At 45.1% G+C, this 113,064-nt stretch overlaps 3 protein-coding genes across 7 annotated transcripts; all 3 read left to right on the forward strand.

Moving 5' to 3' along the window:
* Positions 1-4,358: 4,358 nt before the first annotated feature.
* Positions 4,359-16,653, forward strand: LOC311137225 (protein FAM185A-like). The gene is made up of 8 exons (XM_084171605.1): positions 4,359-4,962; positions 5,239-5,348; positions 12,133-12,225; positions 13,955-14,093; positions 14,747-14,788; positions 14,892-14,990; positions 15,204-15,338; positions 15,494-16,653. Exons 1-8 carry the CDS (start codon positions 4,539-4,541, stop codon positions 15,604-15,606), a joined length of 1,155 nt encoding a protein of 384 aa, XP_084027731.1. The 5' UTR covers positions 4,359-4,538; the 3' UTR covers positions 15,607-16,653.
* Positions 16,654-22,755: 6,102 nt separating this feature from the next.
* Positions 22,756-70,502, forward strand: LOC311137223 (leucine-rich repeat-containing protein 17-like). Of its 5 annotated transcripts, none has more exons than XM_084171597.1 (9): positions 22,756-23,000; positions 23,372-23,440; positions 30,312-30,577; positions 30,733-30,869; positions 33,107-33,446; positions 33,629-33,840; positions 58,886-59,041; positions 65,723-65,864; positions 66,009-70,502. In XM_084171597.1, exons 3-9 carry the CDS (start codon positions 30,450-30,452, stop codon positions 66,268-66,270), a joined length of 1,377 nt encoding a protein of 458 aa, XP_084027723.1. In that variant the 5' UTR covers positions 22,756-23,000; positions 23,372-23,440; positions 30,312-30,449; the 3' UTR covers positions 66,271-70,502. The 5 variants fall into 5 exon arrangements, with proteins under 5 accessions (XP_084027723.1, XP_084027726.1, XP_084027724.1 ...); XM_084171600.1 differs by lacking the exons at positions 23,372-23,440; positions 66,009-70,502 and adding exons at positions 60,061-60,166; positions 65,007-65,112 and having other exon boundaries at positions 65,723-65,812; XM_084171598.1 differs by lacking the exon at positions 23,372-23,440 and having other exon boundaries at positions 30,199-30,577.
* A 36,121-nt stretch (positions 70,503-106,623) lies between these two features.
* On the forward strand, positions 106,624-113,064 carry armc10 (armadillo repeat containing 10). The gene is made up of 6 exons (XM_084171610.1): positions 106,624-107,114; positions 107,568-107,713; positions 107,991-108,125; positions 110,626-110,802; positions 110,924-110,995; positions 111,281-113,064. Exons 1-6 carry the CDS (start codon positions 106,844-106,846, stop codon positions 111,530-111,532), a joined length of 1,053 nt encoding a protein of 350 aa, XP_084027736.1. The 5' UTR covers positions 106,624-106,843; the 3' UTR covers positions 111,533-113,064.

The following is a 113,064-nucleotide window of genomic DNA, read 5'->3' on the forward strand; positions in this document are numbered from 1 at the left end:
CACCAGAGAGTTACCGCAAGTCGCAAAGAAAACAGGAGCTGCCTCCACTATTCAAGCACCATTTCAACTTCAACATTTCAACATCATCAAATCATCTATGCTTAGTCTAATACAGTGACAACTAAAAACCCAAAACAATTTAGTCCAATCAATGTAAGCTTAATATCATGTGATTGTCCATGGCACTGATTTTTGTGTGTGTGTCTGTGTGTGTCTGTGTGTGTGTGTCTGTGTGTGTGTGCGTGCGTGCGTGCGTAAGTAGAAAAAAACATGTTGACTCACCCTACCTACTTGTAGAGAAACGCCAATGACATCCTCCTGTCTTTCATGTTGACTAAACGGTTTTTTACTCTGTCATACAGTACAGTTTTTGTTGTCCTAGGCTACCTGGCTAAAATGCTTGCTCACTAGCCTAACTTCCTTTCATGGGCAACGATTAGCCAGCTAGTTAACATTAGCCTACCAGAGGCACAATGTATGAATTTATGGTTGGATCTGAATCGCCTTTATAATCATTGGCCAGTACGGAGAATTAAGTAAAACCACAAGTCCAAATCCCTATCTCCATCCATGGCTAATTTAGGAAGGGGACAATTTTAGCTAGCTAGGTAGCCACCGGAGGACAACAACACAACGAAATGCAACAATTCAAGTTTTTTTCTGTCAATGACGTTTGGCTTTTGATGAGCTGTGATTGATGTGTAGCCAAATCCAAACTGGCTTCCCTTGACGCTTTCTTTTGGTGCGCCAGGACCATTCACAGTTAAGTTAATTCAGTTTAGCTCAACGCTGATGGGCTAATATTGTATAAAAAAAACATATCATTAAGGGACGCCAAATGCTCGCTGGCTTCCCTTGCATTCAATACCATACTCTTTTTGACCAGACAGCATCAGATAGATGAGCTACACATACAGATACATAGGGGCGGTGTTTCGCTTGCTTGGATGCTTTCTCCGGTGAAATACATTCAGTCTCTTGAGAATTGAAGGAAAATTATGAAACAGAGACGAAAGTTAAAAAATTGTATATGTTTTTTTTTGGGGGGGGGGGGGGGTTGTCTATTTTTTTGGGAAGCCTGGCTTGCCTTGGCATCCATGAATACACGTCACTGCTTACGGACGGGTGGCCTAGCCCCCCTCCAGACCACCCCCCAGCCATCCTTACCTCCTTTGTGCCCCCTCAGATTTTGGGGGTGCATGACACCACTGCTGTAAATGTAGAGCAGATCATTTGCTAAGAAATTTGCTGGTAGAATTTCCTGAACAAAATGTTTAACTATGTCCTTTACATCACTGTAATGAAGTTGTTCTTGAACCATGGATTGTGAAATGTTGTCCCCTGTAGCTCAGTTGGTAGAGCATGGCGCTTGCAACGCCAGGGTTGTGGGTTCATTTCCCACGGGGGCCAGTATGAAAATGTATGCACTCACTAACTGTAAGACACTCTGGATAAGAGCATCTGCTAAATGACTAAAATGTTGCTGAATTTAATGCTTCAAATTGGGAAATTACCTTTTTGAAGTGAGGAGACAGTTTCACTTGGTCAACTCTAAGTAATCTCTTATGGCATTCAGTAAATGCTGATGTAGTATTTAGAAAAATGGGTAACACTGTATGATTGGAAAGTATTCATACTGTGAAATTACAGAAATCTCTGATTTTGAATCAAGTGGTTGTACATCATTGCAATTTGTTTGCGTCTGAGGCTCATTAACAACTTCATAGAAATACTGTATATACAGTAAAACCTTCCCTATTCGTGCTAGCAGAAATGTGTAAGTCATTTGCCCATATCTTAAAAGTGACAAAATCCAGCTCTGGCCAGAATTGGCCCCCTTGTAGATTTTGCACCTGAGTGACATATTACAGAGCTCAATCTGTACATCTGTATCTTGTTGCCAACAACTGGGATTTCAATGGTACTGGATGGAAAAACAGGGTCTCTCTTAACTTTACAATTTTCTGCTACACGGGGAACAGAAATAACAAGAATATCTGGTGTGGTGGTCCAAACAGTCTGTCTAATCAATATGCCATCACATTGACTGCATTTTGTGGGTGCACCCCCTTTAGTGATTAATTGCCTGAATAGAATGTCTAGCAATGACATGTCTGTATTTAGTTGAACCTGAAAAATTTAGCTGAAGTAATGCCCATTGCGTGAGATGCTGTTTTTGCAAGTTTCACAGCTATTAGTATGCATAGCACTGATCACTGTTTTGATGCCCAACTCTTTTAACCAAGGGAGTAATTGATATTTAAAATCTAGATGTGTCCAGGCCTCTGAACTGCAGAAAACAAGAGAGCAGCAAAGTTCTTCTTTAATATCTGAACATTTTGTCATGGATTGTGGGTCAAGATGTTTGAAGGTAGTTTTCACTATCCTGAGATGTAACAATGCTGCAAGGATGAGTTGAACCAACAGTTTAAAGCACTGTTTGCAAATCTACATATTGTTATCTTTGTATCATTCAAGAAATCCTGCTGAAATTTCAACCTGTTGACCGATTTTGGCTCATTACACAGTGAATTCTGATCATTGTTCATCCCTGTCTTTTCATTAAGACTGAATGATTTAGAACTTATAGCTGGAAGAATTTGAAAAGACCTACAGAGATGCTTTTTTCCTTTTCTCCCAGCTTTCCTTGTGTTGCGGAAGTATGCGTTGCCTTTTGGGATTTCGAAGTTAGATTTTCTCACATATTTCTCTCTGGCCGGCTTTTTGCAGAGTATAGACACTGTAGGCCCGTACATTTTGAATGACTAAAAATAACAATAAAGAAACACTATTAATAACTGTGCCTACTTAAACAAGGAGTAAAACTGTAAATGAACGTGAATTGGATAGCCTATGGAACTGTAATGCATTGAGTGCAGTGGGATCCTCATCTCATTTGAGTGTTGGATTTAGGCCTCAGTGTTGGGGTCAATTTGAATTGAAGGCAATGAATTCAGGCCTATCTATTTTCATTTTCTTCTAAATAAGCTGATAAGGAAAAGCTATTTATGTCTAGAAGCTATTTTTTCTCTCCATTTTGTAAATTACAATTACTTCCAGAATTTACTGACTCCAACTCATGTAGGCCTATTAACTTAACAACACATAGACCTACATACACAAACAAGAATAGTGACAACAAAATTGACCAATAACAACCAAAACACTGTATTGAGACCAAGGTGGGTTTAACAAAATCATTGGAAGGTAATGAATATTTGGGGTAATATAAAACTATAGCAATATGATTTTACTAGGACATGGGCTCAAAAATATTTTACTTGTCGGGCCAAGACGCATTTTTTGGCACAGGTCAAGGCTGGCCTTTGGCTGATTTTAATGTGTAGTCCCGTGTGGCTCAGTTAATAGAGCATGGTGCTTGCAATGCCAGGGTTGTGGGCTTGATTCCCATGGGGACCAGTACGAAAATGTATGCTCTCACTACTACTGTAAGTGGTTCTGGATAAGAGCATCTGCTAAATGACTAAAATGTGTAGATGGCGCAACTGGCTCATCATTAATCTAGGTTAGTATGTCAGTAGTGTCTTTGAAGTAACTAATCACATGCTAATAATCAATATTTGGCACCTCCATTAGGGCAAGGCATGAGTTCATGAAAGTCTAGTATGGAATGGCATTTTATTTCACACTGGAAGCAAACAGGGTAAGCTAAAAAAACAAAATAAAACATTTTATAGACCTACAGTGTAATTTATAGGCATTATTGCATTGGGGGCTATGGAGCTGGTGGAGTAGAAAGTGTTGCTGGGTATTTAGACCAGAGTCCCCCATGAAATAACATCATATATAGATTCTACACCAGTGGAGGCTGCTGAGGGGAGGACGGCTCATAATAATGTCTGGACAGGAGCAAATGGAATGGCATCAAACACATAGAAACCATGTGTTTGATACCATTCCACAGACTCCGCTCCAGCCATTACCACGAGTCCGTCCTCCCCAATTATGGTGCCACCAACCACCTGCGCTACAGACCCTACAGAGTATTCCCAACCCCACTTTTACATTGGCACATAGAATACTTTTTTTTCTCTATAAGCCAATATGTAATGTATAGACCTAAAGTGTATTGCATTAGGGGCATTTATTTAACTTTGGGGGGGAAATTAAAATGTCACTTAAATATGAACAAATATGAATCATTGTTAATGTTTAGACAAGTATCTTTCATATATTATGAATAAATACAGGGTAATTACAGTTTTCTACTATTACGTGGGGGACTTTTATTTAGAACGTTTCCGAAATTCCCTCACCCGGAAGTACTTAGACGATCGTGGTGACGAGACGCTGGTTTATGATTGGACAGGGCTAGAACACAGTGTTTCTAAACCTGTCTTTGGTTACCTAAGGAGTTCGAACCTGTTTCATCATCCTTTGGCCAAAAGTCTCGTCTTCCCGCAGGACGTGGAACATAACGCAACACACGGTTTATCAGTTCCACTCCGCATTAAAGCATCCCTAGTGCAAATGTTTAAGCTCATGTTTTTCAGGACTGTTTATGATCTGTGACCGTGATGTTTTGTTGTTCCGCGAACCAATGTATAAGTCTCGGACTTTTACGTTGGAGGTCTCTGGCATCGTGTCCAAAGAACCTCCAAGACTCTTCCTTGCTGATTCTGAAGGCGTTCTCGACCTCTCCCTGCGCTTTAACCAAGAAAGAGGTGAGCAAGCCCTTGAAACAGTGGACTCTTGTTGTTAACCCCTTCAGCAAAGTACGGGTTCAACTCCAATGTAACATCTCCATACGACCTCTGGACCCGCACGCTTTCCCCGAGGCGAACCGGGCCTTCATCACCATTCATGGCACCAGCGCAGATCAAGCCGTCCAACTAGACAACTTCCAGGTGCAGTACGATGACCAAAACAAGGAACTTTACATCTTGTCCGAGGTCAACAACAGCAACGTGTCAGTGGAGCTGACCGCTCCCATTAAAAGTGGTGAGTGTTTTGGTTTGTGAAGTTCAATCATGAGTTTAGAGCCACTGTCTGCATCATGAATTAAAGAAGGCCATTAAGAGAATAGCTCTAGGTGTACTAACTGTACTAGGATCAAACTGTCAGCTGATGCTCATGACCCCTAGCCAAGCACTCCCCCCCCTCTTATAAAACAAGTGATTAGTTAGATATGACAGCAAAATGGTTAGTGATATCACATGTCCTACTTTCTCTCTCTCTCTCTCTCTGTGTGTGTGTGTGTGTGTGTGTGTGTGTTAGACCTTTACATCACCACTCAAGGAGAGGGCAACGTGCATGTCCAGAAGATGGAGTGTGATACCTGTAGGGTGCAGACAGAGAGGGGGAACTGCGTGCTGCACTCAGTCAAGGTAAATATGAACAGGATTAAAGTCTGTACAGACAAGAGAAATATGGTTAAAGTTTGACTAAAACTACAGCCACATCTGTTATATTGGCCCAGCAGCCCCTTCAATTCTTATTCAAAGGGCTTTATTGGCATGGGAAACATATGTTTACATTGCCAAAGCAAGTGAATGCAAGTTTGAGGAGACAACTCAACCTATCCTTTAACCTGGGGCTCTCTAGCCCTGTTACTGGCGAGCTATGGTTTTCACTCCAACCCTAATCTAGCACTCCTGATTCTAATAATTAGCTGGTTGATATGCTGAATCGGGTGAGTTAAAACTGGGGTTGGAGCGAAAACCTCCAGGAGGTTACCTCTTCAGGAACAGGGTTGGAGACCCCTGCTTTAACCCTTTACACTCGTTAGAATTGGCCTATATGGATAGGGCTACATATCTATATTTTTTTACAGAAGAAATATGAAAAGCATATGGATAAACATGGTAGCAATTGAAAGGGAACAGTTAGGAGATTATGAGATAATTATTAGACCAAAAGGTGAGGACACCAGTTCACCTGACACGAGACTGAATCCAAACATTACATTAACTACATTTCCATCCACCTTCTTTCATGCAAGTAAAGCAGTGGAGCCTCCTCAGAGGAGGAAGGGGAGGACCATCCTCCTCTGAATTTCATAAAAGATAAACATTTAAAAAGTTATCCTTTTTAGATAAAACTATACTAAATATATTCACGTCACCAAATAATTGATTAAAACACACTGTTTTGCAATGAAGGTCTACAGTAGCCTCAACAGCACTCTGTAGGGTAATACCATGGTGTAGCCGGAGGACAGCTAGTTTCCGTCCACATCTGGGTACATTGACTTCAATACAAAACCTAGGAGGCTCATAGTTCTCACCCCCTTCCATAGACTTACACAGTAATAATGACAACTTCCAGAGGATGTCCTCCAACCTATCAGAGCTCTTGCAGCATGAACTGACATGTTGTCCACCCAATCAAAGGATCAGATAATTAATCTAGTACTGAAAGCATAAACTACAGCTAGCACTGCTGTGCATAAAATGTGGTGAGTAGTTGACTCAAAGAGAGAGAGACAATAGTTGAACAGTTTTAAACAAATTCATTAATTCAAAAATGAAGGAGAAGCAAGAGAGAGCTAGCTATATTTTATAGTATTATTTTTCAACTTTCACTTAAAGTACCAGTCAAAGGTTTGGACACACCTACTCATTCAAGGGTTTTTCTTTATATTTACTATTTTTTACATTGTAGAATAATAGTGAAGACACAAACTATGAAATAACACAAATGGAATCATGTAGTAACCAAAAGAGTGTTAAACAAATCAAAATATATTTTATATTTGAGATTCTTCAAATAGCCACCCTTTGCCTTGATGACAGCTTTGCACACTCTTGGCATTCTCTCAAACAACTTAACCTGGAATGCTTTTCCAATAGTATTGAAGGAGTTCCCACATGTTGGCACATGTTGGCTGCTTTTCCTTCACTCTGCTGTGCAACTCATCCCAAGCCATCTCAATTCGGTTGAGGACGGGGGATTGTGGAGGCCAGGTCATCTGATGCAGCACTCCATCACTCTCCTTCTTGGTCAAATAGACCTTACACAGCCTGGAGGTGTGTTGGGTCATTGTCCTGTTGAAAAACAAATGATAGTCCCACTAAGCCCAAACCAGATGGGATGGCGTATCGCTGCAGAATGCTGTGGTAGCCATGCTGGTTAAGTGTGCCTTGAATTCTAAATAAATCACAGACAGTGTCACCAGCAAAGCACCCCCACACCATAACACCTCCTCCTCCATGCTTTACGGTGGGAACTACACATGTGGAGATCATCCGTTCAACCACACCTCATCTCACAAAGACACAGCGGTTGGAACCAAAAATCTCAAATTTGGACTCCAGACCAAAGGACACATTTCCCGGGTCTAATGTCCATTGCTCGGGTTTCTTGGTCCAAGCAGGTCTCTTCTTCATATTGGTGTCCTTTAGTAGTGGTTTCTTTGCAGCAATTCGACCATGAAGGCCTGTTTCACACAGTCCCCTCTGAACAGTTGATGTTGAGATGTCTGTTACTTGAAAACTGTGAAGCATTTATTTGGGCTGCAATTTCTGAGGCTGGTAGTTCTAATGAACGTATCCTCTGCAGCAGAGGTAACTCTGGGTCTTCCATTCCTGTGGCGGTCCTCATGAGAGCCAGTTTTATCATAGCGCTTGATGGTTTTTGCGACTGCACTTGAAGAAACTTTCAAAGTTCTTGACATTTTTCCGTATTGACTGACCTTCATGTCTTAAAGTAATGATGGACTGTCGTTTCTCTTTGCTTATTTGAGCTGTTCTTGCCATAATATGGACTTGATCTTTTACCAAATAGGGCTAGCTTCTGTATACAGCCCCTACCTTGTCACAACACAACTAATTGGCTCAAACGCATTAAGAAGGAAAGAAATTCCACAAATTAACTTAACAAGGCACACCTGTTAATTTAAATCAAATCAAATCAAATTTTATTGGCCACATGCGCTGAATACAACAGGTGCAGACATTACAGTGAAATGCTTACTTACAGCCCTTAACCAACAGTGCATTTATTTTTAATAAAAAAGTAAAATAAAACAACAACAAAAAAGTGTTGAGAAAAAAGAGCAGAAGTAAAATAAAATAACAGTAGGGAGGCTATATATACAGGGGGGTACCGGTGCAGAGTCAATGTGCGGGGGCACCGGCTAGTTGAGGTAGTTGAAGTAATATGTACATGTGGGTAGAGTTAAAGTGACTATGCATAAATCATTAACAGAGTAGCAGCAGCGTAAAAAGATGGGGTGGGGGGGCAGTGCAAATAGTCCGGGTAGCCATGATTAGGTGTTCAGGAGTCTTATGGCTTGGGGGTAGAAGCTGTTGAGAAGTCTTTTGGACCTAGACTTGGCACTCCGGTACCGCTTGCCGTGTGGTAGCAGAGAGAACAGTCTATGACTAGGGTGGCTGGAGTCTTTGACAATTTTGAGGGCCTTCCTCTGACACCGCCTGGTATATAGGTCCTGGATGGCAGGAAGCTTGGCCCCAGTGATGTACTGGGCCGTACGCACTACCCTCTGTAGTGCCTTGCGGTCGGAGGCCAAGCAGTTGCCATACCAGGCGGTGATGCAACCAGTCAGGTTGCTCTCGATGGTGCAGCTGTAGAATTTTTTGAGGATCTGAGGACCCATGCCGAATCTTTTCAGTCTCCTGAGGGGGAATAGGCTTTGTCGTGCCCTCTTCACGACTGTCTTGGTGTGTTTGGACCATGATAGTTTGTTGGTGATGTGGACACCAAGGAACTTGAAGCTCTCAACCTGTTCCACTACAGCCCTGTCGATGAGAATGGGGGCGTGCTCAGTCCTCTTTTTTTTCCTGTAGTCCACAATCATCTCCTTTGTCTTGGTCACGTTGAGGGAGAGGTTGTTATCCTGGCACCACACGGCCAGGTCTCTGACCTCCTCCCTATAGGCTGTCTCATCGTTGTCGGTGATCAGGCCTACCACTGTTGTGTCGTCGGCAAACTTAATGATGGTGTTGGAGTCGTGCCTGGCCATGCAGTCATGGGTGAACAGGGAGTACAGGAGGGGACTGAGCACGCACCCCTGAGGGGCCCCCGTGTTGAGGATCAGTGTGGCAGATGTGTTGTTACCTACCCTTACCACCTGGGGGCAGCCCATCAGGAAGTCCAGGATCCAGTTGCAGAGGGAGGTGTTTAGTCCCAGGATCCTTAGCTTAGTGATGAGGTTTGAGGGCACTATGGTGTTGACTGCTGAGCTGTAGTCAATGAATAGCATTCTCACGTAGGTGTTCCTCTTGTCCAGGTGGGAAAGGGCAGTGTGGAGTGCAATAGAGATTGCATCATCTGTGGATCTGTTGGAGTGGTATGCAAATTGGAGTGGGTCTAGGGTTTCTGGGATAATGGTGTTGATATGAGCCATGACCAGCCTTTCAAAGCACTTCATGGCTACAGACGTCAGTGCTACGGGTCAGTAGTCATTTAGGCAGGTTATCTTAGTGTCCTTGGGCACGGGGACTATGGTGGTCTGCTTGAAACATGTTGGTATTACAGACTCAGTCAGGGAGAGGTTGAAAATGTCAGTGAAGACACTTGCCAGTTGGTCAGCACATGCTCGGAGTACACGTCCTGGTAATCCATCTGGCCCTGCGGCCTTGTGAATGTTGACCTGCTTAAAAGTCTTACTCACATCGGCTACGGAGAGCGTGATCACATAGTCATCTGGAACAGCTGGTGCTCTCATGCATGCTTCAGTGTTGCTTGCCTCGAAGCGAGCATAGAAGTGGTTTAGCTCATCTGGTAGGCTTGTGTCACTGGGAAGCTCGCGGCTGTGCTTCCCTTTGTAGTCTGTAATAGTTTTCAAGCCCTGCCACATCCGACGAGCGTCAGAGCCGGTGTAGTACGATTCAATCTTAGTCCTGTATTGACTCTTTGCCTGTTTGATGGTTCGTCGGAGGGCATAGTGGGATTTCTTATAAGCGTCCGGGTTAGAGTCCCACTCCTTGAAAGCGGAAGCTCTACCCTTTAGCTCAATGCAGATGTTTCCTGTAATCCATGGCTTCTGGTTGGGGTATGTACGTACGGTCACTGTGGGGAAGACATCATCGATGCACTTATTGATGAAGCCAGTGACTGATGCGGTGTACTCCAATGCTATCTGAAGAATCCCGAAATGCATTCCAGGTGACTACCTCATGAAGCTGGTTGAGAGAATGCCAAGAGTGTGCAAAGCTGTTATCGAGGCAAAGGGTGGCAATTTGAAGAATCTCAAATATAAAATATATTTTGATTTGTTTAACAGTTTTTTGGTTACTACATGATTCCATATGTGTTATTTCATAGTTTATGTCTTCACTATTATTATACAATGTAAAAATAAAGAAAAACCCTTGAATGAGTAGGTTTGTCCAAACACTGGTAGTGTACTTAGCAAATCCAGCTAGCTAGTTTAGCTTACTCAAACAGAGAGGGATGCTATGGTAGCTAGCTAGCTATGGCTATCCAACACTGGAACTCTTCCAAGTCAAGGTAAGCTTTTGGTTTAATTAATTTATTGCCACTAAGGCCCGCCAGTGTAACTGCTTGCTGCTGACTGTACTGCATGATTGTTTCTTAAATATTGTTTTGTTTAAACCTTTGACACGTACCAACAAACGGGTGTGATCATTCTATAGTGGTTCCTGCAGCGTACGCTCAAACCGGTGTGATTAGAACGCTTATTTAGAACGTCCAGTTTCGATTGACGCAACAGTCATCGTTGGCCACACTGTTTTTTCACAGAAACATTTTGCGCAAACACAGTCCTTACAAAGTTATGTCCTGAATGTGACCAGTTTATTTTTGGATGCAATGTTCAGACATTCATAGAAGTAGCGACAGCATAACATAATCATCCAATTCGGAAAATGTAGGCTAACTTAGTCCTTGCGCTAACTGAGGAAAGATTGATGCAACACAAGCGTTCATATTTAGCTAACTCTCGGCTGACAGAAACCACAATATTAATTACTATTTACAATTCATCACATCACGGGTGAGCTCACCATTGATCGAAATAATTGAGTAAAACACTTTCTAAAAATCTAAAGTAATCCGACGATGGGTAGTTTGTGCGCACCACCATGTTAGTTTTTTCGCGTCAACCAAAGATGATAAGAGGAGACAAGATGAGTTTGGTCTGTTTGCAGTATGCATGTTGAAGGGGGTGTGTCGTCTACGATCATTCACTTCTGGAAGTTTACTCAAAAGATGAGTGAACCATTCCTTCCCCTCATTATAACATCTTTGGTCTGACAGACGTTTACGTGACACCCAGAATGCATTGTATAATATCAACAATCATGGCGCCACACATAGCTTAGCATTAGCTCATCATAATCAGTACAACCTTCAAAAAAGTATTTTACACACATCATAGGTGTCCATTACAATCCATGCAATAATCGGAATGCATGATTTGTCACCAGTACTTGAAAACGTGAATAAAACAGTAAATACATTATCATACATACATACGGTATGCTACAGTAGAAACGACAACACAATATACAGAAAATAAGGCACTTACTTTGATAGGAATGCACACATGTTCAAAGTTATTATTTGTAAGGAAAACAACAATGAAGGTAATGTGAGCGCCAGCCAGAAAATGTGCCACGGGGAAGAAATTTGTGCACAACTGCACAAATGTTTGCATACTTGATCTGCGGAAACACTGGGGAAGTGCTTGGGGTCTCCTCGAGAAGTTTGTCCGGCTCAGTAAAGCCTCAAACATAAATTGTCCACAACAGTGAAATGGGCTACTTCTATGTGAATTAATGAGGAGGCGGAACACACCTCAATTCAAACTGTTGTTAGAAAATAATTAGAAATTGACAAGTTGAAACAACCCGCGCTGCCTGCTAATTAACTATAGGCTAACTGTCCTGTTACGTAACAATCACATTTTGGAACAGTGAGTGCATTCTGACATCACGTGTATAAAACAACTCACGTTGGGGCGACCGTTAGAGATATTTGGAACTCACACGTGAAAAGGTTAATTTAGATTTATCAGGGGGTGCTGCACCCTCAGCACCCCTACTTCCCGTGGCTATGCCTAGAAGGCTAGGGGGGATTAGGTATTGCTTGGGCATGCCTCTTTCTTCTTGTGTGGGTTTTGGGGGCAATGGGAGGAGAGCTAAACAAATATTTCCATCGTAAAAAATCTCCTATTCTATTCTACAGGGTCACCACGTGCAGGTACAGTCCCAGGGAGGCAACGTCACTGGGGTGGGAACCATCCATGGCAACGTGGACATCAGCACCTCTGGACACAGTGTACAGTAGCTGCTGTTATACTCTGACTATGAGACCTACCCTACCCAATGATGTGTTTATTTTATTTAAGTATATACAGTTGAAGTCGGAAGTTTACATACACTTAGGTTGGAGTCATTAAAACTCGTTTTTCAACCACTCCACAAATTTCTTGTTGACAAACTATAGTTTTGGCAAGTCGGTTAGGACATCTACTTTGTGCATGACACAAGTAATTTTCCCAACAATTGCTTACAGACAGATTATTTCACTTATAATTCACTGTATCACAATTCCAGTGGGTCAGAAGTTTACATACACTAAGTTGACTGTGCCTTTTAAACAGCTTGGAAAATTCCAGAAAATTATGTAATGGCTTTAGAAGCTTCTGATAGGCTAATCATTTGAGTCAATTGGATGTGTACCTGTGGATGTATTTCAAGGCCTACCTTCAAACTCAGTGCCTCTTTGCTTGACATCATGGGAAAATCAAAATAAATCAGCCAAGACCTCAGAAAAATAATTGTAGACCTCCACAAGTCTGGTTCATCCTTGGGAGCAATTTCCAAACGCCTGAAGGTACCACGTTCATCTGTACGAACAATAGTACGCAAGTATAAGCACCATGGAACCACGCAGCCGTCATACTGCTCAGGAAGGAGACGCATTCTGTCTCCTAGAGATGAACGTACTTTGGTGCGAAAAGTGCAAATCAATCGCAGAACAACAGCAAAGGACCTTGTGAAGATGCTGGAGGAAACCAGTACAAAAGTATCTATATCTATATGGCATTGCTCCAAAACCGTCATAAAAAAGCCAGACTACGGTTTGCAACTGCACATGGGGACAAAGATCGTACTTTTTTGAGAAATGTCCTCTGGTCTGATGAAACAAAAATAGAACTGTTTGGCCATAATGACCATCGTAATGTTTGGAGGAAAAAGGGGATGGCTTGCAAGCCGAAGAACACCATCCCAACCGTGAAGCACGGGGGTGGCAGCATCATGCTGTGGGGGTGCTTTGTTGCAGGAGGGACTGGTGCACTTCACAAAATAGATGGCATCATAAGGAAGGAAAATTATGTGGATATATTGAAGCAACATCTCAAGACATCAGTCAGGAAGGTAAAGCTTGGTCGCAAATGGGTCTTCCAAATGGACAATGACCCCAAGCATACTTCTAAAGTTGTGGCAAAATGGCTTAAGGACAACAAAGTCAAGGTATTGGAGTAGCCATCATAAAGCCCTGACCTCAATCCTATAGAACATTTGTGGGCAGAACTGAAAAGGCGTGTGTGAGCAAGGAGGCCTACAAACCTGACTCAGTTACACCATCTCTGTCAGAGGAATGGGCCAAAATTTACCCAACTTATTGTGGGAAGCTTGTGGAAGGCTACCCAAAACGTTTGACCCAAGTTAAACAATTTAAAGACAATGCTACCAAATACTAATGGAGTGTATGTAAACTTCTGACCCACTGGGAATGTGATGAAATGAATAAAAGCTTAAATAAATCATTCTCTCTACTATTATTCTGACATTTCACATTCTTAAAATAAAGTGGTGATCCTAACTGACCTAAGACAGGGAATTTTTACTAGGATTAAATGTCAGGAATTGTGAAAAACTGAGTTTAAATGTATTTGGCTAAGGTGTATGTAAACTTCCGGCTTCAACTGTATGTGTCGAATGGTATGTGTATTACAGTTAATACTAGATATAAGCTCTTTCTGTGCTCTGTCTGTCTGTAGGCGGTGGATGTGAAGAAGATCCAGGGTACTACTATGAACGTGTCAACAGAACATGGCCCTCTGAAGGTGAAAGCCATCTACGCTGAGTCCACCTCCATATCATCCTCTTCAGGGAGGATACAGCTGGGACACGTACACGGTGAGGAGGGGAGGGCTGCACATATAGTGGATGGTACATTTAGCATTGCATAGTAACACAGCCTTTATGAGACTTGAAACATTGTCACCCCAGAGCCTTGTCTTTTATGAGTCAGTGGTATTGACAGTGGTTTGCGGAATACGTTGTGTCGTTGTGATATGGGTTGAATTCACACATATACTGGCCAGCACTTTTAGTTAGGGCCCTGAGTTTTTCCTGTTTTCCTGAACACGTGACATGACCTGCAAAAACCCTGGGCCCTATTTATCAGCTATAACTAAAGCGCAGAGTTTTTCCTAGTCGGGACTGTTTTGGGTTAGTGACTACCATTATTCAGACTAGAGACTTAAATGTTTTCCCTAACTTGGTGTAAACAAGATGATTAAGTTGTGGATGGCCTGAGTGAGTCACTGCTTAGATAAATCAAGGTTAGGTAGAGTGAAAGAAGAAGAGGAACCTCTGGCAAAGAAAACAAACAGGAAGAGCAATAAACAGAGAGAAAGTGAGGCGAGAAGAGGATGAGTTAGCCATAATTCATGGCGATTTCCTCTGAGATAGACAGCCTCTCTGTTCTCCTAGAGGACATGGAAACCATTAGCCTGTTAGGTCTCTGGGTGCATCAGCATCTCACGTTTAGTTTCTTTTTCATACAGGCGATGCCACAGTGCGGAATGAGACTGGAGATATAATTGTAGGTAAGTGGGCCAATCCTCTGTGCAACATTTGAAAACAGATTGTGTCAAATTTAGTTTGAGGCTCTTTTAACCATAACATTTTTTTACTTTGACCTTTTGCCAGATGGTTCTAATAATGGCTACCTGAAGGTATTGTCAAACAGTGGAAACATTGATGCATATGTAGGAGACAGTGGCAGCGCAGAACTCCACTCTCAGCAAGGTAAACATAATATAACATTCTGGGTGGATGTACTGGGTATAGAACGCACAATAGGATGAGCCATATCTGGTCATCCCTCTGAATTGTCTCTGATCTCTTTCTCTCTCTCCAATGTTACACATCTGACCCAGTCTTCTCCTGTCACTGTCTTTCTATCACTCTTTTCTCCCTCTTGCTTTCTATTTCTCTCCTGCTTCTTCCTCCCCCTCTCAGGTGCAGTGTCTGTGCGTGTCCCCTCCTCTATAAGAGCAGGAGTGCAGATGTGTGGAACGTCAGTAGAGATCAGCCAAGAGATAGTCCTTCACCAAGCAGAGAGAGATTCCAAAGATGGCATGACCACTGTCACCGGTCAGTCATCCCTATAAATACTACTAGGACTAAACTCACCAATGAGTTACACTTACTCCTACTATGTTTACTCACCCAGTGAGTCATCACAACTGTACAGTACATAGTTACTACTAAACTCACCTAATTCCATTTATTCTGCTCTCCCTCTCTAGGCCATATGAATGGGCAGCCCCAGGGTGACCAGTGGATCAGGGCCCAGGCAGACAGAGGCTCCATCAGCCTGAAGACACAGAGCTGGTTTGAGTCTCTGAAGCTGGGCAGCTGAGGCTTCACTCCTACGCCTAGGCCCCGTTCCAACACTTCCAAAAATGTCCTTCCTACCTCATGTCTACCTATTGTACTAAGTCCTCAGGGACAAGAAGTGTAGACATAACCGTCCTTTCTTTATGTTGATAGTCACTATCCCACTGACTGTGACTGTTGGGCAGAGTCCAACCACATAGTTGTCTTTCTCTATGTTACTGCTAAGCTGACATAGGAGAGTGAAAAGAAGAGAGAAAGTTGCCAAAGTGGAACTGAGAGACAGAGATCAGTGATACGATTAACTGAATTGCCCTCTGGGAGTCTTGACACATGCAGACAGAGAACTCCATGAGAGCAGATTTAAACAAAATAAAATATAATGGATGAAGTTAAAGGCAATGCTACAGATGTGATAACGGCTACTAGGCTATATTACGTGTCTAAATACAGTTGCAAAACATGATCACGGTTAGTAGAGGTAACTCAGTCAATATGTTTCTGCTTTGGCCAACTGTTTTCATGAGATGGCTCTAGAAAATATAGTGGCAGCCAGGCTAGTTCAGTCATTGGCTGTTTCCAAATACCCGCGCTTGATTTTTAAATAGTATGCATTTTGGGTAGGCGAAAATAGAACGTTTTATAGTATGTGAAATTTAAATGTTTTAGCTTTCTTTAAATTTCAGGATGTATACTCATTTTGGCTTTTCATCTAGTAGAGTTCATTGCACACTAGAGATTTGTCTTGTTTATGTTATGACAAACCAGGAGAACCTTACTCTTAAGACTTTCTGACTGAAGGATTGAAACTGCAAAATGTACAAAATGTTTTTAGATGCTTGGTAAAATAATGTGACCAGTGTTTGTTGTTGTTGCCTTTATTCTAAGCTATCCATGGGGGTTGTATTTATTGTGAATTTAAAAAAAACGGGGAAAAGTCAAATAATATTGAGGCAATTTTGCTTTTTGATTAATATTATTTCAATGCAAAAAATATTTGCTGTATGTAATATATTAAATTCAATCTGTCCTGTGTTGTAATGCATATAAGAAATCTATATCCTTTCTCCCACTCAGTTGAAATGGTTTGATACAAAAGCTTTACATAAATGTATATACTGCATTGATGTTCTGATATAAATTCAAAAATATTTCCTAGCCTAAAAATAATCTGTTTTGTGGTTATTAATCTTTGGTAATTCCAGTCAGGTGCTTGACATTGAGCTAGAGTTAAAGGTGCAGTGAATGTTAGGGATTTGGTTGACCTTAGATTGGTAGTTGGAATGTGTATGTGTACACTGTATAAACGTAGTCCTCGTGTGTTTGTTTGTCTGCATGGACTGTGTACTCATGTTGTGTAATTGTAGTCCTTGCCACAGGCCTTTATCGAATTCCTCTTTTTGTTGTTGCTGCCAAGCGCTGGTGCTGGCTCCTCTTCCTCCCAGGTGTCCTGGTTCTTGTCGGGTAATCTGATTGGATGCAGCAGCTGGCCCAGGCTGTCATAGCCAAACCAGTAGGGGGCTTCATCGTTACTGTGCTCCCACTGCTCAGGACTGCAGTCTCAGGCCCTGGAAATACGAGTAAGGTTGTTGGAGTGTTTGACATAGCTAACTGTAATACTACACACGTATACAGCAAGCTAAGGAAGCATTACCTAGTCCATGATGTTGCAGCCACTGATGTCCAGGAGAGAGGAAATGCTACTGAGCCACTCCAGACCAGAATCAGACAAGTTATCACAGCAAAAGGTTCTGCATGGTCAACCCGACTTCTGCAGTGGCCATACAGCATTTACTGCAATGCGGCCTCCGCAGAAGTCGGAGCAAACACACTTTTTGCGCTTCGCAGAGCTGTTGTGAAGGAAGTTGTCAAGGAAGTGAGTTTGTGTTTATACAGGACCTCCCGCCCCCACCTACCGTCAATCAATCATGTCAATGCGGAGCTATATGGAGCCTACGCATTGTTGCAACGTTTGGGAGGGGCAAGGCTATGCTCGATTTGGCCTCCGCAAGCCTCCAGAGGCTCCGCAATTGCGTCACACCCTCCATGACTCCCCAGAGCAAGCATAAATTGGCTTTAAGACACACTCAGGTGGTTCAGCTCATTGCACCTAGTACACACACACCCCGCCAGTCAGTAAATGTGTGTACAGTACATGTGTGTGTACTTGTGTGTAATATACAGTACCAGTCAAAAGTTTGGACACACCTACTCATTCCAGGGTTTTTATTTATTTTTACTATTTTCTACGTTGTAGAATAATAGTGAAGACATCAAAACTATGAAATAATATAATAATAACAAATAACACATATGGAATCATGTAGTAACCAAAAAAGTGTTAAACAAATCAAAACATATTTTATACTGGAATGCTTTTCCAACTGTCTTGAAGGAGTTCCCACATATGCTGAGCACTTGTTGGCTGCTTTTAATAATAATATAATAAGCCATTTAGCAGACGCTTTTATCCAAAGCGACTTACAGTCATGTGTGCATACATTTTTACGTATGGGTGGTCCTGGGGATCGAACCCACTACCCTGGTGTTACAAGCGCCATGCTCTACCAATTGAGCTACAGAGGACCACTTTTCCTTCACTCTGACATCCAACTCATCCCAAACCATCTCAATTGGGTTGAGGTCGGGTGATTATGGAGACCAGGTCATCTGATGCAGCACTCCATCACTCTCCTTCTTGGTCAAATAACCCTTACACAGCCTGAAGGTGTGTTGGGTCATTGTCCTGTTGAAAACAAATGATAGTCCCACTAAGCCCAAACCAGATGGGATGGCAGAATGCAGAATGCTGTGGTAGCCATGCTGGTTAAGTTTGCCTTGAATTCTAAATAAATCACAGACAGTGTCACCAGCAAAGCACCATCACACCTCCTCCTCCATGCTTCACGGTGGGAACCACACATGCGGAGATCATCCATTCAACTACTCTGCGTCTCACAAAGACATACAGTGGGGAGAACAAGTATTTGATACACTGCCGATTTTGACTTTTTTCCTACTTACAAAGCATGTAGAGGTCTGTAATTTTTATCATAGGTACACTTCAACTGTGAGAGACTGAATCTAAAACAAAAATCCAGAAAATCACATTGTATGATTTTTAAGTAATTAATTTGCATTTTATTGCATGACATAAGTATTTGATACATCAGAAAAGCAGAACTTAATATTTGGTACAGAAACCTTTGTTTGCAATTACAGAGATCATATGTTTCCTGTAGGTCTTGACCAGGTTTGCACACACTGCAGCAGGAATTTTGGCCCACTCCTCCATACAGACCTTCTCCAGATCCTTCAGGTTTCGGGGCTGTCACTGGGCAATACGGACTTTCAGCTCCCTCCAAAGATTTTCTATTGGGTTCAGGTCTGGAGACTGGCTAGGCCACTCCAGGACCTTGAGATGCTTCTTACGGAGCCACTCCTTAGTTGCCCTGGCTGTGTGTTTTGGGTCGTTGTCATGCTGGAAGATCCAGCCATGACCCATCTTCAATGCTCTTACTAAGGGAAGGAGGTTGTTGGCCAAGATCGCGCGATAAATGGCCCCATCCATCCTCCCCTCAATACGGTGCAGTCGTCCTATCCCCTTTGCAGAAAAGCATCCCCAAAGAATGATGTTTCCACCTCCATGCTTCACGGTTGGGATGGTGTTCTTGGGGTTGTACTCATCCTTCTTCTTCCTCCAAACACGGCGAGTGGAGTTTAGACCAAAAAGCTCTATTTTTGTCTCATCAGACCACATGACCTTCTCCCATTCCTCCTCTGGATCATCCAGATGGTCATTGGCAAACTTCAGACGGGCCTGGACATTCGCTGGCTTGAGCAGGGGGACATTGCGTGCGCTGCAGGATTTTAATCCATGACGGCGTAGTGTGTTACTAATGTTTTTCTTTGAGACTGTGGTCCCAGCTCTCTTCAGGTCATTGACCAGGTCCTGCCGTGTAGTTCTGGGCTGATCCCTTACCTTCCTCATGATCATTGATGCCCCACGAGGTGAGATCATGCATGGAGCCCCAGACCGAGGGTGATTGACCGTCATCTTGAACTTCTTCCATTTTCTAATAATTGCGCCAACAGTTGTTGCCTTCTCACCAAGCTGCTTGCCTATTGTCCTGTAGCCCATCCCAGCCTTGTGCAGGTCTACAATTTTATCCCTGATGTCCTTACACAGCTCTCTGGTCTTGGCCATTGTGGAGAGGTTGGAGTCTGTTTGATTGAGTGTGTGGACAGGTGTCTTTTATACAGGTAACGAGTTAAAACAGGTGCAGTTAATACAGGTAATGAGTGGAGAACAGGAGGGCTTCTTAAAAAAAACTAACAGGTCTGTGAGAGCCGGAATTCTTAATGGTTGGTAGGTGATCAAATACTTATGTCATGCAATAAAATGCAAATTAATTACTTAAAAATCATACAATGTGATTTTCTGGATTTTCATTTTAGATTATGTCTCTCACAGTTGAAGTGTACCTATGATAAAAATTACAGACCTCTACATGCTTTGTAAGTAGGAAAACCTGCAAAATCGGCGGTGTATCAAATACTTGTTCTCCCCACTGTAGCGGTTGGAAACAAAAATCACACTTTTGGACTCATCAGACCAAAGGACAGATTTCCACTGGTCTAATGTCCATTGCTTGTGTTTCTTGGCCCAAGCAAGTCTCGTCTTCTTATTAGTGTCCTTGAGTAGCGGTTTCTTTGCAGTAATTTGACCATGAAGGCCTGATTCACGCAGTCTCCTCTGAACAGTTGATGTTGAGATGTGTCTGTTACTTGAACTCTGTGAAGCATTTATTTGGGCTGCAATTTCTGAGGCTGGTAACGCTAATGAACTTATCCTCTGCAGCAGAGGTAACTCTGGGTCTTCCTTTCCTGTGGCGGTCCTCATGAGAGCCAGTTTCATCATGGCGCTTGACGGTTTTTGCGACTGCACTTGAAGAAACGTTCAAAGTTCTTGAAACCTCTGTAGCTCAATTGGTAGAGCATGGCGCTTGTAACGCCAGGGTAGTGGGTTCGATCCCTGGGACCACCCATACGTAAAAATGTATGCACACATGACTGTAAGTCGTTTTGGATAAAAGCATCTGCTAAATGACATATTATTATTATAAGAAACGTTCAAAGTTCTTGAAATATTCCGTATTGACTGACCTTCACATCTTAAAGTAATGTAGTTTCTCTTTGCTTATTTGGTCTTTTACCAAATAGGACTATCTTCTGTATACCACCCCTACCTTGTCACAACACAACTGATTGGCTCAAACACATTAAGAAGGAAAGAAATTCCACAAATTAACTTTTAACAAGACACACCTGTTAATTGAAATGCATTCCAGGTGACTACCTCATGAAGCTGGTTGAGAGAATGCCAAGAGTATGCAAAGCTGTCATCAAGGCAAAGGGTGGCTACTTTGAAGAATCTCAAATATAAAATATTTGTTTAACACTTTTTTGGTTACCACATGATTCCATATGTGTTATTTCATATCATAGTTCTGATGTCTTTACTATTATTCTACAATGTAAAAAATAGTACAAATAAAGAAATTCCCTGGAATGAGTAGGTGTCCAAACTTTTGACTGGTACTGTATGTGTGTGTGTATTTATTTGTATGACCTTATTTTGAGCCACCCTCATGATAGATAAGTTGTTGATGCGGCTTCAGTTGCTCAGATTCAGCTACCTCAGCTTAGAGGCAGAGAGCCCTTCAGTCAGGTATCGCAGCCCCATATCACTCACCCTGCAACACGCATGCACGCATACATACACACAAGCAGTCAAGTGCTGCAACCGGATACCATCTAAAGTAGAGAGACAGTATACACACACAAACACCTATTGCAGTGTGAGATGTTGAGGTAGACCAGGTTTCTGAGGGCGCCCATAGACTTGACTGGCGTCAGTCATTCTGGGGCAGTCAGCAGCATGGAGTGTAGCGAGGTCTGGAGAGTTACGACACAGAGCTCTCCAACTGACATCTGTCATACGACTGCTATCTACAGGAATACACAGATATACTGTCAGAACAACACACACCATAACAAACTATGTGTGTGTGTTGATACTGCCCCTGAACCATCTGTCTTGACTAATCACATCTTCAGAAACAAACTGACCATCTCCTTTGGCTGAAGAGCTATAATCATTGGCTAATCACTTAACAGTGACCTGTGCCAGATACAGCAATGTATAAGGCCCAAAATTTTAAGATTGCCAAAGTTCCAGGGTTGACCCACAACATTGCCCACAAGATGTTTCTCTTCACGCTGCATCATGGTTTGATGTCACAGACCAATCACATGAAATAAGGTCTATAGCGCGTCACTCAGTCACCCAATCAGATCCCCTGTAGACATCACCCTGGCAACGAGACTCAACACAACGATAGTTGCCAAGACAATTAAGGAACACTTATACACAGATATGGAACATGAGTCATGGCACACGCACTCACACTCACACACACTCACCATCAACTCTGACTTGGTGAGGTTGGCCACCTCAGAGATGGCTTTGAAAGCGAAGTATGAGAGATGGGTCGTGTCCCATAGGGAGATGGCAGACAGAGAGTGATACTTAGAGGTCAGCTCCTACTGGAGGAAACCAGACTGAGTGACAGGCAGATGTCCATTCAGTCATTCACTCACAAAAGACACAGGTAGCCAATGGTGGTTAAAAAAGATGGTATTACTCCCTATACAGAGAACAACTATTGGCCAGAGCCTAAATGAGTTGTCTGGTAGCTCCATACGTACCAGCACACAGCTGTCTGACAGAGTAGGCATGTCATTGAAGACTTCTGCTGCAGCAGAGTGCAACCCGCTGCTATGTACCTGAAACCATCCATTGAGATCTTTAGGGACAAGACACGCACGCACACACACACGCACACGCACACCCACACGCACACGCACACCCACACCCACGCCCACACCCACGCCCACGCCCACGCCCACGCACACCCACCCACCCACACACACCTTTCTGTCTCTCTCTCGCAGCAGAGTACAACCACTTAACCAGCTGGAAAAATGCTGGCCCTGGTGAAAGTCCATGTTTATGTTGGAGTACATGTGCATGTGGGTGTGTGTGTTGTAATCTAAAACACGTGTGTAAGCTGTAGCCCCCTCCTTCTCTCTCTCTCTCTCTTCCTTTCAGAGCCAGAGAGAGAACCTACAACAACATACAGACTTGGAGAGAAGCACACAAACTGACTCCAGTGCAGCCAGGGAGCAGAGGACACAGACGTGTTGGAGAACAGAGGAGCACACAAACTGATCTAGATATAGTTAAAGCAGATAGAAGAGTTGACATATGGATCAGAGAGGACTGCAGAAACTGACCTGAGTGCAGCCGGAGAGGTTGAGGTGGATGAGCTTGTGGCAGCCGTTTCCTGTGGCCAGGTACTGTAAGCCTTTATCATTGAACCTACGGCAGCATGCTAGACTCAGGTACTGCAGGTTCAGACAGCTCCTAGACAGAGAAAGGGGGTTTAAGATTAATATGTGAACAGTACTGGGCCACACCTGGCTGTGTGTTAGCCTCATATTCATACTGGATGTGCTGAAGGCACCTCTAAAGATCTATGATTTGTATTGGACAAGTGATACTGGAGGATTTATAAAGCCAATGTGTTCTTTTATCACTGCTCTACACCTGCAGCCTGTTATCAGCCTGATTTCACTAGTTCAAGTCTTCTCACTATCTTCAGTTTGTGTAGGTGTGGGTGTTGGGGTTATGACAATATATTACTGATTATTTGACTTTTGGTCAGGTTGCACCAGATGAATGACCAAGGTCGGATGGCAACAAAGGGGCGAGCGGGTTGGTGGAGGGATGTGAGGTAGGCAGAGTTGTAAATTGACTGTGGCATCTGATTGGGAGAACCTTTTAAACCTGAGTTTAGACCTTGTTAATCAGGAGGAATCCCATAAGAATAGCAGAGGAAGGAGGGACAGAGAGAGAGAGGAGGAGAGGAGGGACTACCAGAGAAAGAGGAGAGTGTAAGGTATGTGTTGACAGCAGCACTGACAGTCAGCAACAACAACACAATTAGACCCAACCAAATCATGAGAAAACAAAAAGAGAATTACTTGACACATTGGAAAGAATTAACAAATAAACAGAGCAAACTAGAATACTTTTTGGCCCTAAACAGAGAGTACACAGTGGCAGAATACCTGACCACTGTGACTGACCCAAACTTAAGGAAAGCTTTGACTATGTATAGACTCAGTGAGCATAGCCTTGCTATTGAGAAAGGCCGCCGTAGGCAGACCTGGCTCTCAAGAGAAGACAGGCTATGTGCACACTGCCCACAAAATGAGGTGGAAACTGAGCTGCACTTCCTAACCTCCTGCCAAATGTATGACCATATTAGAGACACATATTTCCCTCAGATTACAGAGATCCACAAAGAATCCGAAAACAAACCCAATTTTGATAAACTCCCTTATCTACTGGGTGAAATACCACAGTAGCAAGATTTACATTGACATTTTAGTCATTTAGCAGATGCTCTTATCCAGAGCGACTTACAGTTAGTGAGTGCATACATTTTCATACTGGCCCCCTGTGGGAATCAAACCCACAACCCTGGCGTTGCAAGCGCCATGCTCTACCAACTGAGCTACATGGGGCTCCATGACCTGTTGCCACAAGAAAAGGGCAACCAGTGAAGAACAAACACCATTGTAAATATTTATGTTTATTTATTTTCCCATTTGTACTTTAACTATTTGCACATTGTTACAACACTGTATATTCTATGGGGCGGCAGGTAGCTTAGTGGTTAAGAGCGTTGTGCCAGTAACCGAAAAGTCGCTGGTTCTAATCCCCAGGCCAACTATGTGAAAAATCTGTCAATGTGCCCTTGAGCAAGGTACTTAACCTAATTGCTCCTGTAAGTTGCTCTTTTATTTATTTATTTAACCAGGAAGGGCTCATTGAGATTTAAAATCTCTTTTTCAAGAGCGTCCTGGCCAAGTTAGGCAGCACCAAGTCATTACAAAAAATTACAGACAGACAACATGAAAAACTACAAGTAATCTAGTAAAAACCATTCATGAATTCACAAGAGTATAACAATATCAAAAACAGCAAATTAAAAACATTGACAGGTCAGGGAATCAGCCTCAAAATCCTTCATCAGAGATTTAAAAACACCAATCGGGACAAGTTCTTCCAGTTTAAAATTATTTTGTAAGGTGTTCCAAGACGATGGCGCAGAGTACATAAAATACCTTTTACCAAATTCAGTTCGGACATTTGGAACAGTTAGCAGGATAAAGTCCAGTGAACGAAGAGAGTACCCACCACATTTCTGAACAATAAAAATGCCCAAATAAAAAGGTAGTAAACCCAAAATGGCTTTGTAAATAAAAGTATACCAGTGACTGAGCCTACGAGTGACTAGAGAAGGCCAGCCAACCCTGGTATACAAAGTACAGTGGTGCGTAAGGGTTTTGCAGTTTAAAATAAATCTCAAAGTACCATGATAAAGATTGTCAATTGATCTCAAACACTGAGTGGAAGCATTCATATATAAAATATCCCCATAGTCTAGTAAAGGCATAAATGTAGCTGATACTAGCCTCCTTCTGGCTTCAAAAGAAAAACAGGCCTTATTCCTAAAATAAAATCCCAATTTCAGCTTCAATTTTTTTGTAAGTTGTTGAATATGCAATTTAAAAGAGAGGCCGTCATCAATTAGAATTCCAAGATATTTATATGAGGTTACAACCTCAATCTCCTTGCCCTGACAGGTAGTAACAGGTGAAAGGTTCAGAGGTCTATTTCTTGCATTAGAAAACACCATTAGTTTAGTTTTGTCAGTATTGAGGATAAGCTTCAATTGACACAAGGTATGTTGAACAGTATAAAAAGCAGTTTGCAAGTTCTGGAAAGCTTTTGTAAGAGATGAGGCACAACAGTAAATAACAGTATCATCAGCATAAAAATGAAGTTGTGCATTTTGGACATTTTTGTCTAAATCATTAATATAAATAGTGAATAAGAGAGGACCAAGTACAGAGCCCTGGGGCACACCATTCAGGACAGACAATTTAACAGACATAAGCCCATCAAATTGAGTGCACTGAGTTCTATCAGACAGATAGTTAGCAAACCATGCAACTGCATGCTCCGAAAGACCTACACTCAACAATCTCTGCCTTAGTATAGCATGATCAACTGTATCAAAAGCCTTAGAGAGATCAATAAAAAGTGAGACACAGTGCTGTTTTTTGTCAAGGGCTTCAGTGATATCATTTAAAACCTTCATGGCTGCTGTAATTGTGCTATGCTTCTTCCTGAAGCCCGATTGATACATTGATAAAATAGAGTTAGTAAATAAAAACTCTTTTAGCTGTTCACTTACAAGGGTTTCAAGTATTTTCACCAGGGGTGACAGCTTTGAGATTGGCCTATAATTATTTAAAAGAGTTGGATCTCCCCCTTTTAAAAGTGGTAGGACAAATGCTGATTTCCAGATCTTTGGAATTTCATTACATTCCAGGGTTAGATTGAACAGATATGTAAGTGGTTCAGCTATGAAATCAGCTGCCAGATTTAAAAAGCAGGGATCCAAAAGATCAGGACCTGCAGGCTTTCTTTGATCTAAGGATTTCAGGGCTTTATGTACCACCTGCACTGAGAATGGCAGAAAACTAAAAGTTTGACCAGCTCTCACTGGTTCATCCACACAGGGTTGTACAGAGACAGAGGACACTGGTTCATCCACACAGGGTTGTACAGAGATAGAGGACACTGAATCAAACAGCCTACCAGATGATACAAAGTGCTCATTGAAACAATTCAGCATTTCAGTTTTGTCATATATAGCAACAGAGTCCTTCAAAACACATGACGGTAATTCATTAACATTACTGTTACCAGACATAGACTTAATAGCATTCCAAAACTTTCTAGGGTCATTCAGGTTATCAGTGGTAACAGACATAAAATATTCAGACTTGGCCTTCCTGAGAAGAAAAGAACACTTGTTTCTTAACTGCCTAAAAATAAGCCAATCAGCATCAGAACAAGATTTCCTTGCTTTAGCCCAGGCTAGATTACGGTCGTGAATAATACAAGACAGCTCAGAAGAAAACCATGGATTATCCCGCCCTTTAACCCTGAACCTGCGGAATGGTGCATGTTTGTTTACTATTTGGAAAAAACCATCATGAAAGAATATCCAGGCAGTTTCCACATCAGGGATAAGCTCAATCTTGCTCCAGTCAAAATAAAACAAATCATGAAAGAAAGCCTGCTCATTAAAACACTTCAAATTTCTCTTACGAATAAAACGTGGATTTGTCTTTGGAACCTTAGTATTTCTAACAGCAACAACAGCACAATGGTCACTTAAATCATTACAAAAAACACCAACCGCAGAATATTTATGTGGAACATTTGTCAATATCAAATCAATCAGGGTAGATTTATCAGGGCATTTAAGATTTGGGCGAGTGGGTGAATTAATCAACTGGGTAAGATTCATAGAATTACAAAACATTTTTAAATCATCAGACACCGGCTTTAACCAACACCAGTTGAGATCACCAATCAAGATCATTTCACTGTAAAGAAGTTTAGACATAAGGTGCGTCAAAGAAGAAAATGCATCACCAAGAGCAGAGGGGGGTCTATAACAGCCAATCACAGTTATAGAGAGGCCCTTTGAAACCTCAATATTCAAAGCAAGAAATTCCAACTGTTTACAAATAGTTTCAGACTTTGCCACACTTACATGGAATTTAGATTTTACATATATAGCCACACCCCCACCTTTCTTAACCCGATCTGCACGATAAACATTGTAACCACTTATACAAATATCCTTATCAAAAATAGACTTGCTGAGCCAGGTTTCCGAAAACACAATTACATCAGCATCAGTTGATTTAGCCCAAATCCTAACCCCATCAATTTTTGACAACAGGCTGCGTACATTTAAATGAAAAATACCAAAACCAGATCTTGATTTAAAATCAGAGGGGGTTTGGAGACATTGCATATCAGGGCCAGGGTTAGGTTGCACGTTACCTGATATCAACAACAGAAGAATAACTAGGCACCTCTGTTTAATAACCTTGCACGGCTTCTCTTTTTTAAGAGACCTACTGCAAGCGAATTCTACAAGTGAGTTTCCAGACAATACAAAACAGTCATTTAAAACCATTAGACTTTGGTAGTGACACAAATTCGTACTGTTCACATCATGCCACAAATGCATCGGCACTTGGACGAGTGGACCGAGTGAAAAAGAGCTCTGGATAAGAGCGTCTGCTAAAATGTATATATACATAATTTGAAAAGTCTTTATTCTTTTGGAACTTCTGAGTGTAATGTTTACTGTTAATATTTATAGTTTATTTCACTTTTGTTTACTATCTACTTCATTTGCTTTGGCAATGTTAACATACGTTTCCCATGCCAATAAAGCCCTTAAATTGAAATTGAATTGAATTGGTTATAAGTATTTGGAAATTAACTGAAATAAGACTATTTCTGCAGGTTTGTTCTTTATTTTTCTATTTTTTTATTTGAATCTTTATTTAACTAGGCAAGTCAGTTAAGAACAAATTCATATTTAGCCAGCTCTGTGAAGCATTTTCCACAGATTTCTTCTCTATGAGCTCATAGGGTTTAACAGAAAACAGAGCCTATGGAATTGCTTTCAGGTGTAACATTCTTTGGAATATAAACACTTATGCAGAGGATAGAAAGACACATGGTCAAGGTCCCTGTTTATCGAATGCCGTTCGGGTCAGTAGACATCTCGTTATTTAACGTCTTCATTTTGACACATAAAGACCTGAACGGCCTTCCATACCTGTTGGGGTTGACACACATAGCCTGGTTTTGTTTCTCTCTCTCTCTCTGTTCCTCTCATTCTTTATGTTTCAGCGTGCCACATCATCCCACTACATAACTGGGATAACAGTATTGGGCAATCATAACTGAAGTGTAATAGCGATGGCCTGGAATTTAATTGACTATCTTACTTTCAGTAGAGAGACAGACAGATACAGACAGACAGACAGACAGACAGACAGACAGACAGACAGACAGACAGACAGATAGACAGACAGATAGAGACAGACAGACAGATAGAGACAGACAGACAGACAGACAGTGTACATTAAAGTCTTAAAGTGCCTCTGGTCCTATCACATATCACATTCATATAGCATTATAAGACTATATAAGCATGCATATAGCCCCTTATAACAAATGAGACCTCAGAGTTCATTAGATGGCTCATTGACAATGTTATCCAATAACATCTCAAATCAAACAAGGCCACTTAAAAACAACAATATATATCTGTATGGTACTCAGCTGTGGCCAAAGGCATGTAAAGACTATCACCAACAGCTGCAACCACCTAAATCAGCCTGGTATGTAAAAAAAAAATTTAATGTAGAAAATGTGTCCCTATTTTCCATACTAATAATAATAATAATAATATGCCATTTAGCAGACGCTTTTATCCAAAGCGACTTACAGTCGTGCGTGCATACATTTTTTTTTTGTGTGTATGGTAATGACATGTTATTTAACGAATGTAGTGTTATCAGTAAAGATGATTGGTGACTGTAAATGACATTATACAACAAGCAGCTCCACCCTCCACCCGAGTCCCCATGTGGTCCTGATTTCACTGCAGCTTTACACCTAAACAGTATTGGGAAGTATACAACATATGGAATACAGGGAAAAGAAATGACACAGTGCTGTATAATCACGCAATGTCTAGTTTTAATAACCTGACTACAACTGCCAGTCTGAGTGTTGATGAGCTTCAGAACAGTGCCATTCCATCAATGCTAAGGACTTGGTTTACTAGGTGTTTGTACCTGTGCAAAGTTTGAACCCATTATCAAAAGGGAATGAATGAAAAGCATAAACTAAAGATGAAAGGGAGATTTGATCCTTTACGTTGTCTTAATTTTTTCCCTTCTGTTCTACTGTTAGGTTTAATTTAAGATAAGAGGGTAGTTTGTACCCGTGAGTATACCTTGCCGTTACTCATGTTAATGTTGTAACATTAAACCTGTAGGTTTCTGCATTCACCTGGGAAAGAGGGGGATACAGAAAGAGAGAGAAGAGAAAGAGAGATAGAAAAGCAGCAGAAGGAACATTAGAATGTTTCCAGATGTACATAAACACACACCAACAAACACATCGCTGACTGTGAGGAATGTTTATGGGCGTTTCTTTGAAAAGCATCATTGAATTCGGTTAAGTCAACAAGCCCATAAATGGCAGACTACTACACTGTATTTATGAGGGGGAGGGTGTCTGTGGTGTTATCTAAGTTACCAGGTCAATGTGAGAATTATTTTACAGCAGTTCCTGTGAGGGACTGGTTTCTGCCATAACTTGTCTCATTAAGTTTTACTAAGCTGTTTTTATCTGGGTAATCTCCCACACATTGACTTCATGGTTTCAACTGAATTTACTGTCACACGTTGTAAGTAAAATAAGCAACTGCTAAATGCAGGAAAATTTTAAACCAAACAATATTTGAAATGTTGCAATTTAACCATTGTTTTGCTTTAATGCCATCCTTCCACTTTCTCTCTCTCCCAGTCACTCACACTGTCTTATTCTCTCTCCCTACTCCTCCATCCTCCCCCCTCTCGTTCTCCCTCTCCCTCTCCCTCTCCCTCTCCCTCTCCCTCTCCCTCTCTCTCTCTCTGCAGGAACAGCAGCTGAATATCATTATATCAGACACTGTCAACATGCAAACCTCCACTCCCATTTTCCAGTAAAACCTCCACCCCACCCACTGCTTCAGCTCCAGCAATCCCCAGCGAGAGGCAGCCCCAGCTTTGCTCAGGATGCGTGCGACCTCCCCTCTCCTCCTGGCTCTCCTAGTCCTCCTGCTGCTCCCACCACCCACCAAGCCGAGGAAGGCAGGCCAGGGCAGGCGGCTCAAAGTAGGCAGACGCCTCCCCAGACAGGACAGGTATGGATGGATACTAAGTTGTTTCTCTGATTTTATATCTTACTCTTTTGAAGCACTATGTTTATTTGACTTTAATAGGTGTTATAAGTAAGTATATTTTAGCTGCAAATATTATCTGTATTAATGATGCTAAAATGTATTGTTCTCATCATTAGGGTGAGAGGTGGGGGGCGCCAGGGCAGGTCAGGAGACTCCAGGCATCAGGTTCCTGAATGCTCAGAGTACAGCGACTCTGGAGACCTCTTCGTGGACTGCCAAGGGAGAAAACTGTCCTCCATCCCCACTGCCTTATGTAATTATAATGCGATGTTCTAGTTTATTTACTTTTTTATGGTTTTACTGCCTATAAAGATCTTATAGGGCCAGATTTAGCCTACTCCTGGACAAAAAAATCACTTTCAATAGGGATTCTTCACTGAGCACGCTTTTTAGTCCAGGACTGGATTAATCTAGTATGAGGTCACTGGCGAGGGCCGAGTGTCTTGAAAAGTGCTTACAGTGCGTGTCTTTTGGTAGAGCAAAACGTTTTGTGGATGGTACTGCGCTGCGTACAGAACTCATCGCGCACTCAACGTCATAGAGATACATTGAGTTTCCTTGTAGGCCTATTTGGCAGGGAAACTGTAAAGCAAGTTGTAGCCTATTGCCTATTTCTGTTTATGAGTCTTTTATTAAAGAATGTGAAAAAAAAAGTGTTTATTTGCTGCTTTTCATTAAATCACGTAGCTGTTCTTTAGGCTATGGCCTAATATAAATTGGTTCATATGGGCAGAATATTATATTTTGTAGCATAGGCTACCGAATTTATGAAAATAAACAGTTCATGCGAAAATATTAGGATATGGTAAAAGGCCCACATGTGGTTGTTTGAATAAAAAAAGATTATTTGTCACATGACAATAGAAATAGTATCTCAGTCAGTCTGTTACTGGGCTCTCACCATTATATTTGTCCTACCGCCTGGGCACAGACATCAATTCAACGTCTATTCCACGTTGGTTCAACATAATTTCATTGAAATGGCATGGAAAAACTTTGATTCAACCAGTGTGTGTCCAGTAGGTATGATTATTTACGTCATTCGAATTCCCCAAATAATTTTGTTCATAAGCCCACTAGGCTACTCATTTGTTGTCATTAAATATCCTGAATAATAAAAAGTAAAATACCATTGGGTGGTTCCCAACCAGGGGTACTAGGACCACTGGGGGTACTTGCCCTATCCACAGGGGGTACTTGAGAAGACTCTTGAGACCATAGGCCTACTGTTAAAATGCACATGAGGGGGTACTTCAGGGCTACTCTGGGAAGAACAACATTCAGTTTGTGGTACAGTAACCGAAAAAGGTTGGGAATCACTGGCCTAGGCTATCCTACAAAATTGCACACAGAAGCCTACCTCGGTGTCCAATCTGACGCACAGAAACATGTGAAAACATTAACTCATTACATTGATGCTTTCTCTGTTAAATATTTTAGACCCTGCAGTAAATCAAGCAAACAAAAGCAGAAATACATAAATGTAGGCGTATTGGATTGGATCCAATGTGGATCAAAGGTCTTCACTGGCGCAATGAACAAAACATCAACATATTCTGGACATTCTTCCGAACACCATTTTCATGGACTGGCTGTTTTTGCATCACGTGCTATATCATTCAGAAAAATATTTCCTGGATCAACTGACGATGTTCGACAATATCACAAGGCCTAACTAAACAGCTGGATATAATGCACATCCAACAAGTAGGTCTATTAGCCTTTGCATAGCCTATTGAAGAACAACGCAATTTAGGTGACTTTCGGATGGAAGCGTTCGATTTTGCATCGCATACATCATTTGGGATTTGTGTGCCCATAAAAACAGTTTTTATGGCGTAGCCTAAAATACAAATATGAATTGATAAAGTGGTGCTGACTGCTAATACAGATATGCGCAACATCTCTTGGACTCAGCAAGACTTTTGTCCCGCTGATGGCCCATAAGGGGTGGGTTTCGTGTTCAGGTGTTTGATTAGAATTAAGCTTTCAGAACATTTCACACCTATCCTACTGGTCAATCAGCTCACAGTCGTCTGGACACTTCCTATCTGCAGTGCAGGGCAGTCAAGATTTAATTCAGTCTCCTTTTCATATCGAAAAATTGAAATTGGTAGCCTGTTGATACAGACTTTACATAGGCTATTGATGCCGATAAATGTATTAGTCTGCTTATGGATTACATTTGTCAAGTTATTCACCCAACCCGATTTTACTTATTCTGTCTAAAAGGAAGGCAACAAATGCAGCGCATTTGTATTTATTTATTTTATACAATATTCTGCCCATATGAAGACATTTTTATAAAATATTCTGCCCATATGAACAAATGTATTTTGGGGCATAAATGAACACCTTCCTAATATTGAGTCGCCGATAAAGGAGTTTACTTCTGCTGCAACCTTCGCTGTAAAATATAACACGTTGCGTCGGTGCTTTGCTTTAAAAGTGTTATGGAAATGAAACATAATATCATGATCTTATTGTTAGCCTGGTCACGGGCCCCAGACCACCTCCTGCTGGCCCGTAACCATATCCGGGCCCTCCGTGATGGGGCCTTCTCTGGCTTCGAGGACCTGAGGAGCCTGGACCTGCAGCAGAACCAGATCTCAGTGTTGGAGGAGGGGGCGTTCCTGGGCCTGATCCGCCTTACCACCCTTCTGCTGCAGCACAACCGTCTGGGCACGCTCAGCGAGGAGGCTCTCATCCCCATGCCAGCCCTGCGCTACCTGCGTCTCCATGACAACCCCTGGAGCTGCCGCTGCATACTTGACAGTCTGGTTCGCACCCTGCAGGTGCCCAGTAACCGTAACCTGGGGAACCACGCCAGGTGGGTGGGAATAGAATGTGACACAGGGCTCAACAGATGTGTCCCAGATGACATTTGTGGGCATTGGTCAAAAGAAGTGCACTATACTTCATATAATGGACAACAGAAATCTGTGTTCTCATCTTAATGTTGCTATAGCACCTCCCTGTTTCAAAATGTTTTCTCTACTGAACACAACCCAGGTGTGCGGAGCCAGTTGGGCTGAGGGGCAGGAAGCTGAGACAGGTGGACCCAGAGCTGCTATGTCCGGAGCTGGACCCAGATCCCCAGGGGGAGGAGCAGAGGAACTCCACATACCCTCTGCAGCCCAGCCCCATCAGGGGCAAGCCTGACGCCACCACCTCCTGCCATACCTACCTGTTCCCCACACCCCGACTGGACTGCAGAAGCAGAGGTGAGGTCACAAACTAACATCACTAATGTCACTGTAGGCAGTGCACCGCTGTAGTCAGTTTGTACGTTTACTTCTCTGATTATTTCTCTCCTTTTCCTTATCTTTTCTTTATCAGACCCACCTGGGTCAAATACTTGAGGTGCGCTTTATTTACACTGAACAAAAATATAAACGCAACATGCAACAATTTCAAAGATTTTACTGAGTAACAGTTCATAAGGAAATCAGTCAATTGAATTAAATTAATTTGGCCCTAATCTATGGATTTCACATGACTGGTAATACAGATATGCATCTGTTGGTCACAGATACCTTAAAAAAAAAAGTAGGGGCATGGATCAGAAAACCAGTCAGTATCTGGTGTGACCACCATTTGCCTCATGCAGCACGACACAGCTCCTTCGCATAGAGTTGATCAGGCTGTTTGTTGTGGCCTGTGGAATGTTGACCTACTCCAATTCAATGGCTATGCGAAGTTGCTGGATATTGGCGGGAACTGGAACACGCTGTCGTACATGTCAATCCAGAGCATCCCAAACATGCTCAATGGGTGACATGTCTGGTGAGTATGCAGGCCATGGAAGAACTGGGACATTTTCAGCTTCCAGGAATTGTGTACAGATCCTTGCGACATGGGGGCATGCATTATCATGCTGAAACATGAGATGATGGCGACTGATGAATGGCACAACAATGGGCCTCAGGAGCTTGTCACAGTATTTTTGTTCAGTGTAGCTTGACCGGCATGCAGGGTGGGTGGTATTTGCACTTTTGGGACAATTGTATTGGTTTCATTGTACCATTCTACCTATCTATGTGTAGGCCTGTTTACAGACTGGTTGCTTTTACGCTAGGAAGCGAAGCAGCAGAAGCATTAACAGTTGGCAGCCGTGCTATCTGTAGGTTGTGAATATCTTAACCGAATCAGGTCTTTAAGTCTGAGCATGTTTTATCCAATCTTATGTTTGTGTTTCTCTGGAAATACACTACATATGTGGAGTACCATAATTACATCAATTTACTTTGTCAGAGGGCAGGTTAGAATGACAACGAGAGTGAGCGTGTGTAAATGTGATTTTGTGTGTAGAGATTGGTATTTTGTATTTTATTAGGATCCCCATTAACTGTTGCAAAAGCAGTGTAGTGTCTTAGAGTCTAGGATTTTGCTGATGTTGCAAATGGTGTAACAGATGAACTTTACTCTACTTTGCTGAAACATCTGGAAAGCATTACTAAAGTTCCTGGAAAAAAGGATATGGGGAGAGATGTGAAAAAGGCCAGGGATTGGATATTAGAATCACGCCATACTATGTCATATATGATATAAATACCATGTCTTGAAGAAAGAAAGGAAGAATAGCGAATTACAGAATTGGCTCTTGCTGTTCTTCAGATATCTGCAGGTATCTGTAAATCTGACGCTGAAACTCTTTGTTATAATAAACCTTTATAAACAAAGTACAGTGTCGGCGGACTTCTTATCATCACGGCATTATCAGCAAAGGTTTGTTTTCGACCACAGCAGCAGCTACTATTCCTGGGGTCCACACAAAACATGAAACATGGCATAATACAGAACATTAATGGACAACAGCTCAAGGACAGAACTACATAAAAAAAAAGCTATACAGTACCAGTCAAAAGTTTGGACACACCTACTCATTCAAGGGTTTTTCTTTATTTTTACTGTTTTCTACATTGTAGAATAATAGTGAAGACATCAAAACTATAAAACTATACCCAGCACCGTTCCTCCAGACCGTACCCCTCCCACTCCACGAGATATTGTAGACCCCCCATCCGACGTCTCGAATCCACGATGGACTGGACTGAGTACGCCAGAGCCCCCTCGATGTCCAGTGGGGGCGGAGGGGTCTCTCTTATCTCACTCTCCTGGAGTGGACCAGCTACCACCGGCCTGAGGAGAGACACATGGAACGAGGGGTTAATGTGATAGTCATTAGGCAGTTGCAACTTGTAACACACCTCGTTCAATCTCCTCAGGACTTTAAATGGCCCCACAAACCGCCGGCCAAGCTTCCGGCAGGGCAGGCGAAGGGGCAGGTTTCGAGTCGAGAGCCAGACTCGATCTCCAGGGGCGTATACTGGACCCTCACTGCGGTGGAGATCGGCGCTCGCCTTCTGCCTGCAGATGGCCCGCTGCAGATGTACGTGTGCAGCGTTACACGTCTCCTCCGAGCGCCGAAACCACTCATCCACCGCAGGAGCCTCGATCTGGCTCTGATGCCATGGTGCCAGAACCGGCTGATACCCTAACACGCACTGAAAAGGGGTCAGGTTAGTAGAGGAGTGGCGAAGAGAGTTCTTAGCCATCTCTGCCCAGGGGATATACCCCGACCACTCCTCCGGCCGGCCCTGGCAATAGGATCTCAGAAACCTACCCACATCCTGGTTCACTCTCTCCACCTGCCCGTTACTCTCAGGGTGGTAACCCGAGGTAAGGCTAACCGAGACCCCCAAGCGTTCCATGAACGCCCTCCAGACTCTAGAGGTGAATTGGGGACCCCGATCAGACACTATATCCTCGGGAATCCCGTAGTGCCGGAAGACGTGGGTGAACAAAGCCTCAGCGGTCTGTAGGGCAGTAGGGAGACCAGGCATTGGAATGAGACGACAGGCCTTAGAGAACCGATCCACAACGACCAGAATAGTGGTATTCCCCTGAGAAGGGGGAAGGTCCGTGACAAAGTCCACCGAGAGGTGAGACCACGGCCGTTGTGGAACGGGCAGGGGTTGTAACTTCCCCCTGGGCAGGTGTCTAGGCGCCTTACACTGAGCGCACACCGAGCAGGAGGAGACATAAACCCTCACGTCCCTAGCCAAAGTTGGCCACCAGTACTTAACACTAAGGCAGTGCACTGTCCGGCCAATACCTGGATGTCCAGAGGAGGGTGACGTATGAGCCCAATAAATGAGACGATCACGGACCTCGAGCGGCACGTACGTCCGACCCACTGGACACTCTGGGGGAGTAGGGTCAGTGTGTAACGCCCGCTCAATTTCCGCATCGACCTCCCATACCACCGGTGCCACCAGACAAGACTCCGGCAGTATGGGAGTGGGCTCAATGGACCTCTCCTCTGTGTCATACCGCCGGGACAGGGCGTCTGCCTTACCGTTCTGGGACCCTGGGATGTAAGTGATCTTAAAAACGAACCGGGTCAGAAACATGTTCCACCTAGCCTGACGAGGGTTCAATCTCCTAGCTGCCCGGATGTACTCCAGGTTACGATGGTCAGTAAGAATGAGAAAAGGGTGTTGAGCCCCCTCAAGCCAATGCCTCCACACCTTTAGGGCTTGAACCACGGCTAACAGCTCCCTGTCCCCTACGTCATAATTACGTTCCGCCGGGCTGAACTTTTTAGAATAAAAAGCGCAGGGACGGAGCTTAGGAGGCGTGCCGGAGCGTTGCGACAGTACTGCCCCAATACCGGCCTCTGACGCGTCCACCTCTACCTGGAACGCTAAAGCGGGGTCCGGGTGCGCCAGCACCGGAGCCAAGTGAACATGTCCTTCAGTTTACAAAACGCCCTGTCCGCTTCAGCCGACCACTGCAAACGCACCGGGCCCCCCTTCAGCAGGGAAGTAATGGGAGCTGCCACCTGTCCAAAACCCCGGATAAACCTCCGGTAGTAATTGGCAAAACCCCAAAACTGCTGCACCTCTTTAACAGTGGTTGGGGTTTGCCAGTTACGCATGGCTGACACACGGTCAATCTCCATCTTCACCCCTGACGCGGACAACTGATGACCCAAGAAGGAGATGGACTCCTGGAAAAACAGACATTTCTCTGCCTTGACATACAAGTCATGCTCCAACAGTCTACCCAACACTCGGCGCACCAGGGCTACATGCTAGGCTCGTGTAGCAGAGTACACTAGGATGTCGTCAATGTACACTACCACTCCCTGCCCATGCAGGTCCCGGAAGATCTTGTCCACAAATGATTGGAAGACTGAAGGATCATTCATTAACCCGAATGGCATGACAAGATACTCATAATGACCTGAGGTGGTACTAAATGCCGTCTTCCATTCATCTCCCTCCCTAATGCGCACCAAGTTATAAGCGCTCCTGAGATCCAGTTTTGTGAAGAAACGCGCTCCGCGTAATGATTCAGTCATACTCGCAATCAGAGGAAGAGGGTAACTGTATTTCACAGTGATCTGATTGAGACTACGGTAATCAATACACGGGCGCAACCCTCCATCCTTCTTCTTCACAAAAAAAAACTTGAGGACGCAGGGGAAGTGGAGGGCCATATGTATCCTTGTCTCAGGGACTCAGCTATGTATGTCTCCATAGCCGCCGTCTCCTCTTGAGACAGAGGATACACATGGCTCCGCGGGAGTGCTGCACCTGTCTGGAGGTTTATCGCACAATCTCCCTGTCTATGAGGTGGCAATCGCGTCGCCCTCGTCTTGCTGAACACGAGTGCCAAATCCTCATACTCAGGGGGAATGTGCATTGCAGGCACTTGGTTCGGACTCTCCACCATGGTCGCCCCTACGGAAACACCTAAACATCGCCCAACACACTGGCCAGACCATTCCTTGAGAGCCCTCTGTTGCCACGAAATGGTGGGGTCATGGGTGATCAACCAAGGAAGCCCCAGCACCACGGGATACGCAGGAGAGTCAATTAGGTACAACTGAATAATCTCCTCATGACCCCCCTGCGTCTTCATCTTTAGTGGCGCTGTGACCTCCCTAATCAACCCAGATCCCAACGGGCGGCTATCTAGGGCATGGACAGGAAAGGGTGCATCGATGGGCAGGAGGGGAATCCCTAACTAACAACATTTCCGATCAATAAAATTCCCAGCTGCGCCTGAATCGACTAGCGCCTTATGCTGGGAATGAGATGCAACCTGAGGAAATACCACAGGTATACACAAGTGAACAACAGAGAGCTCTGGGTGAGTGGGGCGCCTACTCACCTGAAATGACTCCCCAGTGCGCGACCTGTTGCCCCGATTCCCTGGAGACCCTCCCCAGCACCTAGCCGCAGTGTGTCCTCCACGGCCACAGCTGGTGCAGGGGACGGCCCCCCTCGGGTTCTCTCTCCTTCTCTCTCTAGCGCCAGCACCCCCGAGCTCCATAGGGCTCGGCTCGGAGGTGCTGGGGGATGGAATGGACGGCCCCAACTCGGGACGTCCGCGGGTGGCCAGCAGGGTATCCAGACGGATGGACATGTCCACTAGCTGGTCAAAGGACAGATTGGTGTCCCTGCAGGCCAGCTCTCGACGAATGTCCTCACGCAGGCTACACCGATAGTGGTCGATGAGGGCCCTCTCATTCCACCCCGCATCTGCCGCTAGAGTCCGGAAATCCAGGGCGAACTCCTGTGCGCTCCTCTTCCCCTGTCGGAGGTGGAACAGACGCTCCCCCGCCCCTTTACCCTCAGGAGGGTGATCGAAAACAGCCCTGAAGCGGCGGGAGAACTCCGCGTAGCTGATGGTGGCGGCGTCTATTCCCCTCCATTCGACGTTGGCCCACTCCAACGCCTTGCCGGAGAGACAGGAGATGAGGGCGGAAACGCTCTCGTATCCTGAGGGCGCCGGGTGTATGGTGGCCAGGTAGAGTTCCACTTGAAGGAGGAACCCCTGACACCCGGCTGCGGTGCCATCATACGCCCTCGGGAGCGAGTGCCGAATTCCACTGGATTCCGGAGCTGGTCTGGTGGGGCTGGCCGATGGTGGTGGTAATGTAGGAGGATGTTCTTCACCTCCTGCATGGCGGAGCCGAGTTGCTGGATCCTGGCGTCCTGGCAGCTGACCCGATCCTCCAGCGACTCGGTCGCCGCCGCTGCTCCTGCTGACTCCCTAGTATGGTGTGTTGTTCTGTCAGAAGCTGATGTGGATGCGGTGTTGGAGTCAGGCGCAGGACACAGAAGCTTAGTCGAAAACGACTTTAATTGTCACAAAGACAAATACAAAATAACGGGCCTCAAAACACAGGAGGCGAGCGATTATGCAGACAGTGCGTAAAACACTAACAACTAGAAAACAATAACATACACCAGCGGACAGGCGGACAAAAACACACAACTGCAAACAAAACCAAAGGAAACTTATAGGTGACATAATCAATACATAATACGAAACAGGTGCACCAACAAGACAAAACCAAACTAACATAGAGAACATCAAGCGGTATGAGCTAGTACTCCGGGGACGACGAACGCCGAAGCCTGCCCGAACAAGGAGGAGGAGCAGTCTCGGCGGAATTCGTGACACCCTTTGCCTTGATGACAGCTTCTTTTGGCATTCTCTCAACCAGCTTCATGAGGAATGCTTTTCCAACAGTCTTGAAGGAGTTAATAATAATAATATGCCATTTAGCAGACGCTTTTATCCAAAGCAACTTACAAGCGCCATGCTCTACCAATTGAGCTACAGAGGACCAGAGTTCCCACATTAATGTCTATTGCTCGTGTTTCTTGGCCCAAGCAAGTCTCTTCTTATTGGTGTCCTTTAGTAGTGGTTTCTTTTCAGCAATTCGACCATGAAGTATGAAAAACGTATGCACTCACTAACTGTAAGTCGCTCTGGATAAGAGCATCTGCTAAATGACTAAAATGTACAATTTAAATGAAGGCCTGATTCACGCCTCTGAACAGTTGATGTTGATATGTTACTGTTACTTGAACTCTGTGAAGCATTTATTTGGGCTGCAATTTCTGAGGTTGGTAACTCTAATGAACTTGTCCGCTGCAGCAGAGGTAACTCTGTGTCACGTTCGTTGAATGACGGGTCAGACCAAGGCGCAGCGTGATATACGTACATGTTTATTAACTTATAAACACAACGACAAAACAACAACCGAAACGAAACGTGAAGTCCAAGGTAGAACACACAACATACCTTACACGGAACAAGATCCCACAACTAGACAGTGCCAATAGGCTGCCTAAGTATGGTCCCCAATCAGAGACAACGAGCGACAGCTGCCTCTGATTGGGAACCACATCGGCCAACATAGAAATACACATCTAGATAAACCACATAGATAATACACAACAAAGAATATACACACCCTGACTCAACATATACGAGTCCCCTGAGTCAGAGCGTGACAGTACCCCCCCCCCCCCCCCCCCCAAAGGTGCGGACTCCGACCGCACAACCTTCACATACCAGGGTAGGGGTTGGGTGGGCATTCCGCCTTGGAGGCGGATCCGGCTCCGGGCGTGACGACCACACCCTCTCCGCCTCCCTGTTGCGCCCCTGGTCTGGTCTGGACCTCGGCGCGCTGCTTCCCCTCTCCTTCCTCCCACGACACTCCAGGCCCTGTCTGGACCTTGGTGTGGGAGACCCCGAACCTGGAGAGGGGCTGATGTCATGGTCTGGACTGGAGCCGCTGACCGGAGCTGGACCGGGCACCGGTGGAGCGGACTGCTCCGGACTGGAACCGCTGACCGGAGCTGGACTGGGCACCGGTGGAGCGAACTGCTCTTGCTCCGGAGTGGAGCCGCTGACCGGAGCTGGATCAGGCACCGGTGGAGCGGACTGCTCTGGCTCCGGAGTGGAGCCGCTGACCGGAACTGGATCAGGCACCGGTGGAACGGGCACGGGCCGTGCCGGACTGGACAAACGCACCACTGGTCTGGTGCGAGGAGCAGGCACGGGCCGGACCGGACTAGGAACACGCACCACTGGCTTGGTGCGAGGGGCAGGAACGGGCCGGGCCGGACTGGCGACGCGCACCACTGGCTCGGTGCGAGGAGCAGGAACAGGCCGGGCCGGACTGGCGACACGCACCACTGGCTCGGTGCGAGGAGAAGGAACAGGAACAGGCCGGGCTGGACTGGCGACGCGCACCACTGGCTCGGTGCGAGGAGCAGGAACAGGAACAGGCCGGGCCGGACTGGCGACGCGCACCACTGGCTCGGTGCGAGGAGCAGGAACAGGCCGGACTGGCGATGCGCACCACTGGCTCGGTGCGAGGAGCAGGAACAGGCCGGGCCGGACTGGCGACGCGCACTACTCGCTCGGTGCGAGGAGCAGGAACAGGCCGGGCCGGACTGGGGACGCGCACCACTGGCTCGGTGCGAGGAGCAGGAACAGGCCGGGCTGGACTGGCGACGCGCACCACTGGCTCGGTGCGAGGAGCAGGAACAGGCCGGGCCGGACTGTGGAGGAAGACTGGAGGTCTGGAGCGGAGAGCTGGCACAAACCGTCCTGGCTGGATGCCTACTTCCGCACAGTATGTGTGAGGCATCAGCACAGGACGCACTAGGCTGTGCACGCGCACTGGCGATACAGTTCGTAGAACCGGCGCAGGATATGCGGGACCGAGGAGGCATACTGGAGACCAGGAGCGTTGAGCCGGCACACCCCGTCCTGGCTGGATGCCCATCTTCGCACGGCACGTGCGTGGTGCAAGCACAGGACGTACAGGACTGTGCCGGCGCACTGGCGACACAGTACGTAGCTCCGCATAACACGGAGCCTGCCCAGTCATACACTTCCTCGCGTGAGTACGGGGAGTTGGCTCTGCTCTGACACTAGGCTCCACCAACCACCCCATGTGCCCCCCCCAAACATTTTCTTGGGGCTGCTTCTCGGGCTTCCATCTACCTTAGCCCATGGTCCTCTCCCCGCAAATATCTCTTCCCATGACCACAAATTGCCCACCTGTGACATGGCTATTTGCTCCGCCTGGGCACGCTGCTTGGTCCTCGTTTGGTGGGATCTTCTGTCACGTTCGTTGAATGACGAGTCAGACCAAGGCGCAGCGTGATATACGTACATGTTTATTAACTTATAAAGACAACGACAAAACAACAACCGAAACGTGAAGTCCAAGGTAGAACACACAACATACCTTACACGGAACAAGATCCCACAACTTGACAGTGCCAATAGGCTGCCTAAGTATGGCCCCAATCAGAGACAACGAGCGACAGCTGCCTCTGATTGGGAACCACACCGGCCAACATAGAAATACACATCTAGATAAACCACATAGATAATACACAACAAAGAATATACACACCCTGACTCAACATATACGAGTCCCCTGAGTCAGGGCGTGACACTCTGGGTCTTCCTTTCCTGTGGCGGTCCTCATGAGAGCCAGTTTCATCATAGCGCTTGACGGTTTTTGCGACTGCACTTGAAGAAACTTTCAAAGTTCTTGAAATGTGTCTTAAAGTAATGATGGACTGTTGTTATAATGATTTTCTCCTGTATCAAGCAATTCAGGATGCAAGAGAATAGTTAAACACTTACAGTGGGGAAAACAAGTATTTAGTCAGCCACCAATTGTGCAAGTTCTCCCACTTAAAAAGATGAGAGAGGCCTGTCATTTTCATCATAGGTACACGTCAACTATGACAGACAAATTGAGAAGAAAAAAATCCAGAAAATCACATTGTAGGATTTTGAATGAATTTATTTGCAAATTATGGTGGAAAATAAGTATTTGGTCACCTACAAACAAGCAAGATTTCTGGCTCTCACAGATCTGTAACTTATTTTTTAAGAGGCTCCTCTGTCCTCCACTCATTACCTGTATTAATGGCACCTGTTTGAACTTGTTATCAGTATAAAAGACACCTGTCCACAACCTCAAACAGTCACACTCCAAACTCCACTACGGCCATGACCAAAGAGCTGTCAAAGGACACCAGAAACAAAATTGTAGACCTGCACCAGGCTGGGAAGACTGAATGTGCAATAGGTAAGCAGCTTGGTTTGAAGAAATCAACTGTGGGAGCAATTATTAGGAAATGGAAGACATACAAGACCACTGATAATCTCCCTCGATCTGGGGCTCCACGCAAGATCTCACCCCATGAGGTCAAAATGATCACAAGAACGGTGAGCAAAAATCCCAGAACCACACGGGGGGACCTAGTGAATGACCTGCAGAGAGCTGGGACCAAAGTAACAAAGCCTACCATCAGTAACACACTACGCCGCCAGGGACTCAAATCCTGCAGTGCCAGACGTGTCCCCCTGCTTAAGCCAGTACATGTCCAGGCCCGTCTGAAGTTTGCTAGAGTGCATTTGGATGATCCAGAAGAGGATTGGGAGAATGTCATATGGTCAGATGAAACCAAAATATAACTTTTTGGTAAAAACTCAACTTGTCGTGTTTGGAGGACAAAGAATGCTGAGTTGCATCCAAAGAACACCATACCTACTGTGAAGCATGGGGGTGGAAACATCATGCTTTGGGGCTGTTTTTCTGCAAAGGGACCAGGACGACTGATCCGTGTAAAGGAAAGAATGAATGGGGCCATGTATCGTGAGATTTTGAGTGAAAACCTCCTTCCATCAGCAAGGGCATTGAAGATGAAACGTGGCTGGGTCTTTCAGCATGACAATGATCCCAAACACACCGCCCGGGCAACGAAGGAGTGGCTTCGTAAGAAGCATTTCAAGGTCCTGGAGTGGCCTAGCCAGTCTCCAGATCTCAATCCCATAGAAAATCTTTGGAGGGAATTGAAAGTCTGTGTTGCCCAGCGACAGCCCCAAAACATCACTGCTCTAGAGGAGATCTGCATGGAGGAATGGGCCAAAATACCAGCAACAGTGTGTGAAAACCTTGTGAAGACGTACAGAAAACGTTTGACCTGTGTCATTGCCAACAAAGGGTATATAACAAAGTATTGAGAAACTTTTGTTATTGACCAAATACTTATTTTCCACCATAATTTGCAAATAAATTCATTAAAAATCCTACAATGTGATTTTCTGGATTTTTTTAGTTTTTCATAGTTGACGTGTACCTATGATGAAAATTACAGGCCTCTCTCATCTTTTTAAGTGGGAGAACTTGCACAATTGGTGGCTGACTAAATACTTTTTTTCCCCACTGTACATGGAGAGTTGATTCAAAGTATTTAATATTGCGGTACCGGATTCACATAGCAAATGGCACGTGGGTGGCCCATTGCTATCTGAACTAACTGAACAAAATAAATCTCTTATCTTATATGCTTATTTGAAAGCTAATTCTATCCAACAGTTACCAACCATTATTGAGTGTCACTCCTCGCCACATATAGGATCACCCTATATGGTATCGTGTTGCACCCTAGTCAGGATATTCCATCACATACTCCTTCTAAGATTAGAACCAGTGGCCCCCCAGCTATCTTGGCCCGCATACCTTCTGGCACCCACCAGTGACAGAAATAAATACATGGAATGTCCTCATCCTGCAAATCCTTATGCAGCTCTCAATTATCAAACATGAACTAATCCTGTATAAAAAACGTAATATCAACTGTCATTTCTCTTTGCTTATTTGAGCTGTTCTTGCCATAATACTTGGTATTTTACTGAATAGGGCTATCTTCTGTATACCACCCTTACCTTGTCACAACACAACTGATTGGCTCAAATGCATTAAGAAGGAAATACATTTCACAAATTAACTTTTAACAAGGCACACCTGTTAATTGAAATGCATTCCAGGTGACTACCACATGAAGCTGGTTGAGAGAATGCCAAGAGTGTGCAAAGCTGTCATCAAGGCAAAGGATGGCAACCTTGAAGAATCTATATATTTTGATTTGTTTAACACTTTTTAGGTTACTACATGATTCCATATGTGTCATTTCATAGTTTTGATGTCTTCACTATTATTCTACAATGTATAAAATAGTAAAAATAAAGAAAAACCCTGGAATGAGTAGGTGTGTCCAAACATTTGACTGGTACTATACACATACACTACCGTTCAAAAGTTTGGTGTCACTTAGAAATGTCCTTGTTTTCGAAAGAAAGCGATTTTTTTGTCCATTAAAATAACATCAAATTGATCAGAAATACAGTGTAGACATTGTTAATGTTGTAAATGGCTATTGTAGCTGGAAATGGCTGATTTGTAATGGAATATCTACATAGGCGTACAGAGGCCCATTATCAGCAACCATCAGTCCTGTGTTCCAATGGCACTTTGTGTTTGCTAATCCAAGTTTATCATTTTAAAAGGCTAATTGATAATTTGAAAACCCTTTTGCAATTATGTTAGCACAGCTGAAAACTGTTGTGCTGATTAAAGAAGCAATAAAACTGGCCTTCTTGAGACTAGTTGAGTATCTGGAGCATCAGCAATTGTGGGTTTGATTACAGGCTCAAAATGGCCAGAAACAAATAACTTTCTTCTGAAACTCATCAGTCTATTCTTGTTCTGAGAAATGAAGGCTATTCCATGTAAGAAATTGCCAAGAAGCTGAAGATCTCGTACAACGCTGTGTACTACTCCCTTCACAGAACATCGCAAACTGGCTCTAACCAGAATAGAAAGAGGAGTGAGATGCACAACTGAGCAAGAGGACAAATACATTATAGTGTCTGGTTTGAGAAACAGATGCCTCACAGGTCCTCAACTGGCCGCTTCATTAAATAGTACCCGCCAAACACCAGTCTGAGATATGGCTTTTTCTTTGCAAAAAAAATCAGCCGTTTCCAGCTACAATAGCCATTTACAACATTAACAATGTCTACACTGCATTTCTGATCAATTTGATGTTATTTTAATGGACACATTTGTTTTTATTTTCTTTAGAAAATAAGGACATTTCTAAGTGACCCCAAACTTTTGAACGGTAGTGTATATATATATATACAGTGAGGGAAAAAAGTATTTGATCCCCTGCTGATTTTGTACGTTTGCCCACTGACAAAGAAATGATCAGTCTATAATTTTAATGGTAGGTTTATTTGAACAGTGAGAGACAGAATAACAACAAAAAAATCCAGAAAAACCCATGTCAAAAATGTTATAAATTGATTTGCATTTTAATGAGGGAAATAAGTATTTGACCCCTCTGCAAAACATGACTTAGTACTTGGTGGCAAAACCCTTGTTGGCAATCACAGGGGTCAGACGTTTCTTGTGGTTGGCCACCAGGTTTGCACACATCTCAGGAAGGATTTTGTCCCACTCCTCTTTGCAGATCTTCTCCAAGTCATTAAAGTTTCGAGGCTGACGTTTGGCAACTCGAACCTTCAGCTCCCTCCACAGATTTTCTATGGGATTAAGGTCTGGAGACTGGCTAGGCCACTCCAGGACCTTAATATGCTTCTTCTTGAGCCACTCCTTTGTTGCCTTGGCCATGGGTTTTGGGTCATTGTCATGCTGGAATACCCATCCACGACCCATTTTCAATGCCCTGGTTGAGGGAAGGAGGTTCTCACCCAAGATTTGACGGTACATGGCCCCGTCCATCGTCCCTTTGATGCGGTGAAGTTGTCCTGTCCCCTTAGCAGAAAAACACCCCCAAAGCATAATGTTTCCACCTCCATGTTTGATGGTGGGGATGGTGTTCTTGGGGTCATAGGCAGCATTCCTCCTCCTCCAAAAACGGCGAGTTGAGTTGATGCCAAAGAGCTCCATTTTGGTCTCATCTGACCACAACACTTTCACCCAGTTCTCCTCTGAATCATTCAGATGTTCATTGGCAAACTTCAGACGGGCATGTATATGTGCTTTCTTGAGCAGGGGGACCTTGCGGGCGCTGCAGGATTTCAGTCCTTCAAGGCGTAGTGTGTTACCAATTGTTTTCTTGGTGACTATGGTCCCAGCTGCCTTGAGATCATTGACAAGATCCTCCCGTGTAGTTCTGGGCTCATTCCTCATTGTTCTCATGATAATTGCAACTCCACGAGGTAAAATCTTGCATGGAGCCCCAGGCCGAGGGAGATTGACAGTTCTTTTGTGTTTCTTCCATTTGCGAATAATCGCACCAACTGTTGTCACCTTCTCACCAAGCTGCTTGGCGATGGTCTTGTAGCCCATTCCAGCCTTGTGTAGGTCTACAATCGTGTCCCTGACATCCTTGGAGAGCTCTTTGGTCTTGGCCATGGTGGAGAGTTTGGAATCTGATTGATTGATTGCTTCTGTGGACAGGTGTCTTTTATACAGGTATCAAGCTTAGATTAGGAGCACTCCCTTTAAGAGTGTGCTCCTAATCTCAGCTCGTTACCTGTATAAAAGACACCTGGGAGCCAGAAATCTTTCTGATTGAGAGGTCAAATACTTATTTCCCTCATTAAAATGCAAATCAATTCATAACATTTTTGACATGCGTTTTTCTGGATTTTGTTGTTGTTATTCTGTCTCTCACTGTTCAAATAAACCTACCATTAAAATAATAGACTGATCATTTCTTTGTCATTGGGCAAACGTACATAATCAGTAGGGGATCAAATATTTTTTTCCCTCACTGTATATATATATATATATATATATATATATACAGTGGGGAAAAAAAGTATTTAGTCAGCCACCAATTGTGCAAGTTCTCCCACTTAAAAAGATGAGAGAGGCCTGTAATTTTCATCATAGGTACACGTCAACTATGACAGACAAATTAAGAAAAAAAAATCCAGAAAATCACACTGTAGGATTTTTAATGAATTTATTTGCAAATTGTGGTGGAAAATAAGTATTTGGTCACCTACAAACAAGCAAGATTTCTGGCTCTCACAGACCTGTAACTTCTTCTTTAAGAGGCTCCTCTGTCCTCCACTCGTTACCTGTATTAATAGCACCTGTTTGAACTTGTTATCAGTATAAAAGACACCTGTCCACAACCTCAAACAGTCACACTCCAAACTCCACTATGGCCAAGACCAAAGAGCTGTCAAAGGACACCAGAAACAAAATTGTAGACCTGCACCAGGCTGGGAAGACTGAATCTGCAATAGGTGAGCAGCTTGGTTTGAAGAAATCAACTGTGGGAGCAATTATTAGGAAATGGAAGACATACAAGTCCACTGATAATCTCCCTCGATCTGGGGCTCCATGCAAGATCTCACCCCGTGGGGTCAAAATTATCACAAGAACGGTGAGCAAAAATCCCAGAACCACACAGGGGGACCTAGTGAATGACCTGCAGAGAGCTGGGACCAAAGTAACAAAGCCTACCATCAGTAACACACTACGCCGCCAGGGACTCAAATCCTGCAGTTCCAGACGTGTCCCCCTGCTTAAGCCAGTACATGTCCAGGCCCGTCTGAAGTTTGCTAGAGTGCATTTGGATGATCCAGAAGAGGATTGGGAGAATGTCAGATGAAACCAAAATATAACTTTTTGGTAAAAACTCAACTCGTCGTGTTTGGAGGACAAAGAATGCTGAGTTGCATCCAAAGAACACCATACCTACTGTGAAGCATGGGGGTGGAAACATCATGCTTTGGGGCTGTTTTTCTGCAAAGGGACCAGGACGACTGATCCGTGTAAAGGAAAGAATGAATGGGGCCATGTATCGTGAGATTTTGAGTGAAAACCTCCTTCCATCAGCAAGGGCATTGAAGATGAAACGTGGCTGGGTCTTTCAGCATGACAATGATCCCAAACACACTGCCCGGGCAGCGAAGGAGTGGCTTCGTAAGAAGCATTTCAAGGTCCTGGAGTGGCCTAGCCAGTCTCCAGATCTCAACCCCATAGAACATCTTTGAGGGAGTTGAAAGTCCGTGTTGCCCAGCGACAGCCCCAAAACATCACTGCTCTAGAGGAGATATGCATGGAGGAATGGGCCAAAATAGTGTGTGAAAACCTTGTGAAGACTTACAGAAAACGTTTGACCTGTGTCATTGCCCACAAAGGGTATATAACAAAGTATTGAGAAACTTTTGTTATTGACCAAATACTTATTTTCCACCATAATTTGCAAATAAATTCATAAAAAATCCTACAATGTGATTTTCTGTTTTTTTTTTCTCATTTTGTCTGTCATAGTTGACGTGTACCTATGATAAAAATTAAAGGCCTCTCTCATCTTTTTAAGTGGGAGAACTTGCACAATTGGTGGCTGACTAAATACTTTTTTTCCCCACTGTATATATATATATATATATATATATATATATATATATACAATTACAAAATGCACACGTAGCCTACATATCAATACATACACACAAACTATCTAGGTAAGATAGGGGAGAGGCGTTGTGCTGTGAGATGTTTGTTTACAGAGAAATAGCATTGTATTTGGTCAAACACAATTTTTTCCAACTGTTTGCTAAGAGCTGGCAGCAAGCTTATAGGTTTGCTGTTAGAACCATTAAAGGCAGCTTTACCACTCTTGGGTAGCGGAATTACTTTGGCTTCCCTCCAATCCTGAGGACAAAGACTTTCCTCTAAGCTCAGATTAAAGATATGACAGATAGGAGTGGTTATAGAGTCAGCTACCATCCTCAGTAGCTTTCCATCTAAGTTGTCAATGCCAGGTGGTTTGTCATTATTGATCGATAACAATACTTTTTCCACCTCCCCACACTAACTTTACAAAATTCTAACTTGCAATGCTTTTCTTTCATTATTTGTTTTTTTATGCATGAATACGATGACTCACTGTTCGTTGTTGGCATTTCCTGCCTAAGTTTGCCCACTTTTCCAATGAAGTAATCATTAAAATAATTGCCAACATTAAATGGTTTTGTGATGAATAAGCCATCTGCCATTCATTTCATTGAAAGTACTCCAAAGTGTTTTATATTTATATCATTGATCTTGGCTTCATAATACAGTGTCTTCTTCTTTTTGTTGAGTTCAGTCACATAATTTCTCAATTTGCAGTAAGTCAGCCAGTCAGATGTGCCGTCAGACTTATTAGCCACTACTTTGCCCCATCTCTTTCAACCATACAGTTTTTCAATTCCTCATCAATCCATGGAACCTTAACAGTTCTAACAGTCAGTTTCTTAACAGGTGCATGTTTATCAATAATTGGAAAAAGCCATTTCATAAATTCATCAAGTGCAGCGTCTGGATGCTCCTTATTAATCACACCAGAGACCAACACATATTTTTAACTTTATCCACATTTTGTATGATCTCTTATACACTATTTTAGGCCCAGCTTTTGGAACTTTGGCTTTCCTGGATATTGCCACTGTCACGGTTTCGGCCGAGGCTGCTCCTCCTCCTTGTTCGGGCAGGTTTCGGCGGTCGTCGTCCCCGGAGTACTAGCTAGTTAGTCCTCATTAGTGTCCTATTTAGTTCTCGTTGTGTGTGTATGGTGTTGTGTGTGATTGCTCCTCTGTTTGGTGTTCTGAGCTACGTATCTTCCCTCCGTTGTTTGGAGAGGTTTTCGCACATGTTTGTGCGCCTTTTGTTTGACGCCTGTGTGCGCCTTTATTTAGCCTCCGGGCTTATTGTTCTCGTGTACTGCGTGAATAACTCACTAAAGTCTTTTGGACTTAGCTTCTGCGTCCTGCGCTTGATTCCTGCACCACACCCACCTTCAGCACCCCTGACAGAATCACACACCCTAATGAATGGAATCAGCAGGAGCAACAGTCACGCCTGAGTCGCTGGAGGAGCATGTCCGCGGCCAGGATGACCAGATACGACAACTGGGGACCGCTCTACAGGACGTCATCAACACCCTGCACCGATGGGAGTCCAGAGGGGTACCCACACCTCCACCTACCCTGCCACCCCCATCGGCCGGTCCACCAGTCCCAGCTACGGAACCCAGTGGGATTCGGCTCTCGCTCCTGAGGGCGTATGATGGAACAGCTGCCGGGTGTCAGGGGTTCCTCCTGCAGGTGGAGCTCTATCTGGCCACTGTACACCCGGTGCCCTCGGGACACGAGAGCGTTTCCGCCCTCATCTCCTGTCTCACGGGCAAGGCGTTGGAATGGGCCAACGCCGAGTGGAGGAGGATGGACGCCACCACCATCTCCTACGCCGAGTTCTCCCGTCGCTTCAAGGCCGTGTTCGACCATCCACCTGAGGGCAAAGCGGCGGGGGAGCGTCTAGTCCACCTGAGACAGGGGAGGAGGAGCGCACAGGCGTTCGCGCTGGAGTTCCGGACTCTAGCGGCAGACGCAGGGTGGAATGAACGGGCCCTCATCGACCATTTTCGATGTAGCCTACGGGAGGACGTTCAACGTGAGTTGGCCTGCAGGGACACCAATTTCACCTTCGACCAGTTGGTCGATATGTCCATCCGTCTGGACACCCTGCTGGCCACCCGTGGACGTCCCGAGTGGGGTCCGTCCATTCCACCCTCCGGCACCTCCGAGCCGAGCCCTATGGAGCTCGGGGGTGCTGGCGCTAGAGAAAGGAGGAGGAGGAGCCCGAGGGGGCCTGTCCCCTGCACCAAGTGCGGTCGTGGAGGGCACACTGCGGCCAGGTGCTGGGGAGGGTTCCCCGAGGGAGGAGACAACAGGCCACGCACTGGGGAGCCTTCCCAGGTGAGTAGACGCCCCACTTACCCAGAGCTCTCTGTTGCGCACTTTTGTATACCTGTTTGTTTTCCACAGGTTGCACCTCATTCCCAGCATAAGGCGCTAGTAGATTCAGGCGCAGCTGGGAATTTTGTTGATCGGAAGTTTTGTTTAGATTTAGGGATCCCTCTCCTACCTGTTGACAAGCCTTTTCCCGTTCATGCTTTAGATAGCCGCCCGTTGGGGTCGGGGTTGATTAGGGAAGTCACAGCGCCACTTAGGATGTGTGCGCAGGGGGGTCATGAGGAGACTATACAGTTGTATCTGATCGACTCTCCTGCGTACCCGGTGGTGCTGGGAATTCCCTGGTTAAGCACCCATAACCCTGCTATTTCGTGGCAACAGAGGGCTCTCAATGGGTGGTCTGCTCAGTGTGAGGGGCGATGTCTGGGTGTTTCCGTAGGGGCGACTTCGGTGGAAAGTCCAAACCAAGTGCCCGCACTGCACATTCCGCCTGAATATGGGGATTTAGCTCTCGTGTTTAGTAAAGCTAGGGCGACGCAGTTGCCTCCTCATAGACAGGGGGATTGTGCGATTGATCTCCAGGCAGGAGCAGCGCTCCCACGGAGCCACGTGTATCCTTTGTCTCAAGAGGAGAGAAAAGCTATGGAAACTTACATAGCCGAATCTTTGAGACAGGGATACATACGGCCCTCCACTTCTCCCGCCTCCTCAAGCTTCTTTTTTGTGAAGAAAAAAGATGGAGGGTTGCGCCCGTGCATCGATTACCGTGGTCTCAATCAGATTACTGTGAAATACAGTTATCCACTCCCTCTGATTGCGACCATGATGGAGTCATTGCATGGAGCGCGGTTTTTCACAAAACTGGATCTCAGGAGCGCGTATAACTTGGTGCGCATTAGGGAGGGCGACGAATGGAAAACAGCGTTTAGTACCACGTCAGGTCATTTCGAGTATCTCGTCATGCCATATGGGTTGATGAATGCTCCATCAGTCTTCCAATCCTTCGTAGATGACATTTTCCGGGATATGCAGGGGCAAGGGGTGGTCGTGTACATTGATGACATTCTAGTGTACTCGTCTACCCGAGCCGAGCATATAGCCCTGGTGCGTCGTGTATTGAGGAGGCTGTTGGAGCACGACCTATATGTCAAGGCAGAGAAATGTCTGTTTATCCAGGAGTCGGTCTCCTTTTTGGGTTATCGGTTGTCCGCTTCAGGGGTGAGAATGGAGGTGGATCGTGTGTCAGCTGTGCGTAATTGGCAAACCCCAACCACTGTCAAAGAGGTGCAGCAGTTCTTGGGCTTTGCGAATTACTACCGGAGGTTTATCCGGGGTTTTGGACAGGTGGCAGCTCCCATCACGTCCCTTCTGAAAGGGGGTCCAGTGCGCCTGCAGTGGTCAGCTGATGCGGCCAGGGCCTTTAGGAGACTGAAGGACCTGTTTACGTTGGCTCCGGTGCTGGCGCATCTGGACCCCGCATTACCCTTTCAGGTCGAGGTGGACGCGTCTGAGGCCGGTATAGGGGCCGTACTCTCTCAACGGTCCGGCACGCCACCTAAACTCCGCCCCTGTGCTTTTTACTCTAAAAAGCTCAGCCCGGCGGAGCGAAATTATGACGTCGGGGACAGGGAGCTGTTAGCTGTAGTTCAGGCCCTTAAGGTGTGGAGGCATTGGCTTGAGGGGGCTCAACACCCTTTCCTCCTTTTGACTGACCATCGGAACCTGGAGTACATCCGGGCAGCGAGGAGACTGAACCCTCGCCAGGCTCGATGGAGTATGTTTCTCGCCAGGTTCGTATTTAAAATCACGTACATCCCTGGGTCCCAGAATGGTAAGGCAGATGCGCTGTCCCGGCGGTATGACACGGAGGAGAGGTCCGTTGAGCCTACTCCCATACTACCGGAGTCTTGTCTTGTGGCACCGGTGGTGTGGGAGGTCGATGCCGAAATCGAGCGAGCGTTGCGTACCGACCCCAGCCCTCCACAGTGTCCTGAGGGTCGGAAGTACGTTCCGCTCGAGATTCGGGATCGACTCATTTACTGGGCTCACACGTCACCCTCCTCTGGACATCCGTGTATTGGCCGGACAGTGCATTGTCTTAGCACTAAATACTGGTGGCCCACGTTAGCCAGGGATGTGAGGGTTTATGTCTCCTCCTGCTCGGTGTGCGCCCAGTGTAAGGCGCCCAGACACCTGCCCAGGGGTAAGTTACAACCCCTGCCCGTTCCACAACGACCATGGTCCCACCTCTCGGTGGATTTTATGACAGACCTTCCCCTCTCTCAGGGGAATACCACCATCCTGGTCGTTGTGGACCGGTTCTCTAAGGCCTGTCGTCTTCTCCCTATGTCGGGTCTTCCTACTGCCCTACAAACTGCAGAGGCACTATTTACCCACGTCTTCCGGCATTACGGAGTACCCGAGGATATAGTGTCTGATCGAGGCCCCCAGTTTACCTCCCGAGTATGGAGAGCGTTCATGGAGCGTTTGGGGGTCTCGGTGAGCCTTACCTCAGGGTACCACCCGGAGAGTAACGGGCAGGTAGAACGAGTCAACCAGGATGTGGGCAGGTTTCTGAGGTCGTATTGCCAGGACCGGCCTGAGGAGTGGGCTCGGTACATTCCCTGGGCCGAGATGGCCCAGAACTCTCTCCGCCACTCCTCTACCAACCTAACCCCCTTCCAATGTGTGTTAGGTTACCAGCCGGTTCTGGCACCTTGGCAGCAGAGCCAGATTGAGGCCCCTGCGGTGGATGATTGGATGAGGCGCTCGGAGGAGACGTGGAACGCTGCACACGTCCACCTGCAGCGGGCCATCCGTCGTCACAAGGCGAGCGCCGATCTCCACCGCAGTGAGGGGCCGGTGTAGGCACCCGGAGATCGAGTCTGGCTCTCTACCAGAAACCTACCCCTCCGCCTGCCCTGCCGGAAGCTGGGTCGGCGGTTTGTGGGGCCTTTTAAAGTCCTGAGAAGATTGAACGAGGTGTGTTATAGGTTACATCTACCTGTTGAATATAAGAATATTAACCCCTCGTTCCATGTGTCTCTTCTCAGGCCGGTGGTAGCTGGTCCACTCCAGGAAGTTGAGATAGGAGAGACTCCTCCGCCCCCACTGGACATCGAGGGGGCTCTGGCGTACACCGTTCGGTCCATCTTGGACTCAAGACGCCGGATGGGGGGGTCTCCAGTATCTCGTGGAGTGGGAGGGGTACGGCCCGGAGGAGCGGTGCTGGGTGCCGCGGAGGGACATCCTAGACCCATCTCTCCTGTCGGAGTTCCACCGGGACCATCCCGCGCGCCCTGCTCCGCGCCCTCCTGGTCGTCCCCGAGGCCGGGGTCGGCGCACGGCTGGAGCCGCGCGTCAAGGGGGGGGTACTGTCACGGTTTCGGCCGAGGCTGCTCCTCCTCCTTGTTCGGGCAGGTTTCGGCGGTCGTCGTCCCCGGAGTACTAGCTGCCACCGATCTATGTTTCATGTTCGTTTGGTTTTGTCTTGATGTTGTACACCTGTGTCTAGTTAGTCCTCATTAGTGTCCTATTTAGTTCTCGTTGTGTGTGTATGGTGTTGTGTGTGATTGCTCCTCTGTTTGGTGTTCTGAGCTACGTATCTTCCCTCCGTTTTTTGGAGAGGTTTTCGCACATGTTTGTGCGCCTTTTGTTTGACGCCTGTGTGCGCCTTTATTTCGCCTCCGGGCTTATTGTTCTCGTGTACTACGTGAATAACTCACTAAAGTCTTTTGGACTTAGCTTCTGCGTCCTGCGCTTGATTCCTGCACCACACCCACCTTCAGCACCCCTGACAGCCACTATATTGTGTTCACTGCATCCAATGGGTACGGATACAGTTTTAGAACAAAGTTCTACAGTATTAGTAAAAATGTGATCGATACATGTGGATTATCTTGTTCCTGTAGTGTTTGTAAACAGCCTGGTAGGTTGATTAATAACCTGAACCAGATTACAGGCATTGGTTACAGTGAGAAGCTTCCTCTTGAGCTGACAGCTTGATGAAAACCAGTCAATATTCAGGTCCCCAAGAAAGTAGACCTCTCTGTTTACATCACATACACTATCAAGCATTTCACATATATTACTTAGATACTGACTGTTAGCACTATAGCAACACCCCAAAAGAAAAGGCTTTAGATGTGCCAAGTGAACCTGCAACCACAACACTTCAGTAACACTTGACATAAGATCTTCTCTAAGCATTACAGGGATATGGCTCTGACTATATACAGCAACACCTCCCCCATAAGCATTTCTGTCTCTTCCATAGATGTTATATCCTTGTATTGCTACTGCTGTATCATCAAATGAATTATCTAAGTGAGTCTCAGAAATGGCTAATATATGAATGTTATATCAAGATATTGATTTCATGAACCTTATTTTTTTTCTAAGGCTACATATATTAATATGGGCTATTTTCAGCTCTTTCCTGGGTAGCTTATCAGAGATAGACATAATATGGTAAAGCAAGAGCAAACAAAGCAAGATAAAAAATACATATACATTCAGCAGTCCATTAATCAATTGGTGTGTGTGTGGGGGGTTGAAGCTACGAACCCATAGGCTTGGCTCTCTCATCCCTTCCAGGCTTCTGGGAGGGAGGATGGACAATGAGCCTGTCATAGTGGATGTAAGCAATGTCCCCACGCGCTCTGGCAGCTTTCATGGCTGGGATAAGTTATTTCCTCTTCTGGCGCACAGCTTCAGGATAGTCCTCGTTGAGGAAGATATACGTTCCTCTCAAGTTATTGGCTCTTTCCAGAACAGCTATCTTGTCCTTGAACCTCAGGAACTTGACCACTATCGGCCTGGGCCTGTCACCTGGGCCGGTGGTGGGTTTTCCAGTCCTGTGGGCGCGCTCCACCTCAATCTTCCTGTGGTCAATCTTCAATTTCTCAGAGATCATTTCCCTCACTTTGTCCTCAGACTCCGTCTGTGGAGATTGTGCAATTCCGTCCACAACCATGTTATTCCGCCTCGAGAGAGTTTGATTTATCCATCATTGTTATCATGGATTCACACACAGAACTGATTGACTGACTTGAAGCTATTTTCTTGTTGTTGTAACAACTGCTTGTAGAACGATTTTTGTTCATTTAAAAGACCCTTCACCTGTGATAGAGACACCACTGTCCTCAACGGTACACCCGCCGGCTTTGGTCTTTGTCATGGTAGCAACGTAGGTTACACTGTTACTCCTCACAGTTCCAGACCGGGCAGGTCACAGGGAAGATTGAAAAAAACAAACAGCAGGGATCTAGACAGCCACAAACCCGGGACAATCCGCGGTCCCAGCCACAATGGCTAACCGCTTTGCGGGCTACTTTCAAGCCCTCAAGAAACCCAGCTAGCTTGATAGGCAGCTAGCTAGCTAGCAGCTAGGCTAGCTGCTACGCCAAATAGCTCATCAGACCCGGCCTTGGTCAGCAGGATCACTGGACAGAGAGTAGCAGTCCCAGCAACTGATGCCAACTGCGTTGTGGGATCCAAATAAAAAAGTTAGCAAACTACTAAGAAAATGTCCGATACACTTTTAAAACAACAAACTTTCCAAAACAACAAACCGAGCTCTCCCTCGTTCCGCGTTCAACAGGAAATGATGAAAAGAGATGTATGTCTTGACGTGGATTCATGGTTAGACTGTGCCCATGCCTAGTACATGTGTCTCTGCATGTGTAGGTTTAGTACTTAGAACACGTGCTACTAACACAACAGGACAGATGTGAGAAATCACTCCATTCTGTATGCCAGAGAACACGTATGTTCGTGAATATCTTACTAGGCCACGTCACACCACAGGAATGACAAACCCCCATTCCTCTGAGGATTCATAGAATTAGAGACAGAGCTGGAGAGAGGGAGATCACGGCTGGCAGGTTTCCTATTTTTCAGTCTCTATCACTCTCTTCGACTTAATCCCACGGTCTTATATACAGTATCCCCATCCCTCTTCCCCCCCTCTCACTCTGCATATCTTCCTCTCTCTCTTTATAAAGGGATCAGCGATCTATTGGCCAAATCAGATTCATTAACAGACTAAAATCCCTCTGAAACAATAACAACAACGTCTTAATTTAATTTTGGGAGAAACTGAACCAGTATAAATCAAGGACTGAGCCATTGTCAGGGCACCAGGGGATGCTTTGTGCAATGCTAGCAGAGTTTCAAACTGTCTCCCTACCAGTTTTCCAACTGTCCCTCCTCTAGGGTTTACCTTTGGGTGTCCCAGTCCTGCCTATATAAATCATTAATACAGGATAACTGGAAAACAATTCCTTCAGGAACCCCTTGGATATTATCAATACTTAGCTGGAAAAATCAATTTCAAAAATCAAAAAACCTGAAGTGGGTCTTTAAAGTGGCGATCAGCAGTTGAAACAATAACAAAGCCAAGTCCCCGCCGCTGTTTCGATAAAAAGCTGAGGGATGGGGCTGGAGAAATATAACTACTCAAATTCAGACAGAGCTATGGATGCAAAGACTGACTATCTATTATATAACAATTATAGTTTGTAACATGTTTCTAGGCTATATAGTGTTTGATTTACATTTACATTGTTTACAAACATTGGAGTAAAACAAGCCTATATTTTGGATTCTGATGGGGTACGACAGTTGAACTAAGCTCATGAGGCATTTAGAAGTTATATTCTTCAAGAAACAATGGGTACATACCATTAATTCACAAGTCCAAAAATGTATGTAGCAATTGCAGATTGCCCCTTTAACTACAGCCATCTTGTTCCATGCCGATCTGTTAGAGAGGAAACTTTGGAAAAACAATTATGACAGAAACTGACTATCACCCATCTCTGTTATCTCCCCCATTACCCTCTCGGTCTCTAGATCTGGTGGAGGTTCCTGCAGACATCCCAGGGGACATGGTTCACATGGACCTGTCCCAAAATTCCCTCCGGCGCCTGAAGGCCAGAGACTTTGTGGAGGCCAGCAGCCTGAGGTCACTCAATCTCAGCCACAACAACTTGAAGGACATCGACACAGGTGTGTGTGTGTGTAAGTGAGAGAGTGAGTGAGTGAGTGAGTGAGTGTGAGAGTGAGAGTGAGAGTGAGAGAGAAAGAGGCAGAGAGACAGAAAGCCTGATGATCATATCAACCTGTTATGAGTGGGAGTCAGACGGGTAGAATATTCCATTTCCAGATCATGGATAAATGAAAACCATATGTTTACTATTCACTGTGATATCCAAGAGAAACATATAAACAAGCACAGTTGTGTATCCCATCAGCTGATTAATAACATATGGGAGGTTTGAAGCATTCGCGTTGCCAGAGAACTGTCCACAGGACAGTCTTGGAAGTACTTAAAAAAGGGAAGAAAATATTATACTGAACAAAAATACAAATCGCAACATACAACAATTTTTACGATTTTACTGAGTTACAGTTCATATAAGGAAATCAGTCAATAAATTGATTAGGCCCTAATCTATGAATTTCACATGACTAGGAATACAGATGTGCATCGGTTGGTCACAGACACCTTAAAGAAAATAGGCCTCACGATCTCGTCACGGTATTTCTGTGCAAATTGCCATCGATAAAATGCAATTGGGTTCGTTGTCTGAAGCATATGCCGGCCCATACCATAACCCCACCGCCACCATGGGGCACTCGGTTCACAACGTTGACATCAGCAAACCGCTCGCCAACACAACGCCACACACGTGGTCTGCGGTTGTGAGGCCGGTTGGACGTACTGCCAAATTCTCTAAAAACGGCTTATGTGTTAGGCCTACTGCTGCTAGGTAGCTCTCTCTCTGCTCTCTCCCTCCCCTCTGTCTGTCCTTGATTGCAGGAGTGAAGTCTGGTGTGCGGGAGTCAGGGTTCCAGCTGCAGCTCATTCACCATAATCACCTCAGCCTTTAAGACCCGGTCAAACTTGCCACTCATCGTCAAATCATAGTCAAGACTACCATGTTAGTTTCGCTGTTGACTCAACCTGCTTGTTTTCGCCCTTTGTGTTTTTGGCCTGTTCTAGTTACTTTTCTCCTGTGCCACAGATTATTGGAACCTGACTCCTGCCTCCGCTTCACTCCTGCCACCACCATCCTGCTTACCACTACCGGACCTTCCTTTTGGACTCACCACGGACACTAGGACGTTACGGTACCACTCCTGCTCTGAACCTGGATCTGTTACCCTCCCTGTTAACCTGGACTTGCTCTTCCCCTATTATTGGAAACCTGGACAAATTGAACTTTTGTAAATAAACCTGTTAAACCTTCTCTGGCTCGGTGTAGTTGTCTGCATTTGGGTTCATAACTAGTTAAATCGTGACAGTATGATCTGACCAACATGAACCCAGCAGACAGTAGCTCGGATACCACCCCAGAGTGCACTCAGATTCGGACTGCCATAGCCAATCAGGGCATTTTACTTGGCCAACATGATACCTTGTTTAAGACTATTTCTGAGAACAGTCAGGTGCTGCTTAATCAGGTTCAATTACTCACCAATCAAGTGTCTGCCCTTACTACTCAAGTTAATAATGCACCCCTCGTGCATGGCATACAAACTGCTCCTTCTCCTGCTCCGCCTGTTTTTCTTGCCCCTCCAGCCCAGCTCAGAGAGCCTTTTGTTCCTGCTCCAGAGCGCTATGACGGGAACATGGGAACCTGTGGTGATTTTTTGACTCAGTGCTCGTTGGTGTTTGAACAACAGCCCCTCACCTACGCCTCCGAAAGAGCCCGTATTGCCTACCTTATCAACTCTACTAGCGGTTCCGCTCATTCCTGGGGATCCGCTGTCTGGGAGAGCCAGTCGGACATTTGCAACGCTTACGTTGCCTTCACCACTGAGATGAGGAAGGTTTTCGACCACCCCGTACGGGGCAAGGAGGCTGCTAAACGTTTGTTGTCTCTTCGGCAGGGGTCTCGCAGTGTGGCGGAGATGGCAGTGGAGTTTCGAACTTTAGCGGCAGTGAGTGGTTGGAATGACGAGGCATTACAAGGAGTGTTCATTAATGCTTTGGCTGAGACCTTGAAGGATGAATTGGTGTCATATGATGAATCGCCTACGCTGGATAATCTTATTTCACTCACCATCAGGTTGGATAATCGGATTCGGGAGCGCCGCCGGGAGAGGAGTGGTAGTTCCAAGCAACCTGTCTGTCGTCAACCAACTCCTCCCCGCCTCTTCCCTAAGGAGAGGGCCGAGTCTTCCCGAGTCGATACTAGGAGCACTGAATCCGAAGCCATGGAGGTGGGTCGTGCACGGTTGTCCTCAGAGGAGCGGGCACGTCGTATTCAGGCTCGGGTCTGCCTGTATTGTGGAGAAGCTGGTCATTTCGTTCCTTCCTGCCCAGTTCGTCCGGGAAAAGGGCCGGCTCATCATTAATGGGAGAAGTTTTGGTGAGCCGAGCAGCGGATTCTTCCTCTTCTCCCCGCATTCTGCTCCAGGCATCCCTCCAGTGGCAGTCCCAGGATTTCCCTGTTAGTGCGCTGGTTGACTCTGGTGCCGATGAAAGCTTTTTGGATCGAGAGTTGGCTCAACAAATGGATTTAGAGACTGTACCTATGGACCATCCGCTGCAGGCTAAGGGTCTAAATGGACAATTGTTGACCCGTATTACTCATCAGACTGTGCCTGTTTGTCTCAGAGTGTCGGGTAATCATCAGGAGAACATTCAGTTTCACATCATTGACTGCCCTCAGACTCCCCTGGTCCTTGGTATCCCCTGGCTCATAAGACACAATCCACACATTGATTGGGTGACAGGTAGAATTGTTTCATGGAGCACATTTTGTCATGTGAATTGTTTGTGTTCTGCTCAGACCCCTGCCAGCACTGTGCCTCAACCTCCACTGGAGTCCATGGATCTCTCTGCTGTCCCTGACGTGTATCATGACCTGGCATCCGTTTTCTGCAAACACAGAGCTACTTCTCTTCCTCCTCACCGGCCTTACGACTGCGCCATTGACCTCCAGCCAGGAGCCCCTCTCCCCAGCAGTCGCCTGTACAATCTCTCCCGCCCGGAGACGGAGGCTATGGAGAACTACATTCGGGACTCCTTGGCGGCAGGTATTATTCGTCCTTCCTCGTCACCTGTAGGAGCAGGATTCTTTTTTGTTGGAAAGAAGGATAAGACCCTCAGACCCTGTATTGATTTCCGTGGACTTAACAACATCCCCATTAAGAACAAATATTCCCTGCCTTTAATTAATTCTGCTTTTCCCCTCCTACATGGTGCAACGATCTTTACCAAACTGGATCTACGAAATGCGTATCACCTGGTGCGCATTCGTAAAGGTGATGAATGGAAGACTGCCTTCAACACACCCTTGGGACATTTTGAGTATCTGGTCATGCCTTTTGGGTTGTCTAATGCCCCTGCTGTTTTTCAGGCACTAGTGAACGATGTCCTTCGGGACATGTTGAATCGTTTTGTTTTTGTCTATCTGGATGATATCCTGATTTTCTCTGAGTCCTCCCAGGAACATGAACTGCATGTGCGCCAGGTGTTGCAAAGGTTGTTGGAGAACAAGCTATTTGTGAAGATGGAGAAATGTGAGTTTCATGTGTCTGAGACCTCTTTTTTGGGTTACATAATAGCTCAGGGGGAGTTGCGGATGGACCCAGCTAAGATCTCTGCTGTCACGGACTGGCCAGCCCCCTCCACCCGCAAACAACTTCAACGATTCCTGGGGTTTGCAAACTTCTACAGGAGGTTCATCAAGGACTACAGCCGCATTGCGGCGCCACTCACCGCTCTCACCTCCATCTCACGACCGTTCGCTTGGAATGAAGGGGCCGAATCAGCATTCGAAGAACTGAAACATCGCTTCGCCTCGGCTCCCATTCTGATGCAGCCGGACCCCGACCGCCAGTTTGTCGTAGAGGTGGATGCATCCGACACTGGGGTAGGTGCGGTGTTGTCACAACGTTCTCCTGAAGATAACAAACTGCATCCCTGTGCTTTTCTTTCAAGGAAACTTTCTCAGGCAGAGAGGAATTATGATGTTGGCAATCGTGAACTGCTCGCCGTTAAGCTGGCTCTCGAGGAGAGGCGGCATTGGTTGGAGGGGGCGGAACAACCCTTCATCGTTTGGACGGATCATAAGAATCTGGCATACATCCAGTCAGCGAAGCAGCTCAACCCCCGTCAAGCCAGGTGGGCACTATTTTTTGGGAGATTCAATTTTTCTCTGTCTTACCGTCCTGGGTCACGCAACGTCAAGCCTGACGCCCTGTCTCGTGTTCATTCGGCTGTTGATACTGGTAGTAACCCTGAACCCATCTTGCCTCCTACCTGCAGTATTGCGGCCATCACATGTGACATCGAGGGGATTGTTAGACAGGCTCAACATCATCAAGCTGACCCTGGGAGGGGTCCTCCTAACCGGTTGTTTGTCCCTGAGTCTGCTCGCTCCCAGGTACTTCAGTGGGCTCACTCGTCTCCCCTTACCTGTCACCCTGGAGTTACGCGGACCCTTGACTTTGTGCAACGGAAGTTCTGGTGGCCCAGGATGGAGGCGGACACTTGAGCCTTCATTGCTGCTTGAACGGTATGTGCACAAAGTAAAAACTCCACCCAGGCCAGCGCTGGTCATCTACGACCTCTGCCAATACCCAGCCGGCCCTGGTCGCACATTGCCATGGATTTTGTCACTGGACTTCCCCCCTCGTCCGGAAAGACTGTCATTTTTACTGTGATTGATCGTTTTTCTAAGTTCGCTCATTTTTTGGCTCTACCTAAACTGCCCACGGCCAGAGAGACGGCTGATATTTTGGTTGAACATGTGTTCCGCTCTCATGGTTTACCCTCTGATATTGTCTCTGACAGGGGTCCCCAGTTTGTCTCCCAGGTATGGAAGGCGTTCTGTAAAGCTTTGGGCATCACATCCAGCCTGTCCTCGGGATATCATCCCCAGACCAACGGGCAAGCCGAGAGAGCGAACCAGGAGATGGAGACCGCTCTCCGCTGTGTCACAGGGTCTAACCCTGGGTCATGGAGCTCCATGCTCCCCTGGGTGGAATATGCTCATAACACCTTGACTAACGCTTCCTCTGGTTTGTCTCCCTTTCTGTGTGCTCTGGGTTATCAACCTCCCCTGTTCCCTTCTCAAGAGAGGGAACTGGCGGTACCCTCGGTGCAGTCCCACATGCGCCGCTGCTTCAAGGTCTGGAGGAAGGCCAGGGTAGCTCTGTCCCGAGCTTCGTCATACATGCAGAGGCAAGCCAACCGTCACCGGTCCCAGGCTCCCGGTTACTCTCCTGGTCAAGAGGTATGGCTTAAGTCACGTGATCTTCCATTGAAAGTGGAGTCTAAGAAGATGGCGCCACGTTTTATAGGACCGTTCAAGATACTGTCTATTGTTAACCCCTGCGCAGTTAAGCTACAGCTTCCTGCCTCCCTACGGGTTCATTCCACTTTTCATGTTTCACAGATTAAGCCTGTGTCTGTTAGCCCTCTGTGCCCGCCCTCTCGTCCCCCTCCTCCGCCCAGGATCGTGGGTGGGGGTCCTGTCTACACTGTCCGGCGACTTCTGGATGTTCGCCGCCGGGGTCGTGGTTTCCAGTACCTGGTGGATTGGGAGGGTTATGGTCCTGAGGAACGTTCCTGGGTGCCCAGGAGCTTCATTGTGGATCCTGCTCTGGTCCATGAATTTCATAGGTTACATCCCGATAAACCCTGTCGGCCGCCAGGTGGCGTCCGTAGAGGGGGGGGTACTGTTAGGCCTACTGCTGCTAGGTAGCTCTCTCTCTGCTCTCTCCCTCCCCTCTGTCTGTCCTTGATTGCAGGAGTGAAGTCTGGTGTGCGGGAGTCAGGGTTCCAGCTGCAGCTCATTCACCATAATCACCTCAGCCTTTAAGACCCGGTCAAACTTGCCACTCATCGTCAGATCATAGTCAAGACTACCATGTCAGTTTCGCTGTTGACTCAACCTGCTTGTTTTCGCCCTTTGTGTTTTTGGCCTGTTCTAGTTACTTTTCTCCTGTGCCACAGATTATTGGAACCTGACTCCTGCCTCCGCTTCACTCCTGCCAACACCATCCTGCTTACCACTACCGGACCTTCCTTTTGGACTCACCACGGACACTAGGACGTTACGGTACCACTCCTGCTCTGAACCTGGATCTGTTACCCTCCCTGTTAACCTGGACTTGCTCTTCCCCTATTATTGGAAACCTGGACAAATTGAACTTTTGTAAATAAACCTTCTCTGGCTCGGTGTAGTTGTCTGCATTTGGGTTCATATCTAGTTAAATCGTGACATTATGGTAGAGAAATGAACATTAAATTCTCTGGCAACAGCTCTGGTGGACATTCCTGCTATCAGCATGCCAATTGAACGCTCCCTCAAAACTTGAGACATCTGTTGTGTTGTGTGACAACTACACATTTTAGAGTGGCCTTTTATTGTCCCTAGCACAAGGTGCACCTGTGTAATGATCATGCTGTTTAATCAGCTTCTTGATATGCCACACCTGTCAGGTGGATGGATTATCTTGGCAAAGGAGAAATGCTCACTAACAGGGATGTAAACAAATTTGTACACAACATTTGAGAGAAATAAGCTTTTTGTGTGTATGGAACATTTCTGGGATCTTTTATTTCAGCTCATGAAACATCGGACCAACACTTTACATGTTGTGTTTATATTTTTGTTCAGTGTAGTTTGACCTTACTAATGATGATAATCATAATTCTCTCCCTCTAAGCCTCCCTGTCTGGCCTTCTCCACCTCCGTGAGTTGGACCTTTCTAACAACAGCCTGCACTTCTTCCACTATGGTGTTCTAGAAGACCTCTATTTCCTGTCCCTACTAAGGCTGGGGGGAAACCCCTGGGTCTGTGACTACAGGTGGGTAGCACTACTATTAGAGTTAGCTAACAACTACTTACAGGTACAATGCATTTGACCGTGGATCATTCAATGTGTCAATGTTTCAAATGGGCCTGTCCCTTGAAATAAACCATGAAATAAATAGATACATCAATATTCCAGCATCCACTACCTGGTGTACTGGCTACGTCTGCACCCAGGGGTGACCCACTCTGGCCTGCTGTGCCACTCCCCTTCTGAGCTCAAAGGAAAGAGTGTGGAGGACTATGTCCACTCCTACAACAGAGCCTGCAGCCAGACAGAATACGGCCAGACGGATCCGGAATTGTGGAACACATCTACGGAGCTGCAGGGGGAGCTAGAGGAGGTGGAGCCGGCACATCTGAGAGGACCGCAGAAATACCACATCACCAGGTTGAATTAAACAACCACCCCAGGATGGAATGACTGACATCTTAAACACCTTTAAATAATTTGTCTTCCTTTTATAGAGCATTCAAATTCATTCTGTATCAGATGGTAAAAACTCTTAACTTTGTTCAATATTGTTGTTCCTGCTTTGTCCCAAAAAATCTAAACAAGAAATCAAGAAATAACAATCCAAGTAGATATATTGGAGTGAGCATGTATGAGAATCCAGAATATAAATGTGGTGTGTATAGACAGTATATCATTTGGAAAATAAAACAGTATGTACAGTAGTAGGTATATTAGGGTGAGCTATGTCGAGAATACAGTAAATACATACACAGTGAGTAAACAACAGTATATAAACAGAATATGAGGTGACCAGCATTCAAGACTCTAGATAAATGGGGCATTAGTCTGTAGGCCTTGATTTACTGCAAGTCTATTCAAACGTTTCACCCATGCGTTTATGCCATTTGCACTCCCATTGTGAGTCAGTCTGAATCCATTTCATATTGAGAGAACACAGCAGAACAATCTCTTTGCCTCCATTCCTCTTGCTATTTCCCACAATTATATTAAGATTTTTCCATTACAAACAGACTAAAAAACAGATAAAACTGTCTGAAGTGTCAACAAAGCATTTAGGAGCCCTGCTCCTTTCCCAAACATAGTCACAGCCCTGGAATATTTATTTGGCGAGATGTTTGATTTTTTTTAAAAGCATAGTAATCTCTGCCAAGAAATAAGCCTTGGTGACAGAACTACTCCGGCTCGTGTGGCGCAACTGTGTAAGGCACTGCATCTCAGTGCTTGCGCATCAGTACAAAAACCCTGGTTCGATTCTAGGCTTTATCACAACCGGCCGTGATTGGGAGTCCCATAGGGCGGCGCACATTGGCTCAGTGTCGTTCGGGTCTGGCCGGTGTATGCCGTCATTGTAAATAATAATTAAATAAAGGTTACTTTTTTGTTGTTGTAATTAACAAAAATAATAATTGAAAATACTCTGTAACTGCTAAATGCCTACAGGGGTGGTCACAGACGATACAGTCCTGTATATTATTATTATTATTATTATTATTATTATTAGTACGCATTTATTTTTATATGACCCATTTCCTAGCATATCCCCTCACACTAAACATGAACCACTGCTGATTAGTTTCCCTGCGGTTACAACACCCCTGGCCCTCCAAATCGAAAACAAATCACAAAAAATGTGCTTGACCAGCAGACATTAAACATACAGGGGAACTTGTTATTATGGGGTAACTGCTTTCAGAAATTAGTCCAATAACACTATAATCCAGAGGAAGAGAGAGATAGTCATTCCATCCACATAAACCCAATTCAAACGAAAAGCGTTTTTTAAAGCGCGCGAATGCTGGAAATAGAATGCATGAGTGAATGAGAGAAAATAGGAATTAAGCCGAAACCACACCGTCAATGGTGGTGACATTTGCGTGCGAGAGTAGAGAGCTTCAATTCACATACACTGCGTAGCGTATGCCAATTTAATTGTTATGAGAATCCATAATAAACAGTTGTATTTGTTATGTTCACTATGTAGCCCTTGTAAATTATTGTTGTGTGTTCATGTTGACTGACCTTACAGTATGTCTATGGGAGCCACCATTCCTGCCTCCTGTTATGTCGGCTCATGAACATGAGGAGAGTTGTAGCTAATACACACTAGCAGTTAACGAATTTAGCTAGTCTCTCTCTTTCTACAGTATTCTCTCTTGAATGGAGTTCCTCGAGTTCAATGCTATAATTATGCCTGTGCACGAAATCAACAAAAATAGGCATAAAGTTATTGTTTTCAAATATGTATTATTGGCACTGGCAGCTAAACGTATCAACACTAAATAGACACTTTTAACCTATACATGTGACAATAGACACGAGAACAATAGACTTGCTTTCTAATTTGAAGCGCATGATACCGTTGACGTTCACAGCCCGTCTGTTTTCTCTTATTCACTAAGGCGCAGTCTAATACCAGTGTACACATGAAAAAATATATATTTGTGGAAAAAGTTTTTGTAGAAACATGGATGTTACGACTGTATTTTATACAAACACTAACTCAATAAACATCCTGACAGCTTCTTTGAAGAGAACGGTCATGATACAGAGTAGAAGTAAATAGTCACAGTTAGTCAAAGCATAATCAGTCATACTAACAGCAGAGCCTGGATAAATAATTGTATTAGCTAATAACTTTCAACCGACCCAAGCAACAAAACTGACCAAAAACAAGCCATGCTGTTTTCAGAACTATGGTCTGATACTGTACTCTGCAGCTTTGCAAAAGACAGGTGATTCACCCATACAGGTAACTCACATGGATACTGAAGCATAATTTAGGGTTTTTTAAATGTACTGAAGCACATGCATGAACTGAAGTCAGACTAGCCGAAGATGTACTCTTAAGGAGCCTACCGTTACTCCTTAAGGTCTAAGGACCTTATGTTATTTTCAGAGGTAGACTGCTCTAGCAGCCAAACACTCCATCTGAACATGAATTGATTCTCAACTGTGATAGGGTTCTAGAAACATAAAGCCCTTTACTTTAATATAACAACAAACTCATTTCACAAATGCAAAATATACACTTAGTGTACACTGTTTTAAGCAGCTTTATCACATTTGCAGCCGACAGTATTTTTCAGTGACAACACATTCTGGCGCCCTTCTTCCTTTACACACAGGCGCTCGGAGCATGCTAGATAGCTAATTAGCAAAGGTGGTCCCTCTGTCTTCCGTAAACACACACTGTAACATGGAGATATGGCCATGTGGGAACACTAACCCTATCAGGGTGTGTATCAATAGATACAAAAATGATGATTATTTCTCGCTGATATGAAAGATAAAAAGGTCCTTATGCTTCCAATCAGGGGCGCAACTTTCACTGGGGAATGGGGGAGACATGACCAGAAATGTAAAGTTATGTATCACTAGATTTGATTTATTACAAGATTAAGGGTATACTGTGTAAATTCCATAAGGTCTGGATGCCTTATATGGAATACTGTATTACAAAAGGAGTCTGTATTGAAAACACAAGATTTTTGTAGTCCAGCAGTCGCAAATATACTTTCTTTTTTATGGCACACGAGACACCTGTCTAATTTGCACCTGTCTCAGTGGACTAATCCATTGAGGAGGCCACAGGGATGACACGGTCCAAGAATATGGGGATTGTGGCTCAGATGCACAAGGCACGTCTCTCTCCAGAATGCGTTTTCTCCCGCCCTTTCGTGGGTATTCATTGTTTCATAACTTTATTGTGTGCAATGTTTGTTGTGTCTATCAATTCCCCATTACATATATCACCACTAGTAGCCTACATTTACCGTTAATTCCCATCATTTCTAATCTGTAATGTTTGTTTGGTTACGGTCATTTCTGTTAATGCATTCAATATAGTATTATTACAGTTATTTACCATTCTCATTGTCGGATTGGACATGTGTTTTGCAGAATTTACAACCTATGCTACACTTGTGAGACACGTTTTTGTTTATTTCATTCCATTTATGAGTTGTCAATTTAGTGATCGTCTTTTGTTAGTAATGCTCCTGTCAATGTTAGGTAAGGACGCGCACTTGATTACTCATATAGAAGTAGGACTAGTCTACCTGGCCTGCGTGCAAATTTAGGCCTATAAATGTGCCCAGTTGGGGATGTCTGATATTATTTCTGATTGTCTTAACTCACCACCACTAATGAGCTGTGGAGCTTCTCAACGTAACTTTTCTTCATCTCAAACAGCAAGTCTGTTTTTAGAATAAATTGAGAAGGACAATAGTTCCTCAAAGTATTTGAACAATATTTCCAGCTCTCTCCCTTTTGGAAACCACTTAGCATGAAAGGGAAAAATGTAATGCTCTGATCCAGTGGAAACATTATAAAATACCTGATTACTTCTTATCCCTTGCACAAATAGCCTACAGCTGTGTCTGTCCCGAGCTCACTGGCCCGGGAAACTCTGAGGGCCCAGAATATTTTATACAATGTTTCAAGTTTGCTAGCACGAGTTTCAGGCAGCCCAGTTGATAGTTGATACAATGTTTCAAGTTTGTTGCAGACAGGCCATGCCTAGCCAATGTGATTTATAGGATATTTCTTTTCATCAGGATATTTTCTACCTGCAGGCTGCAATGTTTTTACGTGTTGGCTTTGTGTAGGCTATTTTTACATAGTTGTGAATGGCAATAAACAATAGTTGAACGCCAATGCCATCCTCCTCTCTTTCATTTCGGCAAAACGGTCTATCCTCTTAGTTTTTGTTATCATAGGCTACCTAGCTAAAATGCTTGCTAGCCTAACTTTCTTGCATGGGCAACAATGAAGCAGATAAGTTAGCTAGCTAGTTTATGTGAGCCTACTAGGCTGCATCTAGGCTACATATTGAACTTCAATCGTCTCAGGCAGTGGCATAATATATGAATTTATGGTTAGATCAGAATCGCCATCATAATCATTGGCCTCTACAGAGAATTAAGTGAAAACCTCAAGTCCAAATCCCCATCTCAATCCATAGCTTAGGAAATGGCCGATTTAGCAAGCTAGCTACTGCAGAACATCAACACAAGCAGATCAGAAACAGACACAATTTTCTGACAATGATGACGTTTTGCTTAGGATGTGATTGGTGTGAAGCCAAATCCAAACAGCTCAGCTCAACGCTGATTGGGTAATTATTTTACTTATTTCTTTTATCAAGGGAGGCCAAATGATTTCTGGCATCAATCAATCAATCAAACGCTACGGCGGCAACATGTCATACTCTTTTGTTCCAGATAGCATCAGATACATGGGCTATACGTACTGAGGGGCGCTGTTTCCCTTGCTCTGATGATTTCTCCTGTGAGATTATTATTAAAACACAGAGAGATGAAAGATACATTATTTTACACTGAACAAGAATAAATGCAACATGCAACAATTGCAAAGATTTTACTGAGTTACAGTTCATATAAGGAAATCAGTCAATTGAAATAAATTAAATAGGCCCTAATCTATGGATTTCAAATGACTGAGAATACAGATATGCATCTGTCGGTCACAGATACCTTTTTTTTTTAAAGGTAGTGGTCTGGTTTAGAAAACTAGTCAATATTTGGTGTGACCACCATTTGCCTCATGCAGCGAGACACATCTCCTTCACATAGAGTTGATCAGGCTGTTGAATGTGACCTGTGGAATGTTGTCCCACTCCTCTTCAATGGCTGCGCAAAGTTGCTGGATATTGGCGGGACCTGGAACACGCTGTCGTACACGTCGATCCAGAGCATCCCAAACGTGCTCAATGGGTGACATGTCTGGTGAGTATACAGGCCATGGAAGAACTGGGACATTTTCAGCTTCCAGGAATTGTGTACAGATCCTTGCGACATGGGGCTGTGCATTATCATGCTGAAACATGAGGTGATGGAGGCGGATTAATGGCATGACAATGGGCCTCAGGATCTCGTCACGGTATCTCTGTGCATTCAAATTGCTCTCGATAAAATGCAATTGTGTTCGTTGTCCGTAGCTTATACCTGCCCATACCAAAACCCCACAGCCACCATGGGGCACTCTGTTCAAAACGTTGACATCAGCAAACCGCTGACCCACATGACGCCATACACGTCTGCCATCTGCCTGGTACATTGAAACCGGGATTCACGTGTAAAAATAGATGACAGCACATCACACAGTGCGATCTAAACAAAGATCTACACACAAGCAAGAGGCATTTCTCACTTGATACAACACACAAGAGCATTAGTGAGGTCTGGCACTGATGTTGGGCGATTAGGCCTGGTTCGCAGTCTGCATCCCAATTCATCCCAAAGGTGTTCGATGGGGTTGATGTCAGGGCTCTGTGCAGGCCAGTCAAGTTATTCAACACCAATCTCGACAAACCATTTCTGTATGGACCACACTTTGTGCACAGGGGCATTGTCATGCTGAAACAGGAAAGGGCTTCCCCCAAACTGTTGCCACGAAGTTGAAAGCACAGAATCGTCTAGAATGTCATTGTATGCTGTAGCATTAAGATTTCCCTTTACATTTTACATTTTAGTCATTTAGCAGACGCTCTTATCCAGAGCAACTTATAGTTAGTGAGTGCATACATTTTCGTACTTTTTTCATACAAGCCCCCCGTGGGAAACGAACCCACAACCCTGGCGTTGCAAGCGCCATGCTCTACCAACTGAGCTACACAGGGCCCAGGATGACCAACTGAGCTATAGGCAAGGATAACACACAGGCATCTAAACTCTTAGAAAAAAAGGTGCTATCTAGAACCTAAAAGGGTTATTCGGCTGTCCCCATAGGAGAACCCTTTGAAGAACCCTTTTTGGTTCCAGGTAGAACCCTTTTTGGTTCCAGGTAGAACCCTTTTGGGTTCCAGGTAGAACCCTTGGGGGTAGAACCCTTGGGAACCCAAAAGGGTTATCCTATGGGGAAAGCTGAAGAACCCCTTTAGAAACCTTTTTTCTACGAGTGTAGAACACACACAAACACAGATCACACAGACAGACAGACAGACAGACACATACAGTATAACACGCAGGCATAGATATGACACACATGCACACACACGTTCAAGTGTGTGTATGTGGAGAGATGGATGCAGATGCAGTTTGTGTGTGTGTATGTCTCTGTATGTGTGTGAGTTTTCAGTTGAGAGACTGATAGTGTGAAATATTGCACCAGACAAGGATGTTTACCCACCATCCTGTAAAAGCCTTGACATCCTTTCACTGGATGTGATATGCTGTTGTATTCTTTCTGACACACACTGCACTGCTGCCGGCATAACTCTTATTAATGAATCATGAACCATGGCAGACTATTTACTGCTGCGGAAAAGCCAGTTAAAAAAAAGCTACTTTAGTTTGTTGACTGACTTGTTAGACAGATACAGTGGGGAGAACAAGTATTTGATACACTGCCGATTTTGCAGGTTTTCCTACTTACAAAGCATGTAGAGGTCTGTCATTTTTATCATAGGTACACTTCAACTGTGAGAGACGGAATCTAAAACAAAATCCAGAAAATCACATTGTATGATTTTTAAGTAATTCATTTGCATTTTATTGCATGACATAAATATTTGATCACCTACCAACCAGTAAGAATTCCGGCTCTCACAGACCTGTTAGTTTTTCTTTAAGAAGCCCTCATGTTCTCCACTCATTACCTGTATTAACTGCACCTGTTTGAACTCGTTACCTGTATAAAAGACACCTGTCCACACACTCAATCAAACAGACTCCAACCTCTCCACAATGGCCAAGACCAGAGAGCTGTGTAAGGACATCAGGGATAAAATTGTAGACCTACACAAGGCTGGGATGGGCTACAGGACAATAGGCAAGCAGCTTGGTGAGAAGGCAACAACTGTTGGCGCAATTATTAGAAAATGGAAGAAGTTCAAGATGACGGTCAATCACCCTCAGTCTGGGGCTCCATGCAAGATCTCACCTCGTAGGGCATCAATGATCATGAGGAAGGTGAGGGATCAGCCCAGAACTACACGGCAGGACCTGGTCAATGACCTGAAGAGAGCTGGGACCACAGTCTCAAAGAAAACCATTAGTAACACACTATGCCGTCATGGATTAAAATCCTGCAGCGCACGCAAGATCCCCCTGCTCAAGCCAGCGCATGTCCAGGCCCGTCTGAAGTTTGCCAATGACCATCTGGATCCAGAGGAGGAATGGGAGAAGGTCATGTGGTCTGATGAGACAAAAATAGAGCTTTTTGATCTAAACTCCACTCGCCGTGTTTGGAGGAAGAAGAAGGATGAGTACAACCCCAAGAACACCATCCCAACCGTGAAGCATGGAGGTGGAAACATCATTCTTTGGGGATGCTTTTCTGCAAAGGGGACAGGACGACTGCACCGTATTGAGGGGAGGATGGATGGGGCCATGTATCGCGAGATCTTGGCCAACTACCTCCTTCCCTCAGTAAGAGCATTGAAGATGGGTCGTGGCTGGGTCTTCCAGCATGACAACGACCCGAAACACACAGCCAGGGCAACTAAGGAGTGGCTTCGTAAGAAGCATCTCAAGGTCCTGGAGTGGCCTAGCCAGTCTCCAGACCTGAACCCAATAGAAAATCTTTGGAGGGAGCTGAAAGTCTGTATTGCCCAGCGACAGCCCCGAAACCTGAAGGATCTGGAGAAGGTCTGTATGGAGGAGTGGGCCAAAATCCCTGCTGCAGTGTGTGCAAACCTGGTCAAGACCAACAGGAAACGTATGATCTCTGTAATTGCAAACAAAGGTTTCTGTACCAAATATTAAGTTCTGCTTTTCTGATGTATGAAATACTTATGTCATGCAATAAAATGCAAATTAATTACTTAAAAATCATACAATGTGATTTTCTGGATTTTTGTTTTAGATTAGTCTCTCACAGTTGAAGTGTACCTATGATAAAAATGACAGACCTCTACATGTTTTGTAAGTAGGAAAACCTGCAAAATCGGCAGTGTATCAAATACTTGTTCTCCCCACTGTACATGAGGGCATGATTATACTGGACTGGGAGGAGGAGCAGCAGCTGCATGATGATCCAGTATAATATTATCTACTTATACACTTACATCCACCTGTCATCTCCATAAGGAGGCCATTAGTCACAACTGGGCCATTCCATCATAACAATGGAAACGCAGGTATATCACGATAAAGATACACTTTTGAAGCTTTTTATTTTCATAACCAAATATATAAGCGGGGCTACAGTTGAAGTCGGAAGTTTACATCCACCTTAGCCAAATACATTTCAACTCAACTAATCCTAGTAAAAATTCATTGTCTTAGGTCAGTTAGGATCAGCACTTTACTTTAAGAATGTGAAATGTCAGAATAATAGTAGAGAGAATTATTTATTTGGTAATATTGCCTTTAAATTGTTTAACTTGGGTCAAACATTCCGGGTAGCCTTCCACAAGCTTCCCACAATAAGTTGGGTGAATTTTGGCCCATTCCTCCTGACAGAGCTGGTGTAACTGAGTCAGGTTTGTAGGCCTCCTTGCTCGCACACGCTTTTTCAGTTCTGCCCACACTATAGGATTGAGGTCAGGGCTTTGTGATGGCCACTCCAATACCTTGACTTTGTTGTCCTTAAGCCATTTTGCCACAACTTTGGAAGTATGCTTGGGGTCATTGTCCATTTGGAAGACCCATTTGCGACCAAGCTTTAACTTCCTGACTGATGTCTTGAGGTGTTGCTTCAATACAGTTGAAGTCGGAAGTTTACATACACTTAGGTTGCTTCCAGAGGCAGTTTGGAACTCAATAGTGAGTGTTGCACCCGAGCTTCTGCACACGGCGGTCTCATTCTGTGAGCTTGTGTGGCCTAACACTTCGCTGCTGAGCCGTTGTTGGTCCTAGATGTTTCAACTTCACAATAACAGCACTTACAGTTGACCGGGGAAGCTCTAGCAGGGCAGAAATGTGACGAACTGACTTGTTGGAAAGGTGGAATCCTATGACGGTGCCACATTGAAAGTCACTGAGCTCTTCAGTAAGGCCATTCTACTGCCAATGTTTGTCTATGGAGACCGCAAGGCTGTGTGCCTGATTTTATACGCCTGTCAGCAACGGGTGTGGCTGAAATAGCCAAATCCACTCATTTGAAGGGGTATCCACATACTTTTGTATATATAGTGTATCTTCTAAGTTGCCGAAATGGCACCCAATAAAATGCCAGAGGCTTAAACTGTAGTTTAGCTACAGTAACTCTGTAGGCTATAATGATGACTCTGCAACACATGGTGACAGTAGTTGCTAGTGATGGGACGATTGATACCGGAGCTCCGATGCCATTTTCAAAGCACTACTAATCCGACTCAATGTACCGATGCTTGTTTCAAAGTAACAGTATCACGTGCTAAATGACGTCTGAAGCTTTGTTTGATCAAGTGGTTTTTCAAACCATGTGTTGCAAAATACGAAATCCCACTGATTTTGCTGTGGTTCCGGTGCTTTCTTTGATTCCAAGTTGCTTTGAAACACTGACCTCTACTTGACATCATACAATGTAGTTAGGATTTTTTCATGTAGTGTCACCTGAACAGTAGCTTAGCAGGTAGAGTCGGGATCTCGGGGACCAGAACACTCACTGATGATAGGGATTGGGGTTGAATCCCAGTGAAGGCATATTATTTAGAAAATTGTTTTGTGACACCATACTTTCTGTAAATTGTTGTTCAAACAATTCCTTTTGTTTAGTCAAGTATAAGCGTCTATCCTAAATAATGTCATAGATTCACAGTTTTTGACAGAAAAAAAAGGGATTCACAGCAAAAAAGGGAAAAATGATGGAAGGTGCGAACCTGTAACAGTAACTAATAGTAAGCTACTAAGACCCGCAACTAACCACTGCGCCTCAGAGATTTGATTAATATTGTGGAAAAAACGTATACTGTATATAAACATCAAACATTGCTTTTCATTACTGACCAGCATATGTCACTAAAGTGCATTGTGTGAAAAGCTCAGAGTAATTAACTGTTTTTCGATACAATTTGGTGAAAGCTCCAAAGGCTTCAGAAAGCCTCAGTTTCCCATCACTAGTAGCTGCCTACAGTTCTGCCTCCTCTTGCGGAATGCTAGTCTCCATATTCAGCGTCAGCTCTGTGGCCTCCTTCCGCTTATTCCAGATTCACTTTTTCCCCGCCCTGCCAGTGCCCACAAAACACAGCCATCATTAATTCAGTGAGCTGGCAGGCAGGCTTCTGTACACCTTCATTCAATCAGCGGGGTAGAACATGAACCAGGGGCATTTTCATTCAATAGACCTATATGTGCCTCAATTATCTTGTTGAATAGAAGTTTCTGAATATTCTAAACAGCACTTTAAAGGTTTCACTCACCTCAATGATCTATTCCCCCCAGATACTCAGCTATTCAGATAGCACAAAGGCAGTCAGTAGTTATCTTACCGTTGATACCGGAGCGCAGAGGCATGCTTCGAAATCACTAAGCAGTTAACTTCGAAGCAGTGTGCCAATGCATGTATCACTTTATCAGAGGTACATCATCAATGACGTCCAAAGCTTCGTTTGATCATGTGCTTTTTCAAACCGTGTGTTGCAAAATGCGAGACTCCACTGATTTCGGGTGGTTCCGGTGCTCTCTTCAATTCCAAGCTGCTTTGAAACACTGACCTCTACTGGACACCATATTATTGGCTAGCTCCTCTGAACAACAGTGTCCTGACGAGAGAGCACATTTTCTGTCAGGCAAAAACGCGCCTCATTAGCTCATCATTATGGATGTGTCCAAATAAATGTCACTAGAAAACAGCTTAAACAAATGCAAATGCAGCTACTTTGTTGTTATTCTGGCTGCACTGTTTGACATTACTGTAAATTAGCCGTAGTTGACTAGCTAGCAAGCAAGGGATAAGATCGTTGCCAGCCAGTGTGGCAATGGAACATTTAGAACGAACAATTGGGTCGTGTCCATAGATACAGAACAAAAAGACTGAACGACTGGGTCGTGTCTCTGGCAACCGAACCGATAGAACGAACGACCATCCGGCTTGGGTAGCAACCCTAGATTTGTGTCAGGGCTATATCTTGTAGAAGGATGAAATACAATGAAGAAATTCATCAAAATAACTTTTTTTATGAAAAATGTAAACCATTATTTGAATATGTTGGTAAGCCGTTTTATAAAAGTTATAATGCCCTCGAAGCCGGTGTTTGGAGGATATATTGGCACGGTTTGCCGGCCCTCGCCTTCATCACAGGCCTAACAACACCCATGCCAATATATCCTCCGAATACCGGCTTCTCTGGCATTATCACTTAAATGGAACATTCAGGGTCGTGAGGGTATGAAGACGAATCCTGTTGGCACACTATTTTGAAAATTGTTTTATGTGAAATCACACTTTCTAAACTGTTGTTCAAACAATTTGTTTTATTTAGTATAGTATACGCTTCTGTCTTAAGTATCCAAAATAATGCCATAGATTCAGTTTTTTATTTTGTAAACTTGAAGGCAAAAAAGGGAAGAATGATGTAAAATGCGAACCTGGTATTCCAACTAATTATAGGCTACTAAAGCCAACGACTTACCATTGCGCTACAAAGTTTTAGAATTTTGTTTTTATCTTATAATTACACGCTGCTATATTGCTGACCAGCAGATGTCACTAATGTGCATTGTGAACAGATAATAAAGCTCAGAGTAATGAACCGGTTTTCGGCACAATTTGGTGAAAGCGCCAAAGTCTTCAGAAAGCCTTGGTTTCCCATCACTAGCAGTCAGTGAATCGGGATATTAATATCAGCCTCCCAGGGCCTGTGCTACCTGAAACAGTAGGAGGTGAAAGGAAATTCAGGGGTGTATTCATTTCGGAAATTGTTTACCGTTTAAGAACCAAAGGGACACAAACAGAGCAAAATGAGAGTTTATATTGAACAAGATCAGGTAGGTCCCTCCCCGTTCTGTTCCATTTGCTTCCGTTTATGAAAAGTTTTGCAACCAATCTTTTGACCAATCAGATCAGCTCTGAAAAATATCTGGTATGAAAAGACCTGATGTGATTGGTCAAAAGACCAATTAGTGGGAAAAATATCACAATTGGGCTGCCTGTGTACCTGCAGCCATACTGATATCTAAGCTGATGATTTAATTTGGAATGGACTAATCAATTGGAAGAGTGGTGTTCTATTCAAAATGGGACCTTCTTATTTAATGGCTACACCTGTGTCTGTGGGACTGGGTCACAGATTGGTCACATTTTCAGCTGTGTAATCAGCCAGCCAGAAAGCAGGGGTGCCTTCAGTATGACAAAACGTTGTGCAACATTGAATTCAAAGGAAACGTACTGTACTGAACGACCAGTTGAAGAACGGTGTGATTATGGTGGCCCAGAGGGAGATTGTATGGTGTGTGCTGCACGAGTTTTGCGATTTCAAATGGTCACAGTTATCGATGAGGCCACACTGATGAAACGATAGCAAACGTACCTCAAAGGTTGCTGAAGAATGGTGCGCACCGTTTTGGGGAAACATGTCATTCAGTACAAACCGTCACACAACGTAGCAAACATTGAATCGAACTGACCGCACCCCAGGGGTATATTCACTAGAAACCAAACGGAACCAAACAGAAGCAAACTGAACAAAACAGGGAGGGACCTACCTGAATTTCTTTAATAGGAACTTTAGTTTTTGTTGCAAAATGTTTATCGTTAACAAATGTTTTGCAACTGTTTGCACTAATGAATACATGACCCCAGCACTCTCCCAGTTAAGGCAGAAAGGTTCTCACAGGGAAGTTCTACTGGGCTGGTATCTCTCTCCATAGCTGCTGGGGTTTCTAGTGTGGTGGCGTATCAGAAGACTACTATGGCTCCTGGGCTCACTTTCAGGTAAGTTCAATTGCTGAATTAATTGTCTTCTGTTTGTTAGTTTGTAAGTTGGTAAAGTGGTTTATGGTGGCCTATTTCTAATTCCAATGTTTTACAGGGCCTTCTGGATTTGTTTTCTATTGTTTGACGGTGCTAACTGTTTACCTGCCCAAAAAGGTGAGAATTCTGCAGACTCTGTCCCGTTTGGTAATAAGCATGTCTTGCATATTGACCTGAATAGTATAGCAACCTTAATAATATTAAACCACGTGTGAAACTCATTCCACGGAGTGACGAGTGTCTGCGGGTTCTCTCCACCCTTGTACTTGATGGACGAATTAAGGTCACTAACCAGTAAGGAACTCCCCTCACCTGGTTGTCTAGGTCTTAATTGACAGGAAAAACCAAAAACCTGCAGACACTTGTCCGTCCGTGGAATGAGTTTGACACCCCTGGGCTAAACCTTACACCTTGTTTGTCCTCAGGAAACCCTGTTCTGCGTAAATATCCATTCCGTAACATTGAGTCCAACAGCTATGGAGGTATGCCTGCCCCTTATGGAGATGCCTCAGGCCTCCTGAACTCTGGAGGCTTTCCAAGGTCTGGTTCGGACTCTGGCTCTGCAGCCACCAGCTACCAGTTCAGTGGAGGGAAACCAGCACCCAGCTTTGTCTCTGTGCAGAGAGAACCAGTCCCCCAATCCCAGGAGCTTGGGCAGTACACGCAACTTGTCTCCACTCCAACTAAACCAAAGCCTATGCCAAGCAGATTAAGCCTCACCAAGGGTGGAACTGTCCCAAGTGAATATGAGCTAAGAGAAACCGTGGAGCAGGCAAACTACTCCAGTGTCTATGACGATCATGTTTCTAGCCATTCTGACTCTGCCCAGACCAGAACCTCCACAGAGCATGAGCCCAATGAGATCATCCCAGCTCCGTCCGACAACTTTGTTCAAGAGCCTGAAAATGCTAGCACTGGTAAGGATGTCCAAACTCCCTACAACCCTTTACATGAGAGGCCGGCACTGAGTAGCATTGTCAAGGATGTCAGTTTTGCAACCATTCATGATTTAAAACAATTTGTGAAGTCTATGAGGAACAGCTTCCTTAAGCTAGATATACCTTTCCAAACAACCTTTGACACTGTGCAGAATGAACAAGTCCCCAGCATTCAGCCACCAAGCCAAATATCCAAAACTAGCTATGTCCCTATTGAGCAAAGGCTTGCCCAAAATGGCTACAGTTCAACCTGGGGTTTGAGAGAGCCAGTCAGTACTGGATCCAACCAGAATGAATGGGTCACAACCATCAACCTACAGCCCCATGAGCCTCTCCAAAGCCTCAGTGCAAGGACATCTGTCCCTGATCCTCTCATCTCTATCCAAGATCCAGCTTCGCCCAGTGGTTATTATGGCAGTAAATGCCCTGATTCTGTACCCTTGTATCATTCTAACAAAGTCCCTGCGGGGGAATCTGTTTCAAAGACCTATGGAAGCTTTTCTAATGCTGGCTCAACCTTTGGAAACGATGGTGGTGCTTATAACAGTTTTGAGGCCCAGCGTGAACAAGTCTCTAATGTCAAGCAGCCGTTCAAAGTGTCAAAAACTGGCTATGCCCCTACTGTACAAAGGCCTTCCCCTTCCAGTTCTTCCTATGGAAAGGATGGACAAGCTTTGTCTTCCAACAGTGGTGGCTACCTGAGTGCCCCAAGACTCAGCCCCCCTCGCCCATCCATCCCATTCCCTTATCCCCTGGGTCATGGGAAGACTTCTCCATCTGAATTCGCCAAAGCCGCACAAACTGGTCATGTCCCCATTGTACGAAAACCTTCCCTGTCTAGACCTTTCTCTGTTCAAGGCTCTCCTAGCAGTAGTGACAATGTGAGTACCTCAAAAGTGAATCCAGCTATCCAATTTCCCAAGCCCACAAGCTACCAGCCAGGTCCCAGGAAGATGTCTCCATCCGTCTCTGAGCAGCGCCAACAAATCCCCATTGAACAAGGGCCCAAAGATGTAGCCTACAAACCAAGTAGCTTTCATAATGCCGACTCTACCTTTGGAAGCTATGCAGGTGTCTCTAGCAGTTACAATGCTCAGGCTGAACAAGTCCCCAATGTCCAGTGGCCAAGCGACGCATCCCAGACTGGCTATGCCCCTATTGTACAGAAACCTTCCCACTCTTCCCCTGGACAAGGCGGTCCTTACAGAACTGGTGGCTATGTGAGTGACCCAAAGGTCAGCCCCCCTAGCCAATCAATCTTATTTCCCAAGCCCACAAACTACCAGTCCTCTGGTCATTCAGTTTCTGAGCAGCAGAACAAAGTCCCAATCAATCAGACTCTTAAGCCCAAAGACATGACCTCCAGACCCAGTGTACAGCTTCCTGCATCCAGTGGCTTTGGAGACTATGAAGCTGCTTCTAGCAGTTTTGATGCCCCGAAGGACAAAGTCCCCAATGCCCAGCAGCCAAACAAAGTGTCACAAACTGGCTATGTCTTCAGTGTACCAAGAACTGCCCCCTCCACCTCTTCTGGCCTAGATAGACAAGGCTTCTCTAGTCAATCCATCTTATTTACCAAGCTCACTAGCAAGCAGCCCTTGGGTCAAGGGAAGACTTCTCCCATCTCTGAGCAACAGGTGAATGTCCCCATCAGCAAGAAGCCCAAAGACATGACCTCCAGACCCAGTGTACAGCTTCCTGCATCCAGTGGCTTTGGAGACTATGAAGCTGCTTCTAGCAGTTTTGATGCCCCGAAGGACAAAGTCCCCAATGCCCAGCAGCCAAACAAAGTGTCACAAACTGGCTATGTCTTCAGTGTACCAAGAACTGCCCCCTCCACCTCTTCTGGCCTAGATAGACAAGGCTTCTCTAGTCAATCCATCTTATTTACCAAGCTCACTAGCAAGCAGCCCTTGGGTCAAGGGAAGACTTCTCCCGTCTCTGAGCAACAGGTGAATGTCCCCATCAGCAAGAAGCCCAAATATGTGACCTCCAGACCCAGTGTACAGCTTCCTGCATCCAGTGGCTTTGGAGACTATGAAGCTGCTTCTAGCAGTTTTGATGCCCCGAAGGACAAAGTCCCCAATGCCCAGCAGCCAAACAAAGTGTCACAAACTGGCTATGTCTTCAGTGTACCAAGAACTGCCCCCTCCACCTCTTCTGGCCTAGATAGACAAGGCTTCTCTAGTCAATCCATCTTATTTACCAAGCTCACTAGCAAGCAGCCCTTGGGTCAAGGGAAGACTTCTCCCGTCTCTGAGCAACAGGTGAATGTCTCCATCAGCAAGAAGCCCAAATATGTGACCTCCAGACCCAGTGTTCAGCGTCCTGCATCCAGTGGCTTTGAAAACTATGAAGCTGCTTCTAGCAGTTTTGATGCCCCTAATGACAAAGTCCCCAATGCCCAGCAGCCAAACAAAGTGTCACAAACTGGCTATGTCTTCAGTGTACCAAGACCTGCCCCCTCCAACCCTTCTGGCCTAGATAGACAAGGCTTCTCTAGTCAATCCATCTTATTTACCAAGCTCACTAGCAAGCAGCCCTTGGGTCAAGGGAAGACTTCTCCCATCTCTGAGCAACAGGTGAATGTCCCCATCAGCAAGAAGCCCAAATATGTGACCTCCAGACCCAGTGTACAGCTTCCTGCATCCAGTGGCTTTGGAGACTATGAAGCTGCTTCTAGCAGTTTTGATGCCCCGAAGGACAAAGTCCCCAATGCCCAGCAGCCAAACAAAGTGTCACAAACTGGCTATGTCTTCAGTGTACCAAGAACTGCCCCCTCCACCTCTTCTGGCCTAGATAGACAAGGCTTCTCTAGTCAATCCATCTTATTTACCAAGCTCACTAGCAAGCAGCCCTTGGGTCAAGGGAAGACTTCTCCCGTCTCTGAGCAACAGGTGAATGTCTCCATCAGCAAGAAGCCCAAATATGTGACCTCCAGACCCAGTGTTCAGCGTCCTGCATCCAGTGGCTTTGAAAACTATGAAGCTGCTTCTAGCAGTTTTGATGCCCCTAATGACAAAGTCCCCAATGCCCAGCAGCCAAACAAAGTGTCACAAACTGGCTATGTCTTCAGTGTACCAAGACCTGCCCCCTCCAACCCTTCTGGCCTAGATAGACAAGGCTTCTCTAGTCAATCCATCTTATTTACCAAGCTCACTAGCAAGCAGCCCTTGGGTCAAGGGAAGACTTCTCCCATCTCTGAGCAACAGGTGAATGTCCCCATCAGCAAGAAGCCCAAATATGTGACCTCCAGACCCAGTGTACAGCTTCCTGCATCCAGTGGCTTTGGAGACTATGAAGCTGCTTCTAGCAGTTTTGATGCCCCGAAGGACAAAGTCCCCAATGCCCAGCAGCCAAACAAAGTGTCACAAACTGGCTATGTCTTCAGTGTACCAAGAACTGCCCCCTCCACCTCTTCTGGCCTAGATAGACAAGGCTTCTCTAGTCAATCCATCTTATTTACCAAGCTCACTAGCAAGCAGCCCTTGGGTCAAGGGAAGACTTCTCCCGTCTCTGAGCAACAGGTGAATGTCCCCATCAGCAAGAAGCCCAAATATGTGACCTGCGGACCCAGTGTCCAGCAACCTGTATCCAGTGGCTATGACTCTACCCAGACTGGAGGTTTTCCTCAGAGCAGTGGAAGCTATGTGAGCACTCAGAGAATCAGCCCACCCACCATCTCATCTAAAGGGCAAACATTCCCTAACATTGTCTCAGAGCAGCAGATCAAAGTCCCTGTTAAACAAGGAGCAAACTATGTGGCTTACAAACCCTGCGGCTTTGGAAATGACATTAATCACGTTGACTCCTCTTTTGGAGCTAATAGAGGTGACTCCAGCAGTTTTGATGTCCATAATGAACAAGCTGCCCAAATCCATCAGCCAAGCAAAGTATCACAAACTGGCCATATCCCTCTCCGTCTTTATATTGGTAAAGGCCATGTGAGTGCCTCAGGAGTTGGCCCCACTCAACCAGCCATCCCATTACCCAAGCTGTCTGGTCAAGGGAAGATATCCCCATCTGGCTCTGAGCCGCAGCCTGTATCCAGTGGCTCTGATTCCAGACAGTGGTGGTTCTCCTGAGAGCAGTGTTGGTTCTCCTGAGAGCAGTGGTGGCTATGTGAGTACACAGAGAATCAGCCCATCTACAGACTCCTATGTGCCCCCTTCTCCTCAGCGCCGCTATGTCTGTCAGTCCCACAACAGCTATGAGAGAGGCAAGGTGGTCTTCTCCATAACCAGCTACACTGGATAAGTTTATTTTGCTAAACCCTCCACTGGCAGTGGTCTCAGAGTGGCAGTGGCTCCAGTAGACCTGTCCCTAAACAACCTCGCTACTGCCAAAGAACCAAATCCCATGGTGTGAAGAATCATCAGAGGTAATTTGCAGTCTCTATGAAACCTACTTGGATTTTAAAATGTCTCTACTTTATATTTGAATTCTATTTTGCAGGAATAAATTGTGATTTGACAACCAGTTCTCCTTCGAAGTTAAGACTTCCAATATTGTGAAACCATCCAAGACATTACTTGCATCTGCACTAACTATCCCTGTTTCTTTGCCTTTAACTAGGTTCCATGTCTCATGGCCTGAATCCCTACTGTTCTGCAAAGATAAATAAAATTAATTTAACTGAATATTTGCTATTCAGTCTTTGATGTACTGTAACTTCACAATTTCCAACTACAGTAGTTGCTTGTACTGGTTTATGGGTTGTATTGCTTATGTAGTGGAGTTCCACCCTGGTTAAACAATCTGTTCCTCTCGGTATCCTAACTAAACATAGTTCTCAAAATGGGACACATTTTTTGTATTTAATAGGTTAGCTTTAGATAACAGGGGTTACTTACTTGAAGCACATAAACTAAACAAAAATATAAACGCTGAAATAAAAGATACCAGAAATGTTCCATACGCACAAAAAGCTTATTGCTCTCATTTTTGTGCACAAATTTGTTTACATCCCTGTTAGTGAGCTTTTCTCCTTGGCCAAGATAATCCATCCACCTGACGGGTGTGGCATATCAAGAAGCTGATTAAACAGTGATCATCACACAGGTGCACCTTGTGCTGGGGACAATAAAAGGCCACTCTAAAATGTGCAGTTTTGTCACACAACACAATGCCTTGGTGTCTCAAGTTTAGGGAGCTTGCAATTGGCATGCTGACTGCAGGAATTTCATTTGAGAGAATTTGGCAGTACGTCCAACTGGCCTCACAACCGTAGACCATGTGTAACCACACCAGCACAGGACCTCCGCATCAGGCTTCTTCACCTGGCGGATCGTCTGAGACCAGCCACCCAGGAATCTGTACACAATTCCTGGAAGCTGAAAATGTCCCAGTTCTTCCATGGCCTGCATACTCACCAGACATGTCACCCATTGAGCGTGTTCCAGTTCCCGCCAATATCCTGCAACTTCACACAACCATTGAAGAGGAGTGGGACAACGTTCCACAGGCCACAATCAACAGCCTGATCAACTTTATGCGAAGGAGATGTGTTGCGCTGCATGAGGCAAATGGTGGTCACACCAGATACTGACTGGTTTTCTGATCCACGCCCCTACCTTGTTTTTAAAGGTATATGTGACCAACAGATGCATATCTGTATTCCCAGTCGTGAATTTATTTCAGTTCACTGATTTCCTTATATGAACTGTAACTCAGTTGCATTTATATTTTTGTTCAGTGTATTTGTTAAATGTACAGTGCAGTCAAAGTATTCAGACCCCTTTACTTTTTTCACATTTTGTTACGTTAAAGCCTTATTCTAAAATTGATTAAATGTTTTTTTTCATCAATCTACACACAATACCCCATAATGACAAAGCAACAACAGGTTTTTAGAATTTTTTGCTAATTTACTAAACAAAAATGGAAATATCACATTTACATAAGTATTCAGACCCTTTACTCAGTATTTTGTTGAAGCACCTTTGGCAGCGATTACAGCCTCGAGTCTTCTTGGGTATGATGCTACAAGCTTGGCTGTCACGGTTTCGGCCGAGGCTGCTCCTCCTCCTGGTTCGGGCAGGCTTCGGCGTTCGCCGTCCCCGGAGTACTAGCTGCCACCGCTCTATGTTTCTGTGTTCCATTGCTTTGGTCTGTCTGTCACACCTGTGTTTGTTTTAGTGTTGATTACGTGTCTTATAAGTTCCATGTTGTATCTAGGGTTTTTGTGTGTTGTTGTCCGTTGCCACGTTGTTATGATACGTTGTTATTTTTCCGTGTCATTTTTCCGTGTTGAAGTGTTTTACGCGTGTGCGTATTGTTCCTCGCCTCTTCTTGTTTTCGAGGTCGGGGCTTGTACACTTGCTTTGGACACTATTAAAAGTCTTGTTGGATTTACCTCTGCTTCCTGCGCTTGACTCCTCCACCACATCCACGACGGCTCATGACAGAACAACACACCTTCATGGAGTCAGCAGGATCAGCGGCGTCTCCCGAATCCCTGCTGGACCGGATTAATTTCCAGGACGCTATGATCCAGCAACTCGGGACCACTTTGGACAAGGTGTCCAACACCCTGCGCCGTTTGGTGAACTCTGAGGACCCTTACATCGCATCACCAACGGCCAATCCTCCTCTCTCAGTACCGGAACCCAGTGGCATTCGGCTCTCACTCCCGAGGGCATATGACGGTTCTGCAGCCGGGTGTCAGGGATTCCTCCTGCAGGTAGAACTGTACCTTGCCACTATACACCCGCGCCCTCGGGATACGAGAGCGTCTCCGCCCTCATCTCCTGTCTCTCCGGCAAGGCGTTGGAATGGGCCAACGCCGAATGGAGGGGAATAGACGCCGCTACCATCACCTACGCGGAGTTCTCTCGCCGCTTCAGGGCTGTTTTCGATCATCCCCCGGAGGGAAAAGCGGCGGGAGAGCGTCTATTCCACCTCCGACAGGGGAAGAGGAGCGCACAGGAGTTCTCACTGGAGTTCCGGACACTAGCGGCGGATGCGGGGTGGAATGAGAGGGCCCTCATCGACCAGTACCGATGTAGTCTACGTGAGGACATTCGTAGGGAGCTGGCCTGCAGGGACACCAACCTGTCGTTTGACCAGTTGGTGGACGTTTCCATCCGTCTGGATACCCTGCTGGCTACCCGCGGACGTCCCGAGTGGGGGTCGTCCAGTCCACCCTCCAGCGCCCCCGAGCCGATTCCCATGGAGCTAGGGGGTGCTGGCGCTAGAGAGAGGAGGAGAGGGAACCCGAGGGGGGCCATCCACTGCACCACCTGCGGTCATGGAGGACACACTGCGGCCAGGTGCTGGGGAGGGTCTCCTAGGGGAGGTGACAACAGGCCACGCACTGGGGAGTCATTTCAGGTGAGTAGACGCCCCACTCACCCAGAGCTCTCTGTTGATCACATGAGTATTCCTGTGAGGTTTCCACAGGTGGCACCTCATTCCCAGCATAAGGCGCTAGTAGATTCAGGCGCAGCTGGGAACTTTATTGATCGGGCATTTTGTAGTAGGTTAAGGATTCCCCTTCGGCCGGTAGACAATCCATTTCCTGTCCACGCACTAGACAGCCGGCCGTTGGGGTCGGGCCTGATCAGGGAGGTCACAGCACCACTGACTATGACGACGCAGGGGGGTCATGAGGAGAGCATTCAGTTTTATCTGATTGACTCTCCTGCGTATCCCGTGGTGTTGGGCCTTCCCTGGTTAAGCACCCATGATCCTACTATAGCGTGGCAACAGAGGGCTCTTATGGAGTGGTCTGCTCAGTGTGTAGGGAGATGTCTAGGTGTTTCTGTAGGGGCAACATCGGTAGAGAGTCCGAACCAAGTGCCCGCACTGCGCATTCCCCCCGAGTATGAGGATTTAGAACTCGTGTTTAGCAAATCAAGGGCAGCACGGCTACCTCCTCATAGACAGGGGGACTGTGCGATAAATCTCCAAACAGGAGCGGCTCTTCCTCGGAGTCATGTGTATCCCCTGTCTCAAGAGGAGACAGCGGCTATGGAGACATACATAGCCGAGTCCTTGACACAGGGATACATACGGCCCTCTACTTCCCCAGTCTCCTCGAGTTTCTTCTTTGTGAAGAAGAAGGACGGGGGATTGCGCCCGTGTATTGATTATCGTAGTCTCAATCAGATCACAGTTAAATACAGCTACCCACTGCCACTGATTGCGACGATGACGGAATCATTACGCGGAGCGCGATTCTTCACAAAGTTGGATCTCAGGAGCGCGTACAATCTGGTGCGCATTAGGGAGGGGGATGAATGGAAGACAGCATTTAGCACCACCTCGGGTCATTACGAGTATCTCGTCATGCCATACGGGTTAATGAATGCTCCGTCAGTCTTCCAATCCTTTGTTGACGAGATTTTCCGGGACATGCATGGGCAGGGTGTAGTAGTTTACATCGACGACATCCTGGTGTACTCTTCTACACGAGCCGAGCATGTAGCCCAGGTGCGACGAGTATTGAGAAGACTGTTGGAGCATGACTTGTATGTCAAGGCAGAGAAATGCATGTTCTTCCAGGAGTCCGTCTCCTTTTTGGGTTATCGGTTGACCTCGGCTGGTGTGGAGATAGAGGTAGACCGGGTATCGGCCGTGCGTAATTGGCAAACTCCAACCACTGTAAAAGAGGTGCAGCAGTTCTTGGGTTTTGCTAATTACTACCGGAGGTTTATTCGGGGTTTTGGACAGGTTGCAGCTCCCATTACGTCCCTGCTAAAGGGGGGTCCGGTTCGTTTGCTGTGGTCGGCTGAGGCGGACAGGGCATTTATCAAGCTTAAGAACCTGTTCACCTCGGCTCCGGTGCTGGCGCATCCGGATCCCTCTTTACCATTCCAGGTTGAGGTGGACGCGTCCGAGACCGGTATTGGGGCAGTCCTGTCACAGCGGTCCGGCGCGCCACCTAAACTCCGCCCCTGTGCTTTCTACTCGAAGAAGCTCAGCTCGGCGGAGCGCAACTATGATGTTGGGGATAGGGAGTTGTTAGCCGTAGTCCAAGCCCTAAAGGTGTGGAGGCATTGGCTTGAGGGGGCTCAACACCCTTTTCTCATTCTGACTGATCACCGTAACCTGGAGTACATCCGGGCAGCTAGGAGATTGAACCCTCGTCAGGCTAGGTGGAATATGTTCCTAACCCGGTTTGTTTTTAAGATAACATTCTGGGACCCAGGGATGTATGTGAAGGCAGACGCACTGTCCCGGCGGTATGACACAGAGGAGAGGTCTAACGAGCCTACTTCCATATTGCCGGAATCTTGTTTGGTGGCTCCGGTAGTATGGGAGGTCGATACGGAAATCGAGCGGGCACTGTGTACCGACCCTACTCCCCCCGCGTGTCCTGTGGGGCGGACGTACGTTCCGCTCGAGGTCCGCGATCGTCTTATTTATTGGGCTCATACATCACCCTCCTCTGGACATCCAGGTATTGGCCGGACCGTGCACTGTCTTAGCATGAAATACTGGTGGCCAACGTTAGCCAGGGATGTGAGGGTTTATGTCTCCTCCTGCTCGGTGTGTGCCCAGTGTAAGGCGCCTAGACATTTGCCCAGGGGTAAGCTACATCCCCTGCCCGTTCCACAACGACCATGGTCCCACCTATCGGTGGATTTCGTAACTGACCTACCCCCCTCCCAGGGGAATACCACCATATTGGTCATTGTGGATCGGTTTTCCAAGGCCTGTCGTCTCCTTCCCATGCCGGGTCTCCCTACTGCCCTACAAACCGCTGAGGCTCTCTTTACCCATGTGTTCCGGCACTATGGGGTCCCCGAGGATATTGTGTTTGACCGAGGTCCCCAGTTCACTTCCAGAGTTTGGGGAGCGTTCATGGAACGGTTGGGGGTCTCGGTAAGCCTTACCTCGGGGTACCACCCAGAGAGTAATGGGCAGGTGGAACGAGTCAACCAGGATGTGGGTAGGTTTTTGAGGTCCTATTGCCGGAGGAGTGGTCGAGGTTCATCCCCTGGGCAGAGATGGCCCAGAACTCTCTCCGCCACTCCTCCACCAACTTAACACCTTTCCAGTGTGTTTTAGGTTATCAGCCGGTCCTGGCTCCGTGGCACGAGAGCCAGATCGAGGCCCCTGCGGTGGACGAGTGGATTCGGCGCTCGGAAGAGACGTGGGACGCTGCCCATGTCCATCTGCAGCGTGCCATCCGTCACCAAAAGGCGAGCGCCGACCGTCACCGCAGTGAGGCACCGGTGTACGCACCGGGAGATCGAGTCTGGCTCTCGACTCGAAACCTGCCCCTCCGCCTGCCCTGCCGGAAGCTGGGTCGGCGGTTTGTGGGGCCCTTCAAAGTCCTGAGAAGATTGAACGAGGTGTGTTACAGATTACAACTGCCTATAGAGTATAAAAATATTAACCCCTCGTTCCATGTGTCTCTTCTCAGGCCGGTGGTAGCTGGCCCACTCCAAGAGGATGAGATAGGAGAGACCCCTCCGCCCCCTTTGGACATCGAGGGGGCCCCGGCGTACAGAGTCCGGACCATCTTGGACTCGAGACGCCGGATGAGTGGTCTCCAGTATCTCGTGGAGTGGGAGGGGTACGGTCCGGAGGAACGGTGCTGGGTGCCCAGGAGGGACATACTAGATCCATCCCTCCTGACTGAGTTTCACCATGGGCATCCCACGCGCCCGGGTCCGCGTCCTCCTGGCCGTCCCCGAGGCCGGGGTCGGCGCGCGGCTGGGGTACTGTCACGGTTTCGGCCGAGGCTGCTCCTCCTCCTGGTTCGGGCAGGCTTCGGCGTTCGCCGTCCCCGGAGTACTAGCTGCCACCGCTCTATGTTTCTGTGTTCCATTGCTTTGGTCTGTCTGTCACACCTGTGTTTGTTTTAGTGTTGATTACGTGTCTTATAAGTTCCATGTTGTATCTAGGGTTTTTGTGTGTTGTTGTCCGTTGCCACGTTGTTATGATACGTTGTTATTTTTCCGTGTCATTTTTCCGTGTTGAAGTGTTTTACGCGTGTGCGTATTGTTCCTCGCCTCTTCTTGTTTTCGAGGTAGGGCTTGTACACTTGCTTTGGACACTATTAAAAGTCTTGTTGGATTTACCTCTGCTTCCTGCGCTTGACTCCTCCACCACATCCACGACGGCTCATGACATTGGCACACTTGTATTTGGGGAGTTTCTCCTATTCCTCTCTGCAGATCCTCTCAAGCTCTGTCAGGTTGGATGTGGAGCGTCGCTGCACAGCTATTTTCAGGTCGCTCCAGAGATGTTCGATCAGGTTCAAGTCCGGACTCTGGATGGGCCACTCAAGGACATTCAGACACTTGTCCCGAAGCCACTCCTGCATTGTCTTGGCTGTGTGCTTAGGGACGTTGTCCTGTTTGAAGGTGAACCTTCGCCCCAGTCTGAGGTCCTGAGTGCTCTGGAGCAAGTTTTCATCAAGGATCTCTCCGTTCATCTTTCCCTCAATCCTGACTAGTCTCCCAGTCCCTGCAGCTGAAAAACATCCCCACAGCATGATGCTGCCACCCCCATGCTTCACCTTAGGGAAGGTGCCAGGTTTCCTCCAGACGTGACGCTTGGTATTCAGGCGAAAGAGTTCAATCTTGGTTTCATCAGACCAGAGAATCTTGTTTCTCATGGTTTGAGAGTCCTTTAGGTGCCTTTTATCAAACTCCAAGCGGGCTGTCATGTGCCTTTTACTGAGGAGTGGCTTCCGTCTGGCCACTCTACCATAAACACCTGATTGGTGGAGTGCTGCAGAGATGGTTGTGCTTCTGGAAGATTCTCCCATCTCCACAGAGGAACTCTGGAGCTCTGTCAGAGTGACCATCGGGTTCTCGGTCACCTCCCTGACCAAGGCCCTTCTCCCCTGATTGCTCAGTTTGGATGGGCGGCCAGCTCTAGGAAGAGTCTTGGTGGTTCTAAACTTCTCCCGTTTAAGAATGATGAAGGCCACTGTGTTCTTGAGGACCTTCAATGCTGCAGAATTTTTTGGTACCCTTCCCCAGATATGTGCCTCGACACAATCCTGTCTCGGAGCTCTACGGACAATTCCTTCGACCTCATGGCTTGGTTTTTGCTCTGACATGCACTGACAACTTTGGGACCTTATATAGACAGGTTTGTGCCTTTCCAAATCATGTCCAATCAATTGAATTTACCACAGGTGGACTTCAATCAAGTTGTAGAAACATCTCAAGGATGAGCAATTGAAACAGGATGCACCTGAGCTCAATTTCGAGTCTCATAGCAAAGGGTCTGAATACTTAGAAATACCTTATTTACATGTTTTTTATTTTTATTACATTTGCAAACATTTCTAAAAACCTGTTTTCACTTTGTCATTATGGCGTATTGTGTGTAGATTGATGAGGGGAAAAAATATGTTATCCATTTTAGAATAAGGCTGCAACGTAACGTAAAAGATCAAGGGGTCTGAATACTTTCCGAATGCACTGTAAGTCTAAGAGGAGTAGGCCTTCTCAAATAAATGGGAGAGAAACTGTTGAGGGAGGGAAAGATGTACAGTCGTGGTCAAAGGTTTTGAGAATGACACAAGTATTGGTCTTCAGAAAGTTTGCTGCTTCAGTGTTTTTAGATATTTTTGTCAGATGTTACTATGGTATACTGAAATATAATTACAAGCATTCCATAAGTGTCAAAGGCTTTTATTGAAAATTACATTAAGTTTATGCAAAGAGTCAATATTTGCAGTGTTGACCCTTCTTTTTCAAGACCTCTGCAATCCGCCCTGGCATGCTGTCAATTAACTTCTGGGCCACATCCTGACTGATGGCAGCCTATTCTTGCATAATCAATACTTGGAGTTTGTCAGAATTTGAGGGTTTTTGTTTGTCCACCCGCCTCTTGAGGATTGACCACAAGTTCTCAATGGGATTAAGGTCTGGGGAGTTTCCTGGCCATGGACCCAACATTTCAATGTTTTGTTCCCCGAGCCACTTAGTTATCACTTTTGCATTATGGCAAGGTGCTCCATCATGCTGGAAAAGGCATTGGTCGTCACCAAACTGTTCTTGGATGGTTGGGAGAAGTTGCTCTCGGAGGATGTGTTGGTACCATTCTTTACTCATGGCTGTGTTCTTAGGCAAAATTGTGAGTGAGCCCACTCCCTTGGCTGAGAAGCAACCTCACTCATGAATGGTCTCAGGATGCTTTACTGTTGGCATGACACAGGACTGATGGTAGCACTCACCTTATCTTCTCCGGACAAGCTTTTTTCCGGATGCCCCAAACAATCGGAAAGGGGATTCATCAGAGAAAATGACTTTACCCCAGTCCTCAGCAGTCCAATCCCTGTACCTTTTGCAGAATATCAGTCTGTCCCTGATGTTTTTCCTGGAGAGAAGTGGCTTCCTCGCTGCCCTTCTTGACACCAGGCCATCCTCCAAAAGTCTTTGCCTCACTGTGCGTGCAGATGCACTCACACCTGCCTGCTGCCATTCCTAAGCAAGCTCTGCACTGGTGGTGCCCCGATCCCGCAGCTGAATCAACTTTAGGAGACGGTCCTGGTGCTTGCTGGACTTTCTTGGGCGCCCTGAAGCCTTCTTCACAACAATTGAACCTCTCTCCTTGAAGTTCTTGATGATCCGATAAATGGTTGATTTAGGTGCAATCTTACTAGCAGCAATATCCTTGCCTGTGAAGCCCTTTTTGTGCAAAGCAATGATGACGGCACATGTTTCCTTGCAGGTAACCATGGTTAACAGAGGAAGAACAATGATTTCAAGCACCACCCTCCTTTTAAAGCTTCCAGTCTGTTATTCTAACTCAATCAGCATGACAGAGTGATCTCCAGCCTTGTCCTCGTCAACACTCTCATCTGTGTTAACGAGAGAATCACTGACATGATGTCAGCTGGTCCTTTTGTGGCAGGGCTGAAATGCAGTGGAAATGTTTTTTTGGGATTAAGTAAATTTTCATGACAAAGAGGGACTTTGCAATTAATTTAAATTCATCTGATCACTCTTCATAACATTCTGGAGTATATGCAAATTGCCATCATAAAAACTGAGGCAGCAGACTTTGCGAAAATTAATATTTGTGTCATTCTCAAAACTTTTGACCACGACTGTACAACTCAATTGTCAGTAGAAACCACATTTGTTTAAGCAAGTCAGCCATATCAGCTATGTGTTTTTAAAAGGCAGTAAATGAGGCTGAATTAACAGTTTAGCTGCCAGACAAGGCTCCGCTGATAGCCGTGTGTGTAACAGTGGTAAGGTGTTGGGACTGCTGTTGGGACTCTGCTGTTGGGACAGGTTTATGTAGGCCCTAACAGTTTGTGGTCACCGTTATAGTCCAATTAATGTATTGTTTAGTGTTGTGTTGTGGCTTTGCTGGCATGCACCAAAAAAATGTAATGTTGAGTTTGCCCCACCAAGATTTACATGCTAAAATCACCACTGCGTGTGTGTCACTTTTAGCGCCTTATCGCACTTCATAGCCTGTATGCCTTATACCTGCTTCGGGTCTTTGCAGTACTTCTGATTGGGTTAGACTGCAGGAATTTAGTAGGTAGCCTAGCATTGCATGTGTCGCAGAGTGCGACTGAGAATTATTTGTTCTTGTTTTCCTAACAAACACATGCTTATTGACAATTTTTTCTACGAGGGAATTGACCTTGTGCACATAAATGGATTGCAGTATGTGTGCTTCCCAAGTCACAACTCCTCCCAGTGTTGCCAACTCCTCAGTAAGGAAAGTAGCTATTGGCTGTCCTAAAAGTCGCTAGAAGTCGCCAAATGACGTCATCACCCAATTTGCATAATTGGCCATGTGCATGTAATTGTGATGGACACTGTAGCAGAGAGGAATAACGTTGTGGGAGAGACAAAAAGTGAGAATGGAAGCGAGTCCCGGCAGCAATGTTCTAATATCTAGTGGAAAGCCTTCCCAGAAGAGTGGAGGCTATTACAGCAGCAAAGGGGGGACCAACTCCATATTAATGCCCATGATTTTGGAATGAGATGTTCGACGAGCAGGTGTCCACATACTTTTGGTCATGTAGTATGACCAAAAGTATTAAAAATGTATGCACTCACTAACTGTAAGTCGCTCTGGATAAGAGCGTCTGCTAAATGACTTAAATGTAAATGTAAAAAACACCCTAAATATGTTAGAATTACAAATGAACTTTCTTCTGTCGATTCTTGTTTTTTTTTTTATGTCACAATTCCAACCCTCCTCCTTTATCCGGGCTTGGGACCGGCAAAAGAGACACTCTGCGGAGTTACTTCTTTTTTTTGTTAATTGTTTTGTAAATTTAAAATATATATATTTGGTTTGGTTTTTAACCTTATGGTCCACTTAGGAGCCTACAACAAGTCACAGTAAAACATGAAACATTTTAACCATAACATTTGTAAAAATAAAAAAAAGGTATACAATCTACATTAACAATCTAAATGGACCAAAAAGAGACAATAGAAAAAACTGTCAATGGCAACAAGCTTATAGAGACATACCCCAAGAGACTTGCAGCTGTAATTGCTGCAAAAGGTGGCTCTACATAGTATTGACTTTGGGGGGGTGAATAGTTATGCACGCTCAAGTTTTCTGTTTTGTTGTCTTATTTCTTGTTTGTTTCACAAAAAAAATTATTTTGCATCTTCAAAGTGGTAGTCATGTTGTGTAAATCAAATGACACAAACCCCCAAAAATCAATTTTAATTCCAGGTTGTAAGGCAACAAAATAGGAAAAATGCCGATGGGGGTGAATACTTTCGCAAGCCACTGTACATATGAGATGAGTAGTGCAAGATATGTAAACATTATTAAAGTGACTGTAAACATTATTAAAGTGACTAGTGTTCCATTTCTTAAAGTGGTCAGTGATTTCAATAGGCAGAAGCAGCCTCTAATGTGCTAGTGATGGCTATTTAACAGTCTGATGGCCTTGAGATAGAAGCTGTTTTTCATTCTCTCAGTCCCAGCTTTGATGCACCTGTACTGACCTCGTCTTCTGGATGATAGCGGGATGAACAGGCAGTGGCTCGGGTGGTTGATGTCCTTGATTATCTTTTTGGCCTTCCTGTGACATCGGGTGCTGTATGTGTCTGGGAGGGCGGGTAGTTTGCCCCCGATAATGCGTTCGGCAGACCGCACCACCCTCTGGAGAGCCCTGCGGTTGCGGGAGGTGCAGTTGCCGTACCAGGTGGTGATACAGCCCGACAGGATGCTCTCAATTGTGCATCTGTAAAAGTTTGTGAGAGTTTTAGGTGCCAAGCCGAATTTCTTCAGCCTCCTGAGGTTGAAAAGGCTCTGTTGCGCCTTCTTCACCACACTGTCTGCGTGGGTGGACCATTTCAGTTTGAAAGACTACCCAGTTTGAGAGACTACCCTGGTCTCCTGAAGTCCTCCTTTTTTGTGTGCAAATGTTTTCACCACAGCCTGTAGGCATTGCCGCGGGAGGCATAGGGCCGGTGCAGAATTATTATTTTTTGCCCGCGACACAAGGCTATATCGGTCCACTATTACAGGACTAGTAAAGGCCCAGTGCATTACTTTTGTGAAGAAAAAAACAATTTCAAAGAAATATACAGTACCAGTCAAAAGTTTGGACACACCTACTCATTCCAGGGTTTTTCTTTATTTTTACTATTTTCTACATTGTAGAATAATAACACATATGGAATCATGTATAACCAAAAAGTGTTAAACAAATCAAAATATATTTTATATTTCAGATTCTTCAAAGTAGCCACCCTTTGCGTTGATGACAGCTTTGCACACTCTTGTTATTCTCTCAACCAGCTTCATGAGGAAGTCACCTGGAATGCATTTCAATTAACAGGTGTGCCATCTTAAAAGTTAATTTGTGGAATTTATTTCCTTCTTAATGCGTTTAAGCCAATCAGTTGTGTGCAAAGAGAAATGACAGTCCATCATTACTTTAAGACATGAAGGTCAGTCAATTGGAAAATGTCAAGAACTTTGAAAGTTTCTTCAAGTGCAGTCGCAAAAACCATCAAGCGCTATGATGAAACTGGCTCTCATCAGGACCGCCACAGGAAAGGAAGACCCAGTTACCTCTGCTGCAGGGGATAAGTTCATTAGAGTTAACTGCACCTCAGATTGCAGCCCAAATAAATGCTTCACAGAGTTCAAGTAACAGACACATCTCAACATCAACTGTTCAGAGGAGACTGTGTGAAACAGGCCTTCATGGTCGAATTGATGCAAAGAAACCACTACTAAAGACACCAATAAGAAGAAGAGACTTGTTTAGGCCAAGAAACACGAGCAATGGACATTAGACTGGTGGAAATATGTCCATTGGTCTGATGAGTCCAAATTAGAGATTTTGGGTTCCAACAGCCGTATCTTTGTGAGACGCAGAGAAGGTGAACGGATGATCTCCGCATGTGTGGTTCCCACCGTGAAGCATGGAGGAGGAGATGTGATGGTGTGGGGGTGCTTTGCTGGTGACACTGTCTGTGATTTATTTAGAATTCAAGGCACACTTAACCAGCATGGCTACCACATTATTCTGCAGCGATACGCCATCCCATCTGGTTTGCGCTTACTGGGACTATCATTTGTTTTTCAACAGGACAATGACCCAAAACACACCTCCAGGCTGTGTAAGGGCCATTTTACCAAGGAGAGTTATGGAGTGCTACACAATCACACGACCTCAACCCAATTGAGATGGTTTGCGATGAGTTGGACCGCAGAGTGAAGGAAAAGCAGCCAACAAGTGCTCAGCATATGTGGGAACTCCTTCAAGAGTGTTGGAAAAGCATTCCTCATGAATCTGGTTGAGAGAATGCCAAGAGTGTGCAAAGATGTCATCAAGGCAAAGGGTGGCTACTTTGAAGAATCTCAAATATAAAATATATTTTGATTTGTTTAACACTTTTTTGGTTACTACATGATTCCATATGTGTTATTTCATAGTTGTGATGTCTTCACTATTATTCTACAATGTAGAAAATAGTAAAAAAGAAAGAAAGAAAAACCCTTGAATTAGTAGGTGTGTCAACTTTTGACTGGTACTGTATATATTTATTTTTATTCCTATTTTTCAGGGGTTGCTGCAGCACCCTCAGAACCCCTACATCCCGCGGCTATGCCTGTAGGTCCAGGTTGTGGGCATGACTGTTTTCTATACTGAGTATTGCCAACCCAGCAGTGGTGTAGTGGTGCCTGGATAAGTGGGTATACTCTAACATTGGCCAAATATTTCCAAGCGGCCCGCCCGGCGAAGGAAAGGCGCCCTGTGTGAAAAATTATATGAGAAACAGTGACATACACTCTGAATTATAAATCCCATATTGGTCTTTCACAGTCAGGCCAACCCAAGCTTTACTGTGCAGTAGGCTAATAGTAGGCCTACTATTGAAACAGATAAACTGAGTCAGAAATTCACAGGTTTCAGATTTTCACCAATGTTTTCATGTTTTCGTTCTCAAAGTCTTTTTATTTTTATTTTATTTTTTACGAATAACAACACAATTGTATGTTCTAAGTCCATAACAATGCTTAAACCACATCAGGAGACCACTTTTGAGGTCATGGGAAAATGTTATGTTGATTTTTGGGAGTAGTTACCCTTTATTTCAAGTATGCAGGCACTTTAGCACTATTGTTTGATTAGAGGTGTTTCAGTAGCACGAGATGGAGTTGCAAAATAAATGGCCACTGGATTGATGCAAATAATCATCATGATATCATTCTGACAGGTAGGCAACTTTGTAGCTATAACATTTAATAGATAAGGTTTTTGGGAAAGCCTTTCCATCTACCAGAAGACGGTTAGGCCTATCATTAGCATTGCTATATTTTTCCTGTTCCTTAATTGTTTGAAACCTGGACGTTTTACTTCATATTATGAGGCATGTCTTACCTTGCTTCAAATAAACCTATAGCCAAAGTTCCACCATAGAAACGAGGAGGCAATTGTTTTGATAAAGACTTACTCATATGTGTTCTCCTGTTCTACTGGTTTTCTTTCAACTTTTTTTAATTGTCTAGCAGCGAAAGGCATTATCCTAATCATATTAGCAACCCATTATAGTTGTTGCATCATTAAATCCCCACTCTTTCTAACGGATATTTCCATGAAACCGCTTGCATGTGCAGTGCGCATTTTATAATGGTGTTTTCCCGCAGTTTAAGCTAAACATTCCGATCTGTTCCATCAGCCCTATTCATTGATGAGGCGTACACCTCCACTACACCACTTTGATACATATCAGTGGGGATTTAGAAGTGAGTATATGCAATGCCCACTGAAAAATAAGTGGGTATATGGCGTATACCTGCGTATACCCTCCACTACACCTCTGCAACCCAGACAGTCTTTTCCTGTGACTGGCATTATATGTCCATTGCGCTGCACACAATTTAAACTTAGTCTTGAATGATGCATGCCAATATATACCAGAGATAAGGGACTGTTGATATTGCAACCACACAACTCAAACGAAACGCCGGTTCACCAGTAGCCTATGAACAAAATCGCAAACTAATTTTTTTGTTCAAGCCCTCAAGACCTGTTGTCTTTGTCTGCTAAAGATGATAATCTGTTTGCCAGCCTGGTCTCAGAGCATTTCGTATTATTCTGTACGTAAATCCGAGAAGCACCATTTAGTGTGATACTGTACATTACATTTGGTATGGTTACATAAGACAGATGGTTGCTTAAGGCAAAAGCGAAAGCAAGGTGGTTGGTCAGGGTGGATGGGTGGGCGTATATTCAATCTCATCACGGACAACTTACATTTTTTAGCTAATTAGCCACTTTTCAACTACTTACTACTTTTCAGCTACTTTGCAACTACTTAGCATGTTAGCTAACCCTTCCCCCAAACCTAACCTTAACCTTTTTAGCTAACCCTTCCCCTAACCCCAAATGTAACCCTTTAACCTAACTCCTACAATTAACCCCTAGCCCAGCCTAACCCTGACGTTAGCCAACTAGCTATAATTCATAACATATCATGTGTTTTGCAAATTTCTAACATATTGTTCGTTTTGGACATTTGTTACATACAAATTTGTAAAACATGTTATAACGTTGTACATTTTACAAATTCGTAACATATCATACGAATTGTAATTCGTAACATACGAAATGGGTGATGGACATCCACAAATTAATACATACCATACGAAATGAAACATTTAATACTAAATTTTGTTCCTCGGATTTACATACATAATAATACGAAATGCTCTGAGACCAGGTTGCAGCCCAGCGTTTGTTGTCCAGTCTCCAGACGACCTGTCCCAAGAGCATCCAATACATGTAATTTCTTTCCATAACGTGTTGAGGCCGGCAATTAAGGAGAATGAGAGGCTCAATTAAAGATGTTGCAGAACTGCTGTATTTGAAGCACCACTCCCTTCTGTTTCCCTGATGTTGCTACGGCAATCAAGCGGTTTTTACCATCCCTGTAACTATCGCTTCGGCGGAGAGATCGTTTTCTAAACTAAAACTCATAGAACTAAACTCAGCAAAAAAAGAAACATCCCTTTTTCAAGACCCTGTCTTTCAAATATAATTCGTAAACATCCAAATAACTTCACAGATCTTCATTGTAAAGGGTTTAAACACTGTTTCCCATGCTTGTTCAATGAACCATAAACAATTAATGAACATGCACCTGTGGAACGGTGTTGATAATCACAAGTTTACTGGAGAACTGAGACCAAGTAGAGACTTTGGACAGGGTGGATAATGGTATAATATAGGCAGTTTATTCAGAGGTAAAGATATCTGGAATCGCGTGCACGGACTCGTTCATCAAGCTCTTAGGGAGCTATCTGAAGAGAGCCCCGAAACATTGTGTGCAGACATTTTATACAGTAAATGATGTAGGTTGAATCTAGTAGTTCTGATCTTCTGATTGGTCCTGATGAGTTGGGCGAGGTCCCCTCCACTGTTGCATTGGCTCTGAGTCGGGTTCTCTGTCTTCAAATGTTCAGCCTAAAGGAAGGGGATTTGTGTGTGTGTTTAACAGTGATGATGTGTGTGTGTGTGTGTGTGTGTGTGTGTGTGTGTGTTATCAGTGATGATGATGTGTGTGTTATCAGTGATGATGTGTGTGTGTGTGTGTGTGTGTGTGTGTGTGTGTGTGTTATCAGTGATGATGTGTGTGTGTGTGTGTCCTCAGAGCAAGAACTCGTGAGTTGGAAGAACTGAGAGACCTATGGCGTGGGTTTTGTCCTTGGCCACCTGCTGACAAGGCTGACAAGATAGAACTCCTTTGTCCATTGTTATAGGATAGGAACAGCATTGATTGAAAACAAACGCCCAACACAAAATGGGTCATGCACAAGATTTTAGTCAGACCAAGCTATAACATTATATATTTACTACGACAACGGTCATTAAAACACTAACAGCTTACAGACGGTAGGCAATTAAGGTCACAGTTATGAAAACTTAGGACACTAAAGAGGCCTTTCTACTGATTCTGAAAAACACCAAAAGAAAGATGCCCAGGGTCCCTGCTCATCTGCATGAACATGCCTTAGGCATGCTGCAAGGAGGCATGAGGACTGCAGATGTGGCCAGGGCAATAAATTGCAATGTCTATACTGTGAGAAGCCTAAGACAGCGCTACAGGAAGACAGGATGGACAGCTGATCGTCCTCACAGTGGCAGACCACGTGTAACAACACCTGCACAGGATCGGTACATCCGAACATCACACCTGCGGGACAGGTACAGGATGGCAACAACAACTGTCCGAGTTACACCAGGAACGCATAATCCCTCCATCAGTGCTCAGACTGTCCGCAATAGGCTGAGAGAGGCTGGACTGAGGGCTTGTAGACCTGTTGTAAGGCAGGTCCTCACCAGACATCACCGGCAACAACGTCACCTATGGGCACAAACCCACCATCGCTGGACTAGACAGGACTGGCAAAAAGTGTCGCGGTTTTGTCTCACCAGGGGTGATGGTCTACAAGACAGGAATGTCAGTGTTCTGCCATGGCCAGCGAAGAACCCGGATCTCAATCACATTGAGAACGTCTGGGACCTGTTGGATTGGAGGGTGAGGGCTAGGGCCGTTCCCCCCAGAGATGTCCGGGAACTTGCAGGTGCCTTGGTGTAAGAGTGGGGTAACATCTCACAGCAAGAACTGGCAAATCTGGTGCAGTCCATGAGGATTTGATTTTGACCCCCCCTTTGTTCAGGGACACATTATTCAATTTCTGTTAGTAACATGTCTGTGGAACTTGTTCAGTTTATGTCTCAGTTGTTGAATCTTGTTATGTTCATACAAATATTTACACATGTTGAGTCCCCTGTAGCTCAGTTGGTAGAGCATGGCCAAGGTGGAGAAAAGTCCTAGGAAGATAGAAATCATTGTGATTGAGGCGGAGCGGTTCCTGGGGCTGAAACATTTTACAGCAAATGAGTTACATGGAATATTAGCAAAAGCTGTACCACCTTCTCAGGTCCTACAGCCTGAGAAGGGAGAAGAAGAGTTTTGTCAATGTACTATTTTTATTAGGGTGGATTGTTAGAATCACTATTAAGTATGGATACATTTTTTTGTATTTTTATTTTTGGTTTCAAACCGTCCAGTTGGTGGCGGCAATACAACTTTTGGATGTAGTCCGCCATAAAACCCACAGAAGAAGAACAACAATTAGCTGACAGATGGTTCAAAAGATCCAAGGACAGGACATACTGGGTCAGCATTTGTAGTGCAGGAATTTACATTTACGTCATTTAGCAGACGCTCTTATCCAGAGCGACTTAGAAATTGGTGCATTCAACTTATGATAGCCAGTAGGACAACCACTTTTTTTCCCTTTTTTTATGGGGGGGTGGGGGAGGGGGGGTGGGGGTAGAAGGATGACTTTTATACTATTCCAGGTAATGTGGGGTGGAAGTCAGGAAATGTATTACAGATCACCTGCTGTATAAACGGCGGAGCTGATGGCCATACTGTTGGCCTTGCAGTTGGTGGAGGAAGTCAAACAAGACAGAGTAGTTATTTGCTCTGATTCATGTGTAGTGTTAATGAGTCTCCAGTCCTTTAGCTCGCGTAGCAGACAAGACCTGCTTTATGTGGTGCTAGAAACCCATGGCAGGATTAAACAGATGGGTATTCAGATAAGATTTACTTGGGTCCCAGCCCATGTGGGGGTGGAGGGGATCGAGGCAGTAGATGAACAGGCTAAACAAGCACTTAGTAGTGGGGATGTTGATGTTAAAGTTTCAATGAGCAAGGCAGAGGCAAAAAGACTGATATATACAGTGATGGTGCAGAGGTGGCAGGAGCAGTGGAACAGAGATAATAAGGGAAGGCATTTATTTCAAGTACAGAGGAAAGTCGGCGAGGGGAGGACGGCAGAAAGGGACAGAAGAGAGGAGGCTATTTTTACAAGATTAAGGGTGGGACACAGCCAGTTGAATAAGAAATTAAATGTGATAGGAAAGCATCCAAAAGGAAAGTGTGATTATTGTCAGGAAACAGAGACCATGGAGCATGTATTGCTACAGTGTGGGCAGTATCAGAGGGAAAGAGAGAGGATGAGATCTAGTATGAGGGAGAAGGGGATACAGGAAATTAATTCAAAGAGTATAATGAGTAGAACGTCATTAGATATAGTCTCAAATATTTTGTTATCTTTTTTAAGAGAAACGGGGCTGGCAGGTAGGTAGGATTTAGTTTCTCCGTCTCTGGCCCACACTCCAGTACAGTAGGTGGCGGTAATGCACCATAACGTTGGATGCCAACCGCCGATAAACCCCACTGAAGAAAAAGAAGAAGACGAAGAAGAGCGATAATTGTTTGTGTTTCTGTTGGTCAGAGGGAGAAGGCGCTCAGAGTTAAACAAATGGGGGAAAGAATTGTGAATTGTTTCGCTCTCAAGAAAAGGGCGCCATTGAAAGGAGTGATTACTGGGGTAGCAGTAAATGTAAAAGTTGACCAACTGAGGGGGAAGATTCCCGGTGTTTGTGATGCTCGTCGTTTGGTGTGACGCAAACAGGGTGGCGAGAGTGGGGAAACTGAAGAGTCATTGTCTGTTCTTTTGAGTTTTGAAGTTGAGTCTTTGCCTGACAACGTGAAGTTAGGATATATAAGTTATCGTGTACAAACTTATGTGCCGAATACATTACGATGTTACAGGTGTCAAACTTATGGGCATGTGGCAGCAGTGTGTAGGAGGGAGGTTACAAGGTGTGAGAAGTGTGCAGAAGGGCATGAGACAAAGTAATGTGTAGCATTGGGAAAGTAGTGGTATGTGCTAATTGTAGGGGTGCCCATGGGGCTGGGGATCAGAAATATCCTGTGCGAGAGAGGCAGGTTGAGGTTTCCAGGGTAAGAGTAGTGAAGAAGTTGTCACAGGGCGGCAGGTAGCTTAGTGGGTAAGAGCGTTGTGCCAGTAACCGAAAGGTCGCTGGTTCTAATCCCCAAGCCGACTAGGTGAAAAATCTGTCGATGTGCCCTTAAGCAAGGCACTTAACCCTAATTGCTCATGTAAGTCGCTCTGGATAAGAGCGTCTGCTAAATGACTAAAATGTAAATGTCATATGCTGAGGCAGTGAAGAAAGTAGAGGAATATGGGTCAAGGGGGGGGTGAGAGTAGTAGATATGTACCAGTACAGAGGGATAGGCCAACAAGTGATATATGTTTCAGTAAGATTGGATTTTTAGCATTTATAGCAATACTTATTAATTGTACTGCAGGGATGGAACATAAGTCGAAGAAAATTGAGGTTGTGGTGGCAGCTGCAGAGAGGTATTTGGATGTGCGAGACTTGACATCAGAATAGTTACAGGGAGTGTTAAGTGGTGATGTCCCATCATTTCAGGTTGAGGGCATGAGGTAGGAATTAATATATTTAAATAGTGGAGTAGGGTGGTGTTAATTATTAATAATATTTTTCAATTAGTGAGTGTAGTGGCAGACATATCAGTATGGATGACGGATCACCACCTCAAGCTGAACCTTGGCAAGACGGAGCTGCTCTTCCTCCCGGGGAAGGACTGCCCATTCCATGATCTCGCCATCACGGTTGACAACTCCGTTGTGTCCTCCTCCCAGAGTGCGAAGAGCCTTGGCGTGACCCTGGACAACACCCTGTCGTTCTCCGCTAACATCAAGGCGGTGACCCGATCCTGTAGGTTCATGCGCTACAACATTCGGAGAGTACGACCCTGCCTTACACAGGAAGCGGCACAGGTCCTAATCCAGGCACTTGTCATCTCCCGTCTGGATTACTGCAACTCGCTGTTGGCTGGGCTCCCTGCCTGTGCCATTAAACCCCTACAACTCATCCAGAATGCCGCAGCCCGTCTGGTGTTCAACCTTCCCAAGTTCTCTCACGTCACCCCCCTCTTCCGCACACTCCACTGGCTTCCAGTTGAATCTCGCATCTGTTACAAGACCATGGTGCTTGCCTATGTAGCTGTGAGGGGAACGGCACCTCCGTACCTTCAGGCTCTGATCAGTCCCTACACCCAAACGAGGGCATTGCGTTCATCCACCTCTGGCCTGCTGGCTCCCCTTCCTCTGCGGAAGCATAGTTCCCGCTCAGCCCAGTCAAAACTGTTCGCTGCTCTGGCACCCCAATGGTGGAACAAGCTCCCCCACGACGCCAGGACAGCGGAGTCACTCACCACCTTCCGGAGACATTTGAAACCCCACCTCTTTAAGGAATACCTGGGATAGGATAAAGTAATCATTCTACCCCTCCCTTACCCCAACCCAACCCCCCCCCCAAAAAAAAAAAAAAAAAAAAAAAAAAACATTGTAAAGGGGTTATCCCACTGGCTATAAGGTGAATGCACCAATTTGTAAGTCGCTCTGGATAAGAGCGTCTGCTAATTGACGTAAATGAAAATGAATAAATAGTGTTAAATGGTAGGGTATTTCTTTATTTTATTTTTCAAGCAAAATGTAAGGGAGTTGTACTCCAGTCTAGTAGGTGGCGGTAATGCAACAAATTAGATGCCAACCGCCGTTAAACCTCATTGAAGAAGAAGAAATAGCTGATTCTCTTTCCATACACCCACACGCTCATACTCCGGTTGCCAGCTACCCATACTTAAAACACATGAACAAGGAACTCCCATGAAAGCAGCTGGTCGGCCATTGGGGGAAAAGTATACGGGCTAGCTAACGTTAACTAGCTAAATTGTCATCTTCAACCTAGCTAGTAGCGTGTGTGCAAAATGAGTTAAATTCGTCATAATAATCTTTAGTTTGGCTAGATGATTCACGTTAAAGTTCTGTATTTGAAGATCTGTTCATGATTTTCACTGAAATTCCAGCATGGGCGATGGCAGTGTCATACCCAAGTTCGGTAGTATGAAGCAGGCTTTGCTTGGGATAGTCGCCGGGGCTGGAGCCTCCTACGGGATTTATAAACTTCTCAGTGTAACTAGTTTCAAGGAAAATAAGAAAAGTGCCACCAGCGAAAGTCATGGCCCCAGGAATAACTCACCCGGTGGGATAGTTCTGCAGCCAGGGAGCTTGTTAGCTAAGTTGTCCGGGTTGGATGTGGTTCGTGGAGGCGAAAGTCAGGCCGTGGATGTTGCATCAAGTAAGAACATTAGCTAGCGAGGTAACGTTGGCTAGCGAGCCAACTGAGCCTGTCATTTTGTCAAGCTTACGTTACGAAGTCTTTAGCTAACTAAGCTACCTAGCCGGTTTGTTTAAATCATTCATGTAGATAATCGAACGTCTTATAGATACTTATAGGTAACTAGTGAAGTAAATTCGTGCGGTGTGGAGGATGAGCATAAAATAATTATTCCTTACCTTAATTGGCGAATTAGCATGTTAATTCCGCTAGCTAACATGCAGCTTACATGTGTTGAAAAGGTTGCTGCTAGCCAGCTAGGTAGCTAGCTAGCATTGTTGACAGCATGAACTTGTTTTGCGATTGACAAACATGCCAGCTAGCTTGAGTAACTAGTGATTCATGGGAAGAGTACTGCATATCCAGCTGTCTACATGTACTTGGCCAGTTTAAGACATTGCTGCTATTCCTCAGGTGACATCATCTCTAGATCACCAGAAAGCCTGGAACCACAACACCTGAAGATGCTCCTGTCACTTCTTCAGGGCAGCCCCAACCCTTCTGACAGAGCCCAGATCCTAATCACTTTAGGAAATACTGCTGCCTTCACTGTAAACCAGGTGAGACAGGCTTCTCTAAAGCTTGTCTGTTGCCTCTATTCAAACTCTGTGAAAAGGTTTCAAATGATAAAATGTTCCAATTCACGTTTGGCTTTCTAGCAGTGTCATTACTCTTTAGTGGCAGATCTGTATTTTCTTGTTAAATTCAATTGGTGTCATGTTTCTGAAATGTACCATACGTTTTTAAGGGATTCAAATACCTGTGGTTAATGATTGTTCCCTGTCGGAATATTGCACATACAAGCCAACTTAAAGTTCTACCCCCTCTCCCTCCCAGGATCTCATCCGTGAGTTTGGGGGCCTTCACGTAATAGCTGGCTTCCTGTCAGATCCTGTGCCAGAGGTCAGAGTGCAGACTCTGAATGCCTTGAATAACCTGAGCATGAACCTTCGGAACCAAGAGCAACTGAAGGTAAAACCCACCAGATGTATTTTAGTCTTTTGCTTAATTCTAAATTAAACCTTCACCCCTCTAGGCACTTATAGTACATCTGAAAGGATGGATGAGTATCAGCAATATGGGTGATTCCTTACGAAACTAGAACAAAACAAGACTATGATTTTCACGAAATCTAGGCCTAATCAGTAGAAGTGTCCTTTGGAGGAACGGTTGTTTAAATATATTTGTAATTTGTATCTTAAAGCATAATTGAGAAATAATTCATTGAAGTTGGATCATTTGTGACATTTTGGCCTTACTCAGGCCTCCTTTAAGACACCATAATGTTTCATCTGTAGGCACGACAAAGCAAAAATTGGTGTCATATAAAGATTTACCGATTGCTATGTAATATTAATAATATTTTGATTTCAATAACAATTTTCTTACGTTAATTTATGAATATTGAAAATATTCAATTTTTTATTTGACTAAGGTTTCAATATATTGTTGAACATAATATACTCTACGCAGGCACATCAAAGTTCCAGTGGTATCAATTCTACTTTTAGAGTTATGATTGGTCTCCCTGTCAGGGCTCTACAGTGTGACCATTTTACTCACATACAGTGGGGGAAAAAAGTATTTAGTCAGCCACCAATTGTGCAAGTTCTCCCACTTAAAAAGACGAGAGAGGCCTGTAATTTTCATCATAGGTACACGTCAACTATGACAGACAAAATGAGAAAAAAATCCAGAAAATCACATTGTAGGATTTTTAATGAATTGATTTGCAAATTATGGTGGAAAATAAGTATTTGGTCAATAACAAAAGTTTCTCAATACTTTGTTATATACCCTTTTTTGGCAATGACACAGGTCAAACGTTTTCTGTAAGTCTTCACAAGGTTTTCACACACTGTTGCTGGTATTTTGGCCCATTCCTCCATGCAGATCTCCTCTAGAGCAGTGATGTTTTGGGGCTGTCGCTGGGCAACACAGACTTTCAACTCCTTCCAAAGATTTTCTATGGGGTTGAGATCTGGAGACTGGCTAGGCCACTCCAGGACCTTGAAATGCTTCTTACGAAGCCACTCCTTCGTTGCCCGGGCGGTGTGTTTGGGATCATTGTCATGCTGAAAGACCCAGCCACGTTTCATCTTCAATGCCCTTGCTGATGGAAGGAGGTTTTCACTCAAAATCTCACGATACATGGCCCCATTCATTCTTTCCTTTACACGGATCAGTCGTCCTGGTCCCTTTGCTTCACAGTAGGTATGGTGTTCTTTGGATGCAACTCAGCATTCTTTGTCCTCCAAACACGACGAGTTGAGTTTTTACCAAAAAGTTCTATTTTGGTTTCATCTGACTATATGACATTCTCCTAATCCTCTTCTGGATCATCCAAATGCACTCTAGCAAACTTCAGACGGGCCTGGACATGTACTGGCTTAAGCAGGGGGACACGTCTTGCACTGCAGGATTTGAGTCCCTGGCGGCATAGTGTGTTTCTGATGGTAGGCTTTGTTACTTTGGTCCCAGCTCTCTGCAGGTCATTCACTAGGTCCCCCGTGTGGTTCTGGGATTTTTGCTCACCGTTCTTGTGATCATTTTGACCCCACGGGGTGAGATCTTGCGTGGAGCCCCAGATCGAGGGAGATTATCAGTGGTCTTGTATGTCTTCCATTTCCTAATAATTGCTCCCACAGTTGATTTCTTCAAACCAAGCTGCTTACCTATTGCATATTCAGTCTTCCCAGCCTGGTGCAGGTCTACAATTTTGTTTCTGGTGTCCTTTGACAGCTCTTTGGTCTTGGCCATAGTGGAGTTTGGAGTGTGACTGTTTGAGGTTGTGGACAGGTGTCTTTTATACTGATAACAAGTTCAAACAGGTGCCATTAATACAGGTAACGAGTGGAGGACAGAGGAGCCTCTTAAAGAAGAAGTTACAGGTCTGTGAGAGCCAGAAATCTTGCTTGTTTGTAGGTGACCAAATACTTATTTTCCACCATAATTTGCAAATAAATTCATAAAAAATCCTACAATGTGATTTTCTGGATTATTTTTTCTCAATTTTTCTGTCATAGTTGATGTGTACCTATGATGTAAATTACAGGCCACTCTCATCTTTTTAAGTGGGAGAACTTGCACAATTGGTGGCTGACTAAATACTTTTTTCCCCCACTGTATTTTGCTGTGTGACCTGGCATTTTTATTTATGTGCCGCACCAGTGCACCTAGAACAATGAAAGATTATATCTTTAATATCTCTTTTTTTTTATTATTGTGGTCCTACATTTCTTTGTGCACCTACATTTTTCAACTTAAGCGCACTTGGGCTCCTAGTAATAAAATATCCTCTGCTGGTGATTTGCAGGATGTGCAATGAAAAGGAGGGCTATGATTGCCTACTATACCAATTTCTCTACATAAAATGGGCCATAACTTTAAAACTATCACACTCTGGATAGGGTTTTTAACTACATCAATTTCTTCAGTTTAACAATCAACGTGTCTATCCTCTGTCTGTCAGGTGTACGTGGCCCAGGTGCTGGAACTTATCGAGATGTCTCCGGTGAACTCTGACCTCCAGATGGCTGCCCTCCGGCTGCTGACCAACCTGTCTGTCACAGACGACCACCACCAGCTACTCAGGGGGTCCATCACCCTCCTCCTCTCTCTGCTCGTTGTTAGCAACCAAGTGTTACAGGTACAGTAGGAGCCATTTATGGAGTGTTGTATAGCTTGTGTATATTGGAACTCAACTCAAATGTGATTCAGTGTAAATCCCAGTTATGATTGAAGAATGTATTCCTACTTTTTCTTTACAGATCCAAGTTTTAAAAGTGCTTGTGAATTTATCCTCCAATCCTGATATGATGGATGACATAGTGCAAGCTCAAGTAAGACTGACATACATTTATAGCCAAATCAGCAAAACAGACACGCATGGTCATTAACTTTGATAGGGCCTCGTATTACTATGATTGTTAATTTAGCCTACATTTAAGCTTGAACTATCTAGTCCTGTTGGCTCAGTTCTGCACCTGGGTCTTTGGGTGTGAACATATTATACCTAGTTTCATAAGCCAGACTCATAGTCTTCCTTTAGTATTCCCCTGTGACATTATTTTTTAGAGCTCTAAACTTGACTTGAGCTGTGTTGTTGCTCTCTGTGTCCTTCCCAGGCTCCAGCCTCTGTGGTGTTACTGTTTGACGTGCGGACCAGCTCGGCAGTTCTCTTGCGGCTACTGATGTTTGCAGGGAACATGAAGGCCTGGAGGCCTTCTGCCCAGGTGGCGGAGGCCCTGAGGAGGAGACAGGATTGCCTGTACCGGGTCCTGCTGGACGAGTCCTCCCAGCTCCAAAGCAAATTGATCCAGCTGCTCTCTCACCCTGATGGGGAGGTCCAAGCCCAGGTGGCCCGTGTCCTATTGTAGACCCCCATACCGAACCTCAAATCTCGACACAACCTCTCTTACCTACAATATTAATTTAACCTCCAACTCCAACCTCATTTTCCTAACCTCGACTCCTTTAACCTCCAGCTCCCCCAATCTTCCTAATCCCAAATCCTCCTTAATCATGCCACCAAACGTACATCCTACCTTCAAACCTCCAATGTAATGTACACCCCAACCAGACTTAATCAATCTGCCCAGGCCTGCCCGTGCCTTCAAACACCACCCAGCCCTTCATTCCTTCTGCCAATTACCACCCAATCTCTGTCCTACATCTCCACTCCAAACCTCAACCCAACCATCATAAACCTCCACCTCAGTAAAATCCCCTCCAGCCATTGGAAATCTATCCAATTCTCCATCGATCAGTGATCATAAAGGAAGGAGGCGAGGGGGAGAGGAAGCCATTTAATAGTATTGAGACTCGGCCCACCTCTCCCTCCCCTCCCACTCCTCCTTCACTCAGTCTGGAATTTTAGGCTGGATTTAAAGACGCAGTGCTCCACTTCCACAGTGTCTTTCTCTCTCATGAGAACATGTCCACTTTCTCTCAAGGCATCCTGTTCCAGGCGAAGCCCCTTAACCTAAACCCACTGCCAAAACCTTTCAAGCAAAGAGAATGTGTCAGTAATATGCCCTCCAACACCTCACCCAACTACTAACTGCCCCTGCGTGGTGTACTGCGCATATGTAATGGGGTGGTTTGGTGAACCACACTCGCATGATGCGTAAACTTGCCTGAGAGCTGAAGACTTGCAATTGCTTCCCGACCTAATAACTAGGCTTTAGCAGAGTGGTCTAACACATCTTGTGGAAGAGACAAACTGGCTTGCCAATCGTTACTGTACGTTGAGGTTACACACAATTTGAATGCCTTGTTGACACCAGTACAGGGATGCACAGCTCCAGTCTTTGAGTGTCACAGTGGGTTGGAAGTCTTGCCCTCTTAAACTGTCAATCAGTAACTGATTTACACCTGGGAATCAAAGGTCAAGTTAGGTATATCTGAAATGTGTGCACTAGCAGCGTAACGCTTTCAAGCGGAAGTGGTACTCCCTGCATACTGATTAAATAAATAATAGGCTGAAACATTTCCCGAATTGAATTGTTAGTTTAAAGCACTGAGATAAGAAAGATGACAACCAGCTCGTCTCAGGTTTCCTATAAAATCATGCAGCTGGCGAATTAGACTGAGCCAGGTCAGACCTGAGAGGACTGGAGTTATGGACCCCTGATGCTAGTGTGTCACACCGTAGATAGTTTACAGAGGAGCGAGGGAGACTACTGTCACTGATCTCCTGTTTGTATGACTCAATAAATGTCAATGGGGTTTTCCCTGATCCAACGACGTTCACATCATCCAAATGGGATTTTTAAGCATTGATCTCATAAGACATGAGCTGAGGCTGATTTGAAGTATAGGCTACACTGTACAAGGGTTCTCCAACTCCCAACACCTAATTCAGGTAACCGTGGCCAGATTGAAGACCATGATTGGTTCAGTGTTTCCC

The sequence above is a fragment of the Coregonus lavaretus genome, assembly GCF_964263955.1.
Source record: "Coregonus lavaretus genome assembly, chromosome: 11".
Classification (NCBI taxonomy): Eukaryota; Metazoa; Chordata; class Actinopteri; order Salmoniformes; family Salmonidae; genus Coregonus; species Coregonus lavaretus.

Bases quoted from the DNA above. Each gene is read 5' to 3' on its own strand.
- LOC311137225 (XM_084171605.1), top strand. From the start codon at position 4,539: ATGTTTTGTTGTTCCGCGAACCAATGTATAAGTCTCGGACTTTTACGT. The intron at 14,991-15,203 runs GTAAACATAATA...TCCCCCTCTCAG, and splicing joins AGAACTCCACTCTCAGCAAG to GTGCAGTGTCTGTGCGTGTC. The intron at 15,339-15,493 runs GTCAGTCATCCC...CTCCCTCTCTAG, and splicing joins TGGCATGACCACTGTCACCG to GCCATATGAATGGGCAGCCC.
- armc10 (XM_084171610.1), top strand. From the start codon at position 106,844: ATGGGCGATGGCAGTGTCATACCCAAGTTCGGTAGTATGAAGCAGGCT. The intron at 110,803-110,923 runs GTACAGTAGGAG...TTTTCTTTACAG, and splicing joins TTAGCAACCAAGTGTTACAG to ATCCAAGTTTTAAAAGTGCT. The intron at 110,996-111,280 runs GTAAGACTGACA...TGTCCTTCCCAG, and splicing joins ATGACATAGTGCAAGCTCAA to GCTCCAGCCTCTGTGGTGTT.
- LOC311137223 (XM_084171597.1), top strand. From the start codon at position 30,450: ATGCGTGCGACCTCCCCTCTCCTCCTGGCTCTCCTAGTCCTCCTGCTG. The intron at 30,870-33,106 runs GTAATTATAATG...TCTTATTGTTAG, and splicing joins CTCCATCCCCACTGCCTTAT to CCTGGTCACGGGCCCCAGAC. The intron at 33,841-58,885 runs GTGAGGTCACAA...CTCGGTCTCTAG, and splicing joins ACTGGACTGCAGAAGCAGAG to ATCTGGTGGAGGTTCCTGCA.